General features: G+C 35.4%; 6 protein-coding genes and 1 non-coding gene across 14 annotated transcripts; 4 read left to right on the forward strand and 3 right to left on the reverse strand.

The window, feature by feature from the left end:
• Window positions 1–3,153: 3,153 nt before the first annotated feature.
• Window positions 3,154–58,165, reverse strand: LOC126693252 (transcription elongation factor SPT6 homolog). 5 transcript variants are annotated; one of them, XM_050389165.1, is made up of 17 exons: window positions 58,110–58,165; window positions 15,546–15,635; window positions 14,331–14,457; window positions 13,918–13,990; window positions 13,642–13,792; window positions 13,440–13,572; window positions 13,106–13,355; window positions 12,826–13,029; window positions 12,612–12,737; window positions 12,095–12,481; window positions 11,911–12,021; window positions 11,019–11,798; window positions 8,083–8,224; window positions 6,834–8,005; window positions 6,028–6,237; window positions 4,879–5,368; window positions 3,154–3,829 (listed from the first exon to the last, which is right to left on the reverse strand). In XM_050389165.1, the coding sequence occupies exons 1-17, from the start codon at window positions 58,138–58,140 to the stop codon at window positions 3,354–3,356; spliced, it is 4,953 nt and encodes a 1,650-aa protein (XP_050245122.1). In that variant the 5' UTR covers window positions 58,141–58,165; the 3' UTR covers window positions 3,154–3,353. The 5 variants fall into 5 exon arrangements, with proteins under 5 accessions (XP_050245122.1, XP_050245124.1, XP_050245123.1 ...); XM_050389167.1 differs by lacking the exon at window positions 58,110–58,165 and adding an exon at window positions 15,756–15,990 and having other exon boundaries at window positions 13,642–13,789; XM_050389166.1 differs by lacking the exon at window positions 58,110–58,165 and adding an exon at window positions 15,756–15,990 and having other exon boundaries at window positions 13,440–13,569.
• Window positions 14,738–14,809, forward strand: TRNAN-GUU (transfer RNA asparagine (anticodon GUU)). Its single transcript has one exon. It is a non-coding gene; the product is annotated as a tRNA-Asn (tRNA).
• On the reverse strand, window positions 48,818–57,076 carry LOC126693254 (transcription elongation factor SPT6 homolog). Its single transcript, XM_050389169.1, has 14 exons — window positions 57,033–57,076; window positions 56,592–56,664; window positions 56,317–56,464; window positions 56,107–56,236; window positions 55,773–56,022; window positions 55,493–55,696; window positions 55,279–55,404; window positions 54,755–55,141; window positions 54,571–54,681; window positions 53,681–54,460; window positions 52,875–53,016; window positions 51,620–52,797; window positions 50,973–51,182; window positions 48,818–49,522 (listed from the first exon to the last, which is right to left on the reverse strand). The coding sequence occupies exons 3-14, from the start codon at window positions 56,387–56,389 to the stop codon at window positions 49,160–49,162; spliced, it is 3,954 nt and encodes a 1,317-aa protein (XP_050245126.1). The 5' UTR covers window positions 56,390–56,464; window positions 56,592–56,664; window positions 57,033–57,076; the 3' UTR covers window positions 48,818–49,159.
• Window positions 58,166–69,032: 10,867 nt separating the features above from the next.
• Window positions 69,033–75,907, forward strand: LOC126693255 (uncharacterized). The gene is made up of 5 exons (XM_050389170.1): window positions 69,033–69,519; window positions 72,609–72,721; window positions 72,798–73,169; window positions 73,905–74,634; window positions 75,028–75,907. The coding sequence occupies exons 1-5, from the start codon at window positions 69,270–69,272 to the stop codon at window positions 75,096–75,098; spliced, it is 1,536 nt and encodes a 511-aa protein (XP_050245127.1). The 5' UTR covers window positions 69,033–69,269; the 3' UTR covers window positions 75,099–75,907.
• Window positions 75,908–84,397: 8,490 nt separating this feature from the next.
• On the forward strand, window positions 84,398–93,711 carry LOC126693256 (4-alpha-glucanotransferase DPE2). 4 transcript variants are annotated; one of them, XM_050389171.1, is made up of 23 exons: window positions 84,403–84,834; window positions 85,043–85,439; window positions 86,289–86,406; window positions 86,557–86,615; window positions 86,746–86,885; window positions 87,008–87,122; window positions 87,215–87,411; window positions 87,975–88,053; window positions 88,166–88,204; window positions 88,724–88,843; window positions 89,012–89,113; window positions 89,264–89,347; window positions 89,444–89,686; window positions 89,806–89,931; window positions 90,070–90,144; window positions 90,285–90,356; window positions 90,505–90,624; window positions 90,798–90,895; window positions 91,120–91,279; window positions 91,415–91,513; window positions 92,351–92,548; window positions 92,814–92,907; window positions 93,068–93,711. In XM_050389171.1, the coding sequence occupies exons 2-23, from the start codon at window positions 85,086–85,088 to the stop codon at window positions 93,298–93,300; spliced, it is 2,925 nt and encodes a 974-aa protein (XP_050245128.1). In that variant the 5' UTR covers window positions 84,403–84,834; window positions 85,043–85,085; the 3' UTR covers window positions 93,301–93,711. The 4 variants fall into 4 exon arrangements, with proteins under 4 accessions (XP_050245131.1, XP_050245128.1, XP_050245130.1 ...); XM_050389173.1 differs by having other exon boundaries at window positions 86,560–86,615; XM_050389172.1 differs by lacking the exon at window positions 84,403–84,834 and adding an exon at window positions 84,861–84,931.
• A 1,784-nt stretch (window positions 93,712–95,495) lies between these two features.
• Window positions 95,496–99,738, forward strand: LOC126693257 (phosphatidylinositol 4-kinase gamma 8-like). Its single transcript, XM_050389175.1, has 4 exons — window positions 95,496–96,096; window positions 96,769–96,825; window positions 96,957–97,070; window positions 97,728–99,738. Exon 4 carries the CDS (start codon window positions 97,825–97,827, stop codon window positions 99,445–99,447), a length of 1,623 nt encoding a protein of 540 aa, XP_050245132.1. The 5' UTR covers window positions 95,496–96,096; window positions 96,769–96,825; window positions 96,957–97,070; window positions 97,728–97,824; the 3' UTR covers window positions 99,448–99,738.
• A 10,149-nt stretch (window positions 99,739–109,887) lies between these two features.
• LOC126691308 (uncharacterized) lies at window positions 109,888–110,364 on the reverse strand. The gene has a single exon (XM_050386361.1). The coding sequence runs from the start codon at window positions 110,362–110,364 to the stop codon at window positions 109,888–109,890; it is 477 nt and encodes a 158-aa protein (XP_050242318.1).
• Between the last annotated feature and the right edge of the window lie 33,815 nt (window positions 110,365–144,179).

The following is a 144,179-nucleotide window of genomic DNA, read 5'->3' on the forward strand; positions in this document are numbered from 1 at the left end:
TAGTATTAACACCAAATTATCCAAGTCATGTTATGTTATGTAATAAAATAACATTATATTTTTATATACTATCTTTATAATACAATAGGATAACATCTATGAAATCAAAGAAAAGAAAAAATATAACAACTTAAAAACACAACTTAATCATCAATCCAAAGTAGAGTTCCTAATAATACAAAAATTCATCAACCTAAAGTAGAGATGCAAGAAAAAAAAAATTTAATCCACCAAAAAATGAAAAGTAAAAAATTGACAAAGAGAAAGAAAGAGAAATAACCTTTTGTGTGTAGGAAAACTATGTATAGAATGAGAAAGATAATTGTAAATTTATAGTAAGAGAAGGAGAATAAGAAAAGCCAAAAATATAGGAAGATAAATGGATAGAGGAAATGTGATATTAAGGTAGTTAATAGTGGGGAGATGAAAAGGTAAAAGGAAAGGGGAAAATTGGAGAAAGTATAACAATAAGTTGGTAAATCAATAAGAAAAGAAAGTTAAAAATATGAGAGAGTATTGGAAATGGATGGATAATGTGGCCGCTGATGTAACTCAATAAGAGCGTAAAAACAATAAATATTATGCTTCAGCTTTTAGATATACATAGATAAATTATATAGATATGAGTAACATCGAAACATTTTTTCAAAGCATATGGATTGAATTAAAATAATTAATTGTATGTATATAGAAAAAAAATTGAAATATTAGGGCTATTTAATTAAAGTAATTAATTGTATATAGAAGAAAATTGAAATTTGTCCTAATACTGCAAACCCACAAACTAATTAAACTATATATATAAAATAATAATAAAAAACCACGACCTAAGATTACATCTATCACCTTATCATAATTCAAATTATAATCGAACAAAGTGTTTGGAGTTTAGTAGGGAAAATGGTTTGAACTGTGAGATTAGCAGTACATCGTAACTATCTATAAAAATTAAAAATCAAAATCAAAGAAAACAAACCCATAGAGACAGTTGGATTTGTCAAAATGCTTGTCTAATGAAAAATTATAGAAAATGTTACCTAATTTGTCAAAATACTCATTTAATGAAAATTTATAATTCTAGAACTTACATTAGATGTAACTGGAACATGAAACATAAGTGTGTGTGTGTATATATATACACTATCTATAAGAGGATTCCCCTCTTTGGACTGGACTTTTATGTGGTTCAAAAATGCCCTTATTCCCTATTTTAATAGGAAACAAACTTGAGAACTACTTAGTAAAAATATATCTCAAATACCACGTAAAATGACTACAAAATAAGACACTACTACTAAATCATGTTTTCAAAACAAAATTATCCAAAAATTAAAATTAATAAAAAAAAAATGATGAGTCCACTTTGATATTTCCCTCAAGATCACATTCGAATTTTTTTTTACTTTATCAAGATTCACTGGTTTCTTTTATTTATTTATTTTTTAATTTTTGGTTCCTTAATTGCTAATCTCACGTGCACTAGACCAAAAAAAAAAGAGCCTCATCGCACACGCAAAGCGCATGTGATGAGGCTAGTGTATATATATAAGCTTTCTATTAGAATTCTTCACTAAAAATTAACACATTTGTTTCAATCTAATGAAGATCAATAGTCGATCTAAAAAAAATTATAACTAAGGTTTTGCTGATTTTTACCGTATAACTAACTAAATAGATACATAACTACAAATTTGTTAAGACTCAAAAACTGTCCTCTATGCACTCAAACCCACCCTACTATCTCAGTATTAACTATGAAGGCCTTGATTTAATCTCATCTAGATCCACGCCTCTTGGAATTGAGCACAGGTATGGTTGGGTTCATGCAATCATGCCTGACCCGCATCCCAACCCGATATAAATGCCATAACCCTATTTACCTAAACCTGCACGGACTGAGTTTGGGTCGGGTCCCTTCTTGCTCTACTCTTTTCTTTTCTTTTTTTTTAATGAAACAATGCAAGAGATTTTACTCTTTTTTTTTTTTTACTGAAGAAGGTATAAGAGATTTTACTTTGGTTCTATTTAAAACTTGGGATTTACACTTTTCAATCATTAAGCACGGCATAAGTTGACAAAATTTTAAAAAGTTCCTTACGGACCATTTCCAAACAAGTTTCTTACGGAAGTTTGGAAATGGTCCAAATATAATTGCTTTCAATTAAACTTGTAGTCTTGTATTCAAAATCTAGTCAACATATTCAATAAAACTTGTCGACAGAAGGAAACTTCTGTCGTTTCTTGTTTATGGAAAGATTAACTATCACGGGTTGTTTAGGGTTTGTAATTAAAATTAAAATTCTATTTCCTTATGTCGTTTATGGAAAGATCAGCTGTCATAGGTTGTTTAGGGTTTGTACTTAAGATTTATAGAAAGTTACCTAAGATTTAGGGTTTGTACTTAAGATATAAGTTCTATTTGTTAAAGCAATAATGTTTTATAGAAAGTAAGCCATTTTTCAAAAAATATTTTCTATAAAATTATCTCATTTTTTTATATTTAATAACAATCTCAAATAATTAAAAGATAATCTCTTCATTTTCCTTATTTAATTTACTACAAAATAAAGTTATTTTTTTAAAAAATAAGTGAAAAACAAACTCTAAAAATATATATATATATATTTTTTTTTATGTTGAACAAAAATAATTTTCATTTGACTCATTTTTTTCTAATATTATCAAATACTAAAAACAAGAAAAATTATCTTTATACAAAATTTTTCATCAAAACAATTAGGGCGTTAAGCAAATGAGTCCTCATCCAAATCAAATACCAAACTGACTCAACAAAAATTGTGGGTAGAAATATTTATTAACTCAAATATTGATTCATGCAAATAAAAAAAAAAAACAAATGAAACCCTCCAAAGGTGTAAAAACTCGGAAGAAGAAAAAAAAATCAAAATTAGGATCAGGTAGGTCGGGTCATGCAGGTGAGATTCAAGACTGACCTGAACCCGAAACAGGCCCAAGCATGGGACCCGACCAGTCCAAAGCCCTTTGGACCGGGTTGGATGGGCAGGTCTGGTTATGCGGATTCCTGCTCAGCCCTACCAAAATACAAAACCAAAATATTCCAGATTTTACAAAAGTAGGGTGAGATATTTCTCATCCAAGAAATAATGCAATTAGAAAGAGTAAAGAAACAAATAGAAAGAAAAACTCAGTGCCATTTATAAATAAATTACATACAGAGATTATAACAAGTAGAGGTCAATACAATTAATCGCATCACCACCTGGATGTGAATGCCCAAAAGGGTTCTACACCTTTGATGCCATATCAAAACATCTGCTATTAGTCAGGAGTGGGAGACCAGGAAAGGAGATATATTAGCATATCATGTGGTTTCACCAACCACCACCCCCACCCCCACTTCCTCCCGACCATCCATTCCCAGCTTGGGACTGAGAAGAACTTCTCTTAGGTGCAGTTCCCCAACCGGAACCCCCATTATCAGTACCAGCGTCATTTGTACCTGCATCCCCCCACCCAGCATTTTCATTGCCACTAGCTCCACCACCCCAACTATTACCGCCGCCACTGCCACTGGCACTGCCACTGCCACCCCAACCACCTGGGAAAGCCTCCCTGCCTGGTGAGTTTTGAACTTTAGCACCAGGAAAACTGCCCCAACCATCTTCTCCATCCTTGGTAGTTGAATCCCATTTGGGGGCATCATAACCAGAATCTTGCCTCTCATTGCCGGAACTATTTCCTCTGCTGCTGTTATACGAACCTCGACCACGTCCGCGCCCACCATATGGCCTAGGCAATCCACTTGGATGTCCATCTCGGCCACCTCCATTTCTATAATCATTTCGGCCTGTCAAATGAAACATCGAAGTCATGAATTATATAGGAACATGAGTTGTAGGCCTAAAATCTTTCTCAGAAAGTAAGACATGGAAAGGTCATAAAGGAGATTTTTCCATTCCAATGATTGAAACTATTGCTTTAATTCCAGCTCATAAAAAAGGCATGCAAAAGGTTTGTTTTGAAAGAGAATCAAAATTTATCGATAACCTTGTGACTAAAATGAGTACATTTGGAAGACAATGATTAGTAAAAAATTTAGAACTATTTTTTGAGGACTTAAGATCAGATTTTATTAAGTGGGAATTATGATCAAGCCTATTAGAGGCTTTGTCCTAGTCAACTTGTTTTGAAAGAGAATCAAAATTTATTGATAACATTATGAATAAAATAAGTATGTTTGGAAGACAATGATTACTAAAAAATTCAAAACAATTTTCCAAGGACTTAAGATCAGATTTTATTAAGTGATCATTATCATGATCAAGCCTGTAAGAGGTTTTGTCCTAGTCAATTTTCCTACCAAACGAGGATGGGGAGAAAAACACATCGAAAATACACGTTCATGCAAAGATGAATGTTTATCACCTTGCCATTCATTATTGTAAAAGAACGAAAAAAGAAGAGCAGCTCAAGTCCAACGAAAACGACAGGACTTTTAAGATCAAAGTGTAGGTTATGATATTTGCTAAACATTTGGCAAGTTTATCTTAGTAGAGCCAGATATGTCCAAAAATACAGTTCAGGAAGTTCAATACTTTACTATTTAGTTGCATATGTCAAAGAAAAAATTAAGAATGAAATTTAATTATAAAAACCAAAATTAAGAGGTTATCAGTATTACAAAAAATCATTGGGATAAAACACATACAAGTTGCAAACTGAAATCCCAAAATAAACAAACTTATATAAAAGGTTTGCATACACTAGCATTGTAAAATGGACAAAAACAAAAAATAGAAAACAAAAAGAGGAATGGACCATAACAGAACACGGTAATACAAGTGTTGATGCATAAGATATACAACTATACGCAATTGATATTTCAGAAGAATTTACCTGTTCTTGAACCAGGTGTAGAAGATCGATCCCTGTCATAAGATTGACCCCTCCAATTATCCTCATCCGTTGAACCACCCCAGCCACTACCCCCAGATGCCCCTGAAGAGCCCCCAGTTGCAGGGCTTCGCATTGGCACCCTAGCAGCGATCGATCTGAGAGATTGTGCTGACTGAGGATCATCAATATGTCTCTGGAAGTATGCTACAAGCCGATCAATGTCCTCAAACATCCTTTTCCGGAATTTAAATCCCTTTGGATATAAACCAATATACTCATGGTGTGGATTTGTACTCCTTACATAGGTCAGGATGAAGGTGCCCGGATGCTCATGTGAGATGCCAAAACAATAAACTATCCTTGTAGGATTTTCTGATTTCTCAATCCTTAGGAGTTCATCAACTTCTGCTTTTGTGCCCTTCCTGAACTTTCGATAACTTAGCATTGCTTTCAAGTGAGACACCAAGGGATCAACATATCTATCCATCACCTACAGTTTTTTTTTTTAGTTAGTAATTAGCAACTTCAGGAAGGTAAAAAACAACATTTACACACAATGTAAACAGCAAAATCGATTTTCACTATGTTTATGCCAAGATTAAATCCAAAAAGTGACATCAAGAGGCCCAAAATCATATATATTATATATTATTATTTTTCTCCAAAATCATATATGCTAATTCAAATGGCTATTTGTCTACAAATTTGTACACTAAATCCTTATGCTGCTGTGATGTGAAGAGCAACACTCCACAACGGATGTCTTTCTTACTAAAATTAGACTAATATCTACTCATTTAGCAATGAGAGCTCACAACCTTTGGAAACATAAAAAGGGATTCCATCTTTCCCTCAATAATTATAACTATATGATATAAGTGCCATTAGTTCTACTCATTCAAGATGGAAGGTATTCCACATATAAGCTGATTTGGTAAGTAATGTCAATCATATCCAGCTCACTTTGGTTGCAAAAGCTCCCAAGTTCAATTCTCAGAAGGCCCCATTAATCAATATCGATATTGTAAAGATTACATATAAAATATCAAGTTCAATTCAGAACTTAGAGCAGTTCACCACTGTCATCAATATGTAACTTCAATAAACAACAACCAATCAGAAAACACCCCTCTAGAGAAAAATACTAACCTCATCCAAATCCTCAAAAGTGTCCTCCCCAATTTTCAATGACTTCCCAATACGAAGTAAGCTTGTGATGTCCTTGTGCTCCTTTCCACCTTCAACTATGTCCTTTTGAGCATAAACTCCATCATAAACTTTGAGAGTTAGAGTTAGATGAGAAGGTCCATGGCGACTGGGACTGATGATACTTTCGCCAGGATCCTTGTCAGACAAGAACTGTAAGATCCAATCAACATAAAAATGTATTATAATCTTGCAAACATATTAAAGCAACTATAATACAAAACATAATACTAAACCCTATCGTGGTGCCTTCCAGAAATGATATGCTATGACTTAAATCCTATAATTCAAGTAGAACAATTACGAAGAATCTCAATTTATTCACATCTGAAAAGCAAGTTAATTTTTAAATCTAATTAATCATTTACGAAAATATATCTATTAAGAGGGGGGGAAGAGGGGGTGAGATACAATTTTGTCCCTGAATTCTGGTCTATATTTGACAGCAATGGATGAAAAGTGGTCAAGGCCAAGGTTACAGGTACAAGGCATCAAGCCCTACTAGGTGTATGCATGCATAACTTACTAATTAGAAAATTTTAGAAACATATTATATGCTGAAATTACAAATATATCCTATTTTTTATAAGTACAAATATATCCTAAAACTTATAAAGGCAGAATACTCCAACTAGATTCCTTTTAAAAGTATAAATGATCCTTCTGACTAACAAGATTCATAATTCCAATAAATATTAAGCACAAATTATTAATACACATGCTATTAAATGTTTTAGTTGACAACATACCTCCTTTGCTTCATCTAAGGTAATATTCTGGAAGCGGGGATGAACAATCATCCTTGGCTTAAAATGCTTCTTTGCAAGCTCCTTTTCTTTGCGAGCTTTGTCTTGCTCACTTTGTAGCCTGCTTCGGTCTTCATGGTAGTATGGATCGGCGTTTCTGACATACTGAAGTCGGTTACTTCGCATCTCACTCTCTTTAGAAACTAGGAAGACCTGGTACCTATTCTTTTGAATTGACTTAATCTTGCAAGTGAGAATGTCACCTTCATGTAGCCTGTCAGACAACTCAGCCTCCCTCCAGTCATCTGAATAGTCCTCTTTCATGAGCATCCCAGTCAAACCAGATTCAAGCACACAAATTGCTTTTTGACCTTGCACCCTACGGACAGTGGCTTGCACAATTCTTCCCTCAGCAAGGGTCTCCTCAGTTTCACCTGAAATCATATAGAATTCATCATCTTGACTAGGCTCTTCATATTGCTTACGCCAATCCTGAAATCCCTGCATCAGTTCCCTTTTTATGTCATAAAAAGTTTCCCTTTTATTCGCACGGTTCTTGCCATTAGCATATTCATCAACATCAAGGCTTCTCAAAATACTAGGTCGATCTCTAACATGCTCTATTGCCATCTCCAGTGCATCATCATCATCATTTGTATCACCTCTTATGTCCTCATCATAAACGTCTTTGGCCAACTCTTGTGCAAGATTATAAGATTCTGGATGTATTCTTGTATCATCTAGCAAATCAATGAACTGGCTGCTGCTAGCAGCCAATCCACTCCGCCGGACACGCAAGAAACCAACCGAATTGACAAACACCTTTTTACCAAGTCCATGCACCGTGACAAAGTCCTTTCGAGTAAATATTGCCCCAGCTCTTACCAAGGACCTCTGCAGAGATGCTGCCTTCCTAGGACCAAGCCCGGAAATGAACTGTAGAGGAGCAAACAACCATTCATGACTGATAGCCAAATTAATGTCAACACCCACTTGGTTTGTTACGTCTACCAAAACCTGTTCAATCATTCCATATTTCTCATCTGGGTTTAAAAAGTTCTCTAGGGAACTAAGTTTCCATGATAAGATCTCCCTTCCCGGTCCACATAGCGTCGCAATCATTGCCAAAGGATTTTGCAAATATCGCCCGAGAGCGACAGCCCGTTTAACAATGCCTAACAATACAAGAGAACAAAATTAATAAAAGAAGTCCAGAAAGCATTAAAAATAAGAAAGGTAATGAAGTATGTACCTGATTGCGAAGGTAGCTGGTCAGATGAAATCCGAGAGTTCTCATAAAGGCGAGGTAGACTCTCATCCCCATATACAATGCTTAACCCATCCATCTCATGCCCAACATCTCTGGGATTTTCCTCCACCATCTTGAAAATAATCTGATAAACACACGGTAAACTAAAATAAGACCACCTCCAACAAATGAGAAATTAAGAACATGAACTGCGCAGAACTGTTCAACACAAAAAGAGAATCTTGAACTATCATGTAGTAATTTATCATTGATTCGACACAAAAGTATTTAAGAGATTTATAAACTGCAGCATAACAGATTAGCAAAAATAAGAAATAAAAGGAAAAAAAAATTGCACTGTCTCAAAACCATTCTTGGAGCCTCTTTTTAGGCTTCAATGAGTACCTCAATCCACAAACACATCCCACAAAATCCTCAACATCAAAGCCCAAATTTAAAATACAAAAATGATATCTAGTACCTCAAATAAGAAAAAAGAAAAAGAATAAACTCTAAATAATTTTGGCTATAGTCCCCGCAGATAAAGTATCATGTAGTAATGGAACTCAAATCAATGGAAAAATGAACGATATTTCTATGACATCTAGGACTGTCCATCAACCCATCAGACCCAACCCACCCGTCTGACCCGAGAACCCACAGGTGGATCCGAAGGGTCGAGTGCAGGTCTGTTAATTTTAAAAATCGGTTTTGTGGGTTGGTTCCAGGTCCCTTGAATTCTAACCCATATAAACCAACCCGACCGCCCAAAATTTTAAAAAGAAAAATCTTTGACCCAGGTTTCTCATTTACGCTAAAGTCTGAACACGCATTACACGCCTCCTCATCCCCTTTCTCAAAAACAAAAACATGCCTCAAGGCCTTCAACCATTATTAGTTTCAGAAAAATTTCTCTCTCTAATCTCTCTCTCAAATCCCTAACCCTAACCTCATTACTGCTGCCATCGTCCTTCACCGAGTTGGGTTCTACTACCGTCCCTAACCCTAGCCTCCTTACTGCAGCCCCTAACCCTAGCCTCCTCACTGCTGCGGTCACCGAGTTTGGTTTATTGCCACCGTCACTAACTCAAAGTTCAACTTGGAACTCCACATATTGATGAATCCCTCCTCTGATGTACTTGAAATCTCCTCTAATCTTGTGCAGTCTGTGGGTTAGTAAAAACAATGTTTTGTTTTTTTTTTTTTTTTTTTAAATTGTACTGATCTTGTGGATGATCTTGTGGATGTGGTGCTGGTGGGGGAAGGAATGGTGGTGGTGATGTGGGTTTAGTCTTTTTCGTTTCAGTCTAAAGATCTGGCGTTTTTGTTATTTGGGTCTTTTTTGTTTTAATCTATGGATATGGTGTTTTTGTTATTTGGGTTTTGATTTCTTTGTTGTTTGGGTTCTGATTTCTATCTTGTTGGGATTCAAACCCAAAATCACCCGTCAGTTTAGACCTGCTCAACCGATGACCCGCACCACCAGGTTCAACCCGAACATTCCGTCGGCCGCAAGTCCCTTTTCCATTCACCCAATTCGATCGGATTGGTTGTAGGTCAACCACAAGCCCGATCCAACCCGACCCATGGACATCCCTAACGACATCCCAAAGGGGCAAAATATAAAAATAAAGACATGGAAATACATGCTTAAAATCTTACGTTTACATCCACTACTAAAAATAAAATAATGAAATGAAAAGAAACAAAAAATTAATTCTTAGGCATAGAGCCATTTTAAGAGGACAAGCAGCTTACTGTTATCATACTGATATACCATACATTAAATGATTTCAAAAGCATCTTTCTGCCCAAAAGAAGTGAATTCCTAGAGTGTTCTACACACACCCCCCCCCCCCCCCCAAAAAAAAAAAAAAAAAAAAAAAGAACAAACAAACAAGAGTTTGCTACATAATTCAAGAATAAACACACAAGTTTTATTATATGTATTACACTGTTAACTGAAGGTTTGACACCTATTACTCATCAATATCAACCAAGTCAAATTATAATAAGCCAGTCAACAATTATGTGTCATGGATTTTCATTTCAAGAACAGTAGCAAACTAAATCAACAGAACCAACAAGTGTCATTCTCAATCCATTCCCTAGTAAAAATTGATGCAATTCAAGCTCTATTTGGATAGCTTATTTTTGCCAGTTTATTTTACTATTCAATTTATTTTTGCAACTATTCATGGGCCTCACTGCACTTTTTAGTACTATTCATGGGTCCCACTATATTATGCCAGCTAACTTTTACCTTAATCTACAATACTTTCAACAAAAAATTTTCAGTTTCAATGAAATAAGCAGATCCCAAACAGACCTTCAATCTATTCACTTCTAAGAACCATTAGAAAATAAAAAATATATCCAAACATGAAAAAATAAAAGATAACAAATAGAGTTCTAGTAAAAGAAAATGAAACATTATTGGAGAACCATACATTACACATCATAAGTTGTAAAACAGATTAGCTTTTTTAAATAATATTTAGTAATGAAAAAAATTAAACATCACTACTTCAAAACATTAGGTTTCAGATCTTTTAGAATTAAATACGATTAAAAAGAAATATTGTTAAAACCTACTACAAGCCACAACCTTACCCTCCAACCATTCTTATGGGGGGAAAAGGTGCTGTATAAGGGGAAACACCATTACAATTATCTATTTTAAAAGATAAAATAAAATTCGGATAGCACTAGTTTCGTAAGAAGCGAAGACACGACGACAAATGCACATAGCATCACACTTCCTTGCATAGTTTAATAAAAATGTTAATGACAATATAATAAGAAATACCTGAAAACCATGAGATCCATAAATTACTGAAACTAAACAAAGCGCTAAAGTTCAGGATCTCAAGAACAATAACCACAATTCCAAACAATAAAAATTCAATGACTACCATGGAAAGATAAATAATGTTCACCTCATATATATCCTCCTTCAATCGGGTACAAGAGAGATTTACAGCTCCTAAAACAACAACATGTGGTTGGTGATCTGTCATGAACTTCAATACACGTTCTTGATCATTTTTCTTACGTTGTTGGTCATTCACATTTTGGGACCGCAAAGTGAGGGACCCAGTGTAAAGCACATCCAGCACCTCACCTGATGAATCTAACATTACAAAGGTAGTAGCTGGCTTTCCAGGGCCCCAACAACAAGCCATGACCCTTGGTGCAGCTTCTTCATCTGAGTTAATATCAGTTTCCTTCCGTTGATATGGGCCCACGGAAACTTTGTTCCACAAAACATTCCCATACTCCATAAGTAACCAGTTTTTCGCTCTACTGGTCAACAAAGATCTTGCTTCTTTCTCCATGGAGGGCATAAGAAACCCAAAAAGTGCATCCTGCAATATTAATTTCCTCTGCTCATTCCATAGTTGAGCAGATTTACTAACACCATCACTAAGATAATACTCATTAAATTCATTTATTAACTTCTCCAGATCCCTTTCTGGCATCTTAACCGTAACCTGAAGAAGCCTTTCCTCTTCAGCCTTCTGAATGAGGAGCCATTGTGCATCATCAAATGCACTAAGAGGCTTCTCGCGCAACCACTTCACCCCTGCAAACTGATGGAAAGAATCTATTGCCAAATTCCCATCAGGTGTTGGACAAGTTGATACCACAGCATGATCCATAAAGTTGCTACGGACATGTTTCCTAACACATGGCTCACAACTTATCTCCACAGCTGCCTGGAATAAGTCACAGACAATTGCAGTCAAACTTAGAACATAACCGTTTGATCAAAGCATTGAACTGAAAAACAGTTGCACTGATGCCTATGTAGTACAAAAACTAGCATACCATGTGCCTAGCTCCTTTAAGCACAGCTTGAGGTGTCTCAAACATTGCACATGTAAAGTTAGAAGCCATCTCCTCAGGTGTTTCCTTAGGATCCTCCAACTCATCATTTCTCTGCAAACCAACAACATAAGAACATTAAGCCTTTGTTCAACAGAATAAAAATTGCAAGGCAAAAGTAACCTACCATCTTTTCTAATGATAGCTGCAATCCAAATTGCTCAGAGCTGTAACCAAACTTGTTTGCAACCTCCCATAGACCAGCTTTACTGCAAATACTGTATAGTGATTTCCTCTTGGGCCTCTTGTATTGTCCCTCATCCACTCCCACTTCACCCGAAGGGAAATGTAAGTTAAACTTGGAGTCAACATCATCAACCTCCCTTTCTGATCCTGCTGCCTTGAGTGACTTCATAATTGAGTCAAAGAGTTGCTGATTTAAATTGAGTCTTGTTACATCATATACACGCCGAGATTCTTCCTCAAATCTCTTATTGTAGTATGACTGAAGCGCACTCTTTCGCTTCTGAAGCAGCAGCCACTTTCTATCCAAGTCTTGAATTGCCCAAAGTACCTTCATATATGCAAATATCAGTTATTCACTTATTACTCTTGCTCTTAACAAGCATAATTTTCTTTTTTTTAATTTGAGTAAATATTTCATCAATTAACATGCCAGATCATCCTATGAATAAAAAATTCACCTTGTGCCACTTTAGAGTAGGTGTCTTCTCATTCTTATCCTGATTTTCATCATCATCTTCCGGCTGTTCAGGATCTTTCAGGAGACTTAGGCACTCCTCCTTTCGATACATAGCAATAAAGGGGATCTGAAGGCATGAAGAAAACGCCAAAATACTAAGATAGAGATCAAATCAAAAAAAGCGTGGCTTCCAATGTAGATTAATGAATACTAACATCTAGTTTTTGCACATGCAGTAGGTCCAAAAATCTCATGATATCATCTTTCTTAATAGACAGATCCCCCCCTTCCTTAACAGTCCCCATGCCTCTCTTGCCAAACAAAGGTACCGTACCACTTTGGAGTTGATTATATATCCAAGCAGTCTCTTCAACTATACTATCATCCAATGGAGGAGAACCAGTGCTCTCCTCAGATATCTGAAAAGGAAAATTATTATATACATGTTATCTCACATATATGAAATAAAGATATATCTCAAAAGGCCTGTCAAACCTGCATTCTTTCTGGGATGTCAAGCTCCTTAATCTGGTCATCCTTCTCTGTCATATACTTCTCAGAAAGAACAATTGGTTCAAATTCATCTTCCAGCCTCCTTTCCCTCCATTCAGTAGAATCTAAACCTTGCTTACGGAGCTGCAGGAGTTCATCAACATCACCGAATATTTCATGAGCTTCCTGCAAAGCTGATGAGGAAACTCCAGGCGCCCTCCTATTCCCTCCTTTCTTTGGCCGCCTCCCTCCCCTACAATTGAGCCACTTAGTTCAATTAGTTTCTTGGTAAAACAACAGAATACCTCAGTATTGAAGAAACACACACAGAACATACTTGGGAGGAGCTCCGTGCTCATCTTCTTCGTCCACAATAAAGTCAGCCATTTCATCCTCCTCACCAATGTCTCCATCCTCTTCATCTTCTGCTTGTTCCTCCTCTTCAGCAATGTCCTCAAGCGGAGCACCTACTAAATCACAGAATATTGTCAGTCAACAGTCAACAGGCACCTAAACCAACAAATTTTATAAGACAATACCTTCATCATCACCAAATAAACTACGCTTAAGCTTCTCCTCTGCAGTTCTCCCACCTTTTCCACTTCCAAACATCTCCTCCTCATCAGATAATCCAGAGGACTCCTCAGAAACCCCCTGAGCTTTTTTCAGCCGCTTAAACTTTTTGCTCTGCTGATAAAGATTCAAGATAAAACATCTACCATATGAACCATTATACTTTACACGTACACAGCTCTACAAAAATTTATAATAACATCAAGAGGATGAAATTAAAAGATATCAAGAATGTTCAAAACCTTCCAACGGGGAATGGTTATATTGTTGTCCTCCAAGAGCTCATAGTCATCTTCATCAAGTGTATAATTCTCTCTAAAAAGTGGAAATAGAAGTTGTTAGAATCAACAACTTACCTACAGTCCGGGTTTTAATAGAATAACTAAAGAAATGGAAAAAAAGATTTGCTATCTAACACAATTTCAAATTTGAAAGGGGAAAAAGGGAAAAATATATATCAACTAGCCATAAAATTTAATTGTTAGAACAAAAAGATGACAATCATTTGTTTAAATCAGAATCAATTAAAAAAACACAGGTATTTATCTCTTCTTTTTTCTTACTATTTTCTCATCAACAACCCATTCCATTTCTTTTTTCTTTTTTTAAATGAATGAACTTTATATAAATAACAGCCAGTGGAAAGAAAATCTACTTTTTCTTCCGTTTCTTCTTCCTCTGCCTCTCCTCATCACTGTCTGCCCTCTCTTCTTCATCTTGCTCCTCTTCATCAACATCATCCACTATAAATCCATCCTTCTCATATTCATCCTGCCCTTCTTCTGCACAAAGAAATTAAAAAACCAAAAATAAAAATAAAATTATTCAGTCTCCCCCACAAAATGCACCAAGATACTTCCAACAGAAGGTAACTGCATACATCAGAACAAACAGCTAAAAGTCCAAATAAAAATCCAAATTACATTGAATTGCACAACTATCACAAGAGTGGTACGGAGCCACTACGAAGAAGTTCCCAGGGTTAGGAAGGAAACTTCAAGCTCATATTGGTCACAGGTTGAGAACGGGAATTGAACTCTATGAGATCAAATCTCCCGTTGCTCCTCGGTAGTTTAGTGGTAGAGCAGTCGGCTGTTAACTGACCGGTCGTAGGTTCAAATCCTACTTGGGGAGATTTGATTCATTCCGAATTAAAGAATAAACATCTCGCTGAGTGCCACGTGGTAAATTATATAAAATTGACCATGACCGTACCAATCAGAACATAATTTTGATGGGAAAAATTAGCATGTATATAATTGATTCATATACAAACGAAACAATCGTCAATTCTTCAGAATCTCAATTAACAATAACATAAAATTTCATGTCAATTGAAGTTCACAGACTACAAAAAATTGCTAAAAATGATTAAAACCAATACCAAAACAGTGGTCAACCACTAGAATTCAGATGGAAATAATTCCAAGATGAACATATATTATTTGAGAAAAACAGATTTCAGAAATCAGTTTTTCCTACAAAAATTCTTCGGAAACCATACTAAGTGTTATCACTTTGGACAAATATAAGACTCAGATTCTTATGTCTTATCAATCAATGTTGCTTCGTGAAAAAAATTAATAATCAAATAATTAAAAATCCACAACTCAATTACAATTTCTCACCAACCAAACACAATTAAATCCAAGCCCAGCCTCTAAACTCGCACTCCGAAATTTCCCATCAACCAAACAGACCCCATCAAAGGGGAAAAGAAACTTCTTACTCAACATGCAAACAAACAAAACCCTAAATCGAAAGACTTTGACTTTGAAACCCTAGTCCACACCAATCAATCGCATTAAACCCCCAAACCCAAAACCAAACAATTTAAAAAATAAATAAAGCGAAACCCTAGAAACCGTACCATCTTCTTCGTCCTCTTCATCCTCATCGCGACCACCTCCACGACGATCAACGTGTTCCCTCTCGTCCTCGTCCTCGACCTCGACCTCATCTGTTTTTCAAATCCAACAGCGATCAATGTGAGAAACCCAGAAAAATCTAGGGCTTAAATTTGTCCAAAATCAAAATAAATAGAGAGAGACAAAGTAAATTTGGGTCTTCGAGGGCTTACCTTCTTCATCAGAGACTACGTTTTTGCCCATTGTTGGAGAAGAAAATTAGGGCAAAGAAGACGAAAAGAGTCTGAGCTCGTAGAAATGTGTGTGAAAGATAGAATCTGAGAAAAGACTGCGAGTTTTTGTTAGAGTAATGGGGGACGATAGAAATTTATATAGAAATGTGAATTTGTATAAGCAAGAGCGAGACAACAAATAGTGGCGGTTCGAGTGTGTGAAAAAACATAGGGGAAAAAACACTTTCTGGTCCTTATATCTTGAGTCTGTCCCTCATGTAAAAAACTAATCCATTTGGTCCTATAGTTTTTGAAGGTATTACCATTTTAATCCCTGCCTCGTCTAGTGACCAAAAAAAAAAACTAGCTTATGCTGAATGGAGTTAGCTCAATTAGTGAAAAAAAAAAAAAAAAAATTGTCATTAAACAACATACTTTTTTTTTTTTTTTAAACTCATTAAACAACATACTTAGGGTACTTATATAAAAAAAATTCACATAAAGAACTCTTAGAGCACTAGTATTAGGGGTGAGGGTAAACACTCCCCAATTACTATTTTATAACTTAAGACAACAAAAACTCACTCCATCCGGGTTTATATACTTAAAAAAATTTGCAACTTATGAATAATAAGGTTGCATATATACAACCTTACTATTCATAGGTTGTAAAAAAAAATATATATATATATATATATTTATATATAATCTAGTGGTTGCATGTGAAGAGAAAAAGATAGTGGGAGGAAAGAGAGAGAGAATAATATTTATTTTATTTTATTAGGTAGTTTATATTATTTTATTAGATTGTATGTAAAAATAAAAATTAGGATGTAAGGTAAGTTGTAAAATAAGTTGGTAAAATAGTGTTGAGGTCAGAAAAATCATAACACCAAGGCCCAAAGAAATAACGCAATGGGCCAACCCCATGACAAGTAATCATAAAATGGATGAATTTACCACAAAGAAAAAAGGATGGTAAGCCCAAAAGATTTGAAGCCCAAAATCCACGAAAGGAAAAGCTTAGTCTGCCAAGATCAGGGGATCGAGGCGAGCCCAATAGGAGGGCCAGGATCCCTAGAAGCTGCCAAAGGCTCAGGATCCCTGGGATGCGCAGCACAGCTGAGGTAGGATTGAGATAGCTCAAAGGAAGTACCAAAAAAGCACAAGGAACGAAGGATAAACATGTCTTTCTCAAGCACCCAGTGATACAGTAAGGAGTCAGAAGGCATGAAGTAACCATTCGTGAACAAAAGGGGCGGTACTTTAGGGAACGCAGAATGAAGAACTATAAGGGGAAGTAGCTGGAAAAACCTTTAACCCAGCAGGAAAGGATTCTGACCACTTGGGAAAAATGACAAAAAAAGGGACAACCAAAAGCTGAAAAGGTAAGGAGCCAAAAGGCTAAGGTTAGCTACCTAAGGGCACCTCGGAATGAAAAGTCAACAAGGGACTTTCAGGGAAACAACACCAAAAGGAGAAAACTATGAGAAATAAGGAAAGGGCCAGCCCTCTGAGTAACTGGCACAGCACAAGCTCTGGCACCTATAGGAGCAAAAGAGAGAAATTAGTGGTATCCCGGAACCCTACCGTGACACTATAAAAGGGGAAGGCAACCAGCATTGAAAGGACAATTGGGCAGTAGTGAACCATAACAGAATCATTGAGAAAACTCTGTCAAAACTTAAAGAAAGTAATAAAAAAAGAGAAATACTCTCCGGTATCCCAGTACAGCCACTGTAGAACATACTCAGATTCAAAGAGATTCAAATTTTGCAAGTCTTAGAAGCTTGAATAGCCATCTAAGTTTGTGATTTTTTAGCTTATTTGGACCTTGTAACACGTCTTAGTGAGCACATTGTAATCCATAATTAAGAAAATAATCAAATATTTCATATTGGCTTGAAGATCCCTAACAGTCATTGTGTATTTTTTCCTTGTTACATTGTTTTCCTTTTGCTGTTATTCTTGCTATTCAATATATATATTCTTGCTTGCTAGTGTATACGTATTGTAGGATCCTTGCCCTGTGCACCACTTGGTTTGTAAACAGCCCATTTAGCTACGATGAACCAAGCCCAATCCACCAAACCACAAGTATTTGGCCCAGGATCCTTGGCTTGGGAGCTACGAAAAAGGCACCCACACAAATAGATATAGTAGTGTTTGAGAATGCATAATAGGTTTTTTTTTTCCATGCCCGGATGCTAGTGCTCTTAAAAGTTAAAACATTTGATGGGGAAGTAGAAAATTAGTCCAACTCTAGTTCGTCCAAAGGCATCGTCTAGAGCCAATAGAGCAAGTTGGACCAAGAATCACCCCAGAAGAAGGAAAAATGTTCATGGACGATAATATTACTCTTGATCAGTGAAGTCTCCCATGGACGATAAACTCGTCCATGAAGGTCGTCCATGGACGATCATCAGATGTCCAGGGACAACCAAATTGTCATACACTAGACGAACGAATATGCAACACTTAGAAAACTTTCGACTCTCTGTAGCGGTTACTAAACCCGTAGCTACCGCCATGAATCCCTCAAATGAGTTAACTTCCGTTAGCAATTACAACTTTAGTAGCCATTGAGGAAGTTAACTCCGGACTCATTGGCTTCCACAAATCTTGGGGAGGTTATTGGACAAATAACCGTCCCTAGGATCTCTATATAAAGGACCAGTCTGAACCCAAGAGATGTAAGAACATTCTGAGACTTGACTCCCAAAAAGTTGGAACTTCATTCCTATGAGACTAACTTTGCAATCGGAGGGGGTTTGGCCGGTCTTCTCCGGTCCCCTTTTTGACAGCGTTTGCTTTTTGTAGGCCTTCCACCTTTCAGTAGCCCACCAAAGCCAGAGCATCCACCTTACTGATTCGAAGCGATATCAGTTGGCGCCGTCTGTGGGAAGAGAGATTGTTTTACAGCTTTCTTTTCCATGACAAAAGGTTAGGATGGTTAGGACCAAATCGAGGGCTACTAGCCCAGGCCATCAGGGAAGCAGAGGCGCTTCAAGCGATCCCCAACGCGATCGCCAATCTGCACTAGTCATGCAGATATCATCTATTCAGCATGTGCAATCTATGGCGGCTGCAATGGCGGAGTTGACTCGCCAAAACCAAGAGTTAAGAATGGAGATCAATCAGAGAAGACAGACACGTGAGGAATGTGAAGGAGGAGGACAAACACAAGGTCATGGTGATAGAGAAAATACTGAGATTGAAAGTCAATTAAGAGGCATCACTTCACGAACGGTACCACACTTGAAAAAAGAGATGGACCAAATGAAGAAAGTCATGGAGAAAATAAAAGAGAACATGAGGAGGACGAATCCTATAGAAGATTTGGTCCATAGAACTAACTCTCCCTTTATGGCTTCCATCAACGGTCATCCTCTACTATTAAAGTTCAAACTGCCTTCTCTGGATTCGTATGATGGAACGCGTGACCCATTTGATCACATTGCTACTTTCAAGACAACGATGCACCTTCAAGGGGTCCCTGATGAAATCATGTGTAGAGCCTTCCCTACCACCCTTAAAGGCCCGGCACGAGTTTGGTTCAGCAAAATACCCCAAAGTTCTGTAGGTTCTTTCGAAGAGTTGAGCAAATTTTTTGTTAACAATTTCATTGGGGGACAAAGACACAAGCGTTCTTCGTCTAGCTTGTTGACCATAGAGCAAGGGGAGAATGAGAGCCTGCAGTCATTTATCACTCGCTTCAACAGAGAAGCCCTTAGTATGGACAAGGTAGACAACAAGCTTCTATTGGCAGCCTTTCATAATGGGATTAATTCTGATCTATTTATCCACGAGCTATATGAGAAGGAGCCTTAAACCATGGTTGAACTCGTCCATTCGACTCAGAACTTTATGAATGCAGAAGATGCGATCATAGCCAAGAAGAGGAAAAGAGCTGAAAGGATGGAAGCGCACCCAGCACGCCACTCAGAACAAGGCCCTCGTCCAAAGAAGGGACGGACGGAAAATAAGAAGGAACGAGATAACAGGAAGACGGGTCATTTGGGAAGAAGTCAGAACTACATGCCCCTGAACGCTCCACTTGATTAGGTGCTCATGCAAATCAAAGACGACCCTTCTCTAAAATGGCCAGAGAAGATGAAAGGAGATCCCAATAAGCGCAATAAGAGTAAATATTGTCGCTTCCATAGGGACCATGGGCATGACACGGATGAATGTTATGACCTGAAGTAGCAAATTGAGAATCTTATTAGACAAGGAAAGCTAAGGCACTTCGTTAGAAGGGATCATAAAGATGAGAAGTTGAAAGGAAAAATGGAGGAATTGTCCCGGCCCCCACTAGGAGAGATAAGGATTATCATTGGAGAAAACTCGACGGGGCAATCTTCCAAGTCGAAGAAGACGTATCCGAAAATGGTGCAAAACGTCCAACTCTCTGGACGATCACCAAGGACGAGATCAATGGACGAGCCGGCCATTTCCTTCACCGACGAAGATGCTGAGAGGATCCATCACCCGCATGACGATGAAATTGTCATTACTCTGCTTATTGCAGATTATACAACCAGGAGAGTGTTAGTTGACAATGGAAGCTCAACAGATATATTGTACTACCCTGCCTTCCAACAGATGAGGCTTGGGCGGGATCAACTTCGTCCAGTATGCTCACCATTGATAGGGTTCGGAGGAATGAAGGTGCAGCCCGTAGGCACCATTACATTACCAGTAGTGGTAGGGTCATAACCGCAGCAGATAACTAGGGAAGTCAATTTCCTCATGGTGGATTATTCGTCCTCATACAATGCCATTATTGGAAGACCAACTCTGAACAGTTGGAAGGCGATAACATCTACCTACCATCAGTCAAATTCCCTACGGAGTACGGGATAGGGCAAGCGCAAGGAGATCAGTTGGTAGCTAGAGAATGCTATTTAGCCATGATGGCTTTGGACGAGCAGGTGCAGACAATGAGTATCGAGGAAAGAAGGGTCGTTGCAGAGCCCACAGAAGTACTGGAAGATGTTCTTTTACAAGAAGATGATCCCGAGAAATTCACTAGAATTGGAACAGGTATGAAGAAGAATGCAAGAAAAGACCTCATCTAGTTCCTGAGAAAGAGTATCGATGTTTTTGCATGGAGTCATGACGACATGCCGGGAATCGATCCAAGTGTAATCACTCATCGATTGAATATGTACCCCTTTTTCAAGCCTGTTCGTCAAAAGAAGAGGGTGTTCGCTTCTGAGCAGGATAAGGCAATCAAGGAAGAGGTTCAGAAACTGACCATGGCACAGTTTATTAAGGAAGTCTATTACCCGGATTGATTAGCCAATGTGGTGATGGTGAAGGAAGCAAATAGCAAGTGGAGAATGTGCGTAGATTTCACTGACTTGAACAAGGCTTGTCCCAAGGATAGTTATCATTTGCCACGCATTGATCAATTGGTGGACTCTATGGCTGGCCATCAGTTGTTGAGCTTCATGGATACATTCTCAGGATATAATCAGATAAAGATGGACGAATTTGATCAGGAAAAGACCTCCATTACCAGCCAAGGCTTGTTTTGCTATAAAGTGATGCCCTTTGGTTTAAAGAACGCAGGGGCAACTTATCAAAGGTTGGTTAATCACATGTTTCGTCCACAAATAGGACGGAATGTAGAGGTCTATGTCGACGACATGCTTGTGAAGAGCATAGACGAGGGAAGCCATTTGGACGATCTACAGGAAACCTTTGAAACACTTAGGCGATATAAGATGAAATTGAACCCAAGTAAGTGTGCATTCGAAGTATTGTCGGGAAAGTTTCTGGGGTTCATGGTTTCGCAAAGAGGAATCGAAGCAAATCCAAACAAGATCCAAGCCATATTGGACATGGAACCACCAAAGAATATCAAGGAAGTCCAATCCCTCACTGGACGAGTTGCTGCTTTGAACAGGTTTGTTTCGAAAGCCACAGACAAATGTTTACCTTTCTTCAAAGTCCTCAGGAAGGCATTCGAATGGACGGACGAATGTCAAAAGGCCTTCCAAGACTTGAAGGACTATCTCACTACAACTCCATTATTAAGTCCATCCGTGCAAGGAGAAGAACTGTACCTGTACTTAGCGGTGTCTCCATATGCCGTAAGTTCAACTCTAATCAAAGAGGAAGGGAAAGTACAAAAACTCGTGTACTACACTAGCCGAGCACTCAGAGGAGAGGGAAGGTACCCACTTATAGAGATGTTGGCTTTTGCATTGATAACAGCTTCTAGAAAGTTAAGACATTACTTCCAAGTTCAAGTCATCAATGTCATGACGGACCATCCGCTCAAGAAGGCAATGAACAAGCTGGAAGCTACAGGACGACTGATTCAATGGGCGATGGAACTTAGTGAATTCGACATTTGGTACCAACCGAGAAATGTAATAAAGGCTCAAGCCCTAGCAGATTTCATTGCAGAGTTCACTCCGAGTTACGAGGATCTTGGGGAAAGAGAGTACAATAAAAAATGGGTCGTCCATGTAGATGGATCGTCTACATTGCATGCTAGAGGAATAGGAGTTGTTTTGCAATCACCAGAAGGAGACAAATTAAAGTACAAGACTCGTTTGCAATACCAAACTACTAATAATGAAGTGGAGTATGAAGCCCTTTTAAAGAGGTTGGAGTTGGCTAAGTCTGTAGAAGCAGACTCAATACTTGTCTTGGGAGACTCTCAGTTGGTCATAGGCCAAGTAAATGGGATATGTAAAGCCAAGAAAGACAGAATGAAGAAATATCTAAAGAAGGTAGTGCGCCTTGTGAAGAAATTCAAAAAAGCTGATTTCATTCAAATCCCAAGGGAAGAGAATGTGGAAGCAGATATTCTGGCAAAGGAAGTGTCTGCGAATGAAGCAATGGACGAGTTGGATGCAGTACAATACATGCCTAGTATAGACCTTCCAGAGATGCTGCAGATAAAGGGTGATGAAAATTGGATGACCCCAATAGTGTCATACTTGAAGGACGGAAGGCTTCCAGAAGAGAAGGACGAAGCTAGGAAGCTCAGGGTCAAATCAGCCAGGTACATACTTGTGGACGAAGTGTTATACAAAAGAGGTTTTTCCCAGCCTCTCCTAAGGTGTTTGGCTCCGGACGAGGCAAACTACATGTTGAGGGAGGTTCATGAAGAAGCATGTGGTAACCATTCAGGAGCCAGATCACTTGTCCATAAAGTCATCCGTAGCGGATTCTATTGGCCAACCATCCAAGCTGATGTTAAGGCATATGTTAAGGTATGTGATCAATGTCAGCGCTTCAGCAACATTCCTAGACAGCCAGCAGAGTATCTCACGCCAATGATGGCCCCTTGGCCTTTCGCACAATGGGGACTGGACATTTTGGGGTCCTTTCCAACTGGAACTCGGCAAATGAAATTTTTGGTGGTAGGAATAGATTACTTCACAAAATGGGTGGAAGCCGAATCCTTAGCAAAAATTATACAACAAAATGTCAAGAACTTTGTCTGGAAGAATATTGTATACAGATTCGGGGTACCTAGGGTACTAGTGTCTGACAATGGACGACAGTTTGACAACACACCTTTTAGGGAATTTTGTGAACAGCTTGGAATAAAAAACAATTACTCCTCACCCTCCCACCCACAGGCCAATGGCCAGGTAGAAGTAGCAAACCGATCATTGTTGAAGATCATCAAAACTCGGCTCGAAGGGGCAAAGGGAGTATGGCCGGATGAGTTACTAGGTGTTTTGTGGGCTTACAGAACAATAGTGAGAACTCCAACAGGGGAAACTCCTTTTAAACTAGCCTATAGAAGTGAGGTAGTTATACCAGCAGAAGTACATATGACGAGCCACAGGGTGAGGAAGTGTCAAGCTGAAGAAAATGAAGAACAGCTCCGTCTTAACCTTGACCTTATGGATGAAGTCAGGATGGATGTAGAACAGAGAACAGCGAGGTACAAAAATCTTATGGCAAGACAATATGATGCCATGGTGAAGCCCGAGCGCTTCAACATCGGGGATCTCGTCCTGAAGAGGGTCACCTTGGCAACAAGAAACCCGGCCTACGGGAAACTGAGGCCAAATTGGGAAGGACCTTATAGGGTTATCAACTACAAGAGGCAAAGATCCTACTATTTGGAAGTTTTGGATGGACGGAAGCTAGAACACCATTGGAATGTTGAGCACTTAAGGAAATACCATCAATAAGTGCTGACTCTTAACGAAAGTGGCCATGGACGAGATACCTGGACGAGCGGAAGTATCTCATGTTTGTTTACTACTACTATATGTTTTAAGTATTTCAATAATCCCCTAGAAAGTACATTAGTGTTTTCACTTTTGTGCTATTCATGGACGAGTTGGTTTGTATTTTTAATTCCCTAAGGCACTAGCTCACGAGCATGTGTCATGCCTGTGGACGAATGTTTACATAAGTTTGGATTTTCAGATATATATATATGATGTATTTTCAAGTATATTGTGTGGGAATCCTTTATTTTTGTATATTCATTCAAAATGATCCACAACAAAGCAAACAAGCATGGACGAATGAAATCCTTGGACGCAAGGATGTATTGTCCATAAGCTTTCCTCAAAAGGAAAAATGAAACAAGGTACATCCGTCTAAAGCTTAAGACGAGATGAAACCTGAGTTAAAATGAAACAAGGTACATCCGTCCAAAGCTTAAGACGAGATGTAACCCGAGTTAAAGTTAAAATAGAACAAGGTATATCCGTCTAAAGCTCAAGACGAGATGAAATCCAAGAAATGGCCATCCAAAACATGGACGAACAAAGATTGTGCAAAAGCACAAGCCCATAAATAAATCTAACCAGCGTAACAATCCATTGCATGGACGAAAATTTGCTGGGAAGTCTTATCAAGGACGAAAATATGGTCGTCCCTAAATTTGAATAATGACTAAAAGCTAACCAAAAAGGAAGTCATTCATAGACAAACTGTACATAAGCTAAAAGGATTCAATTTGCTCTATTTTGGTGATGTAATAAGAAATTCACCCCTATACTCAAGATGAGGCAAACTGAATTCCTGGGTGGACGAACCACACAGCCACAAAAATGATATGAATAATGAAAATAAAATTTCATACATAAAGCTGGAAATGTATGTATTCAAACACAATGGAAGGTGAAAATAGAAGATATTCATTTGTTCATGGAATTTAAAGAAGGGTGGACGACCCACGTCCAAAAAAACCCTTAAGTTGTGAAAATAAAACTAATTGTATATAAGACTCGTCCATAATCTTGGATGAGACAATTATACTTGTATGAATTTGAATAAAAGAAGTAAAGAACAAAGTCCAAAATAACGGGCACTTCCAGATAAAAGTAAAGTAAATTTTCTAAGGAAAATGCAATCACTTGGGCAAGCTAGTCTTGGGGTCGTCCTGGGTCACTTCAGTGTTAACATCGTCCATTATGTTGACGTCCTCAGAACTCGTCTGCAACAAGGAACTTTCAGTAGCGAGGGGAAGCTTAAAAGAATTGAAGTCCAAGTTAGGATATGTCTCCTTAGCATCAACACGAAAGTCCTCATAGCCAGCTGCGTAGTGGCTGTCTAGACGATTCTTGTACTCGTCAGACTTCTTAAAGGCTGCTATGGCTTCTTCACGTGCTTTCTCTAAGGACGAGGCAAACTCAGAGACCTGTCCTTCGAGATGGACGATACGGGTATCCTTCTCTAAGTTATCAGCTTTAAGCTCTTCCACCTTGTTCTTCAGCTTCGTCTCACTTCCTTGTAGACGATTAAAATCCTCGGTCAACCTAAGGACCTCCCCCTTTTTTAGCAGAACTTCATTGTTCAACTCCTTAGCTTTGTCCTTAGCCGTCTTAGCCTCTGTAGCAAGCTCCTTAGCTTGGCAGGTTGCTGTATAAAATTTTGACATAGCCTGCATATGGACGAAAGGGAGTTAGACATCCTATTCAAATTAAGATTTTTTTTTAAAAAAAATTTACACACAAGGACGAGGGAAAGACTTACCTTAAAAAGGTCATGGATGCCAGAACGTTCAAACTCCTTCAGTGACATGTTGTAGCATTCATTAACTTCACGCTCAACGACGATTCCTTTGAACGTCCTCCATGCGTAACCCTTGTCCAGAACCAGATTGGAAGGACGATCAGAGGGCTCCGACGAACTAGGCTTGCGAGAAGCTTTGGGTGGAGGGGGAGGATCAGTCTGGATGGGATGGATTGTTTGGACGGGCTCCACATCCACCAGAGGGTCGTCCAAGTTTATTGTCGGAGGTGTAAACTTGGGGACCTTGGGAAGGGAAGTCTTACTAGGCTTTTGCTTCTTAGGGCCTCGATGACTTAGAAGGTCGTCCAGGTCCACGGCACTGGATATCGACTTAGACTTCCTCTTCCTAGCCTGGACGGAACTCACTTGGACAGTTGGGGGTGCAACAACATCCTCGTCCTCACTAGTCACTGTTTTTTCTTTGTTTTCCCCCATTGTAGTTATCCTTGTGATGAGGAAAATCAATTAAAAAAAAAAAGAGAAATGAAATGAAATAAAGTGGACAATACTTACTTCGACGGGTAGTCTCCTCGTGACTAAGGTTCTCTACAGTAGGCACTGGGCCAAGTCCCCAAGCTGCTAGACGACTGAGAGTTACCAAATCGTGGAAAGTTCTCCCAGGGAAGGTACAAACCACGTCTATCCGGTCCAAGTAAAATTTATCCAAACGTGAACAAACAATAGTTACATCACCAAGAGAAAGAGTTAGACGATTGAAAGATAGGAAAAATGTAAGGAGAAATGAAATAAAATGGAAAGAAAACATACCCTCATGACGAAGACAACCTAGAAGGCTGGTAAAAGGTGGGAATGGGGGATTACCCACATCAGTTGGGTCCCCAGCCTAATTTCCAGAAATAACAAAAATTTCTTTTTTCCAAAGCCGGTCATACGAGCTACGGCCCTTAATTAAACTGTAATAAGAGCCCCTAGACGAGAACTGGTAAAAACCAGCAGATTTCTTTATCTCCGAGGGCTTATAACAGTAAAGGAACTCGTCCACCGTAATTGGACGGTTCCCTTCCAGTGCCTCACGCCATAGCACTTGCATGGCGACTATCGTCCTCCAACCATTGGGGTTGAGCTGGTTAGGTCCAATACCCAACCTTTGAAAGAAGTCTCTGCAAAAGGAATTTAGAGGAAACCTAAGGCCAGCTAAAAGGTAAGAAGTGTATACCCCTAAACTAGAGGAAGGAGAACAACACCATTCTCTAGCCTTAGGTAGACGAGGGTTAAGCTCTTTAGGAATTTGGTATCTATCTACAAGAGTTTTTAACTTGGCAACGTCTACGGTGGATGCTACCTCTGGGGCACAACTATAAATGACGTCTTCCTCGTCCTCTTCCTCGTCTTGAGGAGGGCTAGATGGCTATCTGGACAAGCTAGCCCCAGATCCAGAAGCCATCCTACGTTGTAGTTCCTGAAATTCCTCTAAGGGAATGCCAAGAACCCCAGACGAGTAATGCTCGTCTAAGGAATCGCTACAGGATGAGCTATCTACACTACTTTCCTCACTACCCTCACTCCCAGAAGAACCGTCCTAGTACTCGTCTATCTCCCTCTCTAAACTACTAGACGAAGATATGGTTGAAATGTAGAAAGATTTAAGATGAAAACCTAAAAAGAAAGAGGAAATACCTGATAGAACTAGGAGGAGAGCTAGACGAGGCTCTTGGACGAGATGGCAAAAGAGAAAATAAGAGGAAAGTAAGGGGCATGAAAGAGAATGCACTATTTATAGGCCCCAGCAATAAGGTCAGTGAAACGACGCTTGCCACTCAAAAATTGACACGTGGCGGTTCCTTTGGGAAACGGGATCAACACGACTGGCCAACCAACAGCTTCGCGACACGTGGCTCACAAAAAAGTGAAATTTTATTAAAATCACAACAATATCCTGGACGACCCTTTGAACAAAGGGGCAACTGATGGGGCAGTAGAAAATTAGTCCAACTCCAATTCGTCCAAAGGCATCGTCCAGAGCCAATAGAGCAAGTTGGACCAAGAATCACCCCAGAAGAAGGAAAAAATAATATTTCTCTTGATTAGTGAAGTCTCCCATGGACGATAAACTCGTCCATAAAGATCGTCCATGGATGATCATCAGATGTCCAGGGACGACCAAATCGTCATACACTAGACGAACGAATACGCAACACTTAGAAAACTTCGACTCTCTGTAACGGTTACTAAACCAGTAGCTATCGCCATGAATCCCTCAAATGAGTTAACTTACGTTAGCGGTTACAACTTTAGTAGCCGTTGAGGAAGTTAACTCCGGACTCATTGGCTTCCACAAATCTTGGGAAGGTTATTGGACAAATAACCGTCCCCAGGATCTCTATATAAAGGACCGATCTGAACCCAAGAGAGGTAAGAACATTCTGAGACTTGACTCCCAAAAAGTTGGAACTTCATTCTTGTGAGACTATCTTTGCCATCGGAGGGGGTTTGGCCGGTCTTCTCCGGTCCCCTTTTTGACAGCGTTTGCTTTTTGTAGGCCTTCCACCATTCAGTAGCCCACCGAAGCCAAAGCATCCACCTTACTGATTCGAAGCGATATCAACATTCATTCCTCAAATTAAAATAAAAGAACCCTTAAAAGCTAAAACATTCATTCCTCAAATAACACCACCACACACCCTTAGCATGATAGTCACTCTACAGGTATAAGTGCTTATGGGATGTGAAAGGCAAGGTTCGAGGTTCAAGTCTCTAAGAGAGAGTTTCGCACACATATACACTTAGATTAGGTTAGAGTAGAATTTCTATCTTGTATAAAAAATAAATAAATAAATAAAAATAACGAATTAAAAAATTTAAATCCTCATTTTTTTTTCTTTTGGTTTAGCAACCAAACACATATCAAAAGTTAAACCTAATCAAAACCCTAACAAAAATCAAATCCAATCAAAACAAAACCCTTTGATTGCACTTTCTCGCACTACATGACCTAGGGTGTCAAATGTTGATGCTAATTTACTTAGATATTAAATAAAAAGACATCTTAGAGTGTTAGATGTTGATATTAATCTTGTACTTTGCTTGTGTATATAATTTTTTCGTAATGGACATCATGAGATATAAGGATGCCTATAGTATTTCGAAGTTGTAAAATACAGAGATGTCTACAAAATTTTGAATCACAAGCATATGATTAGATTTTATGCAACATTTGTGAGGATGATACAAATAGATAATCAATTTATTACAAAACAAAAGTTTCAATTGGTGTCATTTGATGACTTGAAGTATCTTGCTGGCAAAAATTTTCAACATATTTAAAATAAAAATTTTATTATTTGTTTTAAATTGTTTTATAATTTACATATATTTTTATAATAAACTATACTTACACAATGTGCATTTATCATTAACATAAAATAAGTTTTTTTTCTTTGACATATGATTTTGTATTTAGAATAAGTTTTGCATTTATTTTATAATCTATATTTAATACTTAAAATATTTTGTTTAATTCATATGATTAAAAAAAATACCTTGAAAGCAAGAGGAAATATATTTATTTAAAATCCATGAGCCACAAAGTAATAGTATCAATACATTAATGACATTAATAAAGTCAAATGATATAAAAATTAGGGTTAATTGTAATTAACCCACTTGTAGTTTGGCTGATTTTAACAAAACTTGCCCATGGTATGAAAATTGTCACTTAACACACCTAAGGTGTCTTCCATTACATATATGTAACCCAACTTTCCCATTACCGTCAGAAAATAACCATTACTATATAAGCCACAATAGAAACAAGATTAGAAGCAACACTATAAGAACAACTTCTCTCTCACTATCTTAGAAATCGAATCTTCAAACCCAAATCCCATATCGTGACTCGAATCTCATTCGATCAACACAAGAATTGGTTCTCTCTACTTAATGCGAGCAAAGAAATATACTTTGGGCTATAGGGTTCCTTCTTTTCTTTTCTTTTTTCTCTTTTTCATCGCTCTCATGGCGTTATCAATTTCTCTTTTGTTTGTGAAATTCCATAATCTTTTTCAAGGGTCTCAAAGCAAAGGGGTTTGAGATTCTGATTGTTGTTAAGATTTGAAAATATGAGTTTCTTTTAGTTTGTTTTGGTTCTAGAGTTTTGCATGTTGAAATTCAGAGGGTGGTGGCTTTATTGGGGTTGGGGTTTGTGCCTTTGTGGTTGCAATCTCATAGAAATGAAGATTTGGAAGGGAATTTTGTAAAAATTGTGAGAGTTTTTAATCCTTTGGCTCAAGAACACTAAAACTTTCATTTTTATGCACAACAATTCTTGCAAAATTATGTTAGCAACTCAATATTCTTCCAACAATATACATCAAATCTCATAAAAAAGTACAAAGAAATTAAGAGAGAGAGAGAGAGAGTCTAGGATTTCAACACTGAAATCTAACTTTGACACCAAAATCTACCATATATTCGTAGGTTTCTTCCTTCAATAGTGATGATGCCGAAAAATCGTTAATAAGCCACACGGTCCTTACATGCTCCTGACAAGAACCTGCACAACACAAAAGCTGAAGACCTTAAGAGGAGTACCGATGTGGTACCGGCCAAATACCCTCCGATGGTTAAGTTAGAGAAATCTTTTGTTCACAACTCTAGAGTGTCAGAGCTGGGGGGAAATTGTGCGTACCTTCGTTTGTGAGGGTTTTGGGGTTTTTATAGTAGTGTAGGGTCGAAATCCATGCCTTGATCCAGAAGTTCTTTCCTTATAGGAGAGAACCTCTTTAATCCATGTATCTTCCGGAATCCTTTCCTTATAGGAATCTTCTTGATTAGAGGTAAACGTGGGGCGCAAGATATTTCCTTATACACGCATGCTTGGAGACCAAGCAAGGCCACGTCAGACTCATCAGAGATTCATATATCCCCTTCAGCTTATTCTCTTCAGCTTATCCTCTTCAGCTTACTGTCTTCAGCTTATTGTCTTCATCTTACTATCTCCAGCTTACTATCTTCAGCTTACTGTTTTCAGCTTATTGTCTTCAGCTTACTATCTCCAACTTACTATCTTCAGCTTACTGTCTTCAGCTTATTCTCTTCAGTTTATTCTCTTCAGCTTACTGTGCCCAAGATGCAGCCATCAGGTATGGGGTGGAGCTGTAGACTTTACAACAAGGTTGTCTCTCATGAGTGAAGTTGACATCCTTGTTATGTCCATCGCCTTTTGTTTCGTCATGGGTTGATTACAAAATTACCCTTATCAAATAGCATAACCAAAAACCATTCACCCAAATTCTACAAAAACCAATTACAATCACCACACTCAAAACTCAAAATTCACAAACTCATTCACAATTTTTATGTCTACCATTACCTTACTTTCAAGTCTCCCCAAATTGAATCCCCATTTTGAAGCCAATCTGAAACTGAAATGAGAAAGAAACTTAGTCTTCATATGGTCTATATCACCACCAGTGCCCAAGGCTAGTTACCAATCTCCAAATCTCCAAAAACCAGTTTAATTCATCATCCCCATCTATACATTAACAAACCCTCTTTTCTTTTACCCAATTTCAAACAAAAACCCTAACCTTAGACCCAAATATGAAAAACTCCGGTTCAAGCTGACCCACACCTCCTTCCTTAAACTCATTTGCTTAGTCATACCCAAATAAAATCTTCACTGCAACGACCTTCAACACCGAAATATGCAAGCTTGGTTGCTCCACCTCCAATATTTGATTCTATGGTCATGTTTTTCACGAAAATGAAAGTCTCAATGCCACTAGTTATGGGTTTTGTGAAATGTCTAGAAGAACCACTAAGAAAGTAACAAAGCAGAGAGGGAGAGAACGAGATGGGGGAGATCAAATTAGAGAAAGAAAGGGAAAAAAAAGTGAAGAAGAGAAAAGAGAGGAAAAAAAAGGGAGAGACATAAAACATAATGAAAAAGACACATTTACCCCTCCTTTTAATGGTAAAAAGGGAGAGATGGGTAACAACTATCTAATAAAAAGCACCTTTAGTGAGCTAAGTGTCAATTCTCAATTCACAAGTAAGATTTGTTAAAATTGGTCAAACCATAGGTGGGTTAACTACAACTAACCCTAAAAATTACCACTAGTTTTTTTTTTTCCATAAGAATGCAAATTATATAAGGATGTGGTTCAAAAGCCTACCTTTACACCCTCCGATCAAATATTGCCACATCAGATTTAAGTAAATACAAGAAGAGACTAAAACACCAAATCACAAAACATACCTTCTCTCTCGGTCTTGGATTGGACATTTGGATTACCCACCATAGCCATACTCTTAAGCTTCACCCATCATTGGTGTTGTTGCCACCATCCCTGGCCTCTCTCTCTCTCTCTCTCTCTCTCTCTCTCTACATACATACTATAATGCATACAACAAAAATTAAAAACCAAAGAAGATAGTGTCAAATTAAATCCTAGTCCATACACCATATTAATCACCAGAATCATCATCACCACCAACTAGTGTGTTGTTTTTGTTTTCTTTAATGTTAATGGGATGGTGAGGTGATTTGGTGTTTTACTCTCTATTCTTCTTTTTACACAAATCTAACATGGCAGTGTATGATTGGATGGCATAAACACATACTTATTGAATTCAATCTCTTTTCATAATAGTTCTAGCAAGATGTTGTAACAAATGCACAAATAAAAATCATATGTTGTGGTAAGATCATTTGAGAGTGATGTTGCATTACTTATAACTTGACACCCATAAATTGTGAAAAACATCATGTCACTAACATGATTGTTGTTATTTTAACTAATCATTTCTACAAATAAATCTTGCAATTTCCAACTACTTCTTTTATTCCACGTGATAGTGTTTCATTATCTTTCTCATATTCTCCACTCAAGCCATTCAAACCTGAGAGAAAGGGAGAGATGGCAATCAAACTTCACAAATTGCACAGGGCAGTCACATCAATTTCACCTAAACTATTTCATCGGCTCCTTATTATAGTCATGTATCACCTTCATCCCATCCCTTACCCCACTAATGACCATGATCTATGACCACTTAGTTGGAGTTGTGAACTCCATTATCAAACACAACTCAACAACTTGGATATGCGCACAGTTTGCACGTATGGTTATTATGCCATGAATAAAGAGCATGGTGAGAAATTGAGATTTTTTTAACTATAAGGGTAGAAAAAATTCAATCTTTCTCACATTTGGAATGGGCAGACTTGGAAAAATAGAAATTGGTAATAAATCTTATTATTTAATTTATTATGTAATTATTGTACATTTATTTTTCTTAAACTCACCAATTATTTATCAAAATTTGATTCAATTTATCTTCAAGTAAAATACTAATAAACATGATTGAAAATTTAACAAATATCTTGAAAATGTATCCAATAAAAATTGGAAATGATTCATTTGTTAGTTATAATTAATTAAAAAAATCAATGCTTTTCATATTTCCCCTCATATAAAATTACAAATACTAATCAAACATTCAACTACTAACTAGAAAACTAGAATTAAAATGACTCTAATTGGGAAATTTGAGAAATATTGGGGTTGGAAGTTGAACGGTCAAGTAAGATAAGAATTAAAACATGGTGTTCATATTTACAGTTGGCCTCCACAGCTCACAGGTTCACTACCCCGAATTGTTGCCTGATTTTGCTACCTAGTATCTCTCTCTATCTCTTTATGTTTGAGGGTGCAAGTTTCCTTTGTTCCGTGAGTATATAGAAACCCAAACTAAAAGAAAAATACTAAAACGGTGTTATTTAGATAAACGTGTATTGTATTGCTGTACAACTTGCATTTTAGGGCCCGTTTGGTGGAGGCGTTTGAGTAACATTGTTTAAAATGATGTGGAATGTGGTTTAAAAAGTGTTGTGAAAAACACGTATTTATAGTATTCATAAAGGAAAAAATGTGTTTGGTACTGTGTTTCAAATACATTTTTTGGTATTTGAAATATAAGTTGTGTGTTTGGTATGTGTGCGTGTGTTTTTGTTTAAAAAGCTGACAACGGTACAATTTTAAATTTATTACATCAGAAGAGAAGACAAGTGCCTGAAGCGTCTGACTACTTCTTTTTCCCTGTGTCCCACTGAAACTTCTTCTCTTTCCTAAATTCAGTAGGAACCTAGGTACCAAACAATCCGCAACGTTTTCCTTTGCTTCTCTTTCCTCATCTCCATCAACACAAATGATGATTGAAGGCTAGGCTTTAGTTTCCATCGGATCTCGTCCATTCTTGTTAGTAATCCACCCTACCCCAGCAATAGCCAGGGGTTTCATCATCGTCGAACCCAAGGGAAAAAGGTTCCACTTTACCACCGAAAACCCATGGGCTTGCTGGAAATCTAGGTTTGAAGAACACTTTGACCTTGGTTCTTAATGGGTTTTTGTAATAAGATTGTTGTTTTCCTTCTCTATACTTATAATTGGAAAACTGTCAATTTATATATATATATATATATATATATATATATGAGGGGTTTTGTGAGATACCGAAATGGTTTAAACCACTCCATGGGGAGAAACCACATACCCCTAGCAGAGGAACCCTTGTGAAAATATACCACTTTTATGTAATACATATTACAATTGTTTGATGTTAAACTTGATACTGAACTCGTAGTTGTGTGCAATCCTTTATACTTTGATAGCATAGTGAATTCAATACTCTTTGGTTTCTTTTGCAGATGTCGGAAGCAATGCATAATAATATTGACTACGGGCTTCAATTTCGAAATATGAACTGTTTCTGTGGCTTGAGAGCAACCGTGAGGATTTTGGATAAGCGAAATGAGAATCGATATAGGCTTTACCAATGTTGCCCAAGGGATCAATGTGGTTTTTTTGAATAGTGTATTCCATTGAATGTGCCACTGTCATATGCGGAGGATTTCCAGCAACTACAAATAGAGCTGTATGTATTATGAGAGGAATTGAAGGCCGTGCATGAGACGGTCCAACCCATTGTTGAGAATAAAAGAATGGTGAAGATTTCGCTTGTTGGATGGTGTCTGCTATGCGCAGTTGTTGCACTACTGCTCACTATATCAACGGTGTCAACGAAAGTGATATGTTGTCCACTTTGTGTTTCCTTGTTACGCATAGTTGTGTAGGATTTTTTGACATAGCAACCTCTTGTATTTTGTTACCACTACCCATATGTATGTTTTAAAACTGTTTGCATAAACCTGTTTAGCAACTTCTACTGTATATATTAAACATATTATCATCTTACTAATTCCACATTTCATTTTGTGAAATTAGCACCATCGATACAGCATTTGTTATTTGTGTTGCTAAAAATAGCTTTTCGCATTTTTATTTGTGAATGCTCTAAGTGGCTCATATTGATTTAAATGTGATTAAAGTGAAAGATTGTTGTCAATTTTATTATGAAATTAATATATGTGTGTATGAAAAACTTTAGTAAAGGACTCAATAAGGGAAAAATGCAAAGTTATCAATGAGATTGATCGAAACTTGGCATTAAAAACAAATTATAGTTAACACAAACTTAATAGAAAACAAAAAAAATGACCAGACGGTTACAAAAAATATACACACCATATATTTATAGGACTCAAAATTGGCATTTTTAGTTCGACATTATGGCTTAAATCAGATACCATTTTGCTTTCAATATCCTCTTTCACAAGAATGAATTTTTTTTCAATCCATATGCAAGTTTTACGATTGTTTATCTATTTTTTTCCCTAAAGAAAAGCTGTGAACCAAAGTCATGTGACTGGTGAAAGACAAAAGTCACATGATCTGCCAAAAATATTTATTAACCCAATTGGAAGGCAAGTGAAAAACAAAGCAAAAATTTCCTCAATAACATAATCCAATTATAGAATCACCAACCCCTTTATAACAGAATCCAATTACAAACAGAGTGAGTTCATTTTGCAAGATAAGAAGAAACAGGATGAGTTCCTCTTATCCAATTACAAGATAGAGAAAAGATAAGAAGAGTGGAAAAGAAATAGAATGAATTTGAAATACAATGAATTTCCCTTTATCAAACAGGATGAGGGGAAATTCAGAAATGTTATTCCATAGCAACACACAGCATAGCAGCACCTGATGCACACAGCAGCACACGGCACAGCAGCACTTGATGCACACAGCAGCAGCATATGCATGCAGCATAGCCCAATAGCACTTGATGCCAACACAAAATAGACAATTACACAAAAGCCAGCACAAATACGGCAACATCAGATTCAAATATTGATTAATATTTCTAAACATTAATCTACAAAGGAAATCCAATAACTTGCCAAATACCTCAAATGCTAAAGAGCTTTTTAGTAAAAGCTATCTTTCACTAGGACATTAAGGCAACAATACCAGTAATTTTGTTCTTTCACTAGGACATTAGGGAAGAAGGTTTCAAATAAAGCTATGTGAGACTGCTAGGGCTGCTACAATCCACCATATATATCTAAAAAGAAACACAAGCATTCATAGTTGTAATGTCAAAATAGAAGGCATTTTCGAGCCATGAACATGTTATGCTAATTTACTCAGTTTTAGATTCTGTGCATCAAATGCAGAACACAAGATCATATTAACTTCAATTCACTGCATCACTACCATTAATATTGTTAAAAATATATATAAGATTGTATATCACAAAAGTTCTACAGTTCAAATTTTTACTTTCTACAACAATGTTAGACAGACACATAGTACAGCTTTTGTAATATTCATTACAGTTCTGGAGTTATAAAGCTTGAAATTGTTTTCAGCTTTAAAGACTGTAATATTGATTACAGTTGTGGATTTACAGTTCTAGATTAATATAGCTATTGTAATATTGATACACAATTTCTCCTTAAAAGCACTAAATTTCAACTTCAACCTTAAAATTGTTTTCAGCTTTAAAAACTCCTTAAAACTCTAATTAAGGTTAGAACCCTCCCCTTTTCACTAAATTTCAACTTCAACCTTAAAATTGTTTTCAGCTTTAAAGACTCCTTAAAACTCTAATTAAGGTTAGAACCCTCCCCTTTTTTTTTGTCTTTTTTCTCTTTCTACAAGAAAACCACAAAGGAGAGTCCAAAAAATGTCTCATCTCCATGTTAATTTCCCTTGTCCTAATTAAAATACACTAATTAATAAATGAATTTTTGGTCACTGTTAGTAATGTCTACAACCAATATTTGAAGATCATGAACGACTATGAATGCAAAAAAGATCGATCTTTCTTTATAGTAATTGCCCAACAAACAATACATATGTCATAAAGAACAGTATATTAATTGCCCAACAATCATGACTTACTTATGTCTAGCCTAAAGCCTCAAAACGTTGTGTTTATTATTTTTTATTTTTAGAAAGCATAACACATTAACATTTGAAATGCAATGCAAGAAAAGGAAAGAAAAACAAAAAGAAAATGAAATGCAAGACAGAAAATGAAATAGACTTGTTTCAATAAAACTCAAGAACAGTTGCCTTTGTACTCTGCCCACATAGCTGCTATGCTGTCATCCCGAAACTGGGACATGGCTCGTTGTGCCTAAGGATTAAAGGCTTCTTCATTCCCTCCACCTCTAACTCTTGCACCACTTGAGGTACTTGCGTTGCCAGGTTTCATGTCTTGTCCTTCCCATGCATTAAACATTTCATCGAAGTGGCTATACATGCGGATGAAGTTGTGCAACGCACAGCACGCGGTGATAATCATTCGTTGTCTAAACTGTGAATAGGAGTGCATATCATTGAGAATTGAGAACCTCCCCTTCAGCACTCCAAAACACCGCCTAATGACCATGCAGAGCAAGGAATGCCTGTAGTTAAACAGCTCTTGTGAAGTTCTATCTTGTCTGCCAGAACCTCTATATTCTTCTGCGTGATATCTGACGGACTTGTGCGGTGGGAGGAATTCGAAGCCAATGGCATACCCCAAATCGACAAGATAGTATAAGGCTGCAACAACACAGAAAAGAGGCTTAACACGAATATAATAAATGAAACTGTAACAACATTAATAACTACATGAAATAGGGTATATTTAGTGTTCACCTCTGGGCACCCAAGGGAATTGAAATCCTAGATCGCCAAGGGCCTCTTGCATCACTCGCGAATCATGTGCATCACCCTTCCAGCTAACATGCACATACGTGAACCTCATATCAAAATTGCATGCACACATAACATTCTAGGAGATGTCACTAGATCTATCCCCGTAGGAGGTACTTTTGCAGGCCAGTGCAAAAGCACTGATGTGTGTACCATCAATAGCTCCTACACATTTCTATTGATAGAACATACATTTCAACTGACTAGTCATAAGGTAACAATAGTATAAATTAACAATTGAAATTAACAATTTCCATTGACTGCCACACTATAAAATGAACCCCCTACTAATAGTATCATCCTATGTACATATTTGTCTCAATTTAACTTTCGCCATATCATCAAATATATTTATAATAGAGATGTATTCATACCTCAAACCATGGGTAATACTTTATATTTCCACGAAGATGATGAGGGAGCTTAGCTGTATCCTGATCAGGTCTTATTATGAGGCACCCCAATGAGTGAATCGCTCGTAACACCCAATGGAATCTCCGTTGAATTGTGTCTAGTGAATGCTGGAACCGATTTCCAGTCACCCTCATGTCCGCATTATGCCCAAGAATATATAAAAGTGTGCCAATGGACTCCTCAATAGAGACAATTCCGGTGTCCTCTTCTAACAAGTGTAGCCTTTTCAACTCACTGCACAAATGCAGGAAAACATGCTTGTCCATGTGAAACGTATTATAACATGTCTGTGGATGTCCTTTAAGTGTCTCCTGCACGTACGACTTCCCTGATAGAATACTAGTGCACATCGAAGTCTTCAAATAGTGTTTTTGGATGTAGTCAATACAAATGGCGACATAGGTTGACATTATTTCGTGTTCTACATCATTGAGTTTGTCATCTGTATTGCGGTCGACTATAGTGGAATTACAATTTTATGGTGATAGACGTTGTCAGCAATAGAAAAGGGATAAATATGATAATGTAAATGAAATATAAGTTTACAAGTGAGTAATAATATACTATTCTTTTCGAATTGAGTATAGCAACAACCCTAACTGCTTGAATGGCTGCTGGAATGTCTGAAATAGATTGTGATGATATCATAATTAAAATATTATATTTAACTAAAATACAAATAAAGATAATACTTGTGTCAAATCAAAAGTCAACAATGTTAAATCAAATATTACTAGGGTTTTACTAATGCTGCCAATGAAGATTTATTACAATAATAGTAGTTATACAATAGAACTAAGTGTATTGAATTTAGAAATGAATGCTTAAAGGCATGTTCCAATTTATTATGCACTTGTTGTACTATATGGGCAATTTAAAATAATAATAAAAAAAGAAAAATCTTACTTCAAATAATGTTGCAACAAAATGTATTCATAACAATAGTGATAATGTAATAAGTTTAATAACTAAAGTGAAAACATTTGGGTCAATAAGGCATTTTTTTGGAGACAATAAGACCTTTTTTTTTTTAGACAATGAAATCAAAAGAAAGAAGAAATTTATATAACTTTGTCAATTTGGAGCCCCACCGGGTCAAAGTTTAGGATTACTTTCTCAGTTGCCTAATATTGCCATCGTATAGTCCAAAAAATTCGGTGTTATTTTAGCTTTTAACTTGACTCTTCTCGCCCAAAAAAACTTGACTGGAGAGGAAAGTCATACAATGCCTCGTTACTTTTTGTGTTGATAGAAACTCTGTATAAATTTTATCATAAATGTTATCATAAATATTGCCCATTATAAAGTAGAATTTAGAAGAAAGTATGGGCAGATAAATAACTTCACATATAGATACTGACAGTAGTTACTTGCACACATATGTAGAGAAATGATATAAATATAAACTCCTCAGTTACATTAAATATGCCATATTTTCTTATTAAATGATCTAATAGAAATATTTGATGTTGCAGCCTTACATAGATTAGGGCATATAAGCAATTACATTAGGTCTTCAACCCATTTTCATTCCACTGAAGAAGATATAGGGATCCAATCATTTAATAATATGTAAAAGACATAGTATGAACATCAAACTACATTTCTCAGTAAAGAAAAAAATAAAAATAAAACTACCGTTGTTCTAGTAAAGGAGACCTGTAGGATTTTGACCATTCATATTTTTGATGATTGGTGAAATGATGAATTCAAATACATGTCAGATATCCTCATATAAATATTATTACTGAAAGTGTATGCATAAAATTGATTTTCATTTTCTTCTTCTTTTTTCATGATTTTTTTTTAAAAATTATTTATATTCCAATTAACTTCTATTAAGAAAGAAGATAATCTTTTAAAGGTTTTGCAAACCTGTATAAAGAACATAAGAGTCAACAATATCAGAATTTACATAAGTTATACTTGAACTTTGTTAAGTTACTAAAAAATTTCTTTCCTACAAATTGTAAAGGGAGTTCTAGCTTAGAAAAAATTCACAAAGGATTCATCTGAAACAAACATCTCTAACAATTAGCTACTATACTAAGCAATACATGTGTGCATGTTTCAGCAAGGATGGATGCCAACTTTATCACAAAAATAAAGTATTAATCACATCACATGTAATTAAATGTAATAAATAAAATCAAAGAAAAGAAGGTTCAATTTAGGCAAAATCTCATTGAGCATTCCCAGTAAGGTTGCAGCCAATACTTTTAAAATACATTGCACAGTAAAGGAGCCAAACTCAAAAAAATTTGCATCCAACACATGTTTAGCATTATTCCTTAGCATGTTTTAGACCATGCTTTAGGATGTTTCAAACCATCAGTCGGAAGTTTCGCTGGATCAATGATTTCTCATCCATCAACAGGTTATGTTTTGTTTCTTTATATATGTAGTACTCCATAAACAGCTTATATTTATGGAACTTTGCAACAAAGACAGCAAACGGCAAAGATTACTTAGAACAGCATAATGATTATACAAACAACATCCACCAATTAAAACAGCATATCATGTCTTTGCAGCAAAGACAAATGAATGGTGCAACAAAGACAATTGGAATAATTAGCACCAAAGCTAGTTATTAACAACATTAGCACCAAAGCTAGTTGTTTACAATAAACTCAGCACCAAAGTTAGTTTTTATACAATAAACTCAATACCAAAGCTAGTTTTTAATGATAAACTTAGCACCAAAGTTATTAACAACATTAGCACCAAAGCTAGTTTTTAACAATAAAAAGCAACTGGTTTCTTAACAAACTAACAAATGATACTATCATTAACATACATGTTTACATATAGTAAGATCATTGTTCCTTTGCATAGTAAAATGCAACCCCACTAAACCATACAACCAACGCAACAAAAAATGGTTTTAGTGGTAATTAACATAATAAACATAACAACAGAAACTGTAGCTGCAACCTCATAAAAAGCAGCCCAAACTTGCCCCCTTTCCTTAACCAACTCCCCTACAATAAATTACTCACTAAATCCAACTAGCCCCTTCTTTTATTTGGCCTCAGCATGATGAAAGCGGCCCTACTATCGAGCTTATGGAGTTTGTTAAGGACCCTGAACATGGTGTAATCATCAACATTTTCAATACTGTTAAGAATTGTGATGGCCTTGTCCATTGAGAACCTATCACCCACTAGTGCAAATTCAACAGTTGTTTTCGACTATCGCTATCCTTATCACTATGCCTTTTCCTTGACATGTTCGTGAACTCCATGACAGCATCGGTGATATACTCAATGGGCTGTCCTTTCCTCTTCTTCTCTGCCGAGGTCTCGGAGTGAGATGGCTGCTTTCCAACACGTTTGTTGCATTGCCCTACAATAGGGGCTTTAATCTCCTCCACATTGTTTGGACTATCGGGTTCGACATTGACGTGCACTCCATGTGTTAGGAAACTAGCATCCAATTCTCGCTATTCATTGCTGTTAAGGGCTGGTTGGGCGGAGGAAATTTGGAGAAATCCAGTTACAGTGCCCGTGTTGAAGAGTTGTCCTAGCAGATCATAGTGGTCTAGCCCTTTTTTACGAAACTCTTTGCATCTAGGTTGGCCTATCAAGATGTGGTATATATGGGATTATTTACATGTGGTATATATGAGATTATTTATATGAAAACTTTTGTGAATCAACGACATGAAAAGAAAAAACAAACCTATAACACTCACCGCCATTGCCTGTGCCCAAGCCACGTCACTACCTGTGATGGTGTTCGTAACAAAATCCCATCTCATTCCGGTTCAGCCGATTAGCTGGCAAAAACACGGTGTCTTAGCTTTAACCTTTGATATTTCTGGCGTAATTGGTCTTTGCGATAGGCTTTTCCGGCTCGTTGATTGAACTTGTCTTAGACAATTGTCCAAAGCCCTTTTTTGAATTGCCCAAAAGGCATGTTCCCTTTGGGTTCTTCTTCAACCAAAACATCAATGAAGTGCTTCTCAACAGGTGGAGACCATAACTTCCAATCCTCAACGCCGAATGATGCGGCCATCTAATAAGAGATACACACTTAAGCTAAAAATATCCACTAACATGGATAGTATGCAAGATAAAGTGTACATGGTTGCCTAGTAAATTCAAGGTTTCTGTTTTTCTAATTAGTTTTATGATTTCTCAAACTTGAACCTAATCCTCACCAATACCAGTAACTGAAGAGTAGTAAAATGGTCCTTTGCACAAAAAACTCTACCAAACATGTTGTAGTATTATGTATTAAAAATGATATAGCTAGAGCAACACATTTACCAATTAACTCAAACTAGTTATTACAGGTATATATAGTAGAGATTGCAGTGAAGACAAGTTACATACAGCATGGGGAAATAAAACAAAATTAACATCACAATTATAAATGATTGATATGAAATCAAATACACACTTTAGGCCTTTATTAATGATTTCTGAGATAAAGCCCATTTTCCTAAACTCAATCTTTTAGCTTCAAAAAGCCCATTTAACAAATTATACTTAGCTTTAGTTAGATGGGCATGGAGGAAAATCGTGTCCAAAATCAAGAGCAACAATCAACAATCAACAACAACTAAGAACAAATGCAACAGCAAAATTGAACATTGAAGTCAACAGCAAAATTAAACACTTACTGTAGGTGAAGGAACTGCGTTGGAGGAGGATGAATATGGCGGAATGATTGAGGAGGAAGACGCTGTGTTTGCAAGCTCCATAATATACTCAGCTAATGGTAGATACGCTGTGTAAAGGAACTTAAATTGATTTGAGATAAAGTCTGATGGTTGTTTGAAAAAGTCTTGCCCAAAATAGTGAGGAAAGGTGTGGCTGGAGTGTTCGAGTAAATATGGTGGTTGAGAGATGAACCAGGCCATAAGATATGGGGATTAATTTTGGTGAATTTAGGGTTTCGTAATTTGGGGTTCTCTGCATGTTTATGAATGAGCTCAGATAACCGTTGGGACGAGTAATGAAGGATTCGGGTGGGTGTGTGGTATTAATGAAGGGTTAATGAAGGGAGCTACCTGCCAGGTGATGGGACTAGATTCTGTGCAAAAGGGAGAGGAGAAGAGCTTCGAGAAGGATGAGAGGGTAGAGACTTTGAACGGACGAGTGGGAGAGAAGAGAGTTGAGGTGTCACTTTAGGTAGGTCCTATGTGTTTCAACCAAACGATAATATATCTCAAACACCATTTGAACAACATAACTCAAACAAGATATGAACAACACACCTTACCAAACACATAACTTAGTGTAGGGCCCCATACCAAACGACCACTTGATGTTTTAAAAACTTAAATTTCTATTATTTTATGTGTTGAGACTAGACTTAGGGTTTGTTTGGGATCTGCTTATTTTGTTGAAACTGAAAACTTTTTACTGAAAGTACTATAGATAAAGGTAAAAGTTAGTTGAAATAATACAGTGAGATCCATGAATAGTACCAAAAAGTGCACTGGAACTCATAAATAGTAGTAAAAATAAGCTGGCAAAAATAAGTGTTGCCAAACGCACACTTACTAGATTTTGTTACTATTTTTTTTTTTTCTTCTTTTTTTTATGATGTTTATATGGTGTGAGGTTTACATCTTGCATCTTTAGAATTCAATTTTTCTCATTTTATTTTGTATTCATTAATTAATTTTAATACAGTAGTGATTTGTTATTTGATATTTATATTCACTTATTCTACAATCACAATTTTAACTTAAGAATTTTGTTGGTCTATTTGGAAATAACTTATTTAGTTGAAATTAAAATTTTTTGCTGAGAGTATTGTAGATAAAACTAAAAAGTACCTGAAATAGTACAGTACGACTCATGAATATATAATACCAAAAAGTGCAATGAGATCCCTAAATAGTAGTAAAAATAAGTTAAGTGAGCATTTGGATACAGATGATTTACCTCAACATTTGCATCTGGCATTTGTCAGTGGGTCCCGTGTACTGTTCATCGGACCCACAAATCTCTTTTTTCAGCAAAATTTTCTTTAAAAATGGGTCCCATGGTATTATTAACACATTTAAAAATTATTTTGCTACAGTATTTTTAGTTTTTAGTAATAAACGGTATCCAAATAAACCCTAAGTGTCCGTTTGGGAACAGCTTATTCAGCTAAAACTGAAAACTTTTTGCTGAAAGTATTGTAAATAAATGTAAAAGTTAGCTGAAATAGTACAGTGAGACTCATGAATAATACCAAAAAGTCCAGTGGGACTCATGAGTAGTAGTAAAAATAAACTGAATAATAAAATAAGCTAGCAAAAATAATCAATGCCAAACGCACACTATTTAGCTAAAACTAAATTTTTTTTGCTAAAAGTACTAAAGATAAAGGTAAAAGTTAGTTGAAATAGTACAGTGAGACTCATGAATAGTACCAAAAAGTGCAGTGGGACCCATAAATAGTAACAAAAAAAAGTTAAATAGTAAAATAAGCTACCTTTTCAAGCTAATGGCAAACGCAATCTAAATAATAATAATAAAAAACTAGGTTTTTAAGCCAATATATCAAACTCAACCTAAGTTCCCCCACCCCCCCCCCCCCCCCCCGCGCGCGCGCGGTGGGCAGCGAATAAAAATATAAAATCCACCATTGGTCCTAATATTGTAAAACTTACACCCTACATGCTTTGCGCCAAGTGATTCAATATATATGTATATTATAGTTTGTTAAACTAATGTGTTGTTATTCATCTCATTAATTATTCAGATAGTGGTTTTTTTTTTTTTTTTGGCAACAAATGCTTAAATTCTCACTAATTAGAACAATTCAGTTTAGGTAAAAGCCTATAAGTCAAGTTTCAAGTAATCTAAAATTCTACCCCAACTATAATTCAATTTAGGTAAAACACATCCAGGTTTTGTGGCTGGAGTGATTACGTATGAATGACTTGCATAATTTATGCATCAACACTGCATTAATGTGTCCTTTTGTTTTGTGTTATGGTCACATTCCTCTTTTTGTTTTTTTTCTTTTGGCCATTTTACGATGCTAGTGTATGCAAACCTTTTATATAAGTTTGTTTATTTTGAGCTTTCATTTTGCAACTTGATTTGTATTATCCCATGGATTTTTTTTTGTAATACCGTTTACCTCATGATTTTGTTTTTAAAAAAATAAATTTTATTCTTAATTTATTCTTTGACATATGCAACTAAATAGTAAAAAAAAAACTTCTAGAACTGTTTTTTTGGTCATATCTGGCTCCACTTAGATAAACATGGCAAATTATTGGCAAATATCATGACCTACACATTAATGTTAAAAGAACTGTTGGTTTCTTAGGAGTTGAGCTATTCTTCCTTTTTCATTATGTACAATAATGAATGGCTAGTTGAAATGAAACATTCTTGTTTGCACGGACGTGTATTTTCTATTTTCTAAGTGTTTTTCTCCCTTCTCATTTGGTAGGAAAATTGACTAGGACAAAGCTTTTGTCAGGCTTTATCATGATTATCATTGAATAAAATTTGATTATAAGTCCTATGAAAGTGCTTAATTTTTTTTTTAATAATCATTATCTTCCCAAACATAATTATTTTATTAATAAGGTTATCGATAAATTTTGATTCTACTTCAAAAAAAATCTTGTTGCATGCTTTTTTTTTTTTTTCAATAATTTGGAATAGAAAGTTCACACTTATTACAACCTTTATATGAGATTTTTTTTTTGTCATGAGAAAGATTTTACGCCTACAACTCCTGTTCTTCATAAGTTATGCTTTATCTATAATTTGTAACTTATAAACCAAAATGATTACATAAATAGAGGTGGCTGACATAGACATACGAGTAGGTGCTGTTATAAAGCGGTCTTATTTAGAAAGCTGCTGATAAGGATAATGTTTGCATAAAGATGAAGAACATCCAGAGAGATAAGTCAACACGATCCAGCTGAGCAACTGAAGCATAATTGATATTGCTTGGTTATTTAATTTCATCTTAATAATAATTAATAATTTCCTAAAGTATTTGTATTTAAATTAAAGTTGTATTTGCCATGTTATAATTTCCTAAAGAACATTTGTATTTGCCACCATGTTATTAAATTCAGGATCCAATGCAGAAATTCCTTGCAATTTCCCTGGTTTAAGTTTGTGTTGGGTCTAGAGAGATGCATATAATTATGCTCGTCATACTCTGGCCAAATGGTCATTACATCTTGCTCTTTTGATATTGGGAATGTTCCTCCCTGTTTTGTTGATGTCATTAATTAGGAGAGAGGCCTCGTAAACTTGTTTCTCCATTATTTAGGAGTTCGGCATATGAATGAAGTAAACAGATAATTAATATATATATATATATAAAAAATGTCTATTTTAGGGGTGTCCAACCCAACCCGAAACCCGACCAACCCGACCAACCCGCCCGAACCCGAACCGGCAACCGTCCGAACCGACCACTCCGACGGTCGGTGACGGGTTTCTGACCTCAAGACCCGACGCCGGCGGGTCGAGTGGCGGGTTTTCTTCTCCAAAACCCGAGCCACCCGACCCGACCGACGTTATATATAAATCTGGCAATATCCGGCGACATTCAAGCGAGATTGGTTGAGATCCGGCGAATTCGAGCGAGATTTGGTGAGATCCGGCGACATTTGAGGAGATCCAAGCGAGATTTGGACCATATTTGGTGAGATCCGGCGAGATTCGAGGAGATCCAGGCTGATTTCGGCGATTTTTGGTGCAGATCTACTGGATTTTTGCAGATTCCGACGTCATTCGAAGAGATTCCGGCGACATTCGAGGAGATTCCGGCGACATTTGCAGGATCCGGCGACTCTCAACACCGACCGACCCACCCGAACACTACCCGAACCCAAAACCGACCCGACCGAGTGACGCCGGCGGTCGGTTTCGGGTCCCTCCGCCTTCCACCCGACGCCGGCAGGTCGGGTCCGGGTTGGGTCCAAAACCGACCCGACCCGACCCGTGGACACCCCTAGTCTATTTCATTTCTATTGAAAATAAAGGAGAGATAATACCTGAATTTTCCTTGAAAATTACACAATTTGATTTTGCCAAAAGAGGTGGCAGAAATGAGACGTGGACCAAGTCACTGTCTTGAGACAAATCGTGCCGTCTATAGTATATCTGATGTAGTTAAATAAATAGTTTCTGCACGTTTTTCCCAGGATACAACAGCCCAGCCACCTTTGTTGATTATCTTTGCGAGCCTATACTGCCCCTAAGAGAAGTTCTTCACAATCCCAACCTGGGAATGTATGGTCTGAAGCAGTTTAGTTGTGGTTGGTTATATCACGAGTTCTAGTCTCTCTCTTTTCCTAGTCTCTTTTGAATGTTTTGACATTACATAAAAAATGTAGAATCCTTTTGGACCTGCACTGGTTGTACATCCCAGGTGAAGTAATTTACGACAGTTTATTTATCAATGGTATTAATACAATACTAAAATGTATCTTGCTCAAATACTTGGTTTCAGAGTGAAGTCTTTCATTCTAGTTCTGTCAAGACTTTCCATTCTCTCTACTCGTTCTAATTTCCTTATTTCTTGGATGGATGAGAATTTCTCACCTGACCATGGTAAAATCTAGTACATTTTGGTTTTGTATTTTCACCTAGATGAGATTAAAAGGTCTTTATTACTGGATTTAATCAAGGTCTTCATTGCTAAGATAGTAGGATTTGGTTGCATAGAGGATAGTTTTTGAGCTCTGACAAATTTCCAGTTGTTATCAATCCATTTAGTAAATGATGCGGTAAACGACAACAAAACTTTAGTCCCAAATTTGTGAGGTTCAACTATGAATCCTCAATAGATTAAAACAAATGTTTGAGGATTTAAAGCTTAATTTGTTACATATTATGTTTAGGGTTAATAATACACCTGTGCAATGCCTCATTAATTAAAAATTCTATATAAATGAGCCACTTGGAATTTTATTAGTTTCATATGGATTAAATAATCGACATGCAAATATATATTATGCTACTTGGCATAGAGATGGTTATTGGTATGTAATGTATACATTGTATTATATTAAATTACAAAATTATTATGATAGATGATCAATATAATTAAAATGCAATTTAGATTTCATTTTAAAATTCTTCAAGCCCCCCCAAAAAAAAATTGTAGGCAGTGTTCGTATAAAAGTATCTAGTGCACTTAAGCGCACAAGCTTCCTAGAGCCTAAGCAACTAGTGCAAAGCATAAGCGTGAGTTGCAAGCGCATATTTTCCAAATAAAATATAAATAATTTCTAATAAAATGATAAATGACATATGGCATATGGGGAAAAAAGTTCATAAACTCATAATAGTAACATATTTTGCTAATTAGATAAAATGGATAATGAAATTGCACAATTGGTACATTCAAATTTTATACCAGTTATTTCAATTTCTTAAAACTTTTTTATAGTAAAATTTAAAACAATTATTAACAGATAACAATATGATAATAATCTACTCATTGAAAGTTTAAACATACCATCTTGTAAAATTCTCTTGTACTTTATAATAATACATAATCGGGATAGTTATGATCAAATAAAGTATATGGTTCAATGAAAATAAATTAAGTCCAAAAACTACAAGAATATTAAATAATCCTTCTTGATTTCTTTTCAAATGTAAAAAAGAAAAAAAAGAAAAAAAAAATTGTTTGTGTAATACAACACCTTAAGAATAGTGTTAGTTTAATTAGTCAATGTCCATGTTATTTTCTTCTAAATCAAGGAGTTAAGTCATATATATTTTGTTCCAAAAATAAATAAATAAGCACACCCAAACGTTCTTTTTGCTTCTTCAAAAAGTGCTAGAAAAGGGTACTTAAGGCACGCTCCATTAAATGAGCTTTGCTTTGACCAAGTGAAGTGCTCAGACCTTGGAGCTTTGAGCTTTAAGTGTTTAGGCGCACTCTATTAACAACACTTGTAGGGCTTCACATTGGCACCCTAGCGGGGATTGATCTGAGAAATTGTGTTGACCGAGGATCATCAATATGTCTTTGAAAGTATGCTACAAGCTGATCAATGTCCTCAAACATCCTATTCCGGAACTTAAATCCCTTAGGATATAGACCAATACATTGATGGTGTGCATTTGTACTCTTTATGTAAGTTAGGATAAATGTGCCTGGATGCTCATGTGAGATACTCAAACAGTAAACTATCCTCATAGGATTCTCTGATTTCTCAATCCTTAGGAGTTCCTCAACTTCTGCTCTTGTGCCCTTCCTGAACTTCCGATAACTTAGCATCCCTTTTAAGTGAGACACCAAGGGATCAACATATCGATCCCCCACCTACAAATTTTTTGGATAAGTAATAATGAACTATTGGAAGATAAAAAAAACAAGAAGTTTACACATGACATAAACAGCTAAATCGATTTTAACTTTGTTTATGCCAATATCAAATCCAAAAAGTGACATCAAGAGGCACAAAAGCCGATACCCTTACCCCCCAATGTGTAACTACAACAATAATATAATATTGTTTTTTCTCCAAAATCATAGATACTTATTCAAATGACAATTTTACTACAAAATTTGTACACTAAATCCTTGTTCTGCTGTGATGTGAAGCTGAGCAACACTCCACAAAGGATGTATTTCTTACTGAAATATGCATAATATTAATATCTACTAATTTAGTAATGACAGCTCATAGCCTTCGGAAACTTAAAAAGGGATTCCATCTTTCCCTCGATAATAATAATTCTTTGATATAATTGTCATTAGTTCTACTCATTCAAGATAGAAGGCATTCCACATATAAGATGTGATTTGGTAGGTAAATCCAGCTAACTTTGTGTATGAAAGCTCTCAAGTTCAAATTTGGGTATGAAAGCTCTCAAGTTCAATTTTCAGAATGCCCCCATTAATCAATATCCATGGTTATGAAGCACGGGTGCATTTTCGGATTTGGGTGCGGGTGTGGGACTTGACAATTTTTGAAAAAGTAGAATGCGAGTGCGGCGATTAAAAAATTATTAAAAATAATTTTATATAGTAAATTTAATATTTTTTATATAAAAAAATCAAATAAAGGGATAGAGTTTATTATTAAAAAACAATTATTTATGATTTGTTTTTAATAAAATCAATATTTTTGGTAATTGTAAACAAAAAACCACCTTCCAAGAAGGTTCATTTGCTTCTTTTCCAATTCCCAAGCCCACCCACGTGAAACAATTGACTTTCTCACCTACTTAATTTATATTCTTTTGTTATAAACCTTTATTCTTCTTCCTCACCTCTTCTAAGTTCTAACCATTTATTTGTGTCTTCTCATCTTCTTCTTCCTTCTCCTTTTTTTTTTTTCCCTCTCACAAGGCCACATGAAGTAGAAGAATGGTGGCCAGCAGCTGTATTGGCCAGAATTGGGAATTGGGCCATAATGGTCTGTTTCGACCGGAATCGGACTGTATCGGCCATTTTGGCTCCCGTTTCAGCCGGAATTGGGTCGAATCAGCTGGTTTCAGCCCAAATCAACGCGAATTGGTGCGAATCAGGACGAATAAAAAAAAAAAAGGCGAATTGGCACGTCGGACACTGGACGCCGCGTTGGGGCGAGTCCGGTGCGGGTGCGGCAGCCCTGGAGCCGCACCCGTGCTTTCTAGGTTGAACCAATTACATATTGAATAATGTCAAGTTTGATTCAAAACTTAGAGCAGTTAACCACTATCATCAATATGTGACTTCAATGAACAACAACTAATCAGAAAACAACCCTCTGAAGAAAAATACTAACCTCATCCAAATCCTCAAAAGTGTCTTCCCCAATTTTCAATGACTTCCCAATACGAAGTAAGCTTGTGATGTCTTTGTGCTCCTTTCCACCTTCAACTATGTCCTTATGAGCATAAACTCCATCATAAACTTTGAGAGTTAGAATTAGATGGGAAGGTCCATGACAACTGGGGCTGATGATACTTTGGCCAGGTTCCTTGTCAGACAAGAACTGTAAGATCCAAACATCATAAAAATGTATTAAATTCTTGCCAACATATGAAAGCACCTAGTATACAAAACATAATGACAATTAGTGAAAAATAAAGAAAACCCCATCTTGGTCCATTCCAGAAATGGTATGCTATGACTTAAATCCTATAATTCAAGTAAAACCCAAGTACAAAGTATCAACAAATAAGATACAATTAAAAGAATCTCAATTTATTCACATCCAAAAGGGAAGAAAAATGATCCTTGTGCATGCATGCGTAACTTACATATTAGAAAAAAGTAGCTACTAAAACTTATAAAAGAGGAAAACTTCAACAAGATTTCTTTGAAAAGTATAAATGATCCTTGTGACTGACAAGGTTCATAATTCTATTAAACCTAACAAACAAGTTATTAGTACACAAGATATCAAAAATGTTTTAGTTGACAACATACCTCCTTCGCTTCATCTAAGGTAATATTCTGGAAATGGGGATGAACAATCATCCTTGGCTTAAAATGCTTTTTTGCAAGCTCCTTTTCTTTGCGAGATTTGTCTTGCCTACTCAGCCTGCTTTGTTCTTCATGGTAGTATGGATCAAGGTGTCTAACATACTGATGTTGGTTACTTCGCATCTCACTCTCTCTACAAACTAGGAAGACCTGATACCTGTTCTTTTGAATTGATTTAATCTTGCAAGTGAGAATGTCACCTTCATGTAGCTTGTCCGACAACTCAGCCTCCCTCCAGTCATCTGAATAGTCTTCCTTCATGAGTATCCCAGTCAAACCAGATTCAAGCACACAAATTGCTTTCTGACCTTGCACCCTACGGACAGTGGCTTGCACAATTCTTCCCTCAGCAAGGGTCTCCTCAGTTTCACCAGAAATCATATAGAATTCATCATCTTGACTAGGCTCTTCATATTGCTTACGCCAATCCTGAAAACCCTGCATCAGTTCCCTTTTTATGTCATAAAAAGTTTCTATCTTATTCTCACGGTTCTTGCCACTAGCATATAAATCAACATCAAGGCCTTTCAAAATCCTAGGTCGATTTCTAACATGCTCTATTGCCATCTCCAGTGCATCATCATCATCATCATCATCATTTGTGTCAGCTCCTATGTCCTCATCATAAACGTCTTTGGCCAACTCTTGTGCAAGACCATAAGATTCTGGATGTATTCTTGTATCATCTAGCAAATCAATGAACTGGCTGCTGCTAGCAGCCAATCCACTCCGCCGGACACGCAAGAAACCAACCGAATTGACAAACACCTTTTTGCCAAGTCCATGCACCGTGACAAAGTCCTTTCGAGTAAATATTGCCCCAGCTCTTACCAAGGATCTCTGCAGAGATGCTGCCTTCCTAGGTCCAAGCCCAGAAATGAACTGTAGAGGAGCAAACAACCATTCATGACTGATAGCCAAATTAATGTCAACACCCACTTGGTTTGTTACGTCTACCAAAACCTGTTCAATCATTCCATATTTCTCATCTGGGTTTAAAAAGTTCTCTAGCGAACTAAGTTTCCATGATAAGATTTCCCTTCCCGATCCACATAGCGTTGCAATCATTGCCAAAGGATTTTGCAAATATCGCCCGAGAGCGACAGCCCGTTTAACAATGCCTAACAATACAAGAGAACAAAATTAATTAAAGAAGCCTAGAAAGCATTAAAAATAAGAAAGGAAATGAAGTATGTACCTGATTGCCCAGGTAGCTGGTCAGATGAAATCCGAGAGTTCTCATAGAGGCGAGGTAGAGACTCATCCCCATAAACAATGCTTAACCCATCCATCTCATGCCCAACATCTCTGGGATTTTCCTCCACCATCTTGAAAATAATCTGATAAACATGCAGTAAACTAAAATAAGACCACATCCAACAAATGAGAAATTAAGAACGTGAACTGCATCACCGCTCCACACAGAAAGAGATTCACATCGTAAGTTGTAAAACAAAATGAAACATTAGTGGAGAACCATACAATTCACATCGTAAGTTGTAAAACATATTAGATTTTTAAATTATATTTAGTAATGCGAAAAAATACACCACTTCTACTTTAAAACTTTAGGTTTCAAAAGTTTTAGAAGGAAAAAAGATTAAGAACAGTATTGTTAAAAAAAACCTACCCATTTTAATAGGTAAGCTTACACAAGCACTGTTTTTGAACCCGCGACCTTATTTTTCTCGACCCTATCTTATGGGGGAGGAGCCGAGGAGGTGCTGTATTAGGTGAAACACCAATAATATTATCTTTAAAAAAAAAAATCAGATAGCACCAGTTCTAGAAGTGAAGACACAATGACGAAGGCACAATGACAAATGCACATCGCTTCTCACTTCCTGGCATAGTATAATCAAAATGATAATGACAAAATAATAGAGTACCAGAAAACCAATAGATTCATAAACATGGTGCTAAAGTTTAGGATCAACAGAAGAATAATCCCATCTGAAGCAGTGAAAATTTAATGACTATCATGAAAAGATAAATAATGTTCACCTCATATATATCCTCCTTCAGTCGGGTACAAGATATATTCACAGCTCCTAAAACAATAACATGTGGTTGGTGATCTGTCATGAACTTCAATACACGTTCCTGATCATTTTTCTTACGATGCTGGTCATCCACATTTTGGGACCGCAATGTGAGGGACCCAGTGTAAAGCACATCCAGCACCTCCCCTGATGAATCTAACATCACAAAAGTGGTTGCTGGCTTTCCAGGCCCCCAACAGCAAGCCATGACCCTTGGTGCAGCTTCTTCATCTGAGTTAATATCAGTGTCCTTCCTTTGATATGGGCCCACTGAAACTTTATTCCACAAAACCTTCCCATACTCCATAAGTAACAAGTTTTTTGCTCTACTAGTCAACAAAGATCTTGCTTCTTTCATCATGGAGGGTGTAAGAAAACCAAAAAGTGCATCCTGCAGTATCAATTTCCTCTGCTCATTCCATAGTTGAGCAGATTTACTAACACTGTCACTAAGATAATACTCGTTGAATTCATTTATCAACTTCTCCAAATCTCTTTCTGGCATCTTAATAGTAACTTGAAGAAGCTTCTCCTCTTCAGCCTTCTGAATGAGGAGCCATTGAGCATCATCAAATGCACTTAGTGGCTTCTCACGCAACCACTTCACCCCTGAAAACTGATGGGAAGAATCTATGACCGCGTTCCCACCAGGTGTTGGACATGTTGATACCACTGCATGATCCATAAAGTTGCTACGGACATGTTTCCTAACACATGGCTCACAACTAATCTCCACAGCTGCCTGAAATAAGTCAGACAATTGGCAGTCAAACTTAGAACAATACCCTTTCATATAGCATTGAACTGAAAAACTTTTGCACTGATGCCTATGTAGTAGAAAGACTAGCATACCATGTGCCTAGCTCCTTTCAGCACAGCTTGAGGTGTCTCAAACATTGAACATGTAAAGTTAGAAGCCGTCTCCTCAGGTGTTTCCTTAGGATCCTCCAACTCATCATTTCTCTACAAACCAATGAAATGGGAACATTAAGCCTTTGTTCAACAGAATAAAAATTGCAAGTGAAAAGTAACTTACCATCGTATCTAATGATAGCTGCAATCCAAATTGCTCAGAGCTGTAACCAAACTTGCTCGCAACCACCCATAGACCAGCTTTACTGCAAATACTATATAGTGATTTCCTCTTGGGCCTCTTGTATTGTCCTTCACCCAATCCCACTTTACCCGGAGGGAAATGCAAGTTAAACTTGGAGTCAACATCATCTACTTCCCTTTCTGATCCTGCTGCCTTGAGTGACTTCATAATTGATTCAAAGAGTTGCTGATTTAAATTGAGTCTTGTTACATCATATACAAGTTCAGATTCTTCCTTGAATCGCTTATTGTAGTATGACTGAAGAGCACTCTTTCGCTTCTGAAGCAGCAGCCACTTTCTGTCCAAGTCTTGAATCGCCCAAAGTACCTTCATATTTGCAAATATCAGCTAGTCACTTATATAGTCTTGCTCTTAGCAAGCATAATTTTTTATTTTTTTTAATTTAAGTAAATATTTCATCAATTAACAAAGCATAAACTTCATTGTGGCCAAAATAAATTCACCTTGTGCCACTTTAGAGTAGGTGTCTTCTTATTCTTGTCCTGATTTTCATCATCATCTTCAGGTTGTTCAGGATCTTTCAGCAGACTTAGGCACTCCCCCTTTCGATACATAGCAATAAAGGGTATCTGAAGACATGAAGAATATGCCAAAATAATAAGATAGAGATCAAATCAAACAAAGAGTGGCTTCCAATGTAGATAAAAGTATACTAACATCTAATTTTTGCACGTGAAGTAGGTCCAAAAATCTCATGATATCAACTTTCTCAATAGAAAGATCCCCCCCTTCCTTAGCAGTTCCCATGCCTCTATTGCCAAACAAAGGTACCGTGCCACTTTGGAGTTGACCATGTATCCAGTTGCTCTCTTCAACTATACAATCATCCAATGGAGGAGAACCAGTTATCTCCTCATATATCTGACAAAGAAAATTATTAAATACACTTTATCTCACATATATGGAATAAAGATACATCTCAAATAGCCTGTCAAACCTGCATTCTTTCAGGGACGTCAAGCTCCCGAATCTGCTCGTCCTCCTCTGTCATATACTTCTCAGATAAAACAATTGGTTCAAATTCATCTTCCAGTTTCCTTTCCCTCCATTCACTCGAATCTAAACCTTGCTTACGGAGCTGCAAGAGTTCATCAACATCACCAAATATTTCATGAGCTTCCTGCATAACAGATAAGGAAACTCCTGGTGCCCTCCTATTCCCTCCTTTCTTTGGCCGCCTCCCTCCTCTACAAATGAGCCACGTAGATAAATTAGTTTCTTGGTTAAACAATAGAGTACCTCAGTATTGAAGAAACATGCACAGAACATACTTGGGAGGAGCTCCATGCTCATTTTCTTCATCCACAATAAAGTCATCCATTTCATCCTCCTCACCAATGTATCCATCCTCTTCATCTTCTGCTTGTTCCTCCTCTTCAGCAATGTCCTCAAGTGGAGCACCTACATAATCACAAGCCACAACACAGTCAACAGTCAACAGTCAACAGGCACCTATACCAACAATTTTTATAAGACAATACCTTCATCATCACCAAATAAACTTTGCTTAAGCTTCTCCTTGGCAGTTCGCCCACCTTTTCCACTTCCAAACATCTCCTCCTCGTCAGATAATCCAGAGGGCTCCTCGGAAACCCCCTGAGCTTTTTTCAGCCGCTTAAACTTTTTGCTCTGCTGATAAAGATTTAAGATAAAACATCTAAAATATGAATCATTATACTTTACACATACATAGCTCTACCAAAATTTATTACAATGTCAGAGGATGAAATGAAAAGATATCAAGAAAATTCTAAACCTTCCAATGGGGAATGGTAATATTGTTGTCCTTCAAGAGTTCATAGTCATCTTCATCAAGTGTATAATTCTCTCTACAAAGTGGAAATATAAGTCATAAGAAACAAGAACTTACCCTGAGTCTGGGTTTTAATATAATAACTAAAGAAGTAGAGAAAAATATTTGCCATCTAACACAACTTCAAATTTGAAAGAGATAAAGGGAAAATAATTAAATAATATATATATATATATATATATATATCAGCTAGCAATGAAGTTAAATTGTTAAGTAAAAAAAATTAGAATAATTTGTTTCAATCGGTATCAATTAATAAACACAGGTATTTATCTCCCCTTTTCATACTATTTTTTCAGCAACAACCCAGTCCATTTCTTTTTTCTTTTTCTTGTTTTATATATACACTTTATGTAAATAACAGCTAAAGGAAAGAAAATCTACTTTTTCTTCCTTTTCTTCTTCCTCTGCCTCTCCTCATCACTGTCTGCCCTCTCTTCTTCATCAACATCATCCACTATAAATCCATCCTTCTCATATTCATCCTGCCCTTCTTCTGCATAAAAAATTTCAAAAAAAAAAAAACTTATTCAATAGACAGTCTCCCCCCACAAAATGCACCAAGATAATTTCCAATAGAGGATAACTGCATACATCAAATCAAACAGCTAAAAGTTCCAAAAAATAAAATTCCATTTACATTGAATTGCACAACTTTCACAAGAAAATAAAAATAACAACAAATAAATTACTGAGTGCCACGCAGTAAATATAAAAAATTGGCCATGACCATGCCAACCAGAACATAATTTAATGGTAAAGTTGATAGCATGTATACTGTTGATTCATATAAACAATAAACAATCATCAATTCTTTGGTATCTCAATTACGAGTAAGAAGAAATTTCATGTCAATTGAAGTTCACAAACTACAAAGAATTGCTAAGAACTGAAACATCGGTCAACCACTGGTATTCAGATGGACATTATTGTGAGATCAATTTTTCCTACAAAAATTCATTGAAAACCATGTAAGTGTTATCACTTTGTAGCCATATGAGACCAAGATTTTTATGTCTTTATCAACTACAATTTCTCAACAACCAGACACGATTAGGGTTTTCCACAAGAAATCCAAACCTCAAAACTCGCACTTCGAAATTTCCCATCAACCAAACAGACCCCACCGAAGGGGAAAAAGATTTCTTACTCTCCAAGCGAGCAAACAAACAAAACCATAATTCTAAGACTTCGAAACCCTTTTTCGAAAAAAAGAGCAAAACCCTAAAGACCGTACCGTCTTCTTCATCCTCTTCATCGTCATCGATATCACGACCACCTCGGTGACCATCGACGTGTTCCCTCTCGTACTCGTACTCGCCTTCGACTTCGAACTCATCTGTTTTTTCAAATCCAACAGCGACCAATGTGAGAAACTCAGAAAGTTTCTTGAGCGTAGTTTTGTCCAAAATCAAAATAAATAAATAGAGAGAAAAGAATTTTGGGTTTTCGAGGGCTTACCTTCTTCATCAGAGACTACGTTTTTGCCCATTGTTGGAGAAAGAAAATCAGAGCAAAGAAAGAAACAGAGCAAAGAAGAAAGAAAGAGTGTGAGATTGTAGAATGAATAGATTTGTGTGTGAATAGAGAATCTGAGAAAGAAGCTATGTGCGAGTATCAGTGAATTGCGGAGTGAGGACGCGAAAGTTTATATATGTGTGAATTCGGGCGGCGGAACAATGGCGGTTTGAGTGTGTTTAAAAAAAAAACAATAGATAAATAAAAAGTTAAATTACAAATTGCTCCCTATAATTTTGACCAAAATTCAATTTGGTCATCTAATTTCATTTTTGTTCAATTAAAGCCTCTAACTTTCATTTTTTTATTAAAAAAAAAAAAAAAATTAGTCCTCATGTTAGTCTCCGTTAAAATAGTGTCATCAACTTTCAACTTTGTTAAAAAAAAAAAAAAAAACCTTTGTTGGAGACCCTATAACTTTGTCTAGACTAAGCTTTTTCTATTAACAGAAAGCCTGAAATATATAAATTTGATAGTTAAAGGGCTTAATTGAACAAAAATGAAATTAGAAGGCTGTGTTGAATTTTGATCATTGTTAGAGAGTGCAATTTGCAATTTAGCCTTTCAAATTTTGTCCTCTAACTTTACCTAAAATTCAATTCAGTCTTATAACTTCAACTTCATTTAATTCAAAATTTTAAATTTTAAATTTATTCAATTAAGTCCTTCGTTAGTATTTGTTAAATGATTTTCGTTAGGTTTCATTAGAAAGTTTATAAGGAAATGGAATGGAATTATCATAAAGGGATAGAAGACTTTCTTTTCTATTCCTTTATGATCATTCTATTCCATTTCTTTATGAACTTTTAATTCTAAACGAAGGCTTAAAATAAATGCATGGAAATGAATAGAAGGTAAGTAACATTGTTTGGAAGTAATATAAAAGGAAAATAATAAAATTATTTTATGACAATATTACTGATATAATGGTATTTTGAGAATTTTAGTAAAAAATTCATTAAATCTAATTTCATTCTCTCCAATTCCTCCAAATTTTGGGAGAATGAAAATTTAAGATTTTGAGGGAATAGAGAAAAATGAGTGTTTCCTCTTATTCATTCCATTCCCTCCAATTTAAACTCCCTAACAAGGGAATGGATTTTTTATTCTCTCTATTAAAACTCCCAAACAAGATAATGAAAGAATATTATAAAATTATTCCATTTTATTCATTTCCCTCCTCTTAAACAAGTTGTTAAGTTCCCAAAATGATGTAGTTTTGTGACTCTCTCTCTCTCTCTCTCTCTCTTTGTATTTTGTCTAAATATGTGTTTGAAGATTGGATTTAAAGCCAAATGTAAATCGGTTGCTTGGTGATTTTCTAGTAACTTTTGGATGTTGGTTTAAATTTTACATGTTTTTTTTGCTTTAGGTAAAAATGTTCTATATGGCTGTAGACTGTAGTTTGCATTGGATGTCAAAGATAATTATGTGCTGAATGGTTTATGCATTGGGTGGGTAGATGGAATTATGACCTAGAAAGCTCTATATGAACCCACTTAAAACAATTTCAGAATGTTTTTTATTTTTTGGTATTTGGATATGGATGATCATTCTTCTGGCTTTGACAAAATAACAAATGGGGTTCGGGTCGAATGGATTTTGGCTGTTGTTTGGATTGATTGGTTGTTCCTTTCAAATATTTTTGTGTTTGGCTAGTGAAAAAGTAGTTGTTGAGTTCTTCTTTGGTTTGCTATATTTTAACTATCGTTTTTTTATGATAAGTTTTTTTTTTAAAAAAAAAGTCTGAAGGGACATCATTTTGGCCACTTAATGCAGATCATCTGTGGACACTAATAGGTGGAATGAATTGAATAAAGTTAACAGTTAAATGACTGAATTTAAAAAAAAAAAATTGTGAAATTAAAAAACTTAATTGAATTTTAAACAAAGTTAGATAGAGTAATTTGTAATTTAGTCTTAAAAAAATATGTACAATAGAGAAGTGAAACTTGCGCATTTTCACTTGTATTTTTTCTACAGTTTTATTGGTTTTTTTGGGCTAGAACTTTTATTTTTATTATTATTATTAAAAAATAGAAATGACAAAAACACATTTTGGCAGTGAATAACTTAAATTTTCTTTCATGTAGTCCCTTATGTTTTAAAATTGTCAATTTTACATCCTCATAACTGAGAGCACGCTCAATGTACATCTTGGTTACGTTTCGCCATTAGCTTTAAAATTTTTCTTTTTCAATTATATTCTTTTGATCATTATATAGTTAAATGGAAGAGGATGATTTGAACTCTACATATTTTTGTTGAAAAGTTCAAGAAGATGTCAATTGTGCAATAGGACTTTGACATTTTTTCTTATTACATTCTTAACCCATTTTAGATGGAAAATAAAAATAGCAAAAACTAACCCATAAAATGGGGCTTGAATAGAAATGCAATTTGAACACATCGTTTGTTGCCTCCCCGGCCCCCAACGTAACTAATCATCCATTGAAATCACAAAATTTCGTATTTTCTTCCTCCCTCACAGTTCGATCAAACCAAACCCATTGACAGCTCTACTTTACTTGCACCATAGGTGTGGTCAGTGGTGTCCTCTTGACATGACTAATCACCCAAATAATCCCAAAAATTGAGTTGGTCGGTGCTATATAAAATGCCAAATTTTGGAGTTGGGCTGGTAAAATCAGTAGGGAAGAAATTCACTGAAAGTCAAATACACTATTACTACCTGCTATTCAACTTCAAACATGAAGCATTGCTGCATTGGAAAGGAATCTTCATGACTTATGTTATATCATACAAAATGTAGTGATTACAAACCTCAAAAAGAAAGCCTGATATGTAAATCCTAACCCTGTAAATTGTAATAGTCCTACTCGTACACATACAGGTGTGAGTGATTGCGGCCTGGCTAACTGACATTTCTAGTTGGGCCAAATCCATGTAAGTGGGTGGAACGTGTGTGATGTATCTAATGGAGGTGATTTTTTTTTTTTTTTTTTTTTTGGGATGAGAAATACGTATAGTTTATTACTAAACGGATAAAGCATCCTAAAAAACAAGAGGTTCAATACATGGTGGAGTTTCCTCAATCCAAGTAACAAAATCATCAATTCCTTTGGCGTGATGATATACCTCTATAGATTGAGAGTTTTGCATGGAGTCAACAACTTATTTAGAGTCTGTTTAGAATCTGCTTATTTTGTTAAAACTGAAAACTTTTTGTTGAAAGTGTAAAAAAAAAAAAAAGTTAAAAAATAAGCTGAATAATATAATGGGATCCATGAATAGTATCAAAAAATGCAGTGAGATTCATGCAATAGTAGCAAAAATAAACTAAAATCAACAATAAGCTATAACTTTAAGCACTTCCCAAACGAACACTTAGATTTCAAATTGGAATTCAATTAGAATCTAATTTTGTGCCATGTGTCTCATCTAATTTAAGTTTTTAAATTTTTGTGCCAAATGAGTTAATTCAGTGAAAAAATTAGATTTCAATTAGAGTTTAATTTTGCGCTATGTGTCCTATCTAATTTAAGTTTTTTAATTTTTGTACCAAATGAGTTAATTTAGTGTAAAACACTAGAAGTCCAATATAAATAAACCATAAAAAAATACTCTATATATAAAATTAGAGGAAGAGAGAGTTTGAATAATTTTATATTTAAGCCCTCTTTTTTCTTTTTTTTTTGGTATAACTAAAAACATTTCAAATTTATAAGTCATTTATATAATATACCATAACTACATACGGTCTATTACTAACTAGGTAATATAAATATATAAATAAATATATATATATTGTTTTTTTAAACCAAATTTTGGAGAAAATTCAATTAGAATCAAGATTAGATTTTGCTTTTGTTAGATTTCCATACAAATTAAATTATTTAGATTTTTGCTATTATTTTTCTTTGAACTAATGAGCATATTTTTTATACTGTTTCTATTCGGATATTTTTTTATACGAAGATATTGAACATAACAAATTGTAATTGAGTTTAACGATCTCATGTAGTTATCCTCATTCAATTTATGAGATACTATTTGACCAATTTATTATTTTATTTTGTGTCATATTAATTTAGTAAAATTTCACAGACAATAATTGTCAACAGATATTGTATATGTAGTATCCAATAGTAATTTTCAAAATTATATATGTAAATAGCAATGTAATGAGAAACTTGGCATAACCAATATCATAAAAATTTCAAGAAAAAACTATTTTAGTACCTTAAAATGTCCTGATCGAACAATGTCTTATATGTTTAATAACTCAAACTAACATCAATAGTACCACTACAATTCATGCATCATTCCCATGTGTAAGCACAGGTTACATACTAGTTTTATTAAATGTAAACAAATTAAAAGAAAAACATAGAAAAAGCGCTTCATTTTATTGATTTGATAAAAAAGTGTACATTAAGAAAACTAGGCTTTGATCTTAATTACACTCTAAAAAAAAATGAAAATTACATAGCTAAATACTAATCTATGAAAATTTGATCTAAGTTTGAATGATAAGTTATGATGTAGGAAAGTGTTAGACACCTACATTGCCTAGAGAAATTGATATTTTATACTATAGTGACCAACGATCATGGATCATGTCACATCACATAAGCAAACAACATGTCATAAACAATTAATGCGTAAATACCGTTGCAAAACTTAAAACCAATCTTAATACTAGTATTTTTATTTCTTTTGATGAACCAATGCCTATTGTGGAAAACTTGATGGCCTTGATAGAGTTGAGCACTACAATGATAGACTGATTAACTCTTAAAATTATGTCTCTTTTGTTTTCATCAAAAAAAAAAAACAAAAAACAAAATTGGAAATATTATTTTTCTCATAATCTCTTTTTTTTTTTTTGAGTTAAAAAAAGTTTTTAATAATCAAGGTTAATAATTAACAAAAACCACTGCACATTCTTGGTGCAATGGTCACTCCACAAGTATAAGTGCTTGTGGGGTTGGGGGTAAGGGCTAAGTTTCAAGTTTCAAAGAGAGAGCTTCACACACATATATACTCAGATTAGGCTAAAGTAGAATTTCGAACCTGTATAAAAAAAAAATAATAATAATAACAAAAGAGCAGGAAAAGTAACTCAAAGAATTGCACCGCAACCATTGCACTAATAATGACAAAGTTTGGCTATGAACTTTGTTGTAGCCTAAGGTTATAACTTCCACTAAAAAAAATTAATATGTCTACATATTTTGAAAATCTAATTATTGAATTACATGTTTTTTATACATTCTTAACACACTTGTCAAATTTTATCAAATATGATATTATTTACTATTTGATCTATAAACTTGTTTTTTATGTAAAATTTTACATTACAAAAACTTGAAATTTAAACATTTAATTGATAACATAGCTATTGATATTTAATATTCTAGAAATTTTGCAAGTATTATAGATATAAGAAAAAAATGTAATCAAATGACGGGTTTGTCAAAATTCACATCGAATAAAAAAAATATTAAGTGGAATTGTAGATTTAGATTACAACCTAGTTTCTAGCTAAACTTTATCTCACTAATAAACATGGCAATCAGTTGGGGAAAAATCTTTAATTTCAGGTTTTAAATTTTTTGATTATATTAGGCAATAAAGTACTGAGATTATTTTTTTATTTTTTATAAATAAGTTTTAAGGGTAATTATTCAGTATTTCAAGAATACATAATGATTTTTTCAGGTTTTAATGAGTGTAATTATATGGGTTTTAATTTTTTTTTTAGATTAATATGAGTTTAAATTTTCTTATTATATATTTATATTAGGTAATAGAGTTTTAACGAGGGTAGGATTGTCTGTATAAATTTATATATATATATATATATATATAAATTGATGATGTCATGTGACACACTACTATATTAGGAGGTATGAGAATATAAGTGGTGTAGGTTGAATTTATGCGATAAAATCAGTAAAGAAAAACAATATGAAGTGAAACAGTAAGTAGACACATGACAAATTGACGTATACATTGCGGAGATAGTGCGTCTAATTGTATCACGGGTGTTCGCGGTGCGCCCGCCGCCCCCACAGACCATGACCATGACCATGAATCCATATCCATGAATCAAAACTCCAACAGCATCAAGCACCGTTACTTTACTTTCCCCCGTGACTGGCGCGTGGTCTCATTATTCTCCACTCTCTACTGGAACCATCCAGCAAAGCATGTAAATTACCCAATACTCACGTCACTCCCACATACCCCAATTTTTGAGTGATTAAAAAATTAAATATCAAGTCAACGTAAAATTGTCACACAGTCAATTACAATTCATCATATAGGATAGGTACTAGAATTATTCTTAAGTCTCGACATTTTTAAAGATTTTGCTGTAATATAATAGGTAAAAAATAATATGTCCATAATATTTTTATAACAATTCTTAAACGGTACGTTGGTATTGGTAGAATAAAAAAATAGCAGTAAATATAAATTATAACAAATTACAAGTTACTAATTATGGTTGATTTGCTTTGAAAGCTTCTCTAACGTGTAAGCTAACTATTGGTGTCATAAAGATAAAGTGATTCTCTGCTCTAAATCTGGTATAGCTGAATCTACTACTCCTGGACCATCTGCATGATATTGTTGATGAATTATTATAGTCAACGGCTGTAGGAGCTCAACAACAACACTTTTGTCTTTCTTTCTGGTTTTTGTTTTGTTTTGTTCTGTTCTGTTTTGATTTTTTTTTTCCTTGGGTAAATATCAACTTTATTCAACTACACTTTTGTTATAGAACTATGAATTATCAACATATTAGTTAATTGCTATAATTCGTGTGTTCTGTTTTGGCTGTAAAATGTTAAAAGTCCCTTTATATTTTAGAGTGTATTTGCAAAGTCCCCCCTCCCCCAAAAAAAAAAACAAAGAAGTGTTTTTTTTAATTTAATTTTGTGGGCACTATATCATTTTTCTTTTTTAGCAAATCAACAAAGTACATCTAAACCTAGAGCACCCACGTCGGTAGAGTTAAAAGTTTTAACATTTAACACTTCAAAAAGTTATTTTATTTATTTTAACACACAATTCCATAATACACATTGCATCAATGGTCTTATTTTTATCATCAGTCATATACTATTTATTTTTTTGATAATTTATAATTTTTTTATATCACATTGCTACATGAATTGCTAGTCTTAGCAGTTCACTATAGCAAGAAGGCAAAATATTTTGCCTTCGACTTCACCAATGTTGGCACTTAAATTGGATTTGAGGTGGTAAAATAGCTAAAATTTGGATCCGGCTTTTGTCCAGTGGCCAGTGCCCCTGGACACGTTGGATTGCGGACACATGTCCAACACTAGACACGTGTCCATATCTTGACGGGTGGCCACCAAATTAAAGCTGAACCCCTAAAATTTACCACCACTAATGGTGATGACGTGATGCTTTTATAACCATGTGCCAACTTGTATTGTTTAGTATTGTTGTTAGGAATTGTTATTTAAATAACAATTTTCAGTGTTTAAACATTATAACACGTATTTTTATACCACTTTTTAATTCATACATATTTTCTCAACACTTAAATAACGATACTAAGGGCCCGTTTGGTGAATGTGTTTAAAAACTGAAAATTGTTATTTAAAAACATGTATAGAAATATATGTGAGTGAAAAAATATTTAAAAATACATATAATGTTGTTTAAAAATTAAAAGTTGTTATTTGAAAACACGAGTCAAACGCTCCTAAGAATCTCTTACCACACGGGCCAAATCACGAGTTCTGTTGTTTGTGAAACAACATTTTACGCATACCAAAAAATACTGTGCGAAGATATTTTGAAATAGTAACGCCGCGGTTTATGAATAGGGTTCGTATTTGTTGGATTTTTAAAGCGGCATTAAACCGACGTCAGTGCTCTTCTCTGTTCACCTAAATTGACGTACGTGTCTGAGCAATTTGGACAGCCCAGCGATTGTATTTGTGTCTGTCATTTCTCTATTATTTGCTTAATAGGCGCCGAAGATTTTCATGGATTTTCAAGAATCTCAATTATTTTATGCTATCGCTGTATTCTTAGGCTCTTTGTCACTCACAGACTAATAAGCAAATGAAGTATTTATTCGCAATCCCATCACAACTCATAAATTAATAAAACTGTCATTGTATACAATATTTTTATAATAAATTATAGATATTTAGTTATTATTTGTTTTAATTTAAACTTACTATTAAAATTACTTTTTTGTCACAACAATAATAATTTATATCAACTTGCTACTTAAAATTTGATGTGAAAGTACTTCGAAAATATTGTGGACATAACATTTCTCATCAAACAATGGAATATTTATTCACATCTCATAAAGGAAAAACTAAAAAAGAAATACACCCAGCAGTTTCTATAAATATTTTTGGACAAATCAGATCATATAGCTATTATGTCATCTCTCTACATCTGTATCATCTATTCTTATTCATTACCACCAGCATTTTACCTATATCCATAATTTAGTTGTCCTCTCCCTTTTTTATTCTATAGAGTATAGAGGTTGCATTTCAAGTTTTCAACTCCTATAAAACAGGGTTAAAAAAAATGGGATTGGTTTTTTTTTCCTTGGGATAACTCAATTTTTGTAATTTTTTTAGACCAATTTTGTAATTATTATTTGATCAGCTTAGCTTTTTTTTTTTTGGTTGTTGAGAATCATTGATTAGCTTAGCTTGTATATTATTTTGCTTGCTTTCATTTTGCATTAAAGAAAGTAGACTCTTATTACAGATTTTTTTTTTATCCAAAATAAATAAATTGAGTCACCATCTTATTTTTAGGAAAAATTTGAAAATTACAAAAGGTTCATTGTTGATATCATATTTCATATAGGGTCTTAGAGTTTTAATTTTGTCAACTTAAGTCCCAAATTAAAAAGAAAAATCATTTCAATTTGATCTCCCTATATAGATGGAGCAAAAAGCTAGAAACTATTAATTTTTTTTTTTGAGAATCAAGAAACTATTAATTAAAACCTTGTACTTCACGAGAAATGATTAGGTCCATCAAGAGGATTGCTGACATGGTCTTCCTAACTAATTAAATAATATCATTTAAGCAAATGTGTGATGTTATATAATAAGGTGAGGGAATTAAAAATAAAAATCACTAGGTGATGTCACATTTGCATAAATAAAAATCATTAGGTGATGTTACATTTGCATAAATAACATTTTTTATTGGTTAGAAAGATCAGGAGGATCATGTCAACAATCCTTCCAGTGGACCTAATAATTTCTCGTACTTCACCTAGGTTTGTTCATAAATTAATTTAAAACTCATTAAATTGAGAAGTTAGAGAGAGAAAGTTTCATTCAATAAGAGAAAATTTCTCTTAGCATGATAAAGTAAAAAACGAATATTTTTATACCAGAAAATCAATGTTGGTTACCTAGGCAATTTTTTTTTTTATCAATGGTTTCACTTTTTTTTCCCACTACTACCCAAAATGACATAGATGGACAAAGGTTTCAATTTGGAATAGTTTTAAGTTTGGGAATTTAGTTGACATAATTATAAAGGTGAAAATATAGTGTTGGTTCCTAAAGTTGATCAACTAAGTACTTTTGGTCCCTAAAGTTTTAAGTGAGTGATATTGGTCCTTAAAATTTAAAAAATAAGTGATGTTGGTCAATCTGCTAATTTCTATTAGTTTTCATATTTTATGTGTCTAACGAAACAATGAGGTGACATTTTTTAAGTGATGTGACAACTTTTTAAGTGAGGTGGCAACTCTTTTATTAATCTAAATCTTCAATTCACATCTAGATCTCTCACCAATTCTTTTTATTATTTATTTTTTTAAATAATAATGGTATTTGAAACTTTCCTCTTTCTTTTTATTATTATTTTTAATTTTTTACTATTATTTATTTTTTTTGTTTTTTTACTATTATTTATTATTTCATAATATCACAGCTACTTTACTTTATGGTATACCAACCAAACTGTATAGAATTTTTTACTTAAAAAAAAAGTCGAGTAGATAGAAAATAATAAGTTATTCTCTAATTATCTTTAAAGAAATTGAAGTGAAATTATCTAAAATTTAAATTCAAATTCAAATTCAAATTCATTGAGGAAAACAATAATGTTATTACATCACAATATCCAATCATATATATATATTTTTGACATTAATATCCAATCATATTTGACAAATTATACAAAAGACAAGTAAATAATCATAGAGTCAAAAGCATGTTCAAAACCGTAAACAAAGGGGCGAATTATATTACATTGCATCAACCCATTACCCTTTGTCCACACAAAAAGCAAAGCAAAAACTGTATTTGTCTTTCACTACACATTTCCTACCTCCACTCACCGAGTCAAAACCAATCTCACCCAAATACCACTAGTGCAGTCTCACTCTTTTCTTACTCTTTTCCAATTCTCCATTAAAATAAACTATTGTTAGTACACAGCATCTCTCTCTCTGTCTCTCTCTAAACTATTATCAGTACAAGCATATCTCTCCTAATGTTACGAGCACAAAAAATTTGACAACATTTTTTATTTTTCACACTCATTGAGTTAGCAAATTTTTATTGATTTTTATCTGAAGCTATTACTAACGTTATATTTTTACCGATCACTAATAGTCTACCACCGACGCCAACAAATGTCAAATTTTTTTATGAAATTTGTTGGTTTTATAGAACTTATCCATTCTCTCTCTCTCCAATTTCCACAATGCCCAACTCTCTAGTGCGCAATAGTGCGTAGTTTAGTAAACCTGTTCCCCCCTGTACTCACTTTCCTCTTTCAAAATTTCAAAAAATCAAAAACCTAAAATAAAAACAAACAAACTCTTAAGGAAAAAAAGAAAAAAAAAGAAAAGTAAAAAAAAAAAAAAAAACAGATAAACAACCACCATCTCATAACTAAAAAGACCAGACTTGTCATTTGTAGTTCACTCCTCCTTTTCTCTTTCTTTCATCTTCATCTTCACCTCCTCTGTTTTTCCTTTTACCTTCCAAAGTTTCAAGGAAACCCTAAATTCAACATTCACTACTGTAACCTCAAATGGGTGTTGAGTTGAAGAGGGAGCCAGTTGAGAGTAGTGGTTCTCTGCATTGGTTTTGAATGGGAAAGACAGAGGAGGAGCAGCGTGAAGCAGTGGGATTTGAAGTGCCTAACCAGAATGTAGAGAACCAGTGGGTATGGTGTGGAAACAGTGGCTATGGCTGCTGTGGCTGTTGTGGGAAACTCATTGGTGTTAGATGTGTCTTGGTTTTGTTGCTCTCTGCCGCTGTTTTTCTTTCTGCTCTCTTTTGGTTACCGCCGTTTCTCAAGTTTGCAGATCACCAGGATCTGGATCTTGATGCCTACAAAGGTGGGGTTTCTTTTTTTTTTTTTTTTATTATTTAAATTTTATATATTTTTTAATTTTTGGGTTTGTGAGTAAGCAACATTGTGTGATGGGGTTAGATCTAGATTTTTTATTTTTGGCAATGGGTTTTATTTATTTTTTAAAATTTTTTGTGTGGTTTGGATGGTGGGGTGGTTGTGACTTTTTGTTTGGTTGATGAGAAAATGTGGGTAAAGGAAAAAAGTTACTTAGATTTATTAATTTGGGTTTTAAAAAAAAAAATGTAAAATGTTGTTTTTCAAATTTTAGGGGTTTCGATTTTGGAGTATATTTATTGGGGGCGAAAAGTAAAATATGGAATGTTTTTGTTTATGCTGTTTAATTTGGGAAATTTTGAGAAACTGAATTAGGATTAGAGGTGTTTGATTTGATTAAGGGTTGCTATTTCTGTTATGTTCATACATTTTTGGGAAATTGCAATTGAGAAAAAATAGGGTAGTCTGAATCTTATTTGATTTAAGGTAGTTTATTTTGTGCGTTTCTTCTATTTTTAGTATCCGGAATTACAAGGATAAGGACCTACATTTCAGGAATTGGGCATAGATGCTTATGTCTTAAGTCTGACTTTTTTGATGGGTGGTATTTTTGCCTTCATATTTTGAGTTGGGTGAAAAGGGGATCTTCATGTTAATAGCAAATCTTGTAATTCGGTTACAGTTACAAGAATTAAGTTTCCAATTTGGATAGCCCCCCAAAAAAAAAAGTTTCCAATTTGGGTTTTCACATTTGAGAGTGAACAATATTTTTGATCAAAGGGCTCTTATCAAGCTTGTGCCAATTCAATGGTCTATCATAGCATCCGTGTGATATGAGGTGTCAAAATCGGTGTTTATTTATTTATTTTTTTCTCTTCTGTACTGTTACTGTTAATGGAAACCTTTTTGTTTGGCAGTCATATATACAATATGAATCATGAAGCCTACTGAAGGTAAGTGTAAATAAGATCTGGCAGAGTATAGGAGTTCAGCATACTATATTAAAAAAAGTTTATGAGCATACCATGAGGCTTCTACCAAATTTTTGGTCATTTCTTTCATTCTCTTTTGTATGTTGATCTTTAGTAACCATAACATGAATCAGCTTCATATAGAATAGTCTCAGCTTATTGGCTTGCTGAAGTTTGATTGCTGATCAAAACTGATCGTTCACCTTCTCATGTACCATTCTGGTGCATTTGTTCTATGGCAAAAATAATGGGGTCTTGTTAAGTGCTTTTTATCTTATGTCTTTATTAGAGCTATGCTATGGACAATTCATGCATTGAACACTAGAAGCTAAGCTTAGTGTTTATAGATCCGCACAACAACACATGCTTAAGGAGATGCAAGCGGTTTTATTTGTTTTGAACACTCGTTTGGGTCAACTTACAGGTAGTGTAGGTTGTGATTGAGTTGAAGATTTGCACAATCTAAACCTATCAAGATGTCCCAATGGCCAAACCAGTCTTTCTCAACTTGTGGGTGGTCAAGTTGAAGATTCATATAATTCTAAACAAACAAGGATGAATCTAAGGTCAAACTAGTCAAAACCCAAGTGGTTTATTGAACTTAAGCACCCAAAAACTATTTTTTTGAGAATGAAACACCCAAAAACTAGATAAGGAAGAAATTCCGTTGATTACTTTTCACTTTGGAAGAGAAATATTCTTATGGTACTGGTTATTCAAGGAGAAGGAAGACTATAGACAAGGGAAAATAATATCAGGCATCAAGACAAGCTTGAAGATGATAAGAAAAAGAAGAGAGAGAGAGAGTCCCTTCCCAAAGGAGGACAAAATGTTATGTGCTTTTTATCCCATGTATTTTTATCATTTTAAAATTGTTATTTTTGTTATTAGTTTGGGTAAATAGAAAAAGGTGGAATAGATTGTTAGATTAGTTTTAAAATAAATCTTATCTACTTGTAGTAGATAAAGATTTGATTTCTTTTGATTTTAAATGTTAGATTTATCTTGTAAATCCATCTATTTATATGGCTTGATATTGAATAATTAAGGAGACTTAAAAATGTTATTGGTGAGTGAAATTTCAATGTGGAGGTTTGGACTTCCTTGAAGTAGTCCATTTTAACACATTTGGAGGCGCCTTGGTTCTCTCAGCAACTAACAAATTGGGTGCATAACATTTTGAGCTACTTGGATGACTCAATTAATCAGTTTCTTTGTGAGTTAATTTTTTATGTTTCATTTACATTTTGCGATATTGCACCGCATTTGAAGTTATAAGTTTCCTCAGAATACTCTCATAACAATGTGCCTCTTCACTAAATTTGTAGAGCAGAATTATTTGTTCCTGTTGCATATTTAAAACTGAAGCATCTATCATATTTGGACTTAAATAATTGAGTCAGAGTTCGGCACTTCAGCTGTGTATCTAGAAGCAACAACATGGGTATTTGTCTGCAAAAGAGTACTCTTACTTTGTAAACCTTGACAGGAGGAATTGATAATATTTTGTTTTTAGATGTTTGCAAATAGATTGACTGAAAAGAGACTCTTACTTTATTGTTCGTGAAATTTCGAACCAGGAACTATGTTAACGTCTGTTTTGGTTTTATTGCTTTTGTGCTTTCACTTTCTGGTACATTGCAATATGTATTGTACTGGCAAATGGGACATTGCAATCTTGCATTCATAGGGACTATCATTAGTTGGTTCTATGTTGCTTGAACGTATGGTTTTTGAGATGAAAATATAGTATTTTTCATTTCAGTAAATAGATTCTGCCAAAAACTGGCTGGGGAATCTATTGTTAAAATTATTGTCAGAAGAGGAATTCCATCTTTGATGATGGAAATTTTAAATAGTGCCTTGATTATGTGATATTTAGCCTTGATTCAAGTATTCTGTTAAGTTCTGTGCTTTCATTACTAAACAGTGCAAATTTTTTTCCTACTTTCCTTGTAATCCTCATAAATCATCTCACAGGTATGGATTGTGAAATTTCTAGGTAGCAAGTATTTATAGTATGATGATGTGAGAATGATTTTAAATTCTCTGCAGTGAAATTTATTAGGTTTTTTATATTATGTGACTGACAATTGTTTTTGTCCAGGTCATGATATAGTAGCAAGTTTCAAACTTAAGATGCCAATTTCTTTGCTGCAAGACAACATCTTGCAGCTTCAGGAAGACATTTTTAATGAGATGCCCTATACTGGCATCAAGGTATTAGCTGTTTTTTTTTTTGGGTGTCACATATTTCATATTTCTGCATTTTGATCTAATTTATTTTTTGAACCAGGTTGTCATCTTATCTCTAGATTCCAATGGTGAATCAAACGCAACAAAGGTTGTGTTTGGGCTTGATCCTGATGCAAAAGATTCAAAAATATCCCAAGCTGCTGAAAGTGTGATCAGGGAAAATTTTGAATATCTGGTTGAAAATCAATTACCTCTAAGACTGAATACATCCTTGTTTGGGGAACCATTCCTTTTTGAGGTGCTAAAATTCCCAGGAGGAATTACTATAGTCCCCACACATAAAGCATTTCTTTTGCAGAAAGTGCAAATCACTTTCAACTTTACATTAAACTCCTCTATCTATCAAATACAAATAAATTTCATTGAGTTGAAGAGCCAGCTGAAGTTGGGATTACATCTGGCACCTTATGAGGTTTGTCAATCTTTCTTTTTTGCTCAATTACTTTGTATTTCCCTGAGGCTTATCTGTGATGTGATGGTTGCATGTTTTAGTATACCAATGCCTACCAATCTTAATGTATAAATTGAAGGGCCCAATCTTGTTCACTATTTTCATATGTTTTTACACATGAAAATTTTGTGTGGTTGTTTGTGAATTTGAAGGGAGTGGGCAGGATTGTGCCAGTAAATTTGTGTATGAAGGTGTATGATGATAGCATTATAAACTAGCTTGTATTCCATGCATATGTATGGATGCATTTAAAAATAAAATTATCAGATGCATATTAACATTATTACCTAAGTTACTACTAATGGTCTTTTTTATATTTCTGTCAACTCTTCAAAAAGCCGTGTAAAGCTTATTTTTGGGTAGAATACTCAAATTGTTCATTCTTGATATTTTTTTATTTGGAGGAAAAAAAGAAAATATTTTGTTACTTCCTAACTTAATTTTTATGATTGTGATGTAATAAATTATATCATGTTTACATTTTTTAAAGAAGATATTAGCAACTAGTTTATATTTGAACCAACAATAAGTTTCTGTAAGAAAATCTAGATTAGTTTCAAATGGATTGGAAGTGGTTTCAAATAGGATTTGAAAGCACTATGGATTTCCGTAGTCATTCATGGTAAAAGTATAATGATTTGATAGCCTTGCTATGCACTATGGATATTTTAAGTGACTTTTGTCATCTGAATGCAGAACTTGTATGTTACGTTATCAAACCTGAAAGGTTCGACAATTGAGGCTCCCACTATTGTTCAGTCTTCTGTTCTCCTGGCAGTTGGGACTCCCTCAATACAAAGGTCAAAGCAACTGGCTCAAACCATCAAAGGTTCTCATTCGGGAAACCTTGGCCTGAATAACACTGTATTTGGTAGGGTTAAGCAAGTTCGTCTTTCAGATATCCACGGTGATGATGGCAGTGGTACCTCACCTTCTCCTGCACCTATGCCTCATCCTCACCACCATCACCATCACCACCATCATCACCATCATCATCACCATCACCACCACCATCACCATGATACCCATCTAGCTCCTGCAATTCCTCCCAGATCTGCAACTGAGAAGGGTACACCTGCAACTCACAAAGGTGCACCTGCACCTGCTCATGCTTCACCTGCCCCAAAGAGCTCACCTGCGCCTGGGAGAAGTTATGAAGCAAAGCCTCCTGGTTGCCAATTTGGATATAATAGGGGTTTTCCAAGGAATGCAAAAAGGCACTCTCACTTAGTCCCTACTCTTGCACCATATATATATCATTATCCTGCTTCCTCACCGCAAGCACAAGCAGTTACACCGGCACCCGTACCCCATTCAATTTCTGCATCTAGTCCTTTACCAAATGTGGTTTTTGCTCATGTCCAGCCCCCATCAAAATCAGAACATTCTGACATTATGCCATCAGTGGCACCATCACCATCTTCATGTGAGTATATATAATGGTCCTACTTTACTGCTCCAAATATAGCTGATATCTGATGCAATTTATGTTACACTTGTTTAGAAATTTGTTTTGTCATGTAAATATTGTTAATTCTGTTACTTTTAGTGTGTGTAATCCACACCTCCTCCCATGCAGAGTTGTTTGGTATTAGATTGGTCAGTTTGTAGTAGCTCAGCCCATGTGTTCCTATGCGTACACACACATGCACACACATATAAACGATAGGATTACAACTTTCATATGATCAATCTGTTTTTATCTTTTCTGAGATTTATTGGTCTATTAACTTTGAAACATCGAGACTATTTTAATATTTTCATCTATGTATAGATATTACATTTTAACTGTAGCATCATCATGCACTGTATTTTGCAGCATCTGTAGGGCGTCTTCATACTGCGCAATGGGCATTTTCTCTGTTCCTAGCTCTTGTGTTACAGTTATGACTTACGAACAAGGGAGAAACATTCTATATTGTAGTTAAAATCACTTCTCTGGTACTTGAAGGATTCGATAGTGTTGTTCGACTGGGACAAGCCGGAGGTGTTCTGTAAGTGTGAGCAACTCAAAGGGCATGCTTCACATTGGAGTGGATATATGTTGTTTTTATGCGTGTAAATATTTGATTAAAAATCCAGTTGGTAGATGCATTTTCAGGTCAAAGTCACAGAGATGGCAGGCCGTGATTACATGCATTGCAGCTGTTTTGTGTATTCTCTTCTGCAGAAATGCAAGGGGGAAAAAAGAAAAAAAAAGAAAAAAGAAAAAAGAACCAACAAATGTATAACATTACCTTTTTGTTTATCATCCCTCCCACGTCAATCAGGTATGCTTTTTCCCCAAAGTAAGAAGGCCTCATTTGGCAAAGATTCTAGAAATTTGAAAGCATGTATTTCTAATGGAGCAGTTAGTTACTTGTGGGCTTCAAAACAATTTATGCCAAGGATTGTACCCCTAAAGGAGAAAAGGAAAAATAAAGAAAGAAAGAAGGAAAGAAAGAAATTTAAGAAACTAATCTCATGTGGAAAATCAGAGTCTTCAAACCAAAAAGGGCTAATAAAGTTGGCTACCAATCACCGCAAAAGGTGAGTTTTGTGCATTGTGACATAAGGCAAGTTTGAAAAAAAAGGGGCTTTTGGTACCATTTTGTAAATGGAAAGCCTACAATGTAACATATGATGTGAACAACATGGCAATGTAATTCTAATTGATTGAACCATTTTAGTATTAACGAAGATCTTCTCGTTTTATATTACTTCTTCCAGAAATGAGGTTTTGATTCAATCTATGAACATTTGTCTACTTAAAACCTTCGAAGTGATGTATGGGTTTCAATATGTCAACTTTTAAATATAAAACAATAAAATACATAGATGATAAAATCCATAAAAGACAAAGTTTGGCAACAAATTTGGTTAGAGACTAAGGCTACAACTCCACTTAATATATATATATATATATATATATATTTTTATTGGATGTGAATTTTGACAAATCCATCATTGGATTACATTTTCTTTTTATATTTTCCACGCTTGCAAAATTTTAATAAGATCAAAGATTAATAGTTATGTCATCAATCAGATGTTTAAATTTCGAATTTGAAGTAAAAAATTATTCATAAAAAATAAGTTTATGGATCGAATAGTAAATAATATCCGATTAACATGAAATTTGACGTGTGCTTTAAAAACATAAAAAAATGCAATTCAACAATTCAAAATTTGTAGTCATGTTAATTTGTTTAGTGAGAATTGTAGCCTTAAATTACTACTAAGTTTGTAGGCAAACTTTGTCCATCCATAAATTTTGTTTTTTGTTTTGTTGATGATACCAATATTTAGTACTACACGTGTTAGTAAGGCTCTGTTTGGATGGTGAGTGATTGATATCTCATCACTCATCACCCAAAAATCATCACTCAAAACTAATCACCCTAGAACTCATTTTTTATCACTTCAAAATTCCCAACTTATACCCAGCTCTGTTTGGCCCTTAAACTCAGTTGAATTTTCATTCTAAAAACTCAAAAAATCTCAACTTGTTGTGGGATCCACAAGCTGACTTGGTGCAGTAGAAATAGAACATCAAGCCCAGCACCCAACTGAAAAAAAATCATCTCCGTGCAAATCACAAAACATCAAATCAATCTACCATAGCAGATCCGGCCATTCACACCACCAACACCTTCAACACCACAACAAATTACACTATAAAGCTTAGAAAGAAAAAGAAGAAAAAAAAAAAAGAAAAAAAGAAGAAAAAGAAAAAAAAAAAGAAAAGAAGAGAACCCAAGCCCAGAAACCAAGTGAAAAGGAATGGAAAAAAAGAAAAAGGAAAAAAAAGAAACCAAACCTAGAAACCTAATGTGAAAAGGAAAGAAAAGAAGGAAAGAAGAAGAAGAAGAAGAAGAAGAAGAGAATTAGAGAAACCAAGCCCAGACCCAGCGTGAAACGAAAAAAAAAAAGAAAAAAAGAAAAAAGACAACGAGGTGATGATGATGAAGAACATAGAAAATCAAAGAACAAAGAAAAAAGAAGTCTGATATGATGAGAGAGGAGAGAGGCACGTGACTCGTGAGTAGTGTAGCCGTTGGTGGAGTGTTGGAGAGAGCAAAAGGTTTGAGGCGGATTTGACTACTTTTTGCCGTGGGCCCATGTGTTTCTCAGGAAATTACCAAATTGTCACCGTTACTCAGTTTTCATAACTCAAAAACACCAAAAACTTGTCTCCAGTTTCCATTACTTATCACTCAATTTAGTGAGAATTGAGTGATGAAAACAAAAACTCAGAACAAATCCAAACAAGTGTTATTGCTATTGGACCCACTAGTTTTGAGTTATGGGTGATGAAAACTCAGTGATGAGTGATGAAAACAACCAAATCCAAACAGCCCCCAAGTCTTTTATAATAATTTTATTTATTTTAGTCAATGCCCCCAAAGCAACCCCCAAATTTATATGAGTACTTACCCTTTTTTTTTTCTTAAAAACTTGTCTAAAATTATGAATTCTTTTGGTAGATATTCCCATATAATGTTTGAAATTCTTATTAATCCTTCATATTTCACTTGAAATGGAGTACATTTAAAGTTAAGATTTTATTTCCTGGATCTATAGTGTACAGATGTCATATGTCACTTGAAATGGATATAGCCACGTAACATAGCGAATGCTGAAAGCTTCATGTATCATTCTTATTCTTAATGAACAACAATAGTAAATTGTAAAACTAGAATAAGCAGCTCCTCTTTGTTTCGGTGTAGAGTTGTGGCTTGTGTAGCAATCTGGCAGGATCTCTTTCAATACACTGCCTCCACTTGATTATTCAATGGATGATTGTGTTGTTGATAAAGAGCATAGCGGGCGGGGGCTTCTTAATCCGCTTTGAGAATAGTTAGTCTCCCTTGTTTTTCTTCAACAGGGAAAAAACTCGTTTTTTCATATGTTTCTTGAGTGATGCTGTAGATTTTTTTTTTTTTTTAATATGCCAGAAAGGCCTTATTGATGAATAAAAATTAAGATACATCGTGAAGAACAAATAAAACATTAGGCCGAACATCTTCTAACCAAACCTAATAATCAAATAAAGGACTTGGCTTTTCTTGCTAAAACATATGCCACAACATTACTGTTTCGTTTAACATGGTTGAGTGAGACATGTCTAAACCCAGATAAAAGAAATTTGCAATCATTGATCACCTCACCAAATTGAGCAAAACTGGAATCTTCAATCTGTAAGTTTTGTTGTAGATAACAGCACATAAGGGAATTTATTTTTCCGTACTTTTTCTCTTAGTGCATTTAGACCATTGATATTGTAAATTTTGTTCTTATGACAAAGACCTTGGTAAGTTTCATCAATATTCACTTTGTGAGAGGCAATATGAGATAGAATAAATTTAGTTTATTTACGAGTTTAATCAATATAAATGTACATGAAAAAAAAAATTTATTGTTTTTATATTCCTTGTTTCCGCTTTCCAATAGGTTAAAATTATTAATGACTTTACTAGTCGCTAACCCGTGCATTAAAATGCATTGAAAGCTATTAAATATGAGTTTTAAAATATTTTTGTTAATTTTTTTACTATTGACATTTTTTTTTTAATTGTGGTAGTTTAAAAAATTATTTCAAATATTCATTTCATTATAGTTAGCTTAAATGTTTATAAATAGGAGATGACATTAATGATATAGTATATGTAGCAATTATACAAGATACCATTCAAACATGAATATTTATAAATATAAAAAAAACAATTGTGATCAATTAAAACACAAAATATAGCTAAAGAAGTTTAATCACTCAAACTCCTCGTTTGTACTCACCTGCTATGCTTATTCTCCAAATTTGACATAAAAAAAGGGGCAATATCCAGAGCCTATAACTAATGTCATGGCCTCTCTACACGCAAGTCTAGCATAATTGAGACATTTTTTCAAGACTCACTAATTAAAAAACTTACAAAATCTTTTCAAGAACATGCATTAAATATGCAACAATTAAAGAGTTTCCTTATTCATGAAACATTGAGTTTGGCTTACCTCAAGTACTTTTTTAAGTGGACATTTCCTGTTATTTTAAATATACAATGACAAGTGGTAATGAGTTTTAATCTTTACCTTTCATTTAGTTAGTGAATGATGTGACAGTCTCTTATTAAAACAAAAGGAGATTCCAGTTAAAAAGTTATAGAAGATAAGCCAAACCTTGAAACATTTGCATCTATTGTGTTTTAAATGAAGCTCTTGTAATTCTAAAAGCAAAGCCAACAAACAAAATGTAATTAATAACCTCCAACTCAGATATTCCTTTTCCTTCAATTCTTATCTAACTAATGTTATTTCTAAAAAAATTCAAGTTGTGAGAATGAAGATCATATTAATTTTATCATTGTGAGTATGACACAAATTATGAGCAGCCAAAGAAAAAAAAAATTCAATAGTTCTACAAATTCCATTAGTAAAATTCTACCAAACACAGCACAAAAAATTCTACCAATTTTAATACAAATCAAACTTATATTCACATAGTCCATGGATTGAAAACTATCTAGCAAATATAAAACAAAAGAATACATCTTAGTAAATCATATCATCTTAGTATATGTATAGGGCATAGATACTGCCTAGTTCTAATTTAGTTCCAAAGGTAAAGAAGCATATTGGAAAATAAAATTTAGTCCTAGCCCCTTTCCAATTTGGCTTAGACATTTTCTTGAACACTTTGAATGTGATCCAAGGATAAGCTAAAATCTAAACCATAACAGCTATATCACAAGATCAAAGTGAATTCTCTATAGAGATGAATTTTATGTCTCTAAGTAAAATCATTTTTCATCAAATAGCTATTGCTATACAAAAGTTTTGCCAAATACACTTTACCCTCCCAAATCACTCTTTAAGACCAATATATCCAACCACTTAAATCTTCCTTTAGCTGAGACCACTAAAACCCTTTGTCCCTTTCACAAACCCTTTTATAGGTCTTTTCTTTTAATGTGAGCTAGAAATAAGAATAATAGTGCAATTATAACTGATGTAATATATATAAAACAAAAAAGTTCAATATAACAAAAAAGTTCAATGTAACAACAGTGCTTAGCAGAAGCAAATGGCTTAAGGAAAAAGGTTAAAAAAAGTTTATTCATAATAAAATGTCATACAATGTGTTTTCCACATTTGTTCTGATTCAATTTAGTACGCTTATGTTGCCACACCTCTCATCCAAGCTTAAGGAAAATGGTAGAATACCACAAGAAAGACTACAACATTAATGGTTGCTCTGATTAGAAGAATCTTAGGCAAGCAAGGAGACTACTTTGGTGAAAGAAAGTCTGTAGTTTTGGATGGCTATGTGTCTGTAGGGTCAATTTATGAATTCATAGATGAAATTTTGTAGTCGGGTTTGGGTTTTCAAAACTGTGTGTTTTAGTTAAAAAATTAAATAAATTAAAATGAGATGTAAAATTATGGGAGCAACAAAGCTTATGTGTCAATATATTATGAAGTTAACAAAAAGTCCAAAGTTTTGGTTTTATAGTTAATTAGTCGCAAACCTGTGCAGTGCACGAGAAAGCTATTAAAATTTAGAAATAGGAAATTGAGTTAATTAATGCATATTATAGACATTTTGCAAGTTAGCATTTAAAAATATGAATAATCATAATAAAATAAAATAACTGACATATGTGCTTATGCTGTCAATAATTCATAGTTACCGAAACCTACAAAGTAATTCACAATTCTCAAAAGCTATACAGAACTAATACCTTTTGAACACATACATATTATACAACCAAGTCTTAATTTTCCCATCAACGGCCTTTGAAAATATAAAATATTGAGATCTACAAAGCAATTCACAACTCTTAAATTTATAAAGCAAAACTCCAAAAAGCTATACAAAACTAATACATTTTGAACACATACATATTACACAACCAAGTCTTAATTTTCCCATCAACAGCCTTTGAAAATATAAATGGCAAAGATATAAACAAAGACAATGATATGAGGACACATTGAGTTTCAAATTTGAGCAAACAACCTTTTGAATTTTCTGTGCTTATCACTACTATTGCACTAAAAATATTTATTATTAAAAAGAATAAATAATTAAGCTCATCCCCTAAAAATTGATGATATGTCTAATTAAGCAAACAACCTTTTGTCTCCATTTGATTCGCCAATCATCCCAAATCCATATAACGCATGAATCATAGTACCATATGTATACAAATCTGGAGTACACCCATGATTAGGCATATCACCAAATATCTGAAGAGCATAAATCCATTGTCCCACTATTCTTACTAAGGGGTTTAATCAAGGTATTCGTTCAATTCTTAGCTTCTCAAAAGGCAAAGATATGTGAGCGAGAAGACCTAGATTGGTTGAGTTCTAGCGTGATGCCACCGTAGACTGGTGGCGCCACAGAACTCATCATCATCTGACGTGTAGCCACCTAGATCGCTGTAGTCCTAACGTGAGTCTTTTTTTTTTCTTTTTTAATTCTAACGCGAGTGAAATAAAGAGCGTTAGGGAGTTAAAAAGAAAAATTAAATAATTTTGTTTAAAAAAAATAATAATGATGTGGCAAGCTCTGAAGAGATCAACAAAAAGTCAAAAGTTTCAGTTATATATATATATATATACTAGTCGCTAACCCGTGAACTATTAGAAAATAATAAAGCATGCATATATTAAAAGACAATTTAAGTTCATGTGTGCTTGCAAGGGACACATACCTAAATAGTTCTTGCGGTAGAAATAAAAGCCTTATCTTTGAGATAAAGAACTGATGTAAACAAACTAACCTTACATAAAACAAATTAAAAAAAAAAAAAAAACATAAAACCGATGTCACGGGAAATTCAGCCACATAGTAGTAATATATAAATCTTTTAAAACCTAAACCTAAACATAAGGACTAAATATATAAACAAACTAACCTTACAAAAGCTGAACTTTATAAGCTAAAATCTATACCGTGCATTGTAGATCTTGAATGCTTTAGGGCTTCCTACGTCTAGAGAGAGAGAGTTTGCAGAAACCGTGGCTTTATATTTCTTAACTTGAGAGAGGGGTAAGGTTGCTAGGGTTTTGTAGATCTTGAATGCTTTAGGGCTTCCTACGTCTGGAGAAAGAGAGAGTTTGCAGAAACCGTGGCTTTATATTTCTTAACTTTAAAGAGGGGTAAGGTTGCTAGGGTTTTGAGAAGTTATAATTTTTATTTTTTAAATATTGTGCTGACGTGGAAAATTGTGGTGCCAGCAAAGGCTTCGGTTATATATATATATATATATATATATATAGATTACTTTGTTAGAAATATATTTCATATTTTCAAGGCTTAACATCTCTCTCTTCTCCATATTATTTCTTTCAATTAATCCTTTATTTTCCTCATCCAGAACATGATATTATTTATATATAAATAGTGCATCATAAATAAATTATCTCTGAATGCCTGGTACATGGCATGGCATCCTACAATAGATGCTAGAAACAACAGATGGGAATGTAGCCTCTCTCGATTTAACTTTAAATGTAGTTCTAAACATCTATACAAATATTTGCTTCATGGTAGATATTGTGCACCTCAGTTTACTTAGCGTCGGCCAAAAGTACCTTAGAATCATAAACAAGGCTGTAAATCCAAAGGGAAGGGGGAAAAAAAAAAAAACAAGTTTAAGTTTAAGGTCCAACTCAATAATTAGGGCTATCCAACCCAAATCAACCCAATCACTTGACCTTTGAGATTTGACCGATTTCAACAGTGATTAGGCAATCATCAACAAGTTGGCTGCTTTGAAACCCGCCTAGTACGAGTCGAGTGTTGGTTTTTCCACTTGGAGGTCTTAACCGTGGACACCCCACCATTAATAATGTGGCAGAGCCCTTTGTTTTAGCCATTGAGGCTAGTCCTAGGAGCATTCCCGAATACAGAAAAAAAAAAAAAAAAAAAAAAGAAAAAAAAAAGAAAAAAAGAAAAAGAAAAGAGAAGCATTTTGTTTTATCAAAAAAGTTTAATTTGTCTAGTTTATGGCTCTATTTAGGATTCTCTTATTTTCCTAAAATTATTATTTTTTTTTTCTAAAAGTACTGTATATAAAAGTAAAAGTAAGCTGAAATAGTATAGTGAGATACATAAATAGTACTAAAAAGCGCAGTGAGACTTATAAATAATAGTAAAAATAAGCTAAATAGTAAAATAAGTTAGTAAAATTAATCATGTTAAACGGACACTATAGGTCTATTTGTATTGCGCGTCCGCGTTTCAGGGCTTTTTTTTTTTAATTTTTTTAATTTATTTTTTAACCAGCGTGTTATGCACTGTTCATTGGCCATGTATTTAGGCCAATGAACAGTGCCAATAGTAATAAACAGAAAAAAAATTATTATTTTTATTGTTTTCAGTTTTCAGCAAAATAAGCTGTATCCAAACGCACACTATATTACCATTTTAACAATACACCCTAATGCTCTATTATTTTTTTGTAAGATTAAAATAATTGGGGGTAAAATAAAATAGTAATGTTTAAGATATAGATGTTGCTGCTTGTCATTGTAACATCTAAAAATAAATCATAAAAGTTAGCAATTTTTATTTTTATTTTTTATTTTTTTTTGCATTCTTAATGTTATTACTGGATATGGGTCTCTTTTTGTGAATTTCATGATGAGAAATGATATGTTTATAATATTTTCACAATATTTTTATAATAAATCTTAAGTAACAGAATGTTACTAGTTGTTATTATTGGAATAAAAAAGTAATCTTAGTATTAGGTTCAAATTTAAACCAATAACAATTAACTACTTATGATTTATTGTAAAAATATTATGAAAATGTTGTGAACGTAATACCTCTATTTGACGACACAATAACATTTAAAATATATCTACCAAAAAATCCGTACAAAGGCTACTGGACTGGGTATGTACCATATACCTTAGACCGACACTAAAACCCATCCAATCTGTACAAAGGCTACTGGACTGGACTGGATATATACCACACCAACACTCAACCCATCCAATCAAGAGACCCATAGAGCCGCCTTCTTAATATTTATTTTTATTTTTATAAAAAGTCCATCCGTATTTAACTTGATCTGGGCAATCCCTGGAAATGTGCAGAATAAAATAATCCAGAAATATTTATGAAAAAAAAGAAAAGATAAGACCAAAGATGATGAAATCATTGAGAATTTTGTTTGGAACATAATAAAAGATATGTGGACAGAGAGTCTGAGGAACTTTTCTTTACAGCGTCTCGTCGGGCATGAGATGAGCCAACTGTACACACTGTTACTCTCCCGTGAAAGCTGTAACAACTCAACAAGACACACGCACACTCACTCACTCCTCACCTGAAAAATATCATACTGATTAATAAAATAAAACAAATAGTAAGAAAAAGAAAACCACAAACCCATCTCTGTCTCTCTCTCTCTCTTTCACTGTCTTTTACGCTTAAAATCTAGCAACTTTTTTCTGCCATAAAAAAAATCTGGACTGAGGGAAGTGATAGCATTTCTCTGCTCTTTTGTTTCTTCGAACCAAACAAATTCAATTCTCAGATTCCCTTGTTTCCAATCCACACTTTCTCCTTGATAGTAGCACCACTCCTTAAAGTTAACGTGTAATCATAAAGCTTTAAATTCAAGTAAAGGTGATTACTAATAGTTCATATCTCAATTGGGTTTGTTTTATTTCAAGCTAAACCTTGAGATTTTTCATCTGGGTTCTCTTCACTTTCTCTAAAAATAGTAGAATTTTCCCTCAATTTCTCTGTTTTTTTTTTTTTGTTTTTTGATTTCGAATCTGTAATTCAATCTTGGCTGGTACGATACTAACAAGTTTGACTTGGGTTTTGCTAGATATTGAAAAGTGTTATCTGGGTCTGATCCTTTTTTGGAAGAAATGGTGAATTTGGGATTGTTTTCTGGGTTGAAGTCAATGAAATCAGTGAATGTGAGTTTCAGATTGCCATATTTTACTCACTGGGGTCAGAGCATACTTGTATGTGGGTCTGAGCCAATACTTGGTTCATGGAATGTGAAGAAAGGCCTGTTGCTGAGCCCCGGTCATGAAGGTGATGAGCTCGTATGGAGTGGAAGTGTTGCAGTTCCAAGTGGGTTTGGTTGTGAGTACAGTTATTATGTGGTGGATGGTGATAAGAATGTTCTGAGATGTGAGATGGGAAGGAAGCGTAAACTGCTATTGGCTGATGGGATTCAGGATGGTGAGGTGGTGGAGTTCCATGACCTTTGGCAGGTGCTACTTTTGTTCTCTTTTTCTTTCTAACTGTTATCAATTATGACTTTTGTAAGGTTTTCTTTTTGTTCCTTATCGGAGTACAACTTTAGCACTTTTACTAGACTATAGTCATTGCTGATATCTTTGTGTTTTAGGAATTTTATTTATTTGTTGTGGATATTCCTGCTCTGGGAATTTCAGTACAGACTGACTGCCGAGATCCTATAGAAGTTTCAATTTATTGGAACTGTGAAGCTTTAATAATCTCTTGTTTTTAACATTTTGATTTAGTTGGTTTTGGATTTCTTTTAAAGCTTTTATGGAATCTTGTCATAGATCAAAACAAAAGGCTTAAGATTCTAAACATTCTTTTCTTTTGTTTGGTTTTCTCTCCAACCACTTGGACCATTGCTATATTCTTGCTAACAACTTTATGTATATTGTATTTGTTCCAGTTAATACGATGTTTTTTGCCCCTTTTCTTTCACTAAACTTTTACTTTGGCGTTGAAAGTTGTAATTAGATGCTCGCTTTATCCTGAATGTTATGGTTTACTTTTCTGTTCTACTTATCTTATGCTCTTTGGTTGCTTACAACGGAAAGACAGGAGAGCCTCTTTCATGACAACCACTCCCACCACCCCATATGGTTCTAAAGTATAGATTTTTTTTTTTCAAAATTTTTTTGGATCCTCATTCTTTTCAGGAATCAAATGGAGTGGCAGAAATATTTTTTACTTATAAAAGAGGAAAAGGAGTGACATATTTATTTTTTCCTCGGGTTGCTATATGATTTGCTCATTGTGGAAACTGTTTGTTTCTTGACATTAACAAATTTACTGAAAAGTTCTGTTATTATAAAATCCAGATTGGCTCTGATGATCTCCCTTTTAGAAGCGCATTCAAAAATGTAATTTTCAACCGAAGTTGGACTTTGAACGTAGAGACACCTCTAGGAGTCATTCAGAATAAGCTGGATGAGGAAGGTAATTGGATGTAGTTTGAGTTCTTTAGTAATTCCTTTTTTTTTTTTTTTTTTTTTGGTAGAAAGTTCTTTAGTAATTCCTGATGTAAAGTTCTGTTTGTGAACTGTCATTTTGAAAAGTCATTTATCGCTTTTTACTTCTGGTTATCAGCAGAGACAGTTCTCGTCCAATTCAGAATTTGCTGCCCAAATATAGAAGAAGACACATCAGTATGAACTCTGTACTCCAAATGAGAATTTTACTGTTTATTTGGATATGAATTGATATTATTTATAAGTTCTGTTGTTTATCTTTTTTGCTTTGATTCTTGGTAGGATAATTGAAGTTGGACTCATGCAGGTTTATGTGATTGGTAGCCATATAAATTTGGGGAAATGGAAAGTTCAAGATGGGCTTAAACTTAGCTGTGCTGGTGATTCAATCTGGCAAGGTGACTGTGTGCTGCGGAAGGTCGATTTACCAATAAAATATCCTTCTTGGTGTCTTAATCTTCAATTCGGCATCTGTATGTTATTGCTTGCTATGCATATTAACTGATGATTACCAACACTTATGTTCATCTCTCTTTTTTCCTTGACGGTTGTTCCACGTATAATTATAGTAAGTATGGCAAGGCAGGAAACTTTTCTTTAGAAACTGGTCCCAATCGTGAACTAACTGTTGGCTCCTCGAAGAATCAACCAAGATACATTTTTCTTTCAGATGGCATGTTTCGAGTATGTTGTCAAACATAGATTCTATGTAAGTGAATGTTATGTTGTCGCGGAACTTTTATTGTTGGCTCTAATATATTCATTTATTTTGTCAGGAATTGCCATGGCGGGCTGCCGGTGTTGCAATTCCTATGTTTTCTGTTAGGTCAGAATCTGATCTTGGAGTTGGAGAGTTTCTTGACCTGAAGTTACTTGTTGACTGGGCTGTGGATTCTGGGTTCCATTTAGTACAGCTTTTACCAATCAACGATACATCTGTGCATGGGATGTGGTGGGACTCATATCCTTACAGGTAGACTTTCAATGTTCCCTTCATTTTTCTTGTCTTGTGTATTTCATTTTTCATAATTTTTTTGGGGGTGGGGGTAGGTTTAGAGATTGAGGGAATTGACAATTTTGAAAATTTCTTGAAGTTGTGAATTGCCACACTTTTCATTTCTTTGCTGCTTTTGACTGGCACATTTGTGTGTTCCCAAATTCTATTTATTATCCTGCTTAGATCTGTATTCATCTTGGCTCTGATAATTGTAAGAAACCTACCATTTTCTCTGGTTTCAGAATCCCCTTCTTCTGTCTTATACTTCCTTGTCACACACTAATGCTATCTTAAATGTTTCACTTCTTCCTTTTCACCGAGTTTAATACACAAGAATTTTTTAATAAATTAACCTACCACTCTTTCTAGCTTCATGAATGCCCTTTCTTCTTTTGTATTGTGTCATTGTAAGAGAACAGTATCTTACATGTTTTATGTCAAATTATATGTTTCGGTGACTTCAAGCACCCTTGAGTATTTATTATAGATTTGCAATTATGATCTGACAAACATTTTTTGTAATTATTTTGATTGTACAGTTCACTCTCTGTTTTTGCATTGCATCCATTATACCTGAGAGTTCAGGCTCTTTCAGAAAATATTCCAGATGATATCAAGGTGATGTGCATGATTTTCAAAATTTTTTTTAAACAGATATTCTTTTTCTGAAATTTATGCTGATACATGAAAAGTGTTTATTGCCTCCTTGTTTCTTTTCTTTTCTTTACAGCAAGAAATTCTGAAGGCAAAACAACGACTGGATGGAAAGGTAACCGCATCCATTATACCTGAGAGTCACATTCAGTGACTGTTGCTTTTGTAAAAAACAATATAGGCAAAATGATTCGTGTCTATACTTTTACGGTTTCACCTACAGACTTGACCTGAGCAATGATTAAATAAGTAAGAAGACATTATTATGAATACAAGGATAGTTTATTACATTATTAAAGAAAAAAGGAAATCAGATTGGTTTAAAAAGAACAAATAATAAAGAAGCTGCAACGCAAAATGCAATACTTGAGTTTATATCTTTAAAATACAATTCAGTCATCCTCCTCTGTGGTGATTGTCTTTTGAATATCTGACACATTATAATTGACATGTTTTACTGGAGAAGTTATAGTAATGATACAGTTCATTCTTTGGTGCATGTTTTACCAGTTTATATTAATGTTTTTAAGTTGTCTTTGCTGGATGTTGACTGAAAAGTTATAGTAATGATACAATTCATTCTTTGGTGCATGTATTACCAGTTCATATTAATGTATTTAGGTTGTCATTGCAGGATGTTGATTATGAGGCTACTATGGCTACTAAACTTTCAATTGCCAAGAAAATTTTCACCCGAGAGAAGGATTTGATACTTAGCTCTGAATCCTTTCAGAAATTTCTCTCTGAGAATGAGGTCATACTGTGTTAAATGTTCAGCTTATTTTTATGAATATTATAGCAAATGATTCACGTTTTCCTCTTTTTACAGATTTCTCTTTGCTTGTTCAGCTTTGATTTAATTGATTTTCAGTTTTACTCTTTCAAAACTTTTGCTAAACTGAGTTATGTTTTAATTGGTCAGGATTGGTTAAAACCCTATGCAGCCTTCTGTTTCCTGCGGGACTTTTTTGAAACTTCAGATCGTAGTGAATGGGGCCGCTTTTCTCAGTTTTCAAAAGATAAGGTAATCGGCCTTTTGATTTCCTTTCATTTAAGATTAGAGGTTGGATGTTTTTCACTAAATTTATGGGTCTATCCATAAATACAGCTACTTGATGATATTGAGAAGATGCTTTCCCTTAATTTTCTTACAACAATTTCCCTTTTCCTTCAGCTTGAGAAACTCGTTGCAAAAGACAGCTTGCAGTATGATGTGATTTGCTTCCATTATTATATCCAATTCCATTTACATTTACAAGTAAGCAGAATTGATCTCTGTCACATATTTTATACATCAAGTCACACTGTTGAACATAAAGGTATCTTATTCTTTGGTACCATCACAAAACTACAGTTGTCAGAAGCTGCGGGATATGCAAGAAAGAAAGGAGTGGTATTGAAGGGAGACCTACCTATTGGTGTTGACAGAAACAGTGTGGATACCTGGGTCTATCCAAATTTGTTTCGCATGAACACGGCTACTGGAGCACCTCCAGATTATTTTGATAAAAATGGCCAGAACTGGGGATTCCCTACTTATAACTGGGAGGAAATGTCAAAAGACAACTATGCTTGGTGGCAAGCTCGTTTAACCCAGGTTTTGTTCTTTAAATAGATTTTGATCCTACCATCAATGTGCCTTGGTCTTGGTGCCATGTCTCTTTCACTGACTTTCGTGAATAAGCCAAAAGTTATTTTTCTTTGTTTCCATGACAGATGGCAAACTACTTTACAGCTTACCGGATTGATCACATACTGGGTTTCTTCCGAATCTGGGAGCTTCCGGAGCATGCTATGACAGGTCTAGTTGGAAAATTTCGACCATCGATCCCTCTTAGTCAGGTAAAGTTATGCTTGCCTAACCAAAAAGGCTTTTTTACCTGGAGAATAAATGAATGTAGAGCATGGTCTCTGTTAAGGGAGGCAGTAGTTTTTAATGTTATTTTTGTGAATTTACACAAATTAATGCTTCTTCTGTAGGAAGAACTTGAAAGAGAGGGAATATGGGACTTTGATCGATTGAGTCGTCCATATATTCGGCAGGAAATGTTACAGGTTACTGAATTTTTTTGTTAGCTGTAATCTGCTTTGACTTATTGTAATCAACCTATGACTTCTATTTCTTTGTTTTAAGTTTACTGTGCATTGTTCTGCTAATGTATGTCTCTTTTCTTTGATTTTTATTCTTGATTCAGGATAAATTTGGATCGTATTGGACTTTTATTGCCTCAACTTTTCTCAATGAATATCAGAAGCAGTGCTATGAGGTGAGAATAGTAGTTTTAGTCGATAAATGGATTTGTTATATATATTTTCTTCATAACTCATAATTAGTCTTTGGAGGGATTTTTCTGTCAAATATTAGGCTGAGCGGCCTCACTCTAATTAATTTATTTTCCTATATATTCTTCTCAGTTCAAGGAGGAGTGCAACACAGAGAAAAAAATTGCTGCCAAGCTGAAGGCATGTGCAGAGAGGTCCTTGTTGTTGGAGAGTGAAAACAAGACAAGGCGTGGTCTTTTTGATCTTCTTCAGGTATAATATAATTTCAAAGAAAGCTTTAATCTTTGATTTTCATCTTACAAACTCTTTTTAATCATTTTATGTGCATTTTATCCTGGGTGCTTTTCTTAATTATGCTATGAGGTCCTACATTTGCCATTACCTGTTCCGGTCCTGGATTATGATATGTCCCGCATTTCCTGCAGAATATAGTTCTTATCAGAGATCCAGAGGATCCAAGGAAGTTCTATCCTCGTTTCAATCTTGAAGATACTTCAAGTTTTAATGATTTGGATGATCACAGGTAATCATATTGGTGTGGAAAATTAGCTTATTTCATACATTTGTATGGTCCTCATGCATTAAAAAGTATTGCTAGTATGACTTAAAATGCATTGTATCTTGTACATATTTTGATAAATTTGATTGCCTATTCTTGGTGCCAAAAAGAATTCTTTTCCTACTTTTCTTTTCAACTATCTCAAGATACTGCCAACTTAGCATCTTACTTGTCATCCCATGATACAGCAAAAATGTTCTGAAAAAATTATACTATGATTACTATTTCCACCGGCAAGAGAATCTTTGGCGGCAAAATGCTTTGAAGACTCTGCCTGTCCTCCTGAACTCATCTGACATGCTAGCCTGCGGCGAAGATCTGGGTCTTATTCCTTCTTGTGTTCACCCTGTATGTTGATTAAACTATTCTCAACCACACAGCCTTCTCCCACCTTTCTCAGTTCTCTCCTTTTCTCACTTTATCTTTCTGATTTTGCATATAATTGACAAAAATCTGTCTTCTAACTGGTCAATTTTGATACAGGTCATGCAAGAGTTGGGATTAATAGGTTTGCGGATTCAACGCATGCCAAGTGAACCTGGTTTGGAGTTTGGTATTCCTTCTCAATACAGCTACATGACAGTAAGATCTTGTGCCTATTTTATTGTGGTGCAATTGGTTATTACTAGAATGGGATTCTACAGATTTATTTTCTGGTATTGCATTCTGAAATGGTTTATAAAACTTAAACCAGAAATTGAAAAACTGGTTATTGAGAAGTCCTAAAATGTATCCTCTCAATACAATTCATGATGCTAAAATCTTGTCATAATGCTTGTCTATCCTAAAAGCCCATTCTTTTGGTGCAACTGGAATGGAATGTGGCTGGTTTATTTTTCTCGTATAGCATTCTGGTCTGGTAATTAAAGTCCTCAATGAAAAAGTAAAAGAAAATAAAATATCTTTTTGGAGTCCTAAAATGGATCAACTCTGTACAATGAAATGATGCTGCCAAAACAAAAGGACTTATTTCAACTGATAGTGTAAACTAGTAGAATATTCCATTTGCACCAAACATCATCCTTGCCATTGCTCATTGTAAATTAATAATGTTAATTATTTTTCTTGTTATTTGTTATTTGGTCTATGGTTGAAAGCTTGGCCTTTTCTAGATTTCATAATATGCATCTTTTTTAATACCTGAAGTTAAATTATGATCTTGTAGCAGCGTATGAAAGTAGTTTCAATTTCTATCTAGGTTGACGAGCTTTACCCTGTTAGCTGTTTAAATTTTATTTAATTTCAAAAATTTTTTTTTTTTGGTATTCCTTTTTCATTTTCCTTATAAAGCACTGAAATTATGGGAATTTGGCTATATTGCAATTGGCCATATGCTAATAAATACCTCCAATTGAACTTTCAAATCTTCATCTTTGTCATTAGAATGTAACTGGGTAGGTGTGCAAATAATGTGCTCAGGTGTGTGCTCCATCTTGCCATGACTGCTCAACCCTGCGTGCTTGGTGGGAAGAAGATGAAGAAAGAAGAGGACGATTTTTCAAGAGTGTAGTGGGGTCTGACGTTTTACCACCTAGTCAATGTGTTCCAGAGGTTGCACATTTCATTATAAGGCAACATGTTGAAGCCCCATCAATGTGGGCAATTTTCCCTCTTCAGGTAGTGTAATGGTCATGTTAATACAGTGAGGTCTTCAATACTGCTCTCAAACTCTTGGGTACATCTTCCAACTTCATACAATCAATGCCTTGTGGGAAGCGCAGTAAATAGCACTAAGCTAAAATGTTTGTTCTCGCTGTGGTTGTATTCATGTCTTAACATTGTACTAATTGATTAATGTGTACTCTGTTTGCATGTAAAAAAGGTGGGGTGTTAGTGTTTCTATTCGTTGGTCATGTCATATAGGCTTTTATTTGATGATCAGGATTTGATGGCATTGAAAGAAGAATATACCACACGCCCTGCAGCAGAGGAGACAATTAATGACCCCACAAATCCTAAGCACTACTGGAGATACCGTATGCATTAAATTTTTATGTTAAATATTAAACTAAGCATTGCTGTGCTTGCCTTTTGCCTTGTTTATTCAAGCTCCCTGTTTCCAACTATAATATTGGAGTTGCATATTGAGGCTCATGACCTCATTATTGTTATTATGTTGAATTTTGTTGTACTCAGGTGTACATGTGACACTGGAGTCTTTGATAAAGGACAGTGAACTAAAAAGCACCATTAAAGATCTTGTACGAGGAAGTGGAAGATCACATCCTGTGGGAGAAAATGAAGTTCAAGTGAATGAAGAATCAGTAGCCACTACTGAGAAGCAGCAAGTTGCCACTGGGAAAGAGAAACTCCTGGTCGTGACACAGTTGAATGGTGTCCCTCAAAAGGAGATTCCGGTGGTCCGCTAAGGTTGCTTATTCTGCCAAGGTTGCTTAGAGATCGTGTACTTAGGCATCGTGTTGCAATCATATCATTTGATTATATGCCTACAACTAGGAGACCCAAGTCATACAAAAGTGGTAGAACAAAAGAATCAGAAGAATTCATATGATGTTCACTCAATGCTGCTGTTGAGGTTGGTCCTCTTTCCATACATCCATACTTGTCATGAACATGCATTATTGAAAATTGATAGGAATATATGTACTTTGAGTTTGTACGTAATAATGTTTCTTTCTTACTATGATTTCTCATAGTAACTTCAATAATAATATAGTTGCTAGCAACAAACAGTGCAACAGTTAAAGATTCCACGTTTGAAGATTGTTTGGTAATGCAGAAATAAAATTGTTGATGAACATTATGTTCTTGCAAATTTATATATGTTGTGGGTATGTCTAATTACATTATACGCTTCCCATAAAAGTAGATGTCATGTTATTGATCTTTATTAGTTTTCACGTGAGTCTTAACAGTGTTCGTACTTAATAAAAATATCTTGCATGGACAACGAAAGCTCGCTCATTTTTCCATGGAAATAGAGAAAAAGAAAATATCTAATCAAGTTAAATCATATAGATTCCTATTTTTTGAGAAGACATATAGGTCCTAAATCTTCCAAAATACTCGCAAAGGAATCTGATATTTAAATTTAAAAAAATTATGATGGTCTGATTGTGGGCTAAATTTTTTATGATAGGAGTCATTGTTGAGTACTTGATTTATATCTATTATTATCATTCTCAAAAAAAGATTTATACCTATTTTTGCAGGTCGCGTTTATGATTAAATATGAATGATAAAACGCTTTTACAGTTTTTTAGGTAGGTTTCTTAATTAAATTCAATCAATGATTACATTGACCAATGCATTACAAAAAATTCTTTTCCTAAAAAGGACAAAAGAAAAGAAAAATAGTTGATGCGAAATATTGGGAAAGATGTTCGGGTTTGTTTTTGAATATAAATGTTAAACATTATTAGAAAGTTTTAATTTTATCAAATAAAACATGAACAAAAGTTTTATTTTTATTTTTTATACTAAAATCGATTGGGAGGAATTCCCGTTAATTAAATCATGACTACAAAATTAGTCACATGACTAAAAGTACAAATGGATAATCCTTTGCCGAAGGAAGTGAATTAAACTATATCCATAAACAACATTGTAAATGAAGCTAGACCTTTCTATGTTACCCAAGCCCTTAATCACAGGTGCAATTTGATGAAGTACACCACTGCCAAGACAGGATCTCAGCCGGTGAAACCGGTAACAAAATAGCAAAGCTTGTTTTCTAACTTCTACTAAAAAAAACCTAAAATTTAAAAAATGAAATAGCAAAGCTTGTAAATAGCATTTGGTCGACTGCAAGGTTGCACTGGGCCTGCAAAACCGGATGATTGGCCCAAATTAAGAAAGAGATGTGTTAGGGACTTAACAAATTGTCATAACAGTGAATGTGTAGTCTCTTGTAGTCTAAGATCCGTTTGGATATAGTTGAAAACTGAAACACGGTAGTAAAATAATTTTTAAATGTGGAAATAGTACCGTGAGACTAATTTTTAAGTTGTTGAAAAGTGAACTTTGTGAGTCCCGTGAACAGTGCACGAGATCCACTGGTGTCCTGAAAAGTGGCTAAAAAGTCAAATATTACTGTTACTGTTCACTCTTTTTTACTGTTCATATGCCTTGGTGCATTGTTCATGGAACCAGACGTTGGTCTTAAAAAAGAAAAAGAAAAAGAGAAAACGTGTAAACGTGAAAACGCTGAATCCAAATTGCACCTAAAAATGAAATAATATAATGTTTGACTCGGACCAGCCACAATTAAAAATAAAGATTCTATAAAAATATTGGGAGATTTTGTAGTGTTCTTAAAACTTTCTTGTAAATAAATAGCAAGAAAGAAAGTAAAATGTCTTGGTGCTACTCTCATCCTAGCACAAACCAACCAAACAAGGCCACCTAACAACAAAATTTTTAAATTTGTTTCTTGCTTCAAGATGCACATAATCACTAGGTTTCCATAAATGACAATTCCACCTAAAAAAGAAGAAGAAAAAAGATTCTCTCCATTTCAAGTCTCGTCAATTTCATAACTTAGAATAAATTTTATAAATTTAGAAGTGTATAAACTAAAACGTCTTTAAAATAACGCGATATTCTATACACGGATAAATCTAAAAAATTACAATATAAGCAAATGGAGAGGATTTGATCCTAAAGAAATGAAGGTGGAACGCAAATGTCCTAAAATAGGAAACCGTTGGCAAAGTGTGCGGATGAAAAATAGGAGACATGGGAAAAATAAAGGGCAAAGGGGTTGTTTTGGTTAGAACAGAAGTGTAAAACATAGAGTTGTTATGCGTAACGTGGCTTGAATCTATTAGCGAAGTGAGTAGAAAATGATACATGTTGACAAGAATGTGAAATAGTAAAATCCCATGTGTAAATGTATGGACGGCTTAGATGACGTAAGAGTTTGCATGGATAAAAAAGGAAGAGAAGGATACAAGTGAAACCCCAAAAGCCAAAAAAAGAGATGGGTTCACATTAATGGGAATTATTGGTGTTGGTATATTTGGTGGTATTGTTGGATGATAATAAAAAGGGAGGAGTTGAGGGCTTTTATATTTTAGGTAACGGTTGGGAGAGGGAGAGAAATAAAAAGAGTGAATATTTTCATTGCTGAACCCTCTGCTGCTCTTGCCCTCCCTGCCCGTTTCTGTTCGTCTCATCCCTGAATACCTTAACCAGTGTTCAGGGTATGCATCTCTCTCCCTCTCCTTGTTTCTTTTTCTTATGGTTTCTTCTTATTTTGATGGATTCATATATGTTAGAGGAAATGAGACACAGAAATGTCCCATGCTTGTTTGTTTTCCTATTTGTGTTTGTCATAACAACATAAATGTTTTATCCACAGTTCGCAGTGTTTTCAATAGAGATGTTTAGAGTTCAAATTCTCCCCTCATTGTTGTAATTATCTTATTACAAAAAAAGATATTTTCTTTTGTACCTGGTCCACAAGTTATAACAGCAAGAGTTTTCTAAAGGGACATATTTAAATTGCGTGGTATTTTCAATGATGTCTAATGTTCAAATCTCTCATCCTATTGTTGTAACTATCGAATTATTAAAATTTTTATTTAATAATTTGATGATTATAATAATAAATGAGGCCCAGATTCATATTTCCTTTCTCTTAATGGTTTTATTATTCCTCTTATGAAAAAAAAATGTCATTTGAAATGAAAAGAAAATACAAAGTTGTTTTCAGCATTGTTTATTTTTAAGCCATTCAACATTAGTTTTTAGAAAATTTTTTTCTTGGATAACATGTAAATGTTGGAAATTAATTGTTGAATTACTATTGTATTATTTTCTTTTTTTTATAAAGCATTGTGACTTGTGCATGATGTTATAATTTTATATTTCAGAAAATCGTGGCGATTTATGTGCGGAGGAGCGAGGGATTAATTGGATTTGCCTATATGGTTGTTACATTTTCATTTCTCAATCTATGATATCATTCCATACAAAGATATGCAAGACATATTTGAATGCTTCTTTATTTTTATTATTAGTTTTTTCTTCAGTGTGGTAATCCTTGCTTGGATATATGCAGGTTATGTTGGATTCAAGAACAAACGTGTGGAAATTAGCCTATACTTTGCTGATCATCCACGAAATAAGGAATGTGTATAGCATGAGACATTAGAGACCTGTTTGCCAATATTGGGTAAGCAAAGTTTTCTAAAATTTAAGAATGTTCAGTTGATATCCACATAAAGAATGATAAATTTAAAATAACTAGGCAAGTTAGCATAAAAACTAATTATCTCACTCGGTTTACATTTCATATTCACCTTTGTATAAATTTTTCATGCCTCACATTTTAAATGTACTTTTTTAGGCATTTGTGTAATCGAAGGGGAAACATTTATTTAGGCATTCTCATGCATGAATGCAAACGTGAATATAGTGGAGATGGTTCAAGTGATGCCTAATTCAGGAATAACCTTTTTGGCCCAAATTGTTAATGACACATTCTTTTGCATGATTCAGTATGTATTTGCCTTAAATGGTGTACTTATCGTTCTGCATATTGACCCATTACATATGACAACATTAATTAAAATGAATAATGTTATAGAAAATCATATATAAACTTTTAATTACAGTTGTTGCACATTAAATAGCAATGGTAGCTTTCTAGGACCATATCCAATTCAAATATAGTTTTTCCACAAACCACCAAAAGGAAACAAGCTATTGCTCATATTTAAATTTAATAATGTTTGATAATTGTTACTTGTTTGAATCTGCTTTTTTTTCTTATGCCAATTATATATATTTGGAAATTGATGAGGAGGTTGTGTTTATTTTGATCATGTAGATATGTGATTATTGATCTACCAACTGGAAACTCTAATTCTTGGGTGATCCTTTGAGAACAGCAGACCCTGGCATTCGTGGCTGCCTATCTCATCTGCATGAGATTCTTTAACATGGCCATAGCCATTGATCAACATCATGGATTCAAGCCTTTCAGCCGATCCCAAATATGCAGACTCCAATCCTACACTCACCTTGATCACAAAATTCTTGAACAAACTAATCTACCACACACCTCAATGCAAGCATTTGAAGTTGACAACATTCACAGAAGCTTATCCACCCCATGCCTATCCATAACCGCAGAAGTGGAGGAAGAGTTTGATAAAAATCCAAGAATTGAGATTGTTGGGGGCCAAGAGGATCCAAGAGCACGTGCTTTAGTGGTTGAGGTTGCCGTAGCTTTAGCCTCCGGTGTTGATCCAATGCCAGTGTCAAGTGGGTTAGGTGGTGCCTACTTCTTGTGTAGCCGAAATAATGGTGATAATATTGCTGTGGCAAAGCCAATAGATGAAGAACCTTTAGCCTTTAACAATCCAAAAGGATTTGGGGGTCGAATGCTTGGCCAACCAGGATTGAAACGCTCAGTTAGAATAGGTGAAACTGGCATTCGTGAATTGGCTGCTTATCTTCTTGATCATAATGGCTTTGCTGGGGTTCCTCCAACAGCTTTAGTGAAAATTTCCCATGTTGCATTTCATGTCAATAATGAAGCCTCAAATTTAGCTGAACAATACAAAGTTGCTTCACTCCAACGCTTTGTGGAACATGAATATGATGCTGGAGAGTTGGGCTCTTCTGGTTTCTCAGTTACATCAGTGCATAGGATTGGGATTTTTGATGTTAGACTCATGAATCTAGACAGGCATGCTGGGAATATACTTGTTAAGAAACATAAGAATGATACTAGTTATGCACCTGGGGTAGCTGAGCTTGTGCCAATTGACCATGGGCTCTGCCTTCCTGAGTTTCTTGATGATCCATATTTTGAGTGGCTGCATTGGCCTCAAGCCTCAGTTCCTTTTTCCAAGTATGAAATTGAGTACATTTCTAATCTTGATCCATTTAAAGACGCTGAACTTTTAAGGACTCAACTGCCATCTATGAGGGAGTCTTCTATCAGGGTACTTGTGTTATGCACTATTTTCTTGAAGCAAGCTGCGGCTTCTGGGCTTTGTCTGGCTAATATTGGTGCAATGATGACTCGGGAATTTTGTGGTGGGGAAGAAAAAATGAGCGTCTTAGAAAATCTCTGTACCCAAGCCAAGTCTAGCTTGCCTAGTATTTGTTATAATGATCAAGGAAAAGAATTCGAAATATTTCAACTTGAAGATGAAAATGAAAATGGTTTAATTGAGGTCTTGGACCTTCCCCAACTCTTGAAGAGTCATCCTGGGGTAGTTGATCCACTTGAGATGATGCCAAGGTTTTCGACCATAAATGACAATTTTGATGATAATGATGATATTGGAGCATATAATGGAAGTGAGGACAACAATTTCTGTGACAATCATAAGGTGGCCGGGCATTTTATGAAGAGCATGAGTTTTTCAGTATCAAGCTATAATTTTGAAAATGGGGGCATTTCTTTTGAAGACATGAGTGAAGATGAATGGGAATTGTTTTTGGAGATTTTTGAGGAGCTTTTGCCCAATTTGTTTGAAGGTAAAGATCAGTGCACTAACTCGAAGCAAAGGTTGGGAACTTCTTGCAAATTTTGAGGAATGTTTGGAGGGAAGGAAACAGAGAACAAATAATTATGGTAATTGATCTTAAATCTTGTACCTAGTACGAAGTTTGTGTATATTATTGCCAGATGGCTGGCCAGTGTAGGTTGTAGATACATTCTATAGGGGCTGGAATGGAAAAGCGATTGGTGAAATGCCATCCTTCCATTTCACCTTTGATATTTTTATTTTCTCTTTTCAAATATTGTTGTAAAGTAACAAAGAGCCAAACTTGCACATCATTTTGCAATTATTTATTGATGGGTATGCCTTATTATTATTATTTTATGTTTGCCTTATTCAAGATGTGAAAGTACATTTGAAAATAAAATTATTACTGTCGTTATTTATATTTTTATAAATATAATCTATTGTTGATTATTTTAACTAATTATTAAATTATTAGGACATCATTACAATTCGGTTTTAATGTCCTAAACTTCTCTATTATGCCGTTCTTTAATGGTTTGGCTTTTTTAAAAACATGGTTTTCGTTTTATTTTAAGGTTGACACGTACAACACTAAATTCTCTCTAGCCCCTTCTTTTTATAAAGAAACTAGTTGCTAACTCATGTTATGTACGAGAACTTAGCTGTAAGGACTGAATTTGGATTGGACCCAGTATAAGATTGGGTTTTAACCCAATAAGCCCAAACAATGAATTTGTAGAGTGTGGGTGAAAGAACTAGTTCTACTCTAGAAGAAAGACAATAGAAGTTGCTGATTTAAGATCATTAAATACAAGTAAGATAAGAAAATTTGTCCTCGGCACGGCCAGAGGAGCTTATGTTATAATGTCTTGTTTATGAACAAAGTTACAAGAGTTCACAGTATTATTACAAAGATTTCTTGATTTTTTCCGATCCCCTTTTTTAGACCACCTTCCCATGCTATATACTACTATCTTGGTATCATCTCTACCATACATATGTAGGTTAGATTCTAGGAACTCATTCTTGTCCCATCCAACACCTCCCAGAACCATCAACTAGTAGCTGTAAGGCTGCTTGACCACTGTTCAGGTATCACTTCCACATTAATGCGGCCAAAGAGTTAGTTGGGAGGCATTTAATGTGGAGGTAGCAGCTTTTGAAGATATTTGTTGTCTCCTTTTGCTTATCTTTTATCCAATGTTCGACTCTTAGTTGTGATGTAACCTTGAAAAGTGTCCAGGATGATAAGACATTCTTACTGATCTCGGATCTCCGCTTCTGAGATGACTTTTCTCCTCGGACGTATTTTGGATTATCACATACAATCTTTATTTCTTCTTCTTATACCATTCCCATTATAACTTTATTTGACCATCCTCGGATTGGTTAATATTCTCAGATTGGGCCATAGGCTCAATTCATACAGTTTTAATAGTACCTTCTAGATAATTGGCCCTCACAATAGCCTCTCAAAATCTTGCTTTCCGACTCCTCGGGAGGAAAGAAGGATTTTGATATCCTCAACCTATCTTGTTTATGGTTATGCCCTCCTGAACTCCCAAATGCCTTTTTACCTGCTCAAGGCACGCTTCTGATGCTTCGGCGTCCAGAGTGTGCCATCATTAAATTTTGGCGACTCCCTTGTCCCCCACGTTCAACGGCAGGATGTAAATCTAACAGTGGAGGATTTTCCTAGGTTTACGAGTGGGAATTTTCCCGCTTGTAACTTTTGCGCCACTATAAATAGCTTTTCAAATCAATTTCTTTTCCTACTTTCAACAATCACACAGTCCTAGAGCTCATACATTGAACCTGTCACTCTCTCTCACCTCCCTGTGCGTCTACAAATATTCAAAATATGTCCGAGGACCTTCTTTTCAAACCTGTAAGTTTTCTTGAACCCTCTTAGTTTTCGTTTCAAACTTGTTAATTTTTCTTTAAAACTTCTTAGACAATGGGTAAGTTCAAGCGTTTAGTTGAGTCCGAGGAGGGTATGGAAAGATTTAGGGCTAAGTATAGGATCCCACCAACAGTGGGCATGAGATACGTTGCCTAAGGGGAATGGGTAGATGCTAGGAAAACAGGAGAGGTGGTCATCCCTATGATCGTCTTCATAGAGGGAGGGATGACCATTCCCATGGGCACCATCACTAGGAACTATCTTAGGTTCTTTAGACTATCTCTCACACAGTGCGCCCTAAATATGTTTAGGGTATTGGGGAGTATAGAAGCTCTAAATGAGATAATGAACCTAAATTTGACCAACCACGATGTGAATTGGGAATACAACTTGCACCATATGACGGGACAGGGATATTATCTTAAGTCAAGGTATCCCACAGTAAGGTTAATCCAGTGCCTCCCTACATCAAACAAAGGCTTAAAAGAAGACTTTTTAATCTTTTTTGGGGAATGGCATGATGGCCTACCCTGTCCGACTAAGGAGGGAAAACCAGGTGGGGGTATAGTCGTAGATTTATGTGTCTTGGCTTGTATTTCTCTTTTATTTCCCAATATCCCTGCTTCTGACCAAATTTTCTTCCATTTTAATGATTTTGCAGATAAGCGTTCTAATAAACCCCAGCTCAGCTTAGTCAACAAAGAGAGCTTAGATAGGATTTTACGGTCTGAGGTGTATGTAAACGAAGTCGACGGTCAACTGCGAGCGGCGCACCTAATTCTTGGGTACACACCCATTTCTCTCGCATTTCAAGCCCCTAAGTACGTGATAAAAGCCAACGATCCTCGGCTCCACCGTATTAGTGTTGCCTACGCAAGATTCGTTGTTCCAGAGGGTATTTCCATTCTTGAAGGTACACCTCTTACTCGGCCACTCTTTGTAGCCACCCCTTCAGTAGGAGCAACGTCGTCTCAACTCATTCTTAAAGAAAAGGAAGAGGAAGAAGAAAAAGAGAAAGAAGAAGAAGAAAGTCTAGAAGGGATCGTAGATTTGTCAGATTCCTTTGAGGAATTTGAAGTGTTCAACCAAGCTCCATCTCCTGAGGGTACATCGGCTAACGTTGACTTCCAGCATCAAGCAGAAGTCACCACTTCAGACGAGATGGGTATCCAGAGAAAATCCCAAAAGAGTTTGATGGAATTAATAGAATCCCAGCCCGGAAAGGGTGCACCGGGGAAATCCGCACAGCCAAAGCTTCCTCCTCCTCCTCCTCCTCCTCCTCCTCAGCCGCCTCTGCCATCCAAACCTGATCATGCTGATCCAAAAAGGAAGAGAGATTAGAAGGGAAAAGATGTAGTAGATGTTGGAAGGTCTCGTCCTGCTCATGAAGACAAGACCCAAAGAGCTGCAAAGCAGTAAAGGACTAGCCATACATTGCAGAGAGGTGTGGAGAGGGGGGATAATCAGCCTTCAGAGCCTCAGGCTCGGCCTTCAACACCCATGCTAAATGGTGAACCCTTGAGAGATGATGCATCACTCAGGGATTTCAATGGGGGTATTGGATGCCATGTTGCCTCAGCTTTAGAGGGGGCTCTATTACTCCTGAACGATATGGCCGAGCTGAGGAACATCAGGAAGAATGAGGTTTTTCTTAACCTCAAAAGATATTTGGGCATGGTATGATGCTATCCTTTTTTTTTTTTTGTTATTTGTTATGTTACTAACCCTTTTCTTTTAAGCTGTCCAAGACACTTTCAAGGTTGAGGAGATAACCAACTCTTGCTATCAGCAATTGGACGACGAGAGGAAGAGGCATGTAGCAGCTGTGCAATCATTCAACATTGCTGATCAAAGCAATGCAGATTTAAGGAAAAAGCTGACTGAGGAGGAGAAGGCTAGGAGGAGTGCTGACTCGGCTCTGGAGAGCGCTGAGAGACAGGCTGAGGACTAGAGGTAGCGCCTTGGTGAGGCCAATGACCAGCTAGCTTCTTCCAAGGAGCAAATATCAGCCCTTAGGAAGAAACTAGAAGAAGCCCAGAAGCTCAAGGATCAGGCTGAAAAATTGAAAGCTGAAGCCGAGAAGGCAAATATAAAGGCTGAGAAGGCTAGGGACGAGGTTGAACAATATGGTTAAGACATTGGCGTAGCTGAGATCGAGGATACCCTTCGGGCAGAGGTCCCTGCCGTATGTCGAACCTATTGTGCTCAGACTTGGGAGGAAGCTCTCAACAGAGCTGGAAAACATCTACTTCCCACCAACCATACGAGCCTTGGACCTTTCTACCACTCACGGTGAGGTGGCCTTTACAGTTGTTGACCCAGTCGAGGAAGCACAGCCTCAGGATTCTCTTCCTCCCAATCAGCAGGAGTAGCCAAAGGAACCTGAAGTTTCAAAGGAAACATCCTCGGACAAGGCCACAGAGGTTCCACAAGATGGGGCAGCTTCCCAAGGTTTTGAACAGGCCTTAGCTTTAATTACTATGCCTACCGAGGGAGCCCCCAAAGAGAAGGAGAAAACGATTCCTACTAAAGCGGATAAACCAACTAACAAGACCTCCAAGGACAAGCTTCAGATAAAATTGAAACATTGAATATTGATTTTGTAATGTAATTACGATTTCTGTAATGGAATTTGTTTTTTCCAAGACATGTTTTAATGAATATGCATTTTTACTTTCTCAAAATTGTATAAGTTGTTATTTATTTTATCTTTATTTTACTTGTTTTATTGTTTATATTGTATTTCTCTTTTTAAGTAATTTTCATTTTGACTGTCCTTTGTTTGAACATAATCATATGCCAAGAAAGTGCAAAGTTGCTTACACAAGAGAAAAACAAAGTTTACACTTATTTTTAATTGGTAATCAGAGTGGATTGTAACCATTGAATCCGTAGTAATATTAAGACATATTTTGAATCTACCAATTCTAACAAGTTTAACTTCAAGAAAATGTTCTAATGTTTGATAAAATAAAGCTAAGTCCATGGCCCCCCAGAATACTTTAAGTGATGCTCATGGGCTTACTGCGGTCTACATCTTTATTAGGTGATAACAAACCTTGTGCTCCGAAAAAAGGGATCAGGGGTTTATTTCCTTTAAATGCTTAAGTTCATGTTGAACTAGCATTCTAGTAGGTACCATAGTGCATTAATTTCTATTAAGTCTGTGGTCCGAGGAATTTGACATGACTTAGTTTCTGTTTAATACTTCAATAGATGTCAAAGGATATTAATTTCCACTAAGTCTGTGGTCCGAGGAACCTGACATGACTTAGTTTCTGTTTAATACTTCAATAAATGTCAAAGGATATTAATTTCCACTAAGTCTGTGGCCCGAAGAACCTGACATGACTTATTTTCAGTGGCGACTCCAGGAATTTTGCCCAGGGTGTTCCTATTTCACTTTGAAAAAATTTCGGGTCATTTCGGTCTATTTCAAGTGTTTTGGGACGTTTCGGTAAATACCGGCTGAAATTTAAGATTTGGCCGGCATGAAGCTTGTGCTTAAAAAAAAAAAAATGTTCTTAAAACCAAAACAAATTTGCATTCTGTACACCGAAAAACCTCAAAAGGAAAAAAAAATATGAAAAGAAAAGAAATGAACAAATGTAACCGTACAATAAACTATAAGTTCATTTGAAATATTAATAAAATTATTAATTATTGTTGTTTAGTTGTTTCATTAATTTGTTTATCTTTTATAAACTATAATTATAAAATTTGTTATTTCATGAATTATAAAATTATTAATTATTATTTAGCCTAACATAATTTAATTTATTTGTCTTTTATAATGTATTGGTTAATTTAATTATACAACTTTAATTATTGTTGTTTAGCGTAACAATAAATTATATTGCATTAATTTGTTTGTCATTAATTATACTGCTTTAATTTGTTATATTGTTTAGCCCCTTGTACATATTACACATTTCATGTATAGCACAATAATTAAAGTAGTGTAATGTGCAGCACATTACACTGTTTTAATTATTGTTTACCCGGCCCCAGCCCATCAGCCCATCTACTCCTCCCACTCAACAAACAAGCACAAGCCTAATGCCCCAATCACAATAACTTGCCAATAAAAAAATTTCACAATCACAATACACAGTACATGTTTCTCAAAAAAAAAAAAAAAAAACAATACACAGTACACATTATACTAAGAGATATTGAGTAAAGTTAGATATTAAAGAATAAAGAGAGAGAACCATTCAGTGAGAACCATTCATTACTTTCATTTCATTTTTTCATTTCAGTGAGATAAAGAGAGAGAGAGACTGAGAGACTGAGAGAGATTCAGAGAGAAAAAGAGAGAAATACCTTGAGGGAGGGAGCACCGAGCGGCGAGCGGCGAGCACCGAGCTGCGAGCGGCGAGCTCCAAGCACTGAGCACCAGAGTAGAGCAATCTGCGATCTGCGATGAGGGACGAGCGAGCGACGGCGCCAATGAGCGATCTACGGCTACGACGACGTGACCTGCGATCGATCTACGGCGATGGCGTCGACGTGACCGTGGGTTTGGTTTTGGACCTTTGGTTTGCTCTGTATTGGGGCTTGGTTTTCTCTGCCAGTGACGTGACCGTGGGTAAGGGTTTGATTTCTGATTCTCTGCGTTGGTTTTTTTTTTTTTTTTTTTTTTTTTTTGAGAATCCGTGGGTGGGTTTGCTACCTCTGTAATCTATTGGGCTTGCCGTGGGCTTGGTTTGCCGTGGGCATGGCTCGGTTACAATATATATATATATATATTTTTTTTTTTTTTTTTCAGATTTTAGTTCAATTTTTTTTGGGTTTTTTTTTTTTTTTTTTGCTTGAAAGTAGAACAGATAATTTTTTTTTTTTTTTTTTAATTTGAGGACGTTTCTAATTTTGTGACTGAGGGTGTTCCTAATTTTGTGATCAGGGTGTTCCTAATACAGCTTAAATATAATTTTTTTTTTTTAATAATTTTTTTCAGTTCAGGGTGTTCCTGGGAACACCCTGAGTTGTACGTGGCGCCGCCACTGCTTATTTTCTATTTAATACTTCAATAGATGTCAAAGGGTATTAATTTCCACTGAGTCTTTGGTTCAAGGAACTTGACATGACTTAATTTCTGTTTAATACTTCAATAGATGGGGGAACACATGATATGTGATTGGGATGAATTAAGGAAAGACTAAACAGGGCTACTTTTATTAATAATAATACCTCTTTAGGTTGTTTACATTCCAAGGATGGAGTACAGTTTTTTCGTCTAGATCCTCCAAATAGTATGCACCTATTCCTGCCACTGAGGTGATTCGATACGACACTTCCCAGTTAGGCCCTAATTTTCCCCAGGCTGGATTTTTGGTAGTCTCCAAAACTTTTCTCAACACCAAATCTCCTAGGGCCAACGGTCTTAGCTTTACATTGGTATCATAACCTTGCTTGAGCTTATGTTGGTAGTAGGCCAGTTGGACCATTGCATTCTCTCTTCGTTCTTCGATCAAGTCTAGACTTTTTTCCAACAACCCATCATTGCCGTCCGAGGTAAATGCATTTGTTCTCAACGTCGGGAAACCTGTTTCCAGAGGGATTACAGCCTCGGCCCCATATGTCATTGAGAAAGGGGTCTCTCCAGTTGACCGTCGAGGCGTTGTTTGATACGTCCAAAGGACATGCGGTAATTCCTCCACCCATTTTCCCTTTGCATCGTCCAACCTCTTTTTAAGTCCATTCACTATAACCTTGTTGACAGCTTCAGCTTGCCCATTTCCTTGCGGATAGGTTGGAGTGGAATATCTATTCTTTATCCCTAGATCAGAACAGTACTGCCTGAAAGTTTTGCTATCAAATTGAAGGCCATTATCCGAGATGAGGGTATGGGGAACCCCGAATTGAGTAACAATATTCTTTCAGATAAACCTTTTGACATCCACATCTCTGATATTAGCCAAAGGTTTAGCTTCGACCCACTTGGTGAAATAATCTGTGCTGACCAGCAGATACTTTTTATTTCCTAGTGCTTTAGGGAAAGGGCCCAGAATATCTAAACCCCATTGAGCAAAAGGCCAAGGGTTGGAAAGAGGATTAAGAACTCCTCCAGGCTGGTGAATGTTTGGCGTGAATCTCTGACACTGATCACATTTTCTAACATATTCTTGTGCTTCCTTTTGCATGCCCGGCCACCAGTATCCTTGAGTAATGGCCCGGTGAGATAAGGATCTTCCTCTTGAGTGACTTTCGCAAATTCCTTCATGTAGTTCTTCTAGGAGTAATTTTGATGCCTCGGGATGTACACAAAGCAGATATGGTCCAGAAAAAGAACGTTTGTACAACTTTTTATCCTCGGACAGCCAAAACCGAGGAGCTTTCTTTCGTACTTTCTCAGCTTCTAACTTCTCTTCAGACAATATATCCCTTTCAAGGAATTGCAGTATATGATCCATCCAGCTCGGCCCTAACTTGATTTGATGGACCTGGAGCAAGTCTCTCTTTATTGGGGTAGGGGTGCATAAGTCTTCGACAAGTATCACTCGGGGTAAATCCTGTGTCGAGGAAGTGGCAAGGGTAGCCAAGGAGTCTGCATGGGTATTTCCACTTCTGAGAATATGCGATAAGTCGAAGAATTCAAACTTTGTTTGCATACGCCTAACTTGGCCCAGATATTCTTGCATTCTTGTATCTTGAGCATCCAATTCCCCTTTCACCTGGCCTACGACCAGTCTTGAATCTGAGAACATTTCCACTGTCTTTCCACCTATTTTCTGAACCATCACCATTACTATCAACAAAGCTTCATATTCTGCTTCGTTGTTTGTAGCCGAGAACCCCAACCTCAAAGATTTTTCAATGGTGATCTTCTCAGGAGATACCAGAACCAGCCCCATTCCTGATCCCCACTGGTTTGCTGCTCCATCCACATATACTTTCTAGGGTGGGGGATATTGTGCAGAGATTAGGCCAACTGATTTTTCATCCATGCCAGGCTGCTTCACAATTATTTCTTTAGGAAATTCAGTACACTCGGCTACTAGATCGGCGAGGACCTGGCCTTTTACAGAGGTATGAGGCATATACTCGATGTCAAAATCCCCTAGAATCGTGCCTCATTTAGCAATCCTCCCGGTATAATCCGTGCTTCAAAGTATTGACTTGAGCGGTAATTGGGTTAGAACAACCACGATGTGCGCTTGGAAATAGTGGGGGAGTTTTCGTGTAGCATGTACTACTGCCAAGATGGCCTTCTCCAGTGATAAATACCGCACCTCGGCTTCATGAAGTGACTTACTTACGTAATAGACTGGTCTTTGGATGCCACTGTCTACTCGTATCAAAATGAAGCTTACCGCATAAGAGGCTATCGCCGGGTAGGCAAACAGAACCTTGTCCACCATCGGACTGGACATGGTGGGCAGCCGAGATAGGTATTCTTTAAGCTGTTGAAATGCTACAACACACTCCTCAGTCCATTCAAATCCTTTCCATTTATGCAGCAAAAGGAAAAAGGGTCTACACCTATCTGCTGACCTGGAGATAAATCGGTTTAAAGCAGCAGTCATCTCGGTCAATTTTTGGATCTCCTTGGGGTTCCGAGGTGGTTGCAAGCTATTAATGGCCTTGATCTGATCAGGGTTCACCTCAATTCCCCTGTGAGTCACCATGTAGCCCAAGAACTTTCCTGAGCTTATACCAAACGAACACTTGGAAGCATTCAGGCGTAACTTGTGCTTTCTCAAAATTCCAAAAATATCTGTAAGATCTCCCACATGCTCATTCACCACTTGCTCTTTACAACCATATCATCAATATAGACTTCAATGCTCCTGCCCAACTGGGGTTCAAATATTTTTGTCATCATCCGTTGATAATTAGACCTTGCATTTTTCAAACCAAAAGGCATCACTTTGTAGTGATAGTTTCCAGTGGGAGTGACAAAGGCTGTCTTTTCCTGATCGCCCAACGCTAATGGTATTTGGTGATATCCTTGAAAGGCATCCAAAAAACTCATCTGAGGATGGCCCACTGTCGCATCCACCAATTGATCTATTCGAGGCATAGGGAAAGGATCTTTGGGACAAGCCTTTGAGGTTCGTGAAGTCCATACACACACGCCATTTCCTAGTTTTCTTTTTTACCACCACCGTGTTAGCTAACCACTGAGGATAGAAAACTTCCTTGATAACCTTTGCTTGTTTGATCTTTGTTACTTCATTTTTGACAGCCTCGGCGTGCTCTTTTGACGGACATCGAGGTGGCTATCTATTCGAAGTGATGGAAGGGTTAACATTCAGATGATGACAAATGAAACTTGGATCTACACTCGGGGCTTCATATGCGCTTCATGTGAACACATCAAAATTTTTTCTAAGGAATTCAACCAATTGTTCCCTCTCCTGCAGAGGCAGTTGAGCTCCAACCTGAAAGAACTTCTCCGGATCATCGCCAACAATTACCCTATTAAGATCTTCACATTTCGCTTCGTCGGTTGGTCCATTAAAGGGCAACGCCGGAGTTTCTAATTGCTATAAGCCATTATCAGTGGTGGCCGAGATTTCGACCTTAGGCCGATGTTGGATGGCCGCTACCAGGCATTGTTTGGCTGTAGATTGATTTCCTAATATCTCCAAAACCTAGCCTCCAGATGGGTACTTTATCTTTTGGTGAAGAGTAAAGGAGATGGCCCCCAAGGTATGAAGCCAGGGTCTGCCCATAATGGCCGTGTATGGAGAGAAAGCATCTACAACAATGAAGTCCACCTCCACCACATCTGGGCCGGTCTGCACAAGTAATCTGATTTGACCTTTCAGAAAGACCATTTTACCTTCAAAACTCACTAGAGGAGAACTGTAAGCTGTTAAGTTTTCAGGTTTCAAATTTAGCCCCTTATATAAGTCAGGGTACATTATTTCAGCTCCGCTGCCTTGGTCAATCATCACCCTTTTCACATCGTACCCACCAATTCTAAGTGTAACCACTAAAGCATCATCATGGGGCTGTATGATTCCAAGTTTGTCCTTGTCTGAAAAACCTAACACCAGTGGGATGCCCATCTTGACTCTCTTAGGCATTGAGCTGGATTTCTCAGCTAGGTAACGAGATACTGACATTACTCTGGAAGGACAAGATCCGGTCCTCCCCGGGACAGCAAAAGTGACATTTATTGTACTAAGAGGGAGTCTTGAAGAAGCATCTCCTCAAAGCTTCGAACCCGTTTGGCTTCCCCGACCATTGGAATGACGCAAGAGTTGCTTCAACTTCCCTTCCCGGACTAGTTGGTTTAGATGGTCCCACAAGTTTTTGCAATCCTCGGTGGTGTGTCCATGATCCTAATGATATTGGCAGTAAAGGTTTTGGTTGTGCCTCATAGGATCTCCTGCCATCTTGTTCGGCCATTTAAAGAATAGCTCGTTTTTAATCTTTTCTAGAACCTGTTGTACTAGTTCTCAGAATACGGCATTAACCACCTGGGTGTTGGCAGATCCTGGTTGCCCAACAAAATCTTTCCGAGGTCGATTATTATTGTACCTGTCCGACCTGAAATCCTTCCTCTCCTGAGGGATCACCTCTTTCCTTTCCCCTGTATTTGGTCTTTTTCTACCTTTCTGTACTTGTCAATCTGATCCATAAGTTGGCGCACACTGGTAATAGGCTTACCAGTCAGAGATTTCCTCAGGTCATGCTCGGCTGGGAGGCCAGCCTTGAAAGTACTAATGGCCACATCGTCATAGTCTCCGTTTATTTCGTTAAATATCTCCTAGTATTTATCTGAGTAGGCCTTCAGAGTTTCCCCCTCCTGCATGGACATAGATAACAAGGATCTCAAATGCCAAGGAACCTTGCTACAAGTGATAAAGCGAGCACCAAAGGGCCGGGTGAGTTTCTTAAAGGAATCAATAGAATTCACCCTTAAACCATTGAACCACTTTATCGCCACTGGGCCTAAGCTAGATGGAAAGACCTTACACATCAAAGCCTCATCTTTAGAATGAATAGCCATCCTTTCATTGAAATGACTAACATGTTCCACTGAATCTGTTTGACCATTATAAATGGTGAACGTAGGTTGATGGAATCAGATTCGCACCTTTTATATTTCGCGTGAAGGGTGACTTAGAAACCTGACTCAACGCCTTGTTCATGGCATCGTTCCCTAGGCCTCTACGAGGCGGGCTCTTATATCTATGTCTATGGTGATACTCCTCGTCGTAGGAGAAAGTCTCGCTGGACGGACTTCTGGATCTCAGTCTATAGCTAGCACCATCTGTCTCCTTAGAGGATAGCTTGGAGTTGGGTGATGGATGTCTTCGCTGTGCGTGGTGCAATTCCCTCTTCAATTTATCGATTTCACGTTGCATGTCCCTATCATTCTTTGCATGGGAAACACGGCTCTTCCCTCGGGACTGGCTTTTACTAGTATGAACTGTGTGCACACTTCCCTCACGATCTCCTCTCCGTTCGAGGCTCCTACGTGGATTGCTATGTTAAGAACCCCTTGATTCTGCTTGGTGTAGATTAGCATCCACTTGGAGTGGTCCTGTCGTTGCCTGGTGTGGACCTGTTTCTTCCATCTCAAACGTTGTACCCGAATCTCTTTCAGAATAGATCAAGTCCTCCCTATAGACGGCGCCAATTGTAAGGATTGAATTTGGATTAGACCTAGTATAAGATAGGGTTTTAACCCAACAAGCCCAAACAATGAATTTGTAGAGCGTGGGTGAAAGAACTAATTCTACTCCAGAAGAAAGATAATAAAAGTTGCTGATTTAAGATCATTAAACACAAGTAAGATAAGAAAATATGTCTTCGGCACGGCCGGAGGAGCTTATGTTATAATGTCTTGTTTATGAACAAAGTTACAAGAGTTCACAGTATTATTACAAAAATTTCTTGATTTTTTTCCGATCCCCTTTTTTAGGCCACCTTCCCATGCTATATACTACCATTTTGGTATCATCTCTACCATACACGTGTAGGTTAGATTCTAGGAACTCTTTCTTGTCCTATCCAACACCTCCCAGAACCATCAACTAGTAACTGTAAGGCTGCTTGACTACTGTTCAGGTATCACCTCCACATTAATGCGGCCAGAGAGTTAGTTGGGAGGCATTTAATGTGGAGGTAGCAGCTTTTGAAGATATTTGTTACCTCCCTTTGCTTATCCCTTATCCAATGTCCGACTCTTAATTGTGATGCAACCTTGAAGAGTGTCCAGGATGATAAGACATTCTTACTAACCTTAGATCTCCGTTTCCGAGATGACTTTTCTTCTCGGACGTATTTTGGACTATCACATACAATCTTTATTTCTTCTTCTTATACCATTCCCATTATAACTTTATTTGACCATCCTCAGATTGGTTAATATCCTTGGATTGGGGCATAGGCCTAATTCATACAGTTTTAATAGTACCTTCTAGATAATTGGCCCCCACATTACCTATTTGTGAGGTTAACTAAAATAATTTTATAAAATCTTAAATTGATTAAGAAATTATACCATTGCATGATTTGCTCTTGTATAATTTTAATTTGTGTTAAAATTTTATGAAGAAGTCATTGTTTGAATGTGCAATGACTTAAGAATACAATTCAGATATTAAAACTTCTGAAAGACCAAAAAATATTAAAGAATTAGATGATTTACTGCTTAGAAATTATTGAAACAAAACAAAATATATATGACTAAACAATAGATAAATATAAAAGAAAGATGTGTTACATTTAAAAGAATAATCCATGGTTATAATTATTGAAAGAAATCAAAAGATTCAGAGTCTACAAATTATAGATAATATATATGTGTGTGTGTGTGTGTGTGTGTGTGATTACACAAATTTAGATGTTAAAACTTCCAAAATATCAAAAAAGATATATAATCAAAGAATAAGTTATTGAAACAATCTAAAAATTACATGAAAAACCATAAAATAAATTTTTTTTTTAAATGAAGTAGAGGAGAAGAAAATAACAGAAGAAGAGCTCATAACTCTACCTGGCTTTAAAAAAAATATTGGGGTTTGCACTACTTTTATAGTGTTCATGATTAACCTCGCAAATTTGAAGATAAATTATCAACGTTTGAGTTTAAGTTGAACTTGTTAGAGAGAGGGTTTCACTCTTTGTTAAGTTTGGACTAAACAAAAATAATGATATGGCAAGCTCTAGAGAGGTCAATAAAAAGTCAAAGATTTCGGTTATATATATATTGATTATGAATAAAAATTTTATTTCATAAGCTAAAAAGAACAACATACCAAACATGACATTTTGAAAATAGGGCAAGGCAATCTCCATATCCAACATAAGACTTTTTTTTAACACCCTCACCTACAAATACACAAATATGTTGCCAACCATATCCTCAATTAAACGTCCTAGATAAGTGAATGAAGATCCACCATCCATCACAGCCTTCCTACCACTCTCTCCCATCTCTCTCACCCTTCTACTCACATTATTGTTTGTCTCCATGACACATCTTATCAGTGGCGGACCAGGAATTTAGGTCGGGGGGGGGGGGGGAGATTAAAAGACAATATTGAAAGTAAAAAATTAATCAATATTAATAACAAAATAAATAAGCAACTATATGCTAATGTAATTGTCATACAGAATCTAACATAAAATGTAAACTTTAATTTATTTTTTCACACCTATCTTAAGTTACTCAATTGCCCTCAACGATTTTCCATATTTTGAAACCGTTGCATGATTTCTTCACACTCAATAGTCTTGAATATATTTTTCTCAATATATGTAACTAAGCAATCATTCATTCGTTGATCTCCTATTCGATTGTGTAATCAATTTTTTATTATGTTCATTGCTGAAAATGCTCTTTCAACAGTAGCTGTTACAACTGGTAAGATCAATACCAAGGTCACTAATGAGTAAACCAATGGATATGAAACATCCTTTTTCATTTCTACTATCTTTTCAGCAAGCTATCCAATTCCTTTAAGTGCTAAAAACTCTTCAATGGACCACATGTCATGGATGTATGTCTCAAGTTGGTTATCCAAGAAAGAAACTTGAACTTTTGAAAAATCACTTGGATAAAACTGAGCAAGCTGAATCAATTTCTCATTATTGAATGCTGCAAATAAGTTATCTAGGTTCAAACAGTCAACACAAAGTAGTAATTTAGAATTTTCAAAACGACTATTAAGTTCCTGAAGTTGCATATCTATAATATTATAAAAAAGATCCACTTGATAATGATGTGAATTTTTCATGTTTTGAGCTTTTCGTTGTGATCTATGTTGATATAAATCATCCATATCAAGGACATCAATATTATTTTTTGCACAAAATGCAAAAACCTCCTCTAGCAAAGAGTTCCACCCATCATTTCTCATGACTTGTAAACGTTGCTTTGAAATGTCAACCAACTTCATAGCATTCACAATATCTTGATCTTTTCATTGTAATGCCTGTGACAACTCATTACTTATGCCAAGCACACCTTTCATCAAATGTAAATCAAACATGAATTCAAATGTTTGTAGTAAACCAATTAAGATATTTGCTTCTGCTCTTTGATTAGAATCTAAACCATCTTCTATAATAGTTTCAATCACATCAATTGTAGAAGAAAACATGTGAATAAGATTAAAAGTGCACCATAATAAGAACTCTAACGTGTATCTCCAGGTCTTTTTAGATTCATTTCTTGATTCAAGCCATGACCAGTTGAAATTTCATTATTTTTTAGTGCTTTTATAACTTAAGCACTACATTTTTCGCGAAGAATATCATGACATTTGCATGATGCTCGAACAATATTGAATACCTTTGCAACAAAGTCAAAAAAGGTTGCAATTTGGATGTGATTTTTTGCTACTGCAACTGATGTTAGTTGAAGTTGATGTGCAAAGCAATGAACATAATAGGCAAAATGATTATCTTTCAAAATAAGAGTTTTTTGTCCATTTAACTCACCTCGCATGTTACTTGCCCCGTCGTAGCCTTGTCCCCGCAATCTATTAATGTTTAAGCTATGTTTATTAAATACTTCCTCAATTGCAATCTTTAGTGTCACTTTTGCTGTATTATTAACATGTGTAATGCTTAAAAAGCGCTCATTCACATGTCCCAATTTGTCTATTTAACGCAAAGCGATTGCCAAATGTTCTTTAGTAGACATATCATGTGATTCATCAACTATAATAGCAAATAATGAGTCTCCAATATCTTTAATAATAACATTTATTGTCTCAACGGTTGCAACATTTGCAATTTCTTTTTGGATATCAAGAGAGGTCATTTGATGATTTTCAAGAGCATTTTCGAGGACTACCTTATCAATTTCTTCATTAATAATTCAAGAAAATTTCCTTGATTATTGGAGTCTTTAGATTCATCATGGCCACAAAATGCTAATCCTTGCTGTTGTAGAAAAAAAATACAATCCACTGATGCATTCAAACGAGTTCGATACTCCCTTTTCTTAACATCCGATTGCTTGTTTAGAACTGTTTGAATACTTTGTCTTTGGTTTAACAAAGCTTCACATTTTCTTTGAGCTATATTATGTGCGCTATTGTGATCCCCAACATGATTCTGTAATTTTTTTTTTCCAATTTTTGAATCCTTCAATAACAAATGAGTCTCCCCCTCCTTGATCACCGGTATCAGGTTGAAAAAGATAACAATATAGACAATATGCACATCTTTCGTAATGCTATATTCTAACCAACTAGCATATTCTTTGAACCAGAATGGATTAAATCGACGCTTAGTTTTGCCAAATTGACTTTGTGGAAAATCATGGTCAACTGGTTGACAAGGTTTATTTTGTAGATAATGCCTTCTAATTTGATCTCTTTCATTAGGATGATAATCAGAAAATTTTATTTTTAAACCAGGAATCGTGGGAAGATTTGCAACATCCACTTCGATACGAATTCGTTTAGGATTTGATCTGGACTTATTATTATGATCAGGATTCTCCATAATCTTCATTAACTACAAATAATATATGTCATATCATTAAAATAAAGAAAAATAATTATCAATTTATGGTTAAGAATAATCAAATTAAGAGACCAATATAAATACAAACAATTTAAACATATAATTTGAATTATAAATTCATGGTAAAAAATAGTCAAATCAAGAGATCCATCTACATATAAATAGTTTAAACATATAATTTGATTCTTTAAAAAAAAAAATCAAAGTAAAAGTATCAAGAGTATGCAATATACCTGTGAATATTTAAATGTGACTCAATAGCTTGAATGCTTTTAAAAACCCAGCTTGAATGTTTTGAAAAACTCAACAAAAACTCTAAGGTACAAACCAAAAGATATTGGTATCAAAAGATTTTTTTTTTTTGGTGGGAGGCGTCAAGCATCCTTTGATTATATTATATATACACTTTTTTTTTTCTTTTTTTTTTGTGTGGAGTTTTGTTAGGTTTCTGGTTCTGATTCCTATTCTGTGTAGCAGTAGGTTGTTGTTGTTTTTTTAATCATTATCAGGTGGGACCCATAATTTTATATTAGAGTTGTAGTAGGTTTTTGTTTTCAAAATTCCATTAGGCGGCTGAGTTCTGACTCCTATTCCTTACAGGGGTTGTTCTTTTCTTCTTCTTTTTTTGTTTTTTGTTTTTTAATAAAAACTAAATACTGACTCACAAATTTTAAATAGGTGGGAGTCTTTTACTGGAATGGTGGACAAATGATATGGTCCATCATGAGGACCTTATAATTTTTTCGTGAATTGAGAAAAAGTAAGACAAGTTAGTACATGTACAACCCAATAAATAGAAAAGTTTTTTGTCTTTTGTGTGGGGGGGCAAATAAGAAATTTTAATTAGTTCAGTATAATATTATTATTAGTGAAAATTTTGAAAGTTCAGGGGGCACCTACCCCCACTTGCCCCCGCCCCCCTCCCTCCACCCGTGCATCTTATTGCTTTCTCTATCTCATCCTCCAAAACAAGATGATCACCACCATTCCTGTACTCCAATTTCATCTCCACTGCTAATCCCAACTCTTTTACTAGTTTGAATGCATTCAATTGTTGTTCAGCAAATAATGGCCACGTTACAATTGGTACACCAAACCACAAGCTCTCCAAGATTGAATTCCATCCACAATGTGATACAAATCCTCCAATTGCCTTATGTGCCAAAACCTCTACTTGTGGAATCCATTCACATATAATTCCATGCCCACTTGTACGTTCAAGGAATCCTTCAGGCAAAAAGTCCTCCATATTGTCATTGGGCCCCAACCTTTTTTCCTTTTCTTTTTGTTGTGGAACACGTAAAGACCATAGGAACCTGAACCCAGTAAGTCTAGGGTCAAAATTTTTCAAAAAGGGTGGCTGCAATTTTTGTGTTAAAACTAATTTTGCCATTATTCATATTCTAATACGGTGGACTATGAGTAATGATTAAGAAATAATAGATCCATGTGTAAATAATTCACTATTCACAATCAATCAATTTAGCAAATTGTGACAAAAATTATGGTAAATGGTATGGTCTAATAAGAACTACAAAAAATTTTATTAAAAAAGTTACAATTATCAATGTGGCAAATTGTTATAGGCAATAATATGATGTCAGTAGTAGATTCAAGTAAAAATTTGTCAGTTAAATTGTTGGTAAAAATGTTACAAAATTATTGTGTTTATAGATCAGTTACTCACCTGAAGTTGCCATTTAGAAGCCCAAATGCTATCTCTCTTACTTGGGGTTCGCTCAGGCTTCCCATGCTCCCAAAGGAGAGGAACACAACTGATGACGCAGGTTGATCATCAAGCCATGTCATTATATGCTTGTAGTGGACCCCATTGGGGCTCAACTGGGCCCCACTCGTGAGGCTAACCACTGGTCCAACGGGATAAACTGGAGGAGTTTCACCATCCAAAAAAGAGTTCAAAGCATATGATTCCATCTCCATAAAGGTATTCACTATAATGCCCTTTACGTCCTTGAACCTTTTCACAAGCTTCATAGTAGCAGCATACCCATCGTCCTTTGTGAACAATGGTGTAGGCAGAACCTGAATCAATAATTGCAGAGTCACAATTTTTTTTTTCCTAAATTTTTTCATAACTATTGAGGTAATAAAATCATGTAGAATACTACATAAATCAACAATTCTATGGACATTGGACACACTCAATTTTAGGCCCAATTTCATATGCTATAAGTATTAGTTGATCAAAAGTGGTGAATTCATTTAGTAAAGATTATTTTTGCTAACTTATTTTACTATTCAGTTTATTTTTATTATTATTTATAGGTCTTATTGTATTTTTGGTACTATTTATAAGTCCACTGTATTATTTTAACTAATTTTTATATTTATTTATAGTATTTTTGGCAAATTTTTAGCAAATTTCAACCAAATAAGTAGATATCAAATGTACCTTTACTATGTAATATTACTTTACCTCAATAAGAACCGGGTTGACAAAACTCGGGATAGCCCACTCAGGGCCGAAGTCCTCCAACTCGACATCAACTCGGTCATCATGCCGTGCCAGAAGGTAGAGCATAAGACCAAGAAATGCCGCACTAGCTGTTATAAACAAATAAGAAGGTATACCAAACTCATCGCCCACTTCAACCATTGGAGCAGTGAAGAAATCAAGGACTAACCCGGCGATTCGGACTGAGTTGGAGTTAGATAGAGACTGATCAACAAGTTCAGCAACCACGCGTTTGACATGGGGCTTGTAATTATCTATAGAGGTGCAAAAATAGGTTTCTGGGTATTTTGAAAGCTCCGGCGAAGGAGGGTCAGCTTGTGGTAGGTCAATGAGTTTTTTTTTTTTTTTTTTTTTGATAGTCAACACAAATAGCTTTCATTAATTTGAACATTTGTTCATCAAAAGAACATCTCTATGCACTTGGCATTGAATCATCGGTGGGGTGTCTTCTACCCACACTACACAATCATTAATAAATTTGGCATTTTGAGCCATTACATGAGCAGCCCAATTTCCTGTTCTACGGACATAGCTTACTTTCCAATCCTGAACCCATTGCTTCCAACGGCTAGCACCAGAAATCAGCATTTGAATTGAGGTTGGCGGCAAGCACTTACCCAGCAAAGCATTAGAAACAATCTGAGCATCTCCTTCCAGGATTATTTGCTTCAAGCCGAGGTCCCCTGCTAGCATTAAGCCTTCTTCAAACGCTTTCGCTTCAACTTCCACAGCTCCTAAGGGAAGATTCAGCTTCTTACTCATAGCTCCCATGATTTGGCCTTGGTCATTTCTAATCACAACTCCAATACCACAGTTGTTCGTCTCCTTAAAAACCGCCCCATCCACATTAGCTTTATACCACCCCTCCCTAGGCGACCTCCAAGCTTGAGAACTCAACGCCACAGGAAGCTTTTCCCTTGTATTCCTTAATCTGAATTCCTCCACCAGCAGCTCAGCCTCCTTGACAATCACCTTTACTGCCTTGCCCCTCCCTTCAAATTTTAATGAGTTCCTATTTTTCCAAATGCACCAAGCCTTAGATGCAAAGCACTCCCAATTCAACTCCCTACTCCCCTCCCAAAGCTTCCACACACCTCCATGAAGTCACGGTGTGCATTTCTGAGTTTAGGCAGCTGCAAATTTGATTCTCTCCACACAGCCCCCGCCGCCTCACAGTCCCATAAAGCATGCCCTGATGACTCTACCATTCCACATACCCCGCACGCCTCCTCAATAGGAATTTTCCTAAGCTTTAAACAGTAGTTTGTAGGAAGAATATTCTTACACGCCCTCCACAAAAATTGCTTTATCTTACTAGGACAGTGCAACTGCCAAAGGAACTTCCAAAACTTTCTGCCCTTTCCTGGATCCGACCCCTCACAAGTTTCCCCTTTGTTGCTTCTTTCACACAACCAGCTGTATGCCACCTTATATGCACTGCTTACCGTGAACCTCCCATTTGGAGTCCAAGCCCATGTCACCCCGTCCTCAGGTAGAGAGAAGCTTATTGGAATACTTAAGATAGTTTCCGCTTCGTGGGGAATAAAGACACTTCTCACCAGATTTTTATCCCAGCCCCCCTCAATCTGATTAATTAAGGACTCCACCATTTCCCCTTCAAAAGCTTGTGGTTTAGGACTAATCACCTTGAAAGAGTGAGGGGTTGGCAGCCATCTATCCGCCCAAATTCGCACCTTTTGCCCATTTCCAATGCTCCACCGCATACCCCTCTCCAGAATCTCCCTTGCTGCCAACAAACTCCTCCATGTGTAAGACGGCAAATTACCAAGTTGTGCCTCCATGAAGTTGTTACCTGGGAAGTACCTTGCTTTTAGAACTCTATGAGCAAGGGAGCACGGGTTTTGGGAGAGCTGCCACCCTTGTTTCGCCAACAAAGCCAGATTAAAAGCCTTCAAATCTTTGAAACCCATCCCCCCATCAGCTTTTGGCTTGCACATTTTCCCCTAAGCGATCCAAGCAAGCTTCTTTTCTTTATCCCTTTGGCCCCACCAGAAATTGCGAACCAAAGAGTTTAGCTCACTGCACAAGGAGTCGGGAAGCATAAAACAATTCATTGTATACGTCGGGGTAGCCTGAGCCACTGCCTTTATCAGTATTTCCCGGCCTGCATTGGACAGTAACCTACCCTTCCAGCTTGCTACCTTCCGCCCCACTTGATCCTTTATACGATTAAAAGCTTTCCTCTTGCCCTTGCCTACCAACGGAGGCAGCCCCAAATACCTTTCGTGTTGGTGGATTATTTCAACCCCAAACATCTCCTTCACCGCTTCTTTAACCTCCACCGCCGTGTTCTTACTAAAAAAGAGGGAAGTCTTTTCCTTATTTAGCTTTTGCCCGGACTCTCTTTCATAGTCTTCAAGGATTTTGGTGACTTTTAGACCCTCTTCCAACGACGCCTTACCAAATACAATGCAATCATCCGCAAAAAGGAGATGAGAGATCCTTGGCGCCCTTCTACAAATTTGAACCCCACTCACGGCCTCCCCTCCCCCATTTCTTTGCAACATGGCCGAGAGGCCTTCCGCACATAAAAGAAAAAGGTAAGGAGAAATAGGATCTCCTTGCCTAAGTCCTCTAGTAGGGACAATCCTTCCCTTTGGCTCCCCATTAATTAACACCGAGAAAGAAACAGTGGTCACACACATCATCATTAGAGATATCCATCTTTCCCGAAAGCCCATTTTTCGCATCATCACCTCCAAATACCCCCATTCAACCCGATCGTACGCCTTGTTCATATCGAGTTTGATTGCCATTAACCCTTCCTTCCCCTTCCTCCTTTGGTTAATGCAATGCATAACTTCAAAGGCTACAAGAACGTTATCAGTGATTTGCCTTCCAGGAACGAAAGCGCTTTGAGCTTCATCAACAACATCCGGAAGTACCCTCTTCAACCTATTAGCAACAACCTTGGATACAAGTTTGTACGTCACATTACATAAACTAATTGGGCGGTATTCTGTAATTTTTTGGGGGCATTTTACTTTGGGGATCAAACAAATGTAAGTATCATTGACTCCATTTGGCATAACCCCCGTTCTAAGAGTATGGATAACACTTTGAACTACTTGAGGTCCAACCACATCCCAATACTTTTGGAAGAATATTGGGGACATACCGTCCGGGCCCGGAGATTTTGTCGGATGCATTTGCATAAGGGCTTGCCAAACTTCTTCATCCTTAAACTCCTTTAAGAGGTCGTCATTCATTGCCTCCGTCACCCTCTTGCCTACTGCCCCCAGGCTCGCACCAAACTCCGTGGGGAAAGTCGTACTATAGATCTCCTTGAAATAATCCAGGATAACTTCTTCAACTTCCTCATTGCTCTCTCTCCACCTCCCCTCAGAATCACTTATTCCTTCAATTCTATTCTTCCTTTGTCTATTGTTCACTGTTGCATGAAAGAACCTTGTGTTCCTATCACCGTATTTGATCCACAGCGCCCTTGACCTCTGATTCCACATTATCTCCTCCCTAATCATCACTTCATTAATTTCCATTTTCAGCTTTTGTACTTCCTCCGCCGATTCGTGAAGTAAATTCAATTCTTCCAATTGTTGTAATCAGCTTTGTTTCTGCTTCAGAGATTTATTAACATTTCCAAACATTCTCTGGTTCCAATTCTGGAGTTGGAACTGGCAGCATTTCAGGCGTTTCTGAATTGACAATTCCGGATTACAGTCCAGAGGGTCCCAGGCCCTTTCAATTACTTCTCTACAGCCCTCCTCCCTAGTCCACATCTCTTCAAACATAAATCTTCTCCTAGCTACCTTCCTCGTTTCTCTCCTTCTAGTTGATAATGACAACAAACAATGATCAGAGGCCGCCATTGATCTGTGAACTACTTTCGCCTTCGAAAACAACTTCAACCAGGCCTCATTAGCTACCATTCTATCCAGCCTAACCAGAGTTCGTTGATCCCCAATTCTCCCATTACACCAGGTAAATCTCTGACCCACAAAACCCAAATCAAACAAACCACAATTACTTAAACACTCCCTAAAACATTCCATCTGTCTAGCATCCCTCTCTAACCATCCTAATTTTTCATCAGAATTCAAAATTTCATTAAAATCTCCAAACACAACCCATGGCATATTGCACTGTCTATTTAACAATTCAAGTAACTTCCATGAGATAGGTCTCATACCTGCATCGGGGTGGCCGTAAAAACCAGTAGCTCGCCATGGCAAGGCTCCGTTACTCTCGCACACCACCACGTCAATGTGCGAATTTAAGTAGCTTTTGAACCTCACGTCCGCACCTTCTCTCCATAGCATTGCCAATCCCCCACTCCGACCATCGGACGGCACCGTAATGCCCTGTGTTAGACCCAGTTTGCGTTAGAGCCCCTTAATCCTTCTCTGAGAAGCTTTGGTTTCTGCTAGAAAAACCAAAACCGGATCGCTTTTCTTCACCTCGTCGGTGAGAGCTCGAACTGCCGGAGTTGATTCCATTCCCCGGCAGTTCCAAGCTAGCACCATCATTTGGCTCGGCGGTGCTGCTTAGCAGCCACCGCCACTCCGCCATCCTTGGTGCACAACTCCCCTGTTTCTTCCTTGCTCAAGCTCTCACATTTTCTGCGTTTAGTTATTCCCACATTCTGGTCAATCTCCCTTAGTATTAGGTCCCCTTCCCTTTTTTTCTGCAATGGGCCCATCACTTCTTTCATTTCCTCATCCGGCCCAACCCTTGCTTTCCTTTTCCAGTGCCCACTCGTCGGGCCCAGCTTATTTGCTACCCAGCCCACCTCTGGGTCATACTGCATGGCCATAGGGCCTTCCTTGCACTCATCTGATCCCAGGCCCAAGCCCACCATGTTATCTTTTTTCACCGTCTCCTGGCCCTGCCCAAATTCAAACTTTGGGATACTCTTAGCTAATGTTTCAGCCCCCCCGTGTAGACAAGCCTCTTTCCCACCACTCCTTTTCCCAACTTCCTAGTTTTCCTCTCCTACCTCAACTAGCTCTCCTATGTAGCTTCTCCCAATGCTCTCTGCCATACCTGTTTCCACCTTTTCCCCAGTAGTCACCTCACACCCACCAGTCCTATCACCTTGCTTCTCCTCCTTGCCTTCCCCGAGGCAGATAGCTTCCAATTCTTGAGTTTCACGCGCCGCCCCCTCCCTCACTTCAACCATTCTGTTCTGCCCAACCTCCGTGGGCTTTGCTCTGTTTTTCATTTCACCGGTGAGCTTCTTCTTTGCGAACCCGAATTCCCAACCTCCCTTTCTTATTGGTTCTCCTCTCAACCAAGCTCCATATTGGAGCTCACCCTTCCCCACTGCTTTGTCATTCCCGGATTCTTCCATACAATCCTTTAAATCATGTTCTAAGAGCCCACACCTGTAGCAGAAATTCGGGAGGCGCTCGTATTTGAAATGCACCCACCTTGTTTCTCCATTCTCCATATTAATCTTCCGCCCCCTGATCAGTTTCCTGGTAACATCTATCTCAACCCGTACCCTAAGACAGGTGCCCCATTGAACACCGGTGTCTTCCACATCAACTTCAATAAACTTCCCAATGCTTTCTCCAATAGCTTTCCCCGTCTCCTTTGTTCGGCTCTTCAATGGAAGATTATATATTTGCACCCAAAAAGGAGACCATTTCAGCAAGATATCCTTTGGATTTTTATCTCCTTCAAACTCTTGAAACAACACTAATTGTTTTTCGTAGTGCCACGGCCTCATGTCCATGACCCGTCTTCTGTCACGTTCATCTTCAAACTCTACCAAGAACAGTTCATCTCCTATTACAGAGAGCTGGATGTTCTTATTTGGTTTCCAGAGCATCCTGATATTTTTCCGCAGCGCCTCTACCATTAAGCCTTTCCTTGACAACACCTTCATAAATACACATTTCTTTCCTCTCTCCACTGCTGCTCTAGTACACTTAGCTCCCAGCGAGATACTTTCCTCCTCTTCCTCCGTAACCTTCAGTCTTTGCCATAGTATCTCCAACTCCTCTGCCATTTTCCTAAGAAAACACTTAAACTAAACTCACACCTGACCTTACTACCCAAAGGCAGAAGGTCACTTTACTCCCACAAGTGACTATGGGACGAAACTTGCTTCCACGGGCCTAGGGCTCGAGAGCACCCACCGTTTCTATACGAAACAAAATGGTCAATGAGTTTGATACAAGGCTTAGTGGCTGCTATGGATGGTAAATATGTGATTGAGTTTGGCTCCAAGAGGTGCTTCATGATGAGGATGGTGATTGAGAATCGGTCATCTTGGTGTATCAGGCGCTTGGCAAATTCAATAGTTGGGACAAGGTGACTGAACCCTGGTGCTGGGACGAACACAATCTCTACTTTCTTCATCATCTATGACTTTTTGTTTGGGGCTTTTTGGTTTTGTTTTGTTTTTTTTTTTGGTTTCAATCTTCTTCATGTTTTCCTCTTTAATATTTGGAAATTCAATATGTGATGTATATACGACGGCTAATCTTATCAAAAAGAAATTATTTCCTATAGTTTGATGCGACAAGCAGACTTTTTGTAATCAGTGGGGTCTGGTTGTAATATCATATCTTATGATATATATTCTTAATTTATTAGAGTTTGAATAAGCATTACAATATAGAAAGAGTTCAAATTTGATTAATCATAGGTTGCAACCTTAGATTTTTCAAACACCAACACGTGGAGCATCAGACAGAACTACAGGTCCTTTTTCCTATTAAAAAAAATAAAAGGGAAAAAAGCAAAGAAGAGCAGGAGTTACAGGAGGATACCACTTTGCCATCGGAGTGGCTACTATCATTGATTCTTCGTTGTGTTTTGTTTATCATCTCATATAATTTTAACAATGGTTTTTTTTTTTTTTTTTTTTTTTGGGGGGGGGGGGGGGGTGGTTCTATTATTCTATTTCCTTCAATTTCACAGCGTTTGATCACCAACATTTGCTTAAATTCACAACCTTTCTGTGATGTTCAAGTGCATAAATTTATCTGCCTTAGTGATAATATCATTGAAAGAGAATCTGATTTTAGTATTTGAGTTTCACTATTTACTTAAATTCATTTCAAATTGAGAGAGGGACCAAGTTGTTCAAGAGTGAGTGAGTGAGGTAGAGGAATCCGAGAAAAGGGAGAGAGGGTTGAGCTTAGGATTAGACACCACCGGTAGTAACCGTGGCGAGTGATGGCAATAGAAGCTTAGGGTTTTAATCGCGGCCATGAGTTTCGATCTAGGGAGAAGAGGTTGAAGCAAGATGGAGTGAGAATAAAAAAGTTGGGAAGAGAGAGAGAGAGAGAGAGAGAGAGAGAGAGAGAGAGAGAGAGAGAGAGAGAGAGAGAGAGAGAATACGTCATCGCCATGGAATGGCAATGATGATCGGTGGATAGTGGTATAAAGCTCAAAAAGAGAGAATTTAAGAAGAATCTAGGTTAGGGGAGGGGTCGACGGTAGCTATTGTGCTAGGGACTACATACTTGCATTAACAATTAACACCTTGCAGTGAATCCTGAGGAAGAAAGTGAGAAATAAGATAACAAGTGAGATACGTCTTGGATGTGCGTTACGTTGAGAAATGAGTCCTATATTAATACTTAGGGCCTCAATGGTAATTGAAGGTTGTTGTCATGTGGTGCTTCATCCTTAATTTTCTATGACACTTAAGGAGTGTTTGGTTTAGCAATTTTAGAGCTTGTTTGGATATCATGAAAACTGAGTGATATCACTCAATTTTCATGATCTATCATCCAAACTGAGTGGGTCCCACGGATGACCATCTGTTTGGCTTCGTTTTGGATCACTGTTTTCATGACTCAAATACTCAAAATTTTGGATGTGGATGATGGAAAATGAAAACACAATTTTGATGTTTTCACATTTCTAAATTATGAGTTACATGACATTTTAGTAAATACACAAAAATAATAGAATCCACCTAAAGTCTTGTCAGATCAATTCTATTTCTTATTTTTCTTTCTTTCTTCCTTTCTTCTTCAGGTCACACGCCTGGTTTTGGTTCTCTCTTTCTTTCTATTTTTTTTTCTTCTTCTTTCTTCCTTCTTCACTCCAGTGCCATTCTTCTTTTCACTTTTCTTTCTTGGTTTCTTCACAGTTGCTGCTTCTTTTTTTCTTCATCTCTTCACACCATTTTTTTTTTTTTTTCTTGATGGGTTTATGACAGTTGCTTCTCTTTTTCTTATCTTTTTTTTTTTTTTTGGGTTCTTCTTCATGGTTGGGTTCTTTCATCTTCTTCTTCTTCATTTTTTTTTCTCACTCTGGTTTCTTTTCTCAGCTTCTTATTATTCTTCTTCATTCTTTCTTTTTCTTCACACAATGATGGTAGAGGACTTCGATTTCAATTGTGATTTGCGTTTTAATCGGGTTAAGGTGTGCTTTTTAGGCTTGGAGTTGTGGATTTTGTGGGGTAATTTTTTTCTGGTATTTATTTTTATTTTTATTTTCATTATATATATGTAAAGGAATTTTTTGTGATGTTGAAGGTGTTGGTGGATTTAGTATGGTGGATGGGTTTGATTTTTGGTGATTTGTACGGTGGTGGATGCAAAACAATGGCGGTGGGTTGGGTTATTGAGAATTGCAATTGGTGGGTTTTATGGGTTGTTGGAGGTGGTAGAGGTTGAAAATGGGAGGAGAAAGGTTTCAATGTTTCAGGTTTCGTGAAATAGGAAAGGGAAAAAAATGAAAGAGATGGAGGAGAGAGACATGTTACTGTTTTGATCTGTACAGTACATGGGTTCCACCACTTTGTCAAAATTTTGAGTTAAGCTCACCCAAATTTGAAACCAAACAAAAATAAGATAGAGTTAAGGAAAAAGTAGAGATAAAGATATGAGTTATGAAAATTGAGTTTGAGTGATGAGAAATGAGATATGAGAATTGAGTTTTGAGTTAAGAGTAAACCAAACAGGCCCTTAATTACTCAATTCTCAATTTTCATCACTCAAAACCCAAATTTCGTGGGCCCCACATCAGGTTCTCATGTTTGGTTTAGTTTTTATTTGCAGTTCTCATAATTGATAACTCAAAAAAATGAGTTATAGTTATGGAAATTAAAAACATATTTTTAGGCCTTATTTGATAATTGATTAAACACCACAACACGTATTTCCACACACTTTTTCATTCACACATATTTCCACAAAATTTAAACAACATTATTGTAATCTCTTACCAAACTGAGTTCAATGGCAAACTTGTAAAAAAAAAATAAAGTGTTAGGACTCACATGTCTTTATCATGTTAGAACCTTACTTCACTTTATTAACTCTCTCTCTCTCTCTCTCTCATCGTTCTTCTCCTCCACTTTTCTTTCTTTTTTCTTTCTTCTCCACCTTTTCTTTATTTTGTCTTTCCTCTTTGTTAACACCTAGAGCAACTGAGTTCTAATTTCTTTCTTCTTTCTTTTTTTCTTCTTCTTTCCTCTTCACCTTTCTCATCCCAAAATTTTTTCTTCTTCTTCTTTCTTCTTTGCCTTTCTCATCCCAAATACAAATCCATTTCTCGATGGGTTTATGAGTTGTTTATAGTGGTGTTGGGTTTGTGGGTTGTTTATGGTGGTGTACTCCTTGGTGGTTGTTGGGTTTTGTGTGCTTTCTCTTGATTTTGTGTGCTCTCTCTTAATTTTATTTTTTGCTATCTAATTCACATTACTGAAAAATATGTGGGTATTGTGATTCTTGTTTCAGCTATGGCATTGAGTTTTTGCTTCTTGTTACCGTTTTGACCAAGCACAATGTATGAGCTCCACCACTTTATCAAAAAATTGAGTTTAAGAAATAAAATATGGACTTGAGAACAAGACCCAAACAAAAATCTGTTGGAGTTATGGAAAAAGTAGAGATAAAAAAATGAGATATGGGAATAGAGTTTGAGTAATGAGAAATGAAAACTGAGTTTTGAGTTAAGTTCAAACTAAATAGGCCATTATTGTATTCTGATGTTGCTACCCCATATCCTTGTTTTAAATATGTTGTATTGGGTGTTATTTCCTTCATGCGCATCTTCTCCCAAAGGAGTCCAAATCTTCTGTCTTACTTTTCCTGCTTCACTCTATACTCCACCAATAAAAATCTGCCACGTGTTCACTTAATTAATTAAATACTACTATTAATTAATAACGGTAATATTAATAAGTCAATAATGATAGTATTTAATTAATTAGGTGAACACGTAGCAAGTTTTTATTGGTAGAGTATAAAGTGAAGTAGGAAAAGTGGGACAGAAAATTTGGACTCTTCCCAAAACACCATTAAAATATTACAAATTAGCAATAAAGTATATTCATACATTTTTTTTTTTTGCTAAACATGAAGTATATTCATACTTTATTAAATATAGAAGAAAAAATAAAATAAAAAACTGATTGTTGATTTATATTTTTTAATTAAACCTTCTAATAAAAAAGATTCATGTTATTTCCCTAAATTCAAGGGACATTAGAGAATTGTTTTATCCTTTTTTCTCTTTTCATAATCTCTTTGAGAATCACAAACAAATTTACTGTAACTAATGTTTCAATCACAGCATAGGCTTGGTCCAGAGAACCCAAAAAAGACAACTCACATCACACGCCCATTGGGTCAAGGAATCAGCAGCCTCATTTGCTTTATCGTAGTCGTAGTGATTTATTAGTAGTCAGGAGACAAATGACAGAACATCAGCAGACAAATGACAGAACATTAAAACCTCTCGGATTCCTTTGATGGTTGTATAAGAGATTTGAGGTTCAATCCCTGTCTACAGTAAAAACTGATTGGTGTCTTGGTCTGATGATAAAAAGCTTTCATTAGGAGCGGACGTCATAGGTTAAAACTCTTTTAAAAAAAAAAAAAAAAACTAATTACAAACCAATAAAAAAAAAATTACAAACCAATAATAATTTAGCAAAAAAAAAAAAAAAAAAACAAAAACAAAAACAAAAACTCATAAACTAATAAAGTCTACCACTCAAGATAAGAAAAAAAATTGCAACTTGTAGCCAGCAAAACTATTAGCAAAAGTATTTATCATAGCTTGCTTTTACTAATGAAACTGATAAAATAATAACAATAATAAAATATATATCAAACTTGCCGGTGCATTCCCCTAACCTGCAGTTTTTGTCAAAGCAATTTGACACTCATTACCACTTGCAACCCATGCTTATGAGTAATCCACTAATAAGAAAAACAAAGAGAAATTTAGTGACGTCTGAAAATTGTAGGATCAAACATTTTTGTATCATAACTTTGTCATAATTTTGAAGTGATAAATTGTGAGTGATGAAAAAAGAAAAAGAAAAGTAATGGATTTATGTAAAAGTGGCATATAGTCAATCATATTCTATTACGTAAAATAGTTGTAAAAAAGAGTTTGATAATAAGTGTGGTCTTAAAATTATTCACATAAGCCTTAACTATAGTTCATTCTTGTAGAAACCATGCTTTTTTATTTTTTGCAGAATTGTAGAAATAATGCTTATTCATTATAAAAATAAAAAACAAATAACGCCAAGTACATATATTGGATTGGATCCTTCGATAACACATGTCACTTGGCAGGCAATCCACTAGTGACTTATGAGCATAACCCACATGACACAGTACCCACACACTTGTACTCAAATGAATTTCATTGAAAAACCCAACTGACCATAAGGACATGAAAGCTCACTAGTCTAATTATTAGAACTAATTATGAACCCCTCAAATTTAAATTATGTCTCGATTAATTTTATGTTTAACACAATAAAAGCAGAATATATGTGATTAGCGAATAATCAACCGAAAGCATAAACTAAAGCATGTGTATACATAATTGACAAGAAATATAAACACTAGTAAGGGAGAAGAGAGTGCAAACACAAGATAACATGCACGCATGTGTTATAGAAGAGAAAAATTGGAGAATCTAGCTGAAAAACCTTTTTGCAACTTAACAAGTCGAAATAATTCACTAGGTCAATTGGAGTACATGAATACACAAAGACCCTCCGAGCTCCAACTTCCAACAAACTTCATAGAGTTTTATCTTTGCTATCTTTTCGAATCTCACAATTAAGCCCAATTGCACCTACCAAAGATTGGTATGAACCCAATGCTTCCCAAATGCTTCAAAACAACTCTCTACATTCAGAATGTGTGTATATTGTGTTTCGGCTAAATTCCTCTTATGGATATGGAAATGGAGAGGGAAGAGAGTAGAGAAAACTAAGAGAATAGTGAAAGGATTGATGGATGACAATTACTAACTCTCAAATGGTGTTTCTAGGGTTTTCTCTTAGAAACTCTCCTTTCAATTGCGAGGGTAATGAGGGTATATATAGTGTTGGTGAAGGAGAGGAAAAGATACCAAAATTTAGCTGTTAGTGCATTTCACGAGTCACTTGCGGGTTAGCTAAGTCGCAAGCAAGTCATAAAACATCCTGACACAACAGATGTTTGAACTTCATGCATGTGCTTCTCACGTGAACTTCATACAAGTCAGTCACGAGTAAGTCGCGAAATTTCCTATCTTGAATAGTTTTTCACCAAATGTAGACTAAACCCATTACAATAAATCCAACATAAATACATAGGTAAATGATTAAAAGAATCGCAATCAAATTGGCACAAAATTAAAGCTAATAAAACTAACATGGAAAATCTCAACTTAACAATCTCCTCCTTTGGCTATTTTGTTACAAGATCTCTAAAATAGACTCTACACTTAAAACGTGAATTTGAGAGTAAAGGCAAAACTTACTCACACCTAAATCTAAATAATAATAAAAATTCAAAATTTTTTAGGTGATAAAATCAATTTTTAAACTTTAGGGGGCAAACTCAAATCACTCTTAATTTTAGAGGAGTAATTGCATTTTAGTCATTTATATATGTACGTGTGTGTAGTGTGAGAGAGAAAAAGAGAGAGAGTTTTTAAAAAACTACAAAACAGTAAAAAGGATTTAACTTATAAACTATGTAAGTTTGTAACAAAATAAAATTCTACAACCATGTATTTACTTCATATGTTTTACATAAGCATAGCGACAGGACTACTACTGTACATGCGAAAAATTACATACAAAACTCAAAACAATACTAACTACTAAAACCAATATGTATATATAATTAGTTTTCACATTACACATTTTGCAATTTCCTCTATCTTTTAGTTTTTTGTGGAAGACCGGGTCTTGGAAAGTCTAATTTGACTTTCATTTAAGTCTAATCACAATATAAAAATTCTGCATGGAACATATTGAAAAGGGCATAGCATTGAATTATGAAGAAAAATTAGTTTAGCAATCTAACTATGCATGTAGAAGGGCTATGCTAGTCTAGAATTTAAGATTAAAATGTGTGCGGATTTTACTTGAAGATGAAGTAGATGGAGATATCACGTTAAAATTGACTACCTTCTTAAAAAGCTAGCATAGTGAATCTAGTACTAATGAATCAACTGTTTGAAATGAAAAAAATTCAAGAAAGAATATACATTAATTTATTATCGATCAATATTTTTAGTAATTTTGTATATTAAATACTTGATTTCTCATAATTATATTTAAGTTAATATTTTTAATTAATCAAAATTTAAGACCTTTATTTCACTTTCACAACCACATTATGTAGAAAAAAAGTTTATATTTTAATAATTAGCCAACAATTTTTTAAAATTGAAAAAATGGCAAATTACAACTTACTCACCTGTGATTTGGCTAAAATTTAACTTGCTTACCTGTAATTTGAAATTTGACACTTTACCCACTCAAGGTTAGCTCGTTTTTTTATATTTTATTTTTATTTTTATTAAAATTTTTTTTTTAAGAGAAAGGTTAGCTTAGTTAGATTTCCTTAACTCAACTCTATTAAAAATATGGCTAAATATGTAATTTTGCTATACTTTTATGTCTCTCTTCTCCAAAAACACAAAAAAACATACAAATACAAGATCAAATAAGATAAAAAAGAATCCAGCAGAATACTTGTATCATGGGATTTCAATCTGTAAGTAAGTAACTTAAATTTTGGTCAAATTTCAGGTGGGTAAAGTGTCAAACTTTAAACTATAGATAAGCAATTTAAATTTCAGTCAAATCATAGGTGGATAAGTTGTAATTTTCCCTTGAAAAAAAATGTATACACATATGTTTTACAAATCATTATATGACAAAAAGATTCCAACACATGGTTAGATGATATAGGGGTGATATAAATTACTAAATTTCATGACATAAAGGTCAATAATTAGTCAATTGGCATTTCTTAGTATTTCCAACATAGATGTTTAGTGTTTGAATTCTTCTCCCCCAATAAGATGTATATATATATATATATATATATTAAAAAAAAAAATTGACATTACACCTCTCTAATTATATCTCTAATAAGATTTGATGTAGAAAATTTTTTAAATGATAAAATAGGTTGAAAAAAAAGTGATGTTGATCTCACTTTCAATTCATACACTTGACTTACTAGGCCTAGCCTGATTATTTTGTTACATTGGTTAGGACTAAATACTGATTTCCCTTTCAATTCTTACCATTGACCTCCTTGTTGATTATGAAAGGATTTATGAAAAATCCCATTAAATCCTGATCAATGTAATGAAATAAGGCAAGTAAGACAAATAAATCAAATGCCAATATCCAATTGAGATCGGCATAAACAACCAGAGATGTCAAATAATCAATCAAAATTATTAAACGAAATATTTTATCTATTGTATACTTCAGCATTGATAATTGAGACTAACATGTAACGATTGTAAAATATGAAAAACTCATAAAAAGAAATTGTAAAATTTTATCTACTTACATTTTTTTGGGGTCAATATATGAGATTTTCTTTTTATTAGATTTTTTGTATAATTTTTGAAACCTCTTGTCCATTGTCAATCATTGAGTGATTTCTCTAAATTTCTTACTGAACACCTGAAAAAAAATTCCTAAAATCACCGCTGGTCTTAGTTCTAATTATTGTTTGGCAAAACATAGACTAACAATCCTACTTTCTGCATAACAACAGCGAAACTGAAAGAGATTACTGAAAATTTTTTTTTCTCATCTTGTGGGATGTGTGCACATTGAATGAAAATTTTACCAATGATGGAGATTTTTAAAGTTTTAAAAAGTTTCCCAACAAGGAGGAACAACTATGTAAGTTCTTAAAATTTTCTTTTATCGAAACAGCATAAGAATAAGAAGTTGAATCAGAACAAGAAGTGGCAACAAGACCAATAAGCAGATCCACAAAGGCACCAACTATGAACCCATGATTCTTCTTACCATTTATCCTCAAATGCCACCTTAGCAATCCTTCCAAGAACTCCCAATCTTTCTGCTCATTAGACAATCCCTTACCAACACTACACTTTTTCCAAATGGAATCCCATCATCCTTTGCCCTTCTCCAAGATCGAGCTTGTGTCATCAGGCTCAAAAAATAGTCTCTCAGACCTCACCCCAAGTACTACCATCTCCAATAAGGCAATAATTCACCATCAAACAGACTCATTTTTTTAAGGATAAACGATAGAAGTCCTCAGACTCAGTTGATAAGCTTTCTGACTTAGAAGTTAGAACAGGTTGTGAACCAAAGTGTTTCAACCCCTCAATGATAATGTCAAAGAACATGGAGTTCATAGTCTTGGACATGTCATCCCTAGCTCAGAAGGAAAGGGTATTTGACTGCTTACATGTACATAAGGGCCAGTGCCATGTCTACTTCACTTCTTTGTTTTTGAAGCGAGAATGGAGCTTCATGATCTTTTTGCTCCACGGATTTTGAACAGCTTTCAGAGAAGTGAGCTTGAACAATTGTTTGGGATTGTGGACGTGTCTATTTCCTATGGGGTAAGTATTAATGTGATTGGAGGGATGTATTTCAGCCCCCTCGTACCAATCTTTTGTCAACTTAAAATCGAAATATGATTAATGTTAAGATTTACATTATTTATTTATTACAATCAACAATGCTCATCTCCACCCTCTTTTTTTTTTTTTTTTTTTTTTTTTTTTTTTTTTTTAAATTTATTTTTAGATATGATTAGATTTTCAACCTACGACATCCCCTTTATGATATTTACTTTTTATCATCAGACTAAAACACTAATTGAATTTTGGTATAAATAGAGTTTAAACTTCAGATTTCTTATTTGACTATAAGAAACTTTACTAATTAAGCTAATTGAAACCTATTTATCCATATTTTAATTTTGTTCTATCCAGTGATTTTCCCTTAAAATATGTCCTCTCTCCGTGGTGCCACTTGTATCCACCATGGGCACCTTTTGAAAACTGAATAAAATACCAGCAAGTGTAATTATAAGTTTGTATTGTACTATTAATGTAAATCTTACATTGCCAGAATATTGTAAATTAAGAGTTTTCCTATCAACAATAATGCATGGTCTTAATTTACTAAAAAAGAAATTGTATCAATATAGGATTGTTGATTTGTATTTTTAACAAAACCTTCTAATCATGTAATTTCTCTTAAATTAAAGCTATATTAGAGATATTTTATTTATAATCTCATTGAGAAACACAAGCAAGTTTATGATTATTAACCTCTCAAGAGTACTTAAAGAAGACAACTCACGTGCCCACTGGCTTGTGAACATGACATGAACATAGCATGAAAGTAGCAAGTTTTTCAAGAGTACTTAAAGAAGACAACTCACATGCCCATTGACTTGTGAACATGACATGAACATAGCATGAAAGTAGCAAGTTTTTTTGCTTAATATGTTCATGTCAAATTCAAGTCGGCCTGAACTGACCTGTAAACATGTTAATTCAAGTTTGACACGTGAAGCCTACTTGAACTCATCTGGCCTGTTTAATTGAATTTTAGTTTTAGTTGTTGGTGACTTTTTTTGTAATCTAGTTGTATACATACCCATTATATAGTATATATTCGAGAATTTTTGACCGATTACTTTTTTTTTTCTTTTGAGGGGGAAATTTTGACCGATTACTTGTGTTAGGTAAATATGTTAATTTCACTATATGACTTATTTATCAAATGGGATATGTTAGGTCGTGTCAATCCTAACATAATTCATCTATTAAAATAATTATGTGAGTTGTGTCATGTCAACTTATTTAACAAGCAAGTCATGTTGGCATAGAGAGATTGTGACATGATTAATAAACATGTTCATGTTAACTTATATAGTTTAATACTCATAAGCTGACACAAACATGAATTGCTGCCCTTGGCCATTGGGTGAAGGAATTAGTAGCCTCAATGCTTCCTCGTGGTGATCTAGTAGACCAATGACAAAATGCTAGAACCTAACTAATTGCAAAATAATAATAATTTAACAAAAAAAAAATGCATATTAGATTAATTTATTAAATTCACAATTTTCTAAAAGTCTAACTTTTTAGAAAAATTAATAATTTATTATAGTATCAGAATATGATTTTTGGAGTTCAAGCCCTATCTCCTCCTTAACTCTCATTTAAAAATTTTCTATGCATTAATCTTCACTTAATAAGAGTAGTTTAGATCCATATATAAAGGGCAATAATTAGATTAAATGATTTACTTCACAATTTCCTTTTCCTCTTAAGTTTTGAAAAATCATCATTTATCACTACAAAACTAATAAAGTCAACCACTCAGGGTACGGAAAAAAAGACCAACTTCAAGCCAGCAAACGATTAGCAATAGTATCCAATGTCCATCACAGCTTGCATTTCTTTATGACACAAATAAAACAATAACAATAATAAAATACTTATTTATCAAACTTGCCGTGCATGCCTCTAACCTGCAGTTTTTGTCAAAACAATTCGACACTAGTTACCAGTTGCTATCCATGCTTACAAGTAATCCACTAATAAGCAAAACAAAGACAAATTTAGTGACGCCATAAGCCTAAACCTAACTATAGTACATTCTTATAGAAATTATTCTTATTCAATAAAAATATAAAAAACAAGCAAGACTCTAACACACACACACATATATATATATATATATATATATGAGATATTTTGAATAATAATTCTATAAGATTGCAAATTTTTTCAAATATTTTCACACAATTATTTTACGTGACTAGCTTTAAATAGTGAAGAAAAAATAATAAGTTTATATAAAAATGAAAGATAACCAATTATAATCAATTATATATAACCATTGTGAAAAAAATGTGTGGCTAACTTTATAATCTTTAAATAACTCTATATTTTTACCCAAAAAAAAAAAAAAAAAAAAACTCTATATTGGACCCATCAATAACACATGACACTTGGCAAGCAATCCATTGATTGATTATTGATTTAATATCCGACAATTCCAAAAACAAAAGAAGATACACGTGCAAGTGAATAAAACCCGCGTGACTCAGCCCACACAACACAAACTTGTAGTTCTTAACTGAAACTCCAAAAGCAAGGTAGCTAGTTGAGTTGAAGAATGAAGATAGAAAGAAAGCCACTTTAAACATTCAATAATTGAATTAAATAAGAAAAAAAGATTCCAATTTGCAATATTAATTGAGCTTTTCATTTGATTCCAATTCATGAACCAGAACCAGAACCAGAACCATCATAGTAATCAGAGCCAAATACATATAGAAAATCATATAAATCTTACCAAAAACTATCACATGCTCAAACAATTAATAGTAATTGATCTAAACCCAAGATTCCCTACACTTCATTCTACCCCTTTAATCCCATCAACAGCTATCAGTGAGCTCACAACTCCTCTCCCTTCACTGACTTCAACTTGTTCTTCGTCTTCTTCTCGTTCTTGTTCTTGTTCTTGTTCTTGAGCTCCTTCTTTGACCTTTTCCTTAGCTGATACCACCAAATTGAAAGACCCAAATTTGGGTGTGAATTGGGGAGTGCAGCCGTTGAATTTGGTGTCAAAAGTGAAGTTGAAGTTGGAGGTTTCTTGGACTTTGTCTAAAGCTTTTGGACAGCTTTTGCGCCTTTTGGGTTTTGGGGCAGTGTCTGGGTCGTTTTTCTTTGAGTCGAGGCTATCGGAGGTGGTGGGGATTGGTGGGTCGTGGCTGGAATCTGAGATTTCCGATGGGTTTGTTGATGGGTCAGAAGAAGGGTGTGAGAGTGTGGGGGTTTGGTCTGTGTTGGTGTTGGTGTTGGTGTTGGCGTTGCTCTCTGCCATTTGGGGGAGCCACGGATGTGTGTGTAGTGTACGAAACCAAAAAAAAAAGGGACTTTTCTTGGGGCTGTCATTTATCGTGGCGAGTATGAAATTACCAAAGACTCCTCCTTACAATATGGATGCAAGTTAAATATTATGAGTCCGTTTAAATTGAGTTTATTGTTATTGAAATTGAAAATTGAAAACTGAAAACTGAAAACACTGTAGCAAAATAATTTTCAAATGTGTGAATAGTGTCGTGGGACCTATAAACAGTACGTAAACAGTACGTGAACAGTATATGAATAGTGTTTTTTGTCCCCTGCACAGTGATTTTACTGTTCACTGCAGAGCAAAAAAAAAAAAAAAAGGCATGAAAACGCAGGGCTGAAACGCAACTTTCAGCCCTGCCCAAACGCTCACTAAATCAGTATTCTTAACATGTGGCATGTGGGGAAGGTACTTTACAACCTAACTTTTTTCTTTAGAGACTATTTCAATTTATGATTTTCGCTTCCAATTATAGTTTTTTATCATCAAATTAAGATATTAATCAATTTTTTTGTGTATGCAGAGATTAAATTCTAAATCTTTTATTTAATCATTAGAGACTTTATTAGTTATACTTACTAAAACCCACTATAGCCTAACTTTTAGTGTTTACATACACAACAATAAAATTGTAAATTACTAATTTGGTCTTTAATAATTGAACAAATTTTAATTTGGTGCCTTATTAAATTAATTTGATTGTGTCAATTTGGTCACATAGTCATAATTTTCATAAGCTAGTTAGAATCGAGTTAAATATAAAATTGACAACCTTATCAACCCTATTTAATTTTAGAAAGTTGGAGCTATTGTTGACATATGGGTAATTGACCAACCTGGTGAGCATAAACCACTAGTTGGATTGATCGAAACTAAGAAATTGTGATTTTTAAGGCTAGTGCATTGCAATCTAGTGAATGTCTTAAGATCTCTATCAAAGGACAATGACAAATATGTAGATCACCATTAGACTGGATGAGAGAGAAAGAGAGAGAACTAGGTTAGTGGGAGAAGTTGAGAAGAAAGGGAATACTAACCTTGATGGTCGGTCGATTTGACTTTAACTGGTGGAGAGAAACAAAAACTGACATTCGAATTAAAAATGTCAAGTTTGCATCACATAAAATTGTCATCAACTATCATAGCGATCAAATTGGTTAGACTTCGATTTAGATTTATTTGAGTCGGATGGTTCTGTTGAGTTCGGGTCAAGTAGGGACAATCCTAATTTTAACTATAAAAAAAAATTAAAATCAAGTTAATGTAATTTTTAAAGGTTGAGAAATCCATACCAATATCCGTACCCCATTTTCGTCTCTATAATTTCTTTGAAAAATGCAATTTAATAGCATGTGCCAATTTTACATTATTAAACGCATGTCCTGATTTTATAAAGAAATTGTACAATTTTAAGCATAATAATGTTCATAAGTATATTAATTATTATCTCCAAAAAGTATACAATTTGACTCAATTATTTCCACATGGCAACCTCAGGTAATGACATGTGGCAACGTAAGATTACGTCTTGCGGTGAAGCCACGTTTCCAATCCTCACCCAGTAAATGATTCATGTTTTAGTGCTGCTTGGCGTTGTGCTGGCACTAAACACTGTTGAATACTTGACTTGTTTTAGTGCTGCTTTTTTCTTAGCCAAGCACCAACTCATTGGCTCATATCAAAAGCCAGAGCTCAGTTCCACCCAAAAGATTGTTTGGATGCTTTTGTTTTTAATTAATTATAAAAAAAAAAAAAAAAAAAAAAAAAAACTTTGCAATACTAATTGATTGTTAAGTTAAAAGAATATTAAAATACAATGAGATAACAAATATAACTTTTAATTATTTATAGATTAAGGAAATCTAATTGCAATATCTGACTTTTTCAAGAGAAAAATTACAAATACTTCAAAAGCCAATTTCCATGATTCTGAATTGTGTTTGTAAATAAGAGATTGTCATGTTGATCAACCTGATGGAATTCGACAACTGTATGCTAAGGCTGATCTAGACCAGCCTCTTGTTTTATTTTCTTTTATCTTATTAATACTGAAAAGAAGCTGGTTTTTATCTTTCATGTATTCCATAAATTTTAAATTATAGTATTTGATTATTAAAAATGAAATATATTATCCTTATTTGTAATGGTGATACTTGCATAATGTAGTCACTAATATGAACAAACTGATTGCATTTTCTTTATATATAAGTTACAAATTCCTTGATGGTTGAATAAGAGATCTAAATTTCAATTCCCACTTATACCAAAAACCAATTGGTGTCTTGGTCTGATGAAAAAGAGCTATTATCAGAAGTGGAAGTCATAAGTTGAAACTTTCTCTTAAAAAAATAAAAAAGAAGTTACAAATTCCCTCTATCCTATTCCTATTGTTGTAGTTATTTAATTAAAAAAAAAAAAACTAATTATTTTGTGATTGTAGATAATTTAAACTAGGCGTAAATGCACTTTTGGTCCCTACATTTTGGGCCGTTTCTTGATTTGGTCCTTAAATTGATTTTGCTCCTAGGTGAGTCCCTTCTTTTTCATAATCATTTTTAAAATGGTCTCTGGCATCAACCTAGTTACGGAAAATGATGAAGTGGCAAACGGAATGCATTGTTGGCATGTTAATCACTGATGTGGCTAATAAAATAATAATAAAATATTTTATTTAATATTTTTTAAATACCACGTCAGCATTTTCTGAATTAAAAAAAGCCATGTCAGTTTAATTAAAAAAAATAAAAATAATTCATATTTTTCAATTTCAATTTAATTCAAACTAAATTAAAAAAAAAACTTTTAAATCTAATATTATTATTATTATTATTGCTTTCATTATTTTTTAGGTAAGAACACAAGAACTTGTCCTTCATGTTCTTCCCGAATCCAAGAACAATCAAACCCAGAACAATGCAAAATTTCATACAAAATCCCTATCCTCCACCGAAATCTCCAGAGCATGAAAAAATCATCAAACCCAAACCCACATGAGAAAACCAACCTAGAAAAATCATCAAACTTCCAACCAAGAAATATGTCAAACCTAGAATCCTCCAACCCAGAACTTCATTCTTCTTGTTCTTCTCCAAATCAAGACAAACCCAATTGACTAACCCACTCAAAATCAATCTCAGCACAAAAAAATTCCAACACAATCAAAATTGAAACCTCTAGGAAATCAAACCCATAAATCCAGAAAAATATACAAATTCACATATATATATATCAATGATTTTTTGAAAAAGAATTTGGAAAAATCCTCTGATTTAAAGCTAAAAGGTATTTCAAGTGATAAATCTCAAGTTAGCTCTGTTTACTATTCTACTAAACCTGAATCTTCCTCTCCCTATGACAATGTTGCTGTTAATGATGAAGAAGACTCTGTTTCTGTTACTCCATCTGACTTTGATTCTCCTATTGAAAATCTTCCTGTTTACCAAAATCAATTAAGAGTTTTGACTGTTTTAAATGATGATTTTGAAATTGATTGGGATTCTCTGTACAATGAGTTTATGCTTGCAAAAAACATGACCAAAAGAAAATATTTCCAAAATAATTTTGCTCAGTCTGAAAAAGACCGTGTTAAAAGAAAATGGTTGGAAATGATGAATCAATTGAAAAAACATATTTTGTTTTTTGATTTTCTTGAAAACCATTATGTTTCAGAAGATGAGGTTTCAAAACAACATTTAAATGTGATAAAGAAATCAAATTTTGTTAAGATTGATAAAACCATTATTAGGTCGAGTCATCCTCCTCTTGACTCAATTTTGATAACTACTAAGAAAGATGAAGTGACAAAAGAGGAAGTGAAGGCCTCCCCTTTCAAAATTGCTGATGATCAAACTCCCATTGTTAGTCTTATTGAACAAAACAATTTTACTAATCAATCTTTGCATATTATTGGCCAATAGCTTGACCGTATTGAAGAAAAAATTGCTGAAAAACCTATTCCTGAAAAATCTATTTCTGAAAAATCTGTTCCTGTTAAAACTGAGAAACCTTTGATTGATTTACCCAGTCAAAGAGAAAAAGTTGTGTTCAAAACTTCTCAATCCAAGACTCTTGAAATTGTTGAAAAAATACTTTCTGATTTAAAAGTTAAAACTGAGGGTACTTCTACAAGTACTCCAACTGCTCGAACTATTTCCAAAAAAGAAATTGTTTCTGAAGAAAATACAGATTCTGATACTGTTTCTTCTGTTTCTTCTGTTCCTGCAAAAAGAATCTTTGATGATGATTTCCCATAAATTAAAAGATTTGTTGGGAACTCCAAACCCATGTCTTTTACTAAAAACTGGTATTCAAAACCTACTCCTCCTGATATGCAGTTTGAAGAAAGATCTTTTCAAACACAGTTTTCTGTTTCTGCTGATAAGCTTTATGAATGGAATATTGATGGTTTGTCTAAACAAGAAATCATTAATAAAATGAGTCACATGTCTATGGTTGGTATTGCTTATCAAAATAATCATGATCTTGATCAACCTGAAATTGTTAATCTACTTGTTACTGGTTTTTCTAGAACTCTTCGTGGATGGTGGGACTCATACATCACTGAAGAATCTAGAGAGTCTATTAAACATGCTGTTAAAAAGAATGATGAAGGTTTGCCTATTTTTGATGAAAGTATTGGTCGTAGTATTCCTGATGGTGTTAATACCTTGATCTATACTATTCTCAAATATTTTGTTGCGGTACTCCATCCAATATTTCATCTCGTGTATCTGATTATTTGAATAATTTGAGTTGTCCAACTATGTTTGATTACAGATGGTATCAAGATGTTTTTACTTCCAGAATGATGCTCCAGAAAGATTGCCATAAGCCTTATTGGAAAGAAAAGTTTGTTGACGGTCTGCCTCCTATCTTTGCTCATAAGGTAAAACAAGAATTAATAGGTAAAAATGATTCTATTGATTATGATAATTTAACCTATGGTGATATTTTCAGTACTATTAAAAAACTTGGTATCAATATGTGTAATGATGAAAAATTGCTAAAACACCAACTAAAAAATAAAAGAAAAGCTAAATATGAAATGAGAAATTTCTGTGAACAATATGGTTTGCCTCCTATTGCTCCTTCTAGGCAAAAAGGTAAAAAACATGATAAAAGCCATAAAAAATATAAATACATAAATAACCTTGTTAAACCTAATGATTTCTATGCTAAGAAGAAAAATGTTTCTAAAAAACATGTTAAACAGAGATCAAGTAAAGGTAAATGTTTTAACTGTGGTAAACCTGGACACTTTAGTAAAGATTGTAAAGAAAAACCTGGTAAATTGAAAAACAAGTTCAACATGTTAAACATTGATGATAATGTGCAAGAAGAATTATTTAGAATCCTTGAATCAAACAACTCGTCTGATTCTTTGGAAGATGATTTTTCTTCTTCATCTGATTCTTGCTATCAATCTGCTGATGATTCTTCTGATTCTCCTAATATTAAAATTGGTTGTAGAGATTCTTGTTGCAATGTTATTAATGCTCTCACCAAGAGTGAAGAAGATGAAAAAGTAATAATTCAACTAATAAATCAAATTCAAAACTCTGAACTCCAGAAAGAATATTTGGATAGGTTTAAGAAAAACTTGATAAGAGATGAAACTGGTAAAAAACCGAAATCCACTATAAGCTTTGAAGAAACTTTGGAAAGATTTAATAAAAAGAAATCTAAAGAACTAACTGTTAATGATCTCCAACATGAAATTCATACTGTTAAACAAGAGATAAATGAATTAAAACATGAATTTAAAAGCATGAAAAGTGATAACAATAATCTCAAACAAGAATTGATAATGTTAAAAATTGATAAAGATCTTAATAAATTCGGTAATGAACAAAATAACAAAATGAGCACATGATGGAGATGAATCTAGTCAACAGGCTCTTCTTTCTGATAAAGGTACTCCTGATACTTTCACTGATCCTCAACTTGCTTTCGTTAATAAATTACTTCCTCCAAAATGGTTTACAAAAGTTAAAATTGTTGTTTCTCCTGATTATCATTTCACTGTTATTGCTATGATTGATTCTGGTACAGATATGAACTGTATCCAAGAAGGATTAATTCCTTCAAAGTATTTCGAGAAATCTACTGAAAGATTGGTTTCTGCTAATGGTTCTCAAATGAAAATTAAGTATGAATTGAATAATGCTCATGTGTGCCATGATAATATTTGTTTCAAGATTCCTTCTGTTCTTGTCAAAAATATGACTGATAAAGTGATTCTTGGTCTGCCATTTATTAATGCTTTGTATCCCTTTCTTGTTGAACATGATGGAATTACTACTGATCTGTTTGGACAGAAAGTAAAA

The sequence above is a fragment of the Quercus robur genome, chromosome 7 (genome assembly GCF_932294415.1).
Source record: "Quercus robur chromosome 7, dhQueRobu3.1, whole genome shotgun sequence".
Classification (NCBI taxonomy): Eukaryota; Viridiplantae; Streptophyta; class Magnoliopsida; order Fagales; family Fagaceae; genus Quercus; species Quercus robur.

What these genes read in the sequence shown, in the direction of transcription:
- LOC126693254 (XM_050389169.1), bottom strand. Translation starts at nt 56,389, where the DNA reads ATGTTTGGAAGTGGAAAAGGTGGGCGAACTGCCAAGGAGAAGCTTAAG. An exon ending in CTACTCTAAAGTGGCACAAG is followed by an intron (nt 55,142 to 55,278) that starts GTGAATTTATTT and finishes GCAAATATGAAG; the next exon opens with GTACTTTGGGCGATTCAAGA. An exon ending in CCAGCTACCTGGGCAATCAG is followed by an intron (nt 52,798 to 52,874) that starts GTACATACTTCA and finishes TTGTATTGTTAG; the next exon opens with GCATTGTTAAACGGGCTGTC.
- LOC126693252 (XM_050389165.1), bottom strand. Translation starts at nt 58,140, where the DNA reads ATGGGCAAAAACGTAGTCTCTGATGAAGAAG. An exon ending in ACATCCCAGAAAGAATGCAG is followed by an intron (nt 13,030 to 13,105) that starts GTTTGACAGGCC and finishes TTTCCTTTTCAG; the next exon opens with ATATCTGAGGAGAGCACTGG. An exon ending in CCTTAGATGAAGCAAAGGAG is followed by an intron (nt 6,238 to 6,833) that starts GTATGTTGTCAA and finishes TGGATCTTACAG; the next exon opens with TTCTTGTCTGACAAGGATCC.
- LOC126693255 (XM_050389170.1), top strand. Translation starts at nt 69,270, where the DNA reads ATGGGAAAGACAGAGGAGGAGCAGCGTGAAGCAGTGGGATTTGAAGTG. An exon ending in GGATCTTGATGCCTACAAAG is followed by an intron (nt 69,520 to 72,608) that starts GTGGGGTTTCTT and finishes GTTTTTGTCCAG; the next exon opens with GTCATGATATAGTAGCAAGT. An exon ending in TACATCTGGCACCTTATGAG is followed by an intron (nt 73,170 to 73,904) that starts GTTTGTCAATCT and finishes ATCTGAATGCAG; the next exon opens with AACTTGTATGTTACGTTATC.
- LOC126693256 (XM_050389171.1), top strand. Translation starts at nt 85,086, where the DNA reads ATGGTGAATTTGGGATTGTTTTCTGGGTTGAAGTCAATGAAATCAGTG. An exon ending in GAATAAGCTGGATGAGGAAG is followed by an intron (nt 86,407 to 86,556) that starts GTAATTGGATGT and finishes TCTGGTTATCAG; the next exon opens with CAGAGACAGTTCTCGTCCAA. An exon ending in ATATAGAAGAAGACACATCA is followed by an intron (nt 86,616 to 86,745) that starts GTATGAACTCTG and finishes GGACTCATGCAG; the next exon opens with GTTTATGTGATTGGTAGCCA.
- LOC126693257 (XM_050389175.1), top strand. Translation starts at nt 97,825, where the DNA reads ATGAGATTCTTTAACATGGCCATAGCCATTGATCAACATCATGGATTC.
- LOC126691308 (XM_050386361.1), bottom strand. Translation starts at nt 110,364, where the DNA reads ATGTCAGTATCTCGTTACCTAGCTGAGAAATCCAGCTCAATGCCTAAG.